The sequence below is a fragment of the Thamnophis sirtalis genome, unplaced genomic scaffold (assembly GCF_051295495.1).
Source record: "Thamnophis sirtalis isolate CommonGarterSnake01/CBP01778 unplaced genomic scaffold, rThaSir2_p1.2 scaffold_1, whole genome shotgun sequence".
NCBI classification, from domain to species: Eukaryota; Metazoa; Chordata; class Lepidosauria; order Squamata; family Natricidae; genus Thamnophis; species Thamnophis sirtalis.
Window position 1 is genome coordinate 13,764,138 of NW_028261381.1, and position 136,686 is coordinate 13,900,823.

At 38.8% G+C, this 136,686-nt stretch overlaps 4 protein-coding genes across 11 annotated transcripts; 2 read left to right on the forward strand and 2 right to left on the reverse strand.

Moving 5' to 3' along the window:
• Positions 1 to 8,198: 8,198 nt before the first annotated feature.
• PMS1 (PMS1 homolog 1, mismatch repair system component) lies at positions 8,199 to 54,114 on the reverse strand. The gene is made up of 14 exons (XM_087707872.1): positions 53,994 to 54,114; positions 52,851 to 52,937; positions 48,226 to 48,382; positions 41,561 to 41,743; positions 39,481 to 39,583; positions 37,589 to 37,752; positions 18,576 to 18,692; positions 16,777 to 16,899; positions 15,870 to 16,010; positions 14,811 to 15,667; positions 13,358 to 13,816; positions 10,058 to 10,188; positions 9,270 to 9,430; positions 8,199 to 8,791 (listed from the first exon to the last, which is right to left on the reverse strand). Exons 3-14 carry the CDS (start codon positions 48,355 to 48,357, stop codon positions 8,627 to 8,629), a joined length of 2,736 nt encoding a protein of 911 aa, XP_087563998.1. The 5' UTR covers positions 48,358 to 48,382; positions 52,851 to 52,937; positions 53,994 to 54,114; the 3' UTR covers positions 8,199 to 8,626.
• ORMDL1 (ORMDL sphingolipid biosynthesis regulator 1) lies at positions 54,088 to 62,650 on the forward strand. Its single transcript, XM_087707881.1, has 4 exons — positions 54,088 to 54,227; positions 56,732 to 56,921; positions 59,182 to 59,333; positions 61,888 to 62,650. Exons 2-4 carry the CDS (start codon positions 56,748 to 56,750, stop codon positions 62,021 to 62,023), a joined length of 462 nt encoding a protein of 153 aa, XP_087564007.1. The 5' UTR covers positions 54,088 to 54,227; positions 56,732 to 56,747; the 3' UTR covers positions 62,024 to 62,650.
• A 5,309-nt stretch (positions 62,651 to 67,959) lies between these two features.
• On the forward strand, positions 67,960 to 83,876 carry OSGEPL1 (O-sialoglycoprotein endopeptidase like 1). Of its 8 annotated transcripts, none has more exons than XM_087707901.1 (10): positions 67,978 to 68,061; positions 70,673 to 70,852; positions 72,467 to 72,529; positions 73,672 to 73,919; positions 75,656 to 76,043; positions 76,479 to 76,683; positions 77,435 to 77,583; positions 79,413 to 79,543; positions 82,689 to 82,760; positions 83,685 to 83,876. In XM_087707901.1, the coding sequence occupies exons 3-10, from the start codon at positions 72,515 to 72,517 to the stop codon at positions 83,761 to 83,763; spliced, it is 1,287 nt and encodes a 428-aa protein (XP_087564027.1). In that variant the 5' UTR covers positions 67,978 to 68,061; positions 70,673 to 70,852; positions 72,467 to 72,514; the 3' UTR covers positions 83,764 to 83,876. The 8 variants fall into 8 exon arrangements, with proteins under 8 accessions (XP_087564011.1, XP_087564027.1, XP_087564023.1 ...); XM_087707897.1 differs by having other exon boundaries at positions 67,978 to 68,056; positions 70,636 to 70,852; XM_087707891.1 differs by having other exon boundaries at positions 67,978 to 68,056.
• Positions 83,877 to 85,992: 2,116 nt separating this feature from the next.
• ANKAR (ankyrin and armadillo repeat containing) lies at positions 85,993 to 133,164 on the reverse strand. The gene is made up of 24 exons (XM_087705285.1): positions 132,550 to 133,164; positions 130,275 to 130,712; positions 126,218 to 126,381; positions 125,467 to 125,582; positions 123,497 to 123,674; positions 121,376 to 121,595; positions 120,367 to 120,399; positions 119,432 to 119,479; positions 116,643 to 116,850; positions 109,246 to 109,454; positions 108,596 to 108,700; positions 106,025 to 106,269; positions 104,556 to 104,724; positions 103,378 to 103,619; positions 102,396 to 102,549; positions 102,143 to 102,304; positions 100,542 to 100,648; positions 99,023 to 99,145; positions 95,508 to 95,666; positions 93,792 to 93,909; positions 89,179 to 89,288; positions 88,158 to 88,354; positions 87,053 to 87,099; positions 85,993 to 86,237 (listed from the first exon to the last, which is right to left on the reverse strand). Exons 1-24 carry the CDS (start codon positions 133,145 to 133,147, stop codon positions 85,993 to 85,995), a joined length of 4,395 nt encoding a protein of 1,464 aa, XP_087561411.1. The 5' UTR covers positions 133,148 to 133,164.
• Positions 133,165 to 136,686: the final 3,522 nt, after the last annotated feature.

The following is a 136,686-nucleotide window of genomic DNA, read 5'->3' on the forward strand; positions in this document are numbered from 1 at the left end:
CTTTTGACCGTCTGGTGGGAAAACCGGGATCCAATTTTGATTGGCAGATTGACAGGATTTTTCGTGTTAACTCATGGGCGGCAAAACAAAGGCAACTTCCCCGAGATGTGGTAATATACTTTGTTACAAGAGAATCTAGAAATCTAATACTAAAAGAGTCTTACAATACTAAGCTTCAAATTGGTGGACAGGACCTGATTGTTTTGAAAGAAATACCACCTCAGATGCTAAGAGCCAGAAGAGATTATGCTTTTCTGGTGGAAGAGCTCAGAAAGCGTCAGATACAGTACAGATGGGATGCCCCATTCGGTATTACAGTTACAATGGACAAACAAAGATATCGTCTCAGCTCTGTATGGAAAGCTCGTGATTTCTATCATAGGATTCTGAAGATGGGATACCCTGAACCTTCAGGATATGCTGAAAAACCACGAGACGAACAAGATAAACAGCAAACCACACAACCATCAGATAAAATGTATCATCTCCCTCTTCCGGAAGGGCAAGGAGTCAAGGAAAAAAGATCCAACCGTAAGACCACCAGACAAATGGATAAACAAGCTACTATGCAACAATCTCAACAATCGTTGGCCATTGATCAAGGAGCTACTGCAACAAGCTCAGAAGCTGTGGGAGGAGCCAAACCAAAGGTGAGACAGGCCTTGCGGGAGGCTCTAAAAAAGCTTCAGGCAACCAAAAATGACAACTAAGATTTTGACATGGAATGTTAACGGACTGAACTCTCCACAGAAAAGAAAGAAAATATTTCATTATCTCAAACAGTTTAAGAATGACATAATTTGCTTGCAAGAAACTCATATCAAATCAACCGATCAAAAATATTTGTTTAACCCCAAACTGGGCCAACATTTTGTGACCTCAGCCATGGAAAAGAAAAATGGCATAGTAGTATATTTAAGAAAAGACATTAAAGCTGAGCTAATTGAAGCAGATCCCTTTGGAAGATATATTGCATTAGATTTAATCTTAGAAGGGAAAAAGACGTTACTTTTGGGAATTTATGCTCCTAATCAACAACAAGATGGATTTTATAGAAATCTTCACGCTAAATTAGTACAGTGGGACTTTGAGTCTTGTATATTGTTGGGTGACTGGAATGGCATGATCAACACCAAAAGAGATAAGAAGACAGCTCGCCCGAACACCAAATTTCGAGCTAAGTTACCCAAACCCTTTTTTGACATGCTGGATGATTTTGAATTGCGAGACGCTTGGCGCGAGAGGCATGCAGAAGAATATGACTTTACCTTTTTTTCCAATAGACATCAATCTCTTTCAAGGATTGATTTTATACTAATTACAAATGATTTACTTTGTAGGGTGAAGAAGACAAAGATTATGGCGAGAGTTCTTTCAGACCATAATCCAGTATGGATGGAATTGGGAAGGGTGGCCCAGGCAAGAAGGTCCTGGAGGTTGAATGAAAATTTATTTAGATATGAAAAGTATGTTAATGATTGTAAAAAATTGCTATCGGAATATTTTGTTCTCAATATGAACAAGGGTACATCTTTGGAATATGTATGGGATGCAAGCAAAGCGTATATGAGAGGAGTATTAATGAATATAAACAAAATACATAGACACAAACAAGGGCAAAAACGAAAAGAATTGGAAGAGGAAATTAAAGGGAAAGAGTTAGAATTAACATTGAATCCAGGAGATACAAAGATTAGGGAAACAATTGCTATATTAAAATCTCAGTTTGATATGCTGATCTCTGACCAGGTAGCTACTAGTTTATTATATGCTAAACATAATACTTTTTGCAATGCAAATAAACCCGGTAGGTGGTTGGCTTATCAGATTAGAAAAAAAAGGAAAGCTCGAAATGTATCCAAATTGTGTTACAGAGGGAAGGAAGTGTTTCAACAGGAAGAGATTCAAAAGGTATTTCGGGAATTTTTTACAGAGTTGTATAAAGGGGATAAAATTAAGGACGGAGATATAGACAAATACCTAGATAAAGAGAAAATCCCCCTAGTTAGAGAAGAACATAGGCATAAGCTGAATCAACCTATAACCTCTGGGGAAATTTTGCAAGCAATTAAACAATTAAAGTTAGGGAAAGCACCAGGCACAGATGGTTTAACAGCTGTTTATTATAAAAATCTACAGTTAGAAATGGTAGAACCCCTCAGAGAACTATTCAATAAAATTCAATCGGGAGGGAAAGTGCCTCCTTCGTGGAAGACTGCGTTCATATCGTTGATACCCAAAGAAGACCAAGACCTTACCCAACCAAAAAATTGCAGACCTATTTCATTACTCAATGTAGATTATAAAATTTTTACTAAAATATTAGCAAATAGGCTAATGGGGGTAATTCAACAACTGATACATACCGATCAAACTGGTTTTATACAGGGCAGACAGATGAAGGACAATGTTAGATTAATTATCAACGCTTTAGAATACCTGGGAAAGAACAATCAAATTCCGGCCGCATTCATATTTCTGGATGCGGAGAAAGCCTTTGATCGAGTTAATTGGCAATTCCTGCTGAAGACATTGCAAAAAATGCAGATAGGAGATGGCTTTTTATGGTCAATTGGTGCAATATATCAGCAACAAACAGCCCAGATCATTGTCAATGGAAGTCTGACAGACTCCTTTCAAATTGAAAAAGGTACAAGACAAGGCTGTCCTCTGTCCCCATTATTGTTTATTATAACTTTGGAAATACTGTTGAATAAGATACGGGGCCTAGGCGGTCTAAAAGGGATTAAAATTAGACAGCAAGAATATAGAGTCCGTGCATTTGCGGATGATCTGGTTATAATATTGGAACAACCGCAGGAAACTAGTAGGGTATTATTGAATACGATCAATCAATATGGTCAAGTCTCGGGATTTAAAATAAATCTAGGAAAAACCAAAATAATAGCTATAAATATGACTATCAAACAGAAGGAAGAACTGGGGGCGATGCTAAGATGTGAGGTAGTTAAAAAAGTTAAATATCTTGGAGTTAATATTTTAATCTCAAATGGGAAATTATACAAGTATAATTATGAATCACTTTGGCATAGTACACAGTTAGAGTTGAAAAGGTGGGAAAAACTGCATTTGTCCTTGCTGGGTAGAATAGCGGCAGTAAAAATGAACATTTTACCAAAATTTTTATTTCTTTTTCAAATGTTACCAATACTTAAAAGAGATGCGAATCTTTTAGAATGGCAGAAGGGTATCAATAAATTTGTGTGGGCAGGAAAGAAGCCGAGGGTAAAGATGAAAATAATGCAAGATGCACGTGAAAGAGGAGGATTGAAATTACCTAACTTAAAATTATACTATGACTCAGTGGCATTATCTGCAATTAGTGATTGGATTCATCTAACTAATGACAGAATTTTGAATATCGAGGGATATGACTTGTTATATGGTTGGCATGCTTACTTGTTATTTAACAAAAAAACGGATAAGAAATTTAAAAATCACATCTTAAGAAATGCTTTATTGAGGGTTTGGAAAAAATATCAACATAAATTAAATGATAAAGTGCCCATGTGGGCAATTCCTAGACATGCAATTGAAAATATGAATGTAGAACAAAAACACGATAGAACCACCTATAGACAACTTCTTATCTCAGAAAGAGGGGTGATGGAACTAAAATCTTTAGAGGTACTTAAAGAAGAGAAGGTAGTTCAAACGTGGTTTCAGTATGGTCAATTACAGGCTAGGTGGAAAATAGATCAAAAAATTGGCTTTGTAAAAGTTGAGGATAACTTGTTTAAACAAATAAGAGATCAAAGCTCAATGCATATAAAGAGGATATATAATGTATTAGTACAGATGGATTCTGAAACGGAACTGATTAAGGATTGTATGATAAAATGGGCTCAGAATATCGAGGAACCAATAATGCTTGAAACATGGGAAAGAATCTGGGTAAGAAATGTGAAATTTACACAAGCACAAAACTTGAGAGAAAATTTTTATAAGATGTTTTATAGATGGCACCTAGATCCTAAAAAGCTTGCCTCTATGTATCCAAATGTTCAACCTAAATGTTGGAGATGTGGTTCTTGTGATGCTACATATTTTCATATATGGTGGACATGTCGTAATGTCAAGGCATTTTGGATAAAAATATGGTGGATCCTGCAAAACATCTTTAAAAGAAGGATAAAATTTACCCCCCAGTTGTTTTTACTGGGTATATGTATTGATTTTACAGCAGCAGAGACTAATTTGGTTCTGTATTTAATAACGGCAGCAAGACTCTTGGTGGCGCAGTATTGGAAGAAGAAAGATTTACCTACAATTCAAGAATGGACTTTGAAAGTTATGAACTTAGCCGAAATGGCCAAAATCTCTGCATATCTCAAAGAACATTCAAACGAGAGATATAAACGAGACTGGAAAAAATGGATTGATTACATAAAAAGTAAATATGGGACTAAGAAACTCCAGATAGCTTATGCTTAGTATCAGTAATAATTTAAATTGTTTAAAATTTGGGTAACAGTAAGAAGCTGAGTTCAATGTAGAGATATTTTAGACTGTGATTGTTCAAAAGTTATACCACGTATGGTCTTTGGGAAGTCGGGGGGAGGGAAGGGAGGTGGGGATTTAGGGGGAGGGGGGAGGGGGGAAATACAATATGTGTTAAATTCCATGATTGTATTTGTATACTGTGGCTTTTCAATGTTAGTGCGAAAATAGAACAAACCGAATATACTGGAAGGTAATAGATACCGAAGGAAAGAGTCGAGTGAAAGAAGAAGGAGGGTGGAGAGGGTGAGAGAGAGGAGGAGGAGAAGGGAGGGAGGGAATGGAGAAGGTGTGATAGGGTCAAGGTTAAAAGAAGGGGAGGGGAAGTAGGCGTAGAGGGGTGTGTGAGAAGGAAGAATGAAAGTTGGAGGGGGTTGAAAGAGGGTGTATGGCGGGTCAAGGTGGTATACTGGGTTTGTATTGTAGAGGGCATTTTCTATATTCAATGTTATATGCCCTGATTAAGCACAGTGAATATGTGATTGTATAGAATGAAAACATAATAAAATAAAAAAATAAAAAAAAATAAAAAAAAACAAAAAAAAACATATAGGGGTAGTGGTTCTTAAACGGTTTGAACCAGTTATAGATAAGTCTTCAGCTTACAGCTACAACTGAGCCCAAAATTAATGTGGCTAAGTGAGACAGTTGTTAAACACGCTTTGCCCCACTTTACGACTTTGCTTGCCACCGTTGCCACCGTGAATCACTGCACCTGTTATGTTAGAAACCCTGTTAAGTGAATCTGGCTTCCCTACTGACTTTGCTTGTCAGAAGGTTGCAAAAGGCGATCACATGACCCCAGGACACTATAACTGTCATAATAAATGAGTCAGTTGCCAAGCATTTGAATTTTGATCATGTGATTGTGGGGATGCTTAAGTGTGAAAAATGGTCCTAAGTCATTTTTTTCCCCAGTGCCATTGTAAATTTGTACTCCTTTTCCTATCTCCAACACTGGGATGTTTCTCCTAAGGAAAAAAAAAACTCCTTGGTGTTTATCTTATTTCTTTATTCATTTGTTTACACAAGCGCCTCAGCAGGAGGCAACAGTCCCAAACAGGATCCTCAATTCAGAAACAAGCAAATTCAAACTGCTCCATCGTCCCTTTAGGGTTATTACATCCAGTTTAAACACCACTGTGACTGGACTCAACCTTCAGAAATCATTGCTCTGCAGCATAAAAAGAAACTAACCTGCATTTGCAGACTATGTTAGCCCAAAACTCATGGGGCAAAAACCTAACCACAAATTAACCACCCAAGCCGAGTTTACACATGTAATTGGCTTAGCTATACTGTCTGCTTCGAGAGAGTCTGATACTGACTTCTGGAATATTTGGCAGTTTTAAAATGTGTTTTCTTCAGCGCTCATTCAACCCTAGACCTGGATTATTAATTGAAACAATAGCTACTTTCTCTGGCCTGACCAATCCCCATCCCACTCCTTAAATCTTGGGAGACTTCAAAACTCCCACCACACCTTATTTTAGCGTTTTGCCCCTAGCTTTCTGTCAAGACTTCAATCTGCAAAATAAAAAATAATAAAGGTGGAAATTAATTTGGGAGATCTTCCCTCCCAGATCTGAGGTAAACTTATTTTATTCCATCCTGACAGTTACTACTTCAAGGCTGGTAAACTATCTCTTGGCTACTAATGTGTCTGGTCTAGGTCAAATGCAATTAGTTCAGAGGTGGGTTCCTACCAGTTCGCACCTATTCGGTAGAACCGGTTCGTCAAATCTACCAGACCGCTTAGAAGAGGTTCCACCAGTGGACCCGGAAAGCAGGCCACACCTACAGAAGAGTTTCCAATTTTTTTTTGAAACCCACCACTGGTCCTTGGATATGATTATTCTACACTATCATGCTCATAGTTATAAAACTCAGTGCCTCTGTGAAAGGTAAGGATGACTACTGCGTTTGTGGTGCAATCAGAACATTGCGTGTGTTGAAGTTGTTTTAACGCAAACCAAAGATGCCTTTTAAAAAACAAGTTTAGATCATATTCTTATGCATTCCAGTGCTGTGTGTGAGGTAATTTAAGGTGGTTCTGACAAGTGTTGTCGGCATCTTCATATCTGGTCACATGGGCGGCAAGCCACTCCCATCCAGTCACATGGGCAGCAAGCCACTCCCACAAAGGAGGCCACACCCACAGTTGGTTCGAACAATTTTTGAAACCCACCACTGAATTAGCATTTTTTTCTTTCCCACTATAATTATTTTTATACATAACTCAAGGCAGTACCTTAATACTAATTTAAAACTAATACAATCTCACATTATTATGGTGGGACACATATATTTGCCTTCATATCTAAGACTCCTTCCTCCTCCTATTTTTCCCATAACAAACACCTTATGAGGTGAGTTGGGCTGAGAGGGGAGACTGGCCCAAAGACACCCAGCTGGGGTTTTATGCCTAAGGTAGGACTCGAACTCATGGTCTCCTGCTTTCTAGATCAACACCTTAACCACTAACCCCAAACTGATTCTTACAACCTTCTGGGCAAGAAAAAGGCAAAAAGGTGGATTCATCTTTGGTTCTTTTTCATTGGAGTTTTCTCCAACTCTCCTTCCTGAATGCCTGCAAGGCAAGAAACCTCTGGTTGCAGATGGGAGGGAAAATGGGATGCCTTGTCTAGCTGCGGAAATTTGTCAGGATGGATGCACACAACCAGTGGTGGGATTCAAATAATTTAACAACTGGTTCTCTTTGATTTCTTCCAACTACCAGTTCACCAAACTGCTCAGAAATTTAACAACCAGTTCTCCTCAAGTGATGCGAACTGGCTGAATCCCACTACTGCACACGTCCGCCTTTTTTAAAAGACTTTTTCTTGGGGGAATTGTTCCATGAAACAGCTTTCTCCTCGGTGTGAATTGGCAGGCTAGTTAGTCCACTTTTCTACATGAACCTATGAAGGTTTCCCTTGGATAGATTTCCAACTTCTGGTAACTCAGCAGCAAATAAGTCTATTTTACACTTAGAATAGCAGCTGTGTGTGCTTAATTGGTCCCTAAGTCGACCTAGTTTCACTGAGGCTTATTGTTGCCATGTATCTGACAGATTAACATGCACATTACAGAAATAGATTACGCTTGTTCAGCATTTCTTAAACTTTTTGCTGGCAGAATTCCTTTCACTTTTAAAAATTAGAGAGGACCTGCAAAAGAGCTTATTTGTATGAAATATATTTATCAATATATAAAGTTCATTCACATGTAGAATATTGAATTGTGCAAAATATATTAAACTCATTAGGTATAGATATATATATGTCGATATATATATATATAGCGACATAAATACATACATACATACATACATACATACATACATACATACATACATACATACATATTATGAAAAAAACTATTGCTTAAAAAATAATAAGAAGAGTGGATTGTTTTAAATTTTTGCAAATACCTTTTGTCAGATATTAATTGGGGAATAATTTTGATTTCAGAGACCCTTGAGACGGTCTTGGGGAATCACCAGGAACACACTAAAAATGCTGCTGCACAGTAGCCGAAACCCTGGTTCACACATCCTGCTAATCTGTACTGACCTTGGTTTTCATGAAATGTTCTGCTAGTCCTTTTGAAACAATTGGATTATGAAACTACTATGCCATTATGATGTTACCAAACGAAGATAATTATGTCCAAAATCTGTTTTTACACATATTTTATTCAGGAGTATCTTACAAAAAAATAAAAAAATACATTGATTGCATTTTATATCAAAAAGTATGGCAAACAAGAAAAATATAAAAATATATCTTTATCCATTTTGTGAACAATGCTTATGATGTAGAAATGCATATTATAGTTAACAGTTTCTCCTGTTATTTTTTACAAGGTTATCTATAAATAAAAGTACACAGCGTTAAATATGTACGTCCAGCTGATATGAACTTGGAATATTCATATACAGAAAGAAGTACAAGTTATTTTCAATATAATCTTCACATGAATTTCAAACCAAATTCTAATACAGTAAATATAGCCAAATACTAATTTTAAAAATATAAATGTCCATAGTATAATATATGTAAAAGGGTGAAATATGGTTTTGAACAGTATTTTCCATTCCTTTCTAGTTACTCGGTGGTATTTTTGTTAAGAAATGAGTAAATGGACGACCATGGACACAGCTGTTATGTTGGGTTCCAAGTTGCTTCCTCATTCTGTTTATGGTATTCTGTACATCTTCTTCTGATAAATATAAAGGCAGTTTTCGAGATAATCTGACTGCTTCTCCCTGTGGAATGAAGAATATGTATACTAAGTGATGGTCACAATGTATTTCCAATACATTCTTATAGTACAGAGAAATTTGGCAAGTGGTGATCTTCTATTACACTATTATCTTTCTTTGCCTAATTACACACAGGGACAAGACAAATTTTCACAAATAAATACAATCAAATTGACTCTGTCCTAACTCCAAACACAAATCCAAGAAATGAGACTCTGCTTTGTGTTTCTTACATTGCCTCCATTGTAGAAGCTATAAGTTTTAAAATACAGTTATATTATTTATATAGTTATATTTAGTTATATTATTAAAAATATGCATCTCATATAACAGCAAATTAATGCTAGATAATAAAAGAAATATTCCAATTATTTCAATTTAATTACTGCTTTTACTATAATTGTGTTACCCCACAGGGAGCAATATCTTATAGTTAAGCATTAAGATGTGGAACAATCTTTTGAGAATACAACATTCTTACCTCCAAATAGTTTACCACTTTAAGAGGTCTGCATTCATAGACTTCTTGTGCATTATTATTTATCACAGCACTTAGAATTTCCTTCAAATCTGATATACCATAATATGGCAGACAGCTGGTCATTCCTTCTATTTCCAGCTCACTTTCCACAGCTGAAGTACCTTACAGTAAAACAAATATATGATACATGGAATAACTGGATATAGTTTACATATTATTCTGATATTGAAATAGGTATACTGCCAAGCAATGCCCTTAACAGCAGTCCCAAACATGTGATTATACTACAAACACACTTAAATTTGCACAATACCTTAGAACAGGACAAAGCACTTTTTCTTTAACTAGTTTTAAAGTAAAGTTTTGCAAAACTTAAGCATCTTGTCTGTCTCCACATGCATGTATTGCTATGATGATTTTAAATTTCTTGTTATTGTAAATTTTAGCAGAAATTGAAAAGGCTTAAATTTGTTAATAAAACACAATTTAAAATTCAAAGATTAAATCACTTGTTAAATGATTCTCAGGCGGTGCTATTGTGATCTTAAAGAAAGAAGGTAATATGCAGCACACTTTCATCACAAATATAACAAATTCTTAGTAATTTATCACTTCTTAAAATACAAGAAATTATCTTCATTTCGGTTTCCTTTGTATGTCCAGTGTAACATCCTTTTCCATGTAATTCTTATAGACTATCATTTTAAAATCTACTTTCAAATAAAATCTCCTGCTGTATTATGTAAAAAAATATACTAAGAACTAAAGTAAGAAACCAAGATAGATACCTGGTATTATCCTTATCTTAAATCCATTTGCTACAAGCCTGGGATCCAACAAATAAGATGATCCATCAAATCTTGCACTTTCTCTAGACATACTGCAAAGCACTTCCATATAATGAGTGTCACTAAAAAGGCTACAAAAAAAATTACATAAGATAGCATTCTTAAAAAAGAATTTTAAAAAGTATTCGAAAAGGGGTAGTATGTGTTAAGGATTGTATCACATTGTTTTTTATTTTTACAAATATTTGCAGTTAGCTTATATTCTTTGAATGAAATGTTACAAAAAGTCTATTACAGGCAGTCCTCGACTTACAGCCAATTGTTTAACAAAATTATGACAGTACTAAAACAACGGATTTATGACTAATTGTTGCACTTAACAATCCTCAGTGTTCCCCATAATCATGTATTAAAATTCAGGTACTTGGCAACTGGCATGTATTTATGACAGTTGAAGTATCTCTGGGTAATATGATCACCATTTGCAATCTACTCAAGGATTCAAACAACCAAAGTCAATGAGAGAAGCTTGATTTTTTTTTTAACCAATGTGTGATTCATTTAATGACTGTGACAAAAGGGCTGTAAAATCAGGGGCAATTCAACAACCACACAGCTAAGCAACCGAAGTTTCTATCCCAATTGTGGTCGTATGTTGAGGACTACCTTATAATGAAACCCCTATTTAGCAGATATCATTTAGCAGAGTACAGAAGCATTGAACACAATTTTACAATAATTACAACAATATCTAAAACCAGAGAAAGCAAAACAAGGAAAGAAACTAACCAATAGTTTGTTTAGAATTCAAAAAGAGAAGGCAGCAAGCTGTAGGCATTAAAGAAAAAACAAAGTTTTCAGCACTAGAGGGCACTGGGGCTGACCAGTTCTTCATGGTTTTATCAAACTCACAAAAAACTTAGCAGCTAAAACCTGGTAGGTTATATTAACCCAGATATGTAAAGGCTGTGGCCTTTTCAATGGCTTCAAGATGCTTGGTTGGAGAATCAGCTTAAGCCTTTCTTTCGTCTGACTGACAATGTAGGGACCCAAGATTTAGAGACTGAAAATGACTTGGCTATAATTTATCCTTAAGCCTGCAGCTAAAGTCCGTTCCTAGGAAGACATCTGTGAGCTTGAGAATCTGTACTTCCTAACTTGTTTGATAAAGGCCTGACAGTGGGAGGCTATATTAATAAGAAGGCTTTCACCCAAACATAGCAAATACAGAATGATATTAGAAGATGAAAGTTTGCTACCTCAATTTAGGCTTATATGGACAGTGAGATTCAAGAAAATTCAGGCAATTTCTGTTGACTCCAACAAAATCATACTAAACGAAGAGAACAAAAAAAAAATTGCATATAAAAGGTAAAACTACAAATGAAAGAACAAATCTAAACAAACTCTGGGAATGTCACATTTTTGCTAGAGCAGACGATGAAAGGATTGAAGTCGTGTCCTTTCAGCTTGGCACCAAGGAAAGAAGGGCTTCAGTCAAAAGATTTTTCTATCACTTGCTGAATGTGATTTATAGAGACCCCCAATAAAAGAACACGTACTCCCATCTCATACTACAACTATCTCACAGAACATGATCTGTTAGCGAACAAAGATAGGTCTTCTCCCTGACTTGGCACTACTAGTCAGCATTAGACCTTGGGTTAAGTCAGGGGAATGCATCCAGGGCCTTTTTAATCCTGTTGTTGCTGCCAAAGGTTGGCATAATAGTACATGCTAGTGGTGTCAGCCTCTCTGAAGACTTGAAGTATTTTCCTTAGGGTGAATGAAGCCTTCTAAGAATCAATGGAACAATCTACAGTGTAAAATGTGACTTTTGCAAAGGTATACTTAGCCACTGAGGTGGGAATCACAGCTGCTACAACAGTAGATTGAAATAAATATAAAGAAATGGTGGGTTTATTACATCTTGCAGTTAACCTCACAACCCTTGATGTTTAGTGAGTTGCCTTCCCGTCCTCTGGCACTTTTGAATCTGCCTCAAATAGAGCTACTCCCCAAAAAATCCAAGGATGAGAAAGTATTCGCTTGTGAAAATGTGCTGGATCCAAAGGTCAGGGGGATGTTGTGCTGCAACAGCTAAATGAAACTGCCAGAAAATCCTGACAGAGATTCTTTTTAGGAGAGCAACTCCATGTTCCATGGTGCCGAATGAACCATTTGTGACCTTCTGACATTTAAATCTGACAAACAAAGTCAATGGGGAAGCCAGATTTACTTAACAACCATGATACTATCTTAACAACTGCAATGATTCACTTTGCCACAACCGTGGTAAAAAAGGTGTCAAGTTTCCTAACGATGCCGTAAAGGTTGTAAAATGGGGCAAAACTCACTTAACAAACGTCTCACCTAGCAACATAAACTTTGGGCTCAATTCTGATCATAAGTCGAGAACTACCTGGAATGGGGCTCTCTGTTCGTCCTAACTACAGATAGTAACACCATACACAATGCTGCTTAAAAAATTGTGAATTCTTTTGAATTTTCTAAAAGATTTTAAGACTAGAGACCCCAATTAATCCAAAACTACATAATTGTGTGTGTGGCAAAAGCATTTCAATCTTTAGGATTATCAGTGCAATTGAAGGGGAGATTAGAATCAGACTTTCCAATCAATGAAATGATAATTAAGTTTATGTTTAGAAGGTCCTTAAATTCCCTATCAAGGTCTGATCTTTACAATGCAAGGAGGTAGATATGTCATGGCTTGAACAAACATTCCAGAGGATGACCAAAAAATATTGTGGTTTCTAAACTTTTCATGCCATTCATCTTTTTGGGGGGGAGAATTGCTTTAAGCATTTTAGAGAAGCAACAGAATCATTTGAAATCTAACAACAAATAAATGTAATGGCATGAAAATAGCTCATGTATGTAGCCCTGTTTCATTTCTACTGTTAAGGGTAATTAATCTAAAATCTTATGAAAATCAAACCATCCAGTTTATCTAGAATCCTAATCAGTATTTAAATAAGATATGCATTTCCCAAACTGCCATATAAATATAATAAAAAAAAATTAAATACAAACTTCTAATATTAAATGCCTTATAAGGACTGTTATTGTACTAACTATTCATGACTGTTCTATACACCTAACTTTTTTGAATTTTATAATCCAAAATACATTACATTACTAAATGGTTCTATTTTGGCTTGTTTACTTATTTCATTTTATCATGAATACAAATTTAGAAAATAAAAATACAAATGAAAAACCTATGCTTTCCTGTTTGCTTAAGATAGACATACTTCTAGAATGTCATTTTCACCTTACCTCTCAGTTAATGTAATAGGAGTGTCCAATTTCTCTATAGGAAGCTTATGATTTTCAATTAGCTTTTTGAAGAGAAGAGCTTCTTCTATTCTGTAAGGATTTAGCATCTCTATTTTTTCCTCAGAGGCAAGTATCCATGCATCAGGAAAATTCGGAAGGCGAATTAAGCAAGATTCCTCTTGATCTGCCTTTTTATGTTCAAGCCTTTGAAGCTTTTGTTTGAATGCATCCATGGAGAAAGGCAGTTGTACAGTTTTTATTGCTCGGTAATCATCATGCTTCTTTCTTACTTGCGAGTTAAAAAGTGTGTCCAATTTTTGCTGATTATTTAAGCAGTCTTTTAGTTTGATCTTGTGTCTTTTTTCTCTCTCCTTCACTGATGTTTGTACATTCTGACACGTAGCTTTTCTGCTTTGCCTGTTGTATCGTTCCAGATCTTTTTCAGCTTTTTCCTCATATCTTTCACAAGAAAGAACAGAATATATGATTGTGTTAGAACAAAATATAACAAATACATAATGTGTTCGTTTTAATAGCTTTAGGTCTCATTGAGTCATTGTATTTTCAATAACAATATCTTTTTAATACAAATATGGAGACTATATTATAGCTGCAGTTCAATTATTTGGATTCATTTATTTCTGTCAAAAATAAAAAATATATGTTCAGGAATAATGGATTTAGCCAACATTTCCCACAAGGAGTGAAGAGAACCAAAACCAAAATGGATCCCTCCTCCATATACAGAAAACTGTTGTAGTCCTCAACTTTCAACAGTTTATTTAAAGTTACAATGACACTGAAAAATGAGACTTGTGACCATTTTTTAAAGTTATGGCCTTCGTAACAGCCCCATGATTATATGATCAAAATTCAAATGCTTGGCAACTGGTTCATATTTATGACGGTTGCGGTTGTCATGTAATCATCTTTTGCAACCTTCTGACAAGCAAACTCAGTGGGGAAGCCACATCCACTTAACAACCAGGTTATTGACATAAACTGCAGTGATTCATTTAACAACTGTGGCAAGAAGGGTCATAAAATGGGACAAAATTGGGACAAAATGCCTCTAAATTTGATCTTAAGTTACGACTATCTGCATTTTACATAAACGCAGAAATGAAGTAGGGCAAAAAGGGAAAAATTCTTTTGCATGCATTAGTTCATTTGCAAATTTCTGGATGCATATTTTATCACATGCACAAAATAACTTTTCCTCAAACATTATCTCTTACTAGCACTTTGGGAGAGTTAGATCCAGAAAACCATGAAGTTTACTTCCTTCTTAAATGTTGACTAGTCATAAAACAAAGATATTGAATTGAATTGTAATTGCAGCCACACTTATCAAAAACACATCTTACCAAACTCATAGAAAGTATTTTTTTAGTTGTTGGATTTATATCTAAGTGAACAAGATTTATTACAGAATTAAGTTCAACAGTCTTACTTCTTTTTTTCTTCCTCATTCAATGAGTTCCACACTGCTTCCATTTTCAGCAGTAGTTTTTCTGAGTTTAATTTGGTAATTTCACTCAGTGACTCAGAAGAATAGTCTTGAACGAAAAGTTCGAATGCTGACATGGATTTCCTGATAACCTTATTGCTAATTAAGTCATAGGCGGTAATCTGACCCATTTTAGCCTTTATCACATTTGTTTTTTTAACAACTTGATTGTTACTTTCTTCTTGGAGTTTTGCTAAGCCACTCTTTTTCTTTTGAGTTCTTCCTTCATCCATGTTTGGAATTAAAATCTGAACAGGTTCCAGATTTTCTGCCCTGGAATTTTTAAATGCATTCCCCAGACTCCATTTATCAGCAGTGATTTCAGATGAATCTGCAGTTTTTTTGGCTCCTTCTTTTTCTTCTTGAAAAGTGTAATTTCTTGAATCACTCTCCATGCTATTTTCACACTGAATATCTAGATTAACTATTTTCTTATTCTGTCCATCTTGACAAAGTACATTATTTGGTTGGCCATTCTGAAATTGATCGTGTTCAACTATTTCATTATCAGGTATTTCAATTTCAGTAGACATATCATGAGAATAATGATTATACATTCTTTGATTTCCAACTAATCTGTTTTCCTGTATATTTGCATTTTGTATGTCATTACTAAGTGAATATTGTGAAGTACTAGCAAGTGGATTTAGTCTTGTACAAGATTTGCTTATAACTTCTTGTTCGGTTTCATTAATATCTTTTGAGGTATTGTTGGTCGTATTCATTTCATTAGACACAGAGCTATTTAATGGTCCATATAATGATATCAAACTCTCTTCAATAGCAAGACAGATAGATTCCTAAAAAATAAAAGAAATAATTCAATAAAAAATATTTTTATTGTTGCAGAACATTATATCAGGCCACAAGAATTTTGCTCTTAAAATTCCAAGCAATATTAAAAGAACACAGTCAGAAAAAATTATTTTACTGCCTCATCATAGTAAAATCTCTAGTATCAAATTGCATATTATGAAAAAGAAAAAGACTTAAAGATTCTACCTTATTATGTACTAATACTTGAGATTTATCTGGTAGTAAATTGACATCCACAGCAGATGGAGGAATAGTAATGTTGAGAAAGAATATCGGGAACAAACGATTAAAATCCTTGTGTAATATGCTATAGTACTGTTGAACAAGCTAAAATATTCATAAAAAAGAATACAATTACTCAATATTTTAAACTTTAAATTAAACACAATACCAAATTATTGCTAGAATCTAATGGATTACTTTTCATCAAAGAAACTGTGTAGAGAATATTTCTTTTCTCTATGGTAACCTTTCCTGTCTAAAACTGCTCCAGAGGATCTTACAAAGTGCTATAGCAAATCTTTGCTTCTATGACACCGGATTCCATATTATACTGTTTATTTATATCTTTAAGTATATATAGAAAGAATTATAATCACATAACTATGTTGAGGAAAGAAATAGCAGTTTTATTAGGTTACAACTACATAAAATTGACGCAACTTTGGAACTTTGTTGCTGATAAAGTGACATGCTACAAGAATGTAATACTATTTCACCTGGTATGTTCTAAATGCATGCTGATGCAGTATTTCCCCATGTTAAAAAGGCAAATTACTGCCCATTAATAATTACTGAGGAACAGGATTTTTTTTTTTAAAAAAAATCAGAGTTAATATGGGAACTTTTAATATTATCTTAGGTTAAAGAGGAGGAGACCTAGGTAATTAATTTCAACAATTAAGAACTGTCATCTCTATCCCATGCTACAGTGGAATAAAATTCTAAAACTGAAGGGAATTTAGAAACAACTTGTGATATAGGTTTGCATTCTAAAGTACGAAGTTAAAACTTGAGTTCAAGTCTGCTAAAGCTACTATTTAATTTAAACAATGTTTTTCAAACTGTAGAAATATAATTGAAAAGGCAGTACCTTGAGAATTTCTTTTTGATACACTGGTCGGCTGTTTATAAAAATGTAACTTCTTTCTGAGTTCGAATGACCTGTCAAACCTCTATCTGAATCAGGCTTTGGAACAAAGCCATTGAAAGATATCTATAATGATAATGAATATATCACAAAATGATCATTAACTGAATCACATAGAACCTTTAACAAAAATCAAGTCATTTTGGTACATGTGATAAATTGGTAAATATTGGTATATAAATAAATAGGTAAATACAGTTTTTTCAATAATTTCCCATGTAATATTTTACTTTTCCATTATTACTTATAGAACACAGAATCAAATGGTTGGAAGGGACTTTGAAGAGACCTAATCCATCTATGCTAACTTTAGTTTATTTGATCTGTTATTTATCTAACATTAAATTTGTTTTGGCTCACTTCCTTTGTAGTTTCCTTTTTAAACAGCAGCGACAACAATGTAAGTATTTTATTCACTATTAAGAATAAATACATACATATACTCATTATCCAATTCTGTTAAGGAACTTACAGGAAAGAAAGTTCTGGAATGGTTATCATAGCTGACAATATTTGAATGAACTAAAGATTAAGACTCTGAGAAGTTAAGAAAAAGTAATATAAATATGATTTATATATTGTTACTTCTGGCAAACCTTTAGGGACGTTCTCCTGACACCAGTACTGAAGAGGACGCTTTGTGGATTTGTTTATAGATAAGAGATGGGATATAGGAGGAAAAGTTTATTTGTAATATTAGAGGGGATGAAGAGTCACTAAATTTGTTATACTTGTAATGAAGTTTAGAAATCACTTTTGTATATATTTCTTTTCTAAATTGTATCTTACTTTTTTCCCTCCTCACTCTGTCTCTTTCATTCTTTTTTTTTGCACCTTTTATTCTATTTTCTTCTCTTTTTAAAAGTTTAGCTTGTACTAGATTTTACTATTGTAAGCAAATTCTTAATAAAATTACATTTTTTTTAAAAAAAAAGTACAAGGTTGAGTTGCTGATAAATAAGTCCATTGCAACTATAATCAATAACCCTGACATCAATATCTGGGAAGATCCTGGAAGAGATAATCAACAGATTATCAACAGAAGTGAGAACACATATATCCATCCCATCAAATCCAAAGAAAGTCCGGAATGGTATAGGATGGGCATGGGTCGTAGGCAAGAGGTTGGACTAGAAGACCTCCAAAATCCCTTTCAACTCTGTTATTCTACATTCTATGCAAATATAGAAGTAAAATAATTTAAAAAGTAAAAGGCTGATTTACTGAGAAATAAACCCACTGCAACTTCAATTATCTCTAGGGGATGGGGGACGATAATTAGAAAGCATTCCTTCAGATGACTCAGATTCAAGCAATTTAAGAACTTAAAAATAATATAGCACAGCAGTGACACAGAGAAAAAATAAAGACAGTTTGATCTTTGGGATTATTCTGCTACCCTGTTTTCCCCAAAATAAGACCTCCCCAGATAATAAACCCTGACCGAAAATATTGCAACACAGCAGCAGCCATGAGGTGACCACAGTCCTGCACCTCAAAAATAATAAGACCACCCCGCTTAATTCAGCAGTTAAAGAAAATAAGACCCGGTCTTATTTTCAGGGAAACATGGCACATTCTCTGGGGGATTTTTGTATTAGTATTATTGAAATATGGATGTTTTAATGTTTATGTTATTGTCAAACCATTACTCAAAGACAACTCAAATGACAACAAATGTTTAATATTAAATTGAAATAATACTGGGAATAAGTAATTTATGTAAAGGCTTAGAAACTTAACTCCAGATCTTCACGGTGCTGCTGAAAAGGTACCATGTTCTTCATAATAGCAGGTCCGACTACTTCCATGAAAGCCATTTTATGATCTAGTACCCTGTTCTTCTGCCATATGGTTGTCTGAAAGCCAAATTTATAACATTAAATTGAATGAATATACGTGTGTGTGTGTGTGTGTGTGTGTGTATTTGTTTTCATAGATTTTCACAGGTGTAGGTATGCTGGTCTTCTTGTATTTGGATCTTTTCCCATGTAAGATTGAGATTGTCTTGGCAACGTTTCGGCCTCACTCGCCATCTTCAGGCTGGTGTTTTCGACTCACACAAATATGAAGCCGAAAACACCAGCCTGAAGATGGGGAGTGAGACCTCGTTGAAACATTGCCAAGACAATCTCAATCTTACATGGGAAAAGACCCGAATACAACAAGACCAGCGTGTGTGTGTGTGTACAAGATCTACTCACAAATATGGAATGGCACACTTGTCCTGGGTTTTTAACATTCTGTTCCTAAACACATGTACTTTCTTTTGAGTACAACATATGCTGTTGGTCCTTTGGTTTATATTGTGTAGCAACTGGGTTGTCTGTCTAGGGTTCCTTACCTATTTTGTTATCTAGTGACAGATTTTTAACAACTGGGACATCTACAAATACGCAATTGTATAACCCTTAAAAACATCTACAATGATATTGGCTTTTTGATTCACAAATACCATAAGTATGACTTGAGGAAGAAGTTAGTCAATACATTTATTACTTCAATACATTCATTACATAACAGTAATTTTACAATTGGAAACCCAACAGTTGAATGTTAGTACTGCACACATGGCAAAATATATGCAGAGAGAAATCTCACCTAATTCTAGTACTTGAATTACTATAGAATCCTATTTTCAAACTGAGATAAATTTTAGTATAACAGTCCAGCAAAAAATTTTTATACCAAATTATACCTTATTAATAAATTCATATGTTCAGTTCATATTAAACCAGGTTTACAATGCATAAAATAGACACGGTTTACTCTATTTGTTTAAAGCATGGCATTCAAGTTACAATAGGCAAAAAAATCATTGTTCAGATTTATTGTAAATATATTTTATTATTTTTATAAAAGTATTTTCAAAAAAGTAAAATAATAGAACATTCCAAATTAGCAGAAGCATATACACTGCTTTCAATTTTACTTCACTTCATGCATTTATTGTAATCATTATATGGAAATAAAGAAAAAGAAAGTGGTATTTGGCAATTTTTGTACAAATCTGAATGAAATTTACATAAGATAGTTAACCAAGTTAAATAATTGCTGCATAGGTTATTGGCAACTCATGAATTCACTGGTAATAATTCATTAACAGTAAATAATTATATACAGAAGAAACATTTATTTTTTTCATGCTCAGAAATTCCCAATTCTAACATCTTTGAAATAGTACAGCAGTAATAGTAAATACATACAAATCCAATATAAATCCGATATATCTACTTTCCAATATATAGGGACTATTGAATCTGTCTATGACTGAAGTTAAACTAGCACGCAGATCTTTATCAAGAAAGAAAGCTACAGAAAATCATGGAAAATTGATAGAAATATGGCAAGCAATAGAAAACATTTCAGTAAAAGATCTAACTAAGCTATGCTAACAAATCTGGAGAATGACAGAGTCTCCAAGGGAGTGGAAGAAGTAAATCAATATTCCAATACAGAAAAGAGAGACTTAGAAGACAGAGTGAGCAAACTAATATACAATAGTCATAATTTCACACACAAAGGCTTCAAATCATCGAATTAGAGCCTTACATGGAAAAGGGGATGGCATATGTTCAAACTGACTTTAAAAAGAGCAAGGAAGAAAAGACATAATTGTCAATGCATGCTGCACAACTGAGAAAGTCAAAGAATACAAAAATATGTCAATGTGTGCTTCATATCGAAAAGCCTTTGATTATGTTGATATTGAAAAGTCTTTGATTATGTTGATCATGTCATACTATGGAACGTCCTTAGAAAAAATGAGAAAGCCGGAGCATCTCAGTGTTGTCCTTTGAAACCTATACATAAATCAAAAAAGCCACAATAGAGCAGAACCCAGAAAAACAGACTGGATTCAGGTCAGAAAGGATTAAGAATCTCTTATTCAATCTATATGCAGAATACATACTGGGGGAATTTGGATTAAAAGAAGATGAATATGGTTTTTGGAGGAAAAAATAACCATATCAAATATCAATAACCAATGCTATGCTGATGACACTATTGTAATAGTTGAAAATGCAAATGATTTGCAAGCTTTAGTAATGAAAGTTAAGGAATACAGTGAAAAAATGGATTAACATCAAATATAAAGAACACAACAGGCCCATAAACCAGTCTTAGAATTGACAGAAGTTGTAGTATCTGGATTCTTCCTTTTAGGATTAAATATTAACAGAAAGGAACCAGCACTTAAGAAATACTCTGCAGATTAACACTTGATGGAATAGCCATTAAGGCCTTGGAAAAGACATTCAAATGCCGAGATCAGGATCATGAAAGCAATGGTTTTCCCACGACATTATGGATGTGCAAGTTTGACTCCGAAGAAGAAGATAGAAATCATTTAGATGCTGGGAATGTTTCTTGAGAATACTATGGATAATCAAAACTCTCAAGTGGATCGTCAAATAAATCAATTCCAAATTCTCATTCAAGCCTCAAATTAGCAGACTTTGGACACATTATGTAAAGAGAATTTTTTTGAAGAAACCTACAGTGATGGAAGTGATAGGAAACTGAATCAGAAGAGGATAATCACCAGCAAGGTAGATGGACTTCATTACAGCATCAATGGGTGCAACTATGGAAAATCTGAAGAATCAGATTGGAGAAAATCTATGTAGTTAAGAGCTGACATCAACTTTAGAACAATGAATGAATAAATGGATGGGTTTCAGAATCTCTGGATTTTCCTTCTATACCAGAGAACACCTACTAAATCAAACTGAATAGCAGTAAGATTCCTGCATATGCAAAATCTCTTACATATAATGTGATTTAGTATTTAGTATTTTTAGTATTTTATTAATACTTATAGGCTGCCCTTTTCCCTGAGGGGACTCAGGGCGGCTTACATAAAATAAGGGAGGGGGAAATATGAAACAATAAATATAAAACAATACATAAGAATAAAATAGTACACAACATTCATTCAATATTCGGGAGGGGGCAGGTTGTGATCTTATCCCCAGGCCTGACGAGCTAGCCAGGTCTTAAGGGCTGTGCGGAAGGCCTGGACGGTGGTGAGGGTACGAATCTCCACGGGGAGATCGTTCCAAAGGGTCGGAGCTGCAACTGAAAAGGCTCTCCTCCGTGTAGTTGCCAGTCGACACTGACTGGCAGATGGAATTCGGAGGAGGCCCAATCTATGCGATCTAATCGGTCGCAAGGAGGTAATTGGCAGGAGGCGGTCTCTCAAGTACGCAGATCCACTACCATGAAGGGCTTTGTGAGTGGTAAGTAGCACCTTGAAGCGCACCCGGAGATCAACAGGTAGCCAGCGCAGCTCGCGGAGGATAGGTGTTATGTGGGCGAACCGAGGCGCACCCACAATCACTCGCGCGGCCGCATTCTGGACTAGCTGAAGCCGCCGGATGCTCTTCAAGGGCAGCCCCATGTAGAGCACATTGCAGTATTCCAGCCTAGAGGTCACAAGGGCCCGAGTGACTGTTGTGAGAGCCTCCCGGTTCAGGTAGGGTCGCAACTGGCGTACCAGGCGAACCTGGGCAAATGCCCCCCTGGTCACAGCCGTCAAATGATTAATGCATCTTTAATTAATTAAGGATAGACGATCGAGACACTTTAAAATTAAGATGTAATATAATTATGGCAGAAAGAAAATAATAAAGTCCTGCAATCTTGTAACAATAGAAACAATTGTTTGGGATAAAAATAATCCTGGATTAAAAATCTTAATAGTTAAACATTTCATTAAATTTAGTTTAATCATCTAGACTGCATGTAAATTAGGATGCATGTGATGCAATTCACAATGAGGAAAGGCAAGCAGGCCAACTGTGGAGCATGGCAACCTCCTAAATACAAAACAAATGCAGTTAGTGTCCTAGGCATTTATATTTACTTTTTAATCCTAGATTGGTACCATTTCCAATTAAGATTCATAGTCTTATTGAATTTTTAATAAAGTACTTCAGTTTTTGATAAAGTACTACAGTACATTTATGATCTTTCATTCTATCTCACAACAGGTTTCCTGAACTGTTTGATTTATAGCCTTGATTATACTCTGAAGATTATGCTATAAATACATTGTCACACACCCCCGTATTTTCTAGGTCATATAAATCTGGGGATCATGATGAGCCAAGAATGAATCCGACTCTAGGCAGTATGATGACACTGCAAAAGTACGCTATCAAAATATACTATTACATACAGTCCATCTTAGGTTTAGTGAAAGCTAGCCAAATATATCTTCCCTTCTCTCAGTTTCATTGAAGATTATAAGAACTGACAGTTTACAAAGTGGACCAGAACAGTCACTGGTATTAAGAATCGGGGGCATCTTCCCCAGGTAGAACCCATCCTCTGGCTCTTATTTAAATGTCCCCCGTCCATCACCACTTAGATGTAATAACCCACCCCAATCCTCTAGATATTTCATTACTCCTTAACAATGGCCTCCTGCTTCCTTTATTTGAGCCGAGGTGGCGCAGTGGTTAGAGTGCAGCACTGCAGGCTATTTCAGCTGACTGCAGTTCTGCAGTTCGGCTGTTCAAATCTCACCAGCTCAGGGTTGACTCAGCCTTCCATCCTTCCGAGGTGGGTAAAATGAGGACCCGGATTGTTGTTGGGGGCAATATGCTGACTCTGAAAACGGCTTAGAGAGGGTTGAAAGCCCTATGAAGCGGTATATAAGTCTAACTGCTATTGCTATTGTGTGTGTCCTGCATCCCAAACACAAAACCCAGAGTCAACATGTGGGTAGGGGGTAGTAGCAGGACATGCAGTGCTTCAGTGCTCGCTTTCAACACAAATGGGCCCCCAACCATATTAAAATGAAATTTAATTAAGATTATGACAGGCCACCCACTTTTATTATTGGAATATAGAGCCTAGTTCATCAAATGTTCAGTATATTCCTTGACCCTCTAAAACTTAAGTATTTAGGAAAAGAAGCTATTTTCTGCATTCATTTTGTTTCAAAGGCGGCCCAGTGAATACTTCAATAGATAATCCAATAGGTATTAACAACATATGTGTATCATGCTAAAATATAAATCCTAATTTAGTTCATCAGAATTGACAGCTGGTTTACGAAACTGGTTTGTTGGGGGAGACTACTAATCATAGTTCCTAGCTTGGATGAAACAGAAAGGATGCCTAAGCATCCTGCTTTTCCTCACCGTTGACACAAAAATGGATCATATTTAATGGGTATATTCATATTGTACAATTCTGATTCCCTGAACAGGTTCTTAATTTTTTTTCCTTGGCACTAAGTAGAACATAGCCATTAAGGTTTTAATTCTAACCCAACTCAACTTGCAATGTACTTCGGAGTCAAAATATCTCACATTTTTTTAAATGTAAGAAAGTCACTTCTAGTCCAGATAGATTGCTTAAGAGGCCAGATCTAATCCACAGACTGCCAGGTGGACATACCTGTTTAAAAGTACTAATTTTAGAAACTTCTGTTAAAAATTTGAAAACAGATGGGACCATGTGCACCACTGAAAGCTAATGCCTAATGAAAAATAATACTATCATCAGGAGTTGTTTGGATCCATAGAAGCACTGCAAAGTACTTGTAAATTCCTAAGATGAATTCAGTGTCCTCAATTAACAAGCCACATTTTTTTTAAAAAAGTTGCTTTTTAACATACCTTGTGTTACAAATCTCAAATCACAGCACAGAATGCTATCAATTGGGACAATAGTAAATCCTTCTTGTCTGCAGGATTTGAAAATTAATTTTCCTACTGGATTTTCCCACTGTCAGTGCTAAGAACAGATTCTGCCAGGACTGGCAGACTCAGATTTCTCCTTGCTCATCTGAACCCTTCTTTTGAAAGGGGAGGTATTCTGGAGAAGCAGATGACAGAAAAGATTTGGACAGATGAGATGGCTAATGAAAGAGACCACTAGAGATCCAAAGTCTGAAGGAGTGCAGACTGCTGAGCCACTGTATGAATAATTCTAGCAAAGTTAAGCAAAAGCCAATCACATCCTACTAAAAATTAAGACTTCTCTTTTCCATAGCAGGGGAAGCAGAGTAAACAACATTGACATGAAAAAAGAATGAGACCCAGAAAATACAAATTGCAGGTCTCTTCTGTAAAAAGTTGTTTCTCATCTCACCCAGTCTCATATAGCTTCCATATATTGAGTAAAGACCTCCACTATATTATTGCTGGCATGAAGTGACAGGGTATAACTAGATATTATCAACATAAAAGATGATGCTTCATCCAAAATCAATGGAAGATTTCTAGCAGTTTCATATAGATGTTAAAATAATATGGATAGTCAACCTTGAGATACCTTATATGGGAACAACCACGACTATTCCTCTCCTGTAACTATGGACTGAAACTCTCTATTCAGAAACACCATAAAGAGCACACTCACTTCTTGTAACAGTCCAGAAGCAGTGGTGGGATGCTTCCGGTTTAACAACTGGTTTGGTGATCGTGTGGTTCGCGTGTGTACACAGTTTTTAACAAAACTTACCTTCCATGTTACTTTTGGGGAGTAACACAACTGAGGTGTGGCAATCTGCTCTGCCATGCGAATCACTGAGAGGATATAGGTAAATAAAGCGCAGAACGGGGGCGGGGGGGCACCTGATCGTCGGAGCAAATCGGTTCGCTCCACAGCTGATCATCCGAGGTACCGGTTTGTTTGAAGCAGTCTGAAGTGGCTCAATCCCACCCCTGTCCAGAAGGATATCATGGCTGATGATATTTAACACTATTTGGAAATCTATCAGGACTGAACTGAATTGGGAGGAATTAAGATACTCTGCTTCATCTAGGACTCTCTATGCCCCACTGCATTCCAAAAAAGGGCAGCCTGGGGACAGGAAAAAGTTATCTAATATGGTTGAATTCAGAAATAACTTTAGGAGAGAGTGTGAGCTGATGTCGCGATGATACGACGTGCTATCTTGGAGCTCCAAGATCGCAGTCGATATTTTTGCCACTGGATGGTCCTTTTGGACCTAAACTGTCCTGAAGAGATGGTGATAGAGAAGAGTACGTCCTGCTGATCTCAGGGGCACAGCAAAGTCCCTGATTGACCCAGGAGAAGCTCTTTTTCCGATTACAGAAACCCAGCCCTGAAGCTGCTGAAGTTGGGACAGCTCCGGAACAGAAAGAAAATGGAAGAGAAAGTGTGTCGGTTTGGTGAAGAAATTTTATTATTAGAAAAGAGACTACCCAAAGAAAATTAAAACTAAATTAAAAGAAAACAAGTGGCAAAATTAAGCTACATTAGACTTAGTGTGTTATGCTTTTTTTTAATTTCTCTTTTTATGAATGGAAGTTCTGCAAATGTTTTCTATTTTTTTAAATTGGAAGGCTCAGTTTTTCTTCTTCTACTTTTTCTTCTTTATTTTTTCTATATTTACTGGTGGATTGAAAATTTCTTTTTTTGTTGTTTCTTTACAAAGTTTGATTGGATTGGTTTTTTTTATTAAGAATTTTTCTCCATAAGTCTGCTATTTAAAGAGGGCTCTAAAAAAGTAACACTGCCACTTTAAGGCTGGAGGCTTGGAAACATTGTTTTTTTTCCCTTCTCTTTGATCATCGGAGTTACAATTCAAAGCCTTTCAGTTTGTTTTTTGAGAGTGATAGTAGAAAGAGCACGTGGGAAGAGCATGGATTGTTTACACAGGTGCTCTTTTGGAGTTTCTATTAGTAGTTGGATTGCAGTGAAGATAAAGCTTTGACCTGAAAGACAATAATGAATTTGTTTGGAATACAATAAAAGCCTTGAATGCTATATTGGCAGTGTTTATAAGCTGGAAGGATGGCACAACATGAAAAAGAAACATTAATATTGCAAATGATTATGTTTAAAATTCATAAAATATTAGTAGTCTACTAATTATAGTAGAGAAAATTGAGATGAGAATGGATGATGCAGAACAAAGAACAGCAAAAAGAGATGGAAAAATTGAAGACATTTATCAAAGGAAGAAAATTGAGGACAGAGTTCCAAAAATTGAAGGAAAAAAGTAACAAAGACATAAGAAAATTGTTGATACTGACAGCATACTGAGCGTGGTTGGAAATAGTAAGAGTGGACTATGTAAAGGGGAGATAGGTGGAATGGAACTCTACCTCAGACCTCAAAGTACAGAAGAAGAAAAAATAGAAAATTTGATGGAAGTAAGGAGAAAAATCTTGACTGAAACATCGGTGATAACCAAAGATAAGTTGATGAACAGATGGTGGGTTTCGAGTGATCATAAGATATACAATGAGCAACAAGCTGCGAAAAGAAGTCCATAAAAGACCTATTAAGAAACAACCAGAATATTAATTCCACAAATGACACGAGATATAAAACTGCACTACTACTGGAAAGACACAGGTTGATGTAGTGAAAGTTTACAATAAAAATTAAGTCAAACTTAGTTAAATTTAGAGTAGTATATATAGCCATATAAATGAGTAATAATGATAATAATACATATATAGGAACTAGTTTGAGGATATGAAATTTTATACAAATTGCAAATGAGGACTATGAGAGATTTAAAAGTATTTGTTATTAAATATAACCAATTTTTATTTAGAATATGTTAGAAAGATGAAATGTTCTTGGATGATTTTAGGAGGATTTAATGGAACACTATTATATAGTTTTACTTCAAATTTAGGATATTTCATACAAAAGGATGTAAAAGCAATTTATAGTCAAATGAATGTTTAATAATTATAATATTTTTTATATAATATATTGGATTGATGATATGAGAATTTGTTTGAAATGAGTTGATAATTTGTGATTTTACATACATTTGGAAGTGAAGACTATGGAAGTGATGCACAAAAACTTTACAACCAAACGACATGCTGTATGTGATTGAAGAAGGTTCTATGTGTTATGTATTGTCTATCTTTGTCTGAAAAAAAAAAGGAAAAATATTCTTTTTCTTTTCTTTAAAAAAAAAACAAAAAATGATATACAAAGATTTTTGGGTTTGTGGCAATATCACCCCAAGAAAATATAAATTAAGAGCTGGAAGAGACACCTGCAACAATAGAGAGGAGGAGGGGAAATGAGAGGAAAAGAAGAGAAAGAAGAGAGAGGTGAGGAGAGGAAGATGGAAATGAGAAGGAGAGAGGGTAGGAAGGGGAAGGGCTAGAGAGAAGTAGGGGAGAGGTAAGGGAAGAAGGAAGGGGAAGGAGGAAAGAAGAAAGTAGAGAAGAAGAGAGGGAGAGAAAGGAAGAGAGATGAGAGGAAGGAAGGAAGATAGAGAGGAGGAAAGAAACATGGAAGGGAGAAGGAGAGAGAGTAGGAAGGGGAAGAGGAAGAGAGAGGAGGAAGAGGTAAGGGAAGAAGAAAGGGAAAGGAGGAAGGAAGGAAGTAGAGAAGGGAGGGAGAGAGAAAAGGAAAGCAGAAAAAGGTGGTGTCAAAATAGGCAAGGGATGGTAAACAAAACCACCCAAATGGAATATTACAATTCTATAAATGGAATGACAAATGTATTAGAATTATGAATGTAAAAAAAAGAATAATAATTATGTGAATGCATATATAGAGAACAAAAAATAAAAAACTTTATTTTTTAAAAAAAGAAATAACTTTAGGAGTAGATACATTATTGCTTCCATCAAGGTCAATGGTACCATTTCTTCTTGTAAAGAGGCACTTTTCATGTACTATATCCAACTGCTTAGTTACCAGAAGGAGCCAAGCAGAACATGGATCCACTTCACCCCCACCCCAAAAAGTAGAGCTAATATTACAAAAAATCCTACTCATTTCCTTGGATTCCACAAATTGAAAACATTTTCAGATAACCTTGCAACATTTCCCCCCAAACCACTCACTATATTCTATCCAAGTGACATCCACTTTTGAGCTAAAAACAAGTGATTTATTCACATGGAATCTCACAAATACGTTACAGCAGTGTGCAGAAGAACCATTCCACTTATTCTTCCTGAAAACATTCTGGGTAACCTTGAACAGAATGGTGCTGAATGAGAATTTCTACACAGTAGAATAACCACTTTGTAGCTCTCATTACCATAGTATGTATGTATGCATGTATGTATGTATGTATGCATGCATGCATGTATGTATGTAAACTGTATGCACATCTCCCATATAAGGTGATTTTGGGCAGTGATATATAATATAACATGTCCCTCTGACCATACACAATCTTCATCTTCTAATAGTCTACGCTCTAAGCCAGTGATGGGCAACCTTTTTGGCGTGGTGTGTCAAAAATAGGCAAAAAATCGAGCATAACTCGCGTTGTGTGTCACTTCGACAAAAACATAATTTTGCGCAATTTATAGTTTAAACTACTTCCCTGCTGTGGTGCGGTCGTAACCGACAGTCCCAGGAGTAGACTATCTGTGCCGGCCTGACTGGAGAGAGGCGCGCACTGTTCCCGCGCTCCTCTCCTGCGGGTCCTCCCTCGCCGCGCTGATGACGTGTGTGCGCACGGCACGCACGCCTTACCAGCAGCCCCTGCGCTCGGAAAGGGGCGGCGGCGATACAGTAAGTGAGTGTGGGCGGGGGAGATCACAAGTCCCGCCCCCCCATTCCTCCAGCACAGATTCTTTCATCCTCGGCGGCCGTGCAGGAGCCGAGGATGAATCGCATGAAATCCTGTGCGTGTCACCCCAAATGGCTACGCGTGTCAGCACTGACACGCGTGTCATAGGTTCGCCATCACTGCTCTAAGCAATTCTGTCACTTCACTTCTTGGAGTTTCCTGGCAAACTATTAGGAAATATGTTGGCCTGCATGCTGTCCCTTTCCAGATAGCCAATGTAGCATTTTGTCTGAGGGAAGGAAGGTGACAGAACATACCACTCATCACTCTCAAAGCTTCTGCCTCTAGGCATCATCTCTCTCTCTTTGCACCCATCTACCAGTTAAAAAAAGGCAGGTATTGTGTCTTGTGTCCTACAGAAGGTGTCTCCAAGATGATTTGTATATGATACAAATGGAATTCAAATTCAAATGGCCATTCTTGATCAGAGCCAGCAAGGAAATAACAAAGAGACAGGAATATTTTCTCTTGTCTTTTTCTATGTGAAAAAGAAAAATTGACTGCTATCCCAGTATAATGCTCAGCACCTAATATTTATGTAACTAAACACATGAGTAGGCAAATACAAAAATAAAAAAAGCCTACAAATTTCTTTCTCATGGTATTTGACAAAGACCTTTGCTCTTTCCCTCAGGATTTTAAAATAATTGATATGCCCCGCAAGACCTGAAGAAACACATTTTCACATTTTACATTGAACCTACTACATGTGCAAGCAGCTAATATAATTTTCTGCTGTAAATGCTATACTGCCGTTTGAAAAAATGTGATGGATGAGAAACAAGATGAGTGAAGGAACTGGTAATAGGATACAAAAATGTCACCTTTAGGTCAACACTTCACATTCAACCTGTTGGGGAGTGGTGTTGTTACATTAAATATTTAACAGCTGGGAGACAGTAAGATGAGTTGGTCTCAGTCATTTCCTAGTAGACAGGTGTCCATCTTATCCACATATACTTACTAATCAATAAGATTTTTCTATGCTAGTAAACAAGCTTCTTCTTTCCTTTTTCACATAGATATGTCCTCTCATTTTTTTTAATGCAAAACATTCCCATTAACAATTTTAGTAGGGCTTTGTGGAAAGCAAGTAAAATCCTGGTATTTCCGTCCTGTGTTAACATATCTATATGACATGAGAAATCCAGTTGTTATAGTTAGCCACAAGCTGCCATCTCAAATTGTTACCGTATTTTTCGGAGTATAAGATGCATTTAGGTTTTGAAGAGGCAAATTAAAAGAAGTAGGTAGGTAGATAGAGGGAGAGAGAGGGAGAGGGAGAGAGAGAGAGAGAGAAATACAGTAGGTAGATAGGTAGGTAGAGAAAGTGTAGATAGGTAGGTAGGTAGAGGGATAGAGAGAGGGAAATAGAGAGAGATAGAGAGAAATACAATAGATAGGTAGGGAGAGAGAGAGAGTAGGTAGGTTGGTAGGTAGAGGGATAGAGAGAAAAATAGGGAGAGAGAAATACAGTAGATAGGTAGGGGGAGAGAGAGAGAGTAGGTAGGTAGGTATATAAGTAGATAGAGGGAGTGAGGGAGAGAGAGAGAGAGAGAGAAATATACTAGGTAGTTAGAGAGAGTACTTAGGTAGGTAGGTAGGTAGGTAGGTAAAGGAATAAAGAGAGATAGAAATAGAGAGAGATAAATACAGTAGAGAGAGTAGGTAGATAGGTAGATGTTTCCATGTGTATTTATCCATGTGCTGGAGAAGGAAATCGCTGACAACCTGTAGCACCTAAAACTCATCAACCACTCTAACTCAACAGCTTTCCAAAAGGTTTTGCACTCTGCAAACCTCCCCATAACGGCCCATTTTTCGCGAAAATGGGCCCAGTTTTTTCAAATAAAAGGTATGAATAGCCTTGGGGGGGGGGCTTGCAGAGTGCTCCATTTTGGTGAAGGGGGCAGGGGCTTCGGGAGGCAAAAAAATATTGTATTTGATATATAAGACGCACCCATATTTTCAGCCTCTTTTTAGAGGAAAAAAGGTACATCTTATATTCCAGAAAATACGGTATATCATTTTAAAAGGAAAAAAAGTATGACAACTCAGTTGTACAAATAACCTTCCATTTTGGAATGGACTGAATTAAGCCAACATTAATCCTAATTTGCTTCACACTTACAAAATATAAGCAACTTGTAGATATAAGCAACAATTCTTGTATCACCCAATCAACCTTGCTATCGGTTTCTAGTAATTTTAACTAATTTGAAATATTTAAAGTGGCAAAGGATTTGAAGCTGTTTTCCCCAAACTCAAATGGGAATTCAGATTCCTAGACGTCCCCTCCTTCATAGAGCAAAAAGCAGCTAAAATTTCCAGGTAGTGAAAATATAGGATTTTTTTTTACATTCATTAACAGGCAAGAAATAAACATCTAATACTCCCAAATCCTTTCTGCTTACAATTACAGAAACCTAAAAAAATCCATAATAAAAATGTAAGAAATGACTTTCCTGTGATCATTATATTTTTCAGTTTGCTTTCAAGGAACATGATGATGAAAGAGGAAAAATACCTCTTTCTAACACAACCACACTGGCAGGAGTATCAACATTATCAGTATTCAAAGAATGTCTTGGCAGGATAAACCTTCACAAAAAGATGACACACAACCTAATCTAGGAAGTCAAAATAGCAATAGTTCAAGGGTTGTCTGTTCAACAAATCATTATTTAACACAAAACAAAACGTTCTGTAGAAAAAATAATAATTATCCCAGGTTTCCAGGTTATAATATGATATGATAAAATAATATGAAAATATCAAGAATATTACTAAGAAAGCAAGCCAAGAGGCATTTTATTAGTTTGTCAATCTATGGCAGGGGTGTCAAACTCGCGGTGTCACAGCAGCGTCACATGACATATAGGGCCTTTCCCCCCGTCACTAAACTGGGTGTGGCAAGCACGTGAAGCATCTGCCCCTTGGGCCATGAGTTTGACAGTCTTGATTGAGACTTTAAGAGCCGAGGTGGTGCAGTGGTTAGGGTGCAGTACTGCAGGTCACTTCAGTTGACTGTTATCTGCAGTTCAGCAGTTCTAATCTCACCGGCTCAAGGTTGACTCAGTCTTCCATCCTTCCGAGGTGGGTGAAATGAGGACCCAGACTGTGGGGGCAATATGCTGACTCTGTAAACCGATTAGAGAGGGCTGAAAGCCCTATGAAGCGGTATATAAATCTAACTGCTATTGCTATCTATGGGGAAAAGGGGGGAGGGTAGAAAAGCACACGCAGTGCTTTAAAAAGTTTTCAGAAATGAACAGGAATAGGGGTGAAGTTATGGAATAATATCAATCTAGTGACTTTTTGAGTATCCTTGAGTTCTTAACCATTCTTAAAGCACTAGAGCAGTGATGGCGAACCTTTTTTGGCTCGCGTGCCAAAAGCGGGGGAAGCGCAGGAGGGTAGTCTGCGGGCGTGCCACACCCATGCTTTGCTCACGACTATGTGCATGTGCACACGACCAGCATTCCCCCACATTTTTGGCGTGCTTTTTTTGCCCTCTCCAGGCTCCAGAGGCTTTATAGGAGCCTGGAGACGGCAAAAACAGCCCTCCCGTCCCCCTGGAGGCTTCAGGAATGGACTTCTGGTTTGCTCATAGGGCCGGTTTTAGCCCTTCAGAGCCTTCAGGGGCCTCTAGCCGGCTTCCCTGAAGGCTCTGGAGGGCAAAAAACAATCCTACGAGCAAACTGGAAGTCATTTCTGGGTTGCTCATAGGGCCAGTTTTAGCCCTCCGGAGCGTTCAGGAGCCGTCAGGAGGGTTCTCTGAAGGCTCCGGATGGCAAAAAACAACACTATGAGCAAACCGGAAGTGACTTCTGGGTTGCTTATAGGGCTGGTTTTAGGTCTCCGGAGCCTTCAGGGACCTCCAGGCGGCTTCCCTGACGGCTCCTGAAGGCTAAAACCGTCCCTACGAGCAACCCAGATTCCAGTTTGCTCGTACGGTTGTTTTTTTGCCCTCCGGAGCCTTCCTGAGGGCTCCTGAACACTCTGGAGGGCTAAAACCAGCCCTACGAGCAAACAGGAAGTCAGCTGACAGGGCAAGCCTCGCATGCCCTGACAAATGGCTCCGCATGTCACCTGTGGCACGCATTCCAATTGGTTCGCCATCACAGCACTAGAATGAAGGAAAAATTCCTACCAATTGTGATTACACCATGGTTATGCATTATTTCAATAAATCTTAGAGAAAGAGATTAGCCACAAGAGATCATACGTGATTTCTGGAATCAACTAACGACAACAACTATATTTCTCCAGTTTCCAATTACAGGGAATAGTAACTTTTATGTATATTCTGGTTTTATTAGCAATACAATGTTCCTAACATGTATACAGAAAATACATATTTATTGTTAAGTCCACATATATCTCTAGAAACAATGACAGTGCCATAAACGCATGAGCCAAATTTCTATAGGACGCTACATATCTGATGAGATTCCAAGAGGATAAATATATATTAATATGTCATAAATTAATTTACCACTTGATGTACCATGTAATGAAAGCATTATATGCAAAAGTAAAGTTGCTCTATTCACTATTTGTTTATTTACTTAGGAGATTTAGATGACTACCCAAGTCCCTAAGGGTGACTAATTATATTAAATAGTCAGCTATATTTTTTTATTGGTAATTTCATTAAAAATTACAATGATAAAAATACAAACTAAAAATAAAAGTTTTTTCTTATTTTCTTTTGTTTCTTTTAAAAAAACCTTTATACCTACATTTAAAATTTCTTTCACTAAAGGATGAAGGGAACTCATGCGTCTGTCAATACAAATGTTCCTAATAGCTGAAAAACAGCTTGTCCAGAGAGGAATTACAGAGAGTCAGTCTACTTGCTGGTTCTTTATTTCACTACACTTGTCTCCACTGTTTACCTAATCAGCTATGTCCAATTCAACATTATATCCCATCTATTCCATTTCCAAGCTCAACTATTTTTCCATTTTGTTGTTGTAAATTGGCAATCCATGTGTACTACATATGTTTACCGTATTTTTCACACTATAAGATGCACCCAACCATAAGACACACATAGAAGAACAAGAACAAAATCTACCTCTGCCTCCCAGCATCCATCCAGTATTCATTTGGCTAGCATCCTTGCAGCAAACAGTCTGGTCAGTTTCAGCACATTGTTGCAGCCCCAGCAAGTGACTCGTCAGGGCTCCCTTCCATTGCACCCACCACTGGTCAACTGAGCACAGCTGCCGCCAGCGGGAAATGCTGCAACCTTTGCTGCCGAGCAATTGATTGGTGGTTGGATCAGCCTCCCGGAATACCCTGATCAGCTGTTCTAGGCGGTGGGGATTGCTGCCGCTAATCGCCACCTCCTAAAACAGCTGATTGGCAGTATTCCAGGAGGCCGATTCAACCACCGATCAACTGTTTGGCAGCGAAGACTCCAGCATTCCCTGGTGGTGACAAATGGTGGCAACGGCGAATGTTGTACCACCCCCCTCCCCTCTTCTGCTATATTCCCTCTATAATACGGACATACATTTCCACCCACTTTTTTGGGCAAAAAAGGTGTGTCTTATAGTGCAAAAAATACGGTAATTATATAATGTATAATGTCCAATGAGTTGCCCCAGCATAATTTCATAATTTTCCCTAAATACTTTTGTACTTCTGCAATAGTAACTTATTACCCATCCCTATATTACACCAGTTCCTCAGTTTTGTCCATGATAATTCTGTGGCTACATACATGCCTGTATATCAGAAATTGAGAGGTATGTTCATAGCATGTAAAACTTTGGATGGCTTTTGTGACGCACAATGAAAGAGTTTACAATAACATTCGAAGAGTAAACTTAATTCAAAGTTTCAAACATCCAAAGGCTTGATGTAGGAGATAACCGCCAATTGCGTCATCAGTCATGAGTCCCTTCATGTCCACAAGAAATCTAAGTCCAGCCCACCTTGAATTCCTTATCTACTGCCAAATTGCTTTCTTTGATCATTAGTTTAGATTCGTGTAGACAGCTTAATCTTGCAATAAATCTTTATATCCATCTGAACTGCCTGGATCTCCTGATTTCCCTTGGTGCTTGACACTTATAATACAATTTCAGATTCAGAAACATAACTGTAATATTTTGTCTAACATTATTCCTTTTCATTTCCAATTCCAATATTTCACTTTCTACATGAAGAAGATGGATTCAGGATTAGAATGTACACATACTAACAGATTTCCAAGAGTCCTATATTGCAACTACAGACTTCTATCTTTATACCAATATAAACGTCTAATATACCAATTTCAAAAAACATTTAAAGGTTGTCCATGATCTCTAACATTCATACTACTCTAATTATTCATTTAGATGCCTAATTTTAACCTTTTATAATATCCTATATTTTATCTAATAAGATCTATATCTTGCAATCTTCTATGCTATAAATGTATAGGTAAAGGTTAAGGTTCCCCTTGCACATATGTGCTAGTCATTCCTGACTATAGGGGACAGTGCTCATCTCCATTTCAAAGTCGAAGAGCCAGCGCTGTCCGAAGACGTCTCTGTGGTCATGTGGCCAGCATGACTAAACACCAAAGGTGGTCCCTATTTTTCTACTTGCATTTTTATTGCTAGGTTGGCAGAAGCTGGGATAAGTAACGGGAGCTCACTCCATTACGTGGTGCTAGGGATTCGAACTGCCGAACTGTCAACCTTTCAGATCGACAAGCTCAGCATCTTAGCCACTGTGACCCATAAATGTATAGATGCACTCATGTATAAGTGTCACTTAATAAAGAAAAAAATGAAAAGCTACGACAATTTCCTCCAAACTTTGGAAGAAAAAAGCATATACAAAGAATATATAAACCTGAGTAGTAGAATAAAAGAAAAATAAAATGTAAAGAGCAGTCTAAATGGGCTCTTACATATTCAAAACCTGTATATTTTATTCAGATCAGTTTATTGTATCTGTACAAAATGATGGTAGTAAAAATCATGGAATGCAAAAGCTAACCATAATACTTAAATGAATTTGTTAATTAAAAGTCTATCCTGGGTATTTATTTTGTTTTGTTCCAATTAGTGCCATAGCTAATGAGCGACCTCTTGTGTTAAAGTTTTAAAACTATGCTTTCAATAACCATATTAACAATGAAAAAAAAGGCAACAGGCTGAAATCAACAACTTTGCAACTTGTTAGTACTGAATCTAAATTAAAATAGTTCGATCTTTTGCTCAGATCTGATTATTCATCACCTGTGAAAATATATCCAATTTCATTACACTACAATTCTCAATGGTTTGTTCAAATGCTGGTATTCCAAAATTACCTTCTCGCTATTCTTAGGTTGCTCCTACAACATTGGCAAGACACATTTTATTTCCTCCTTAACTGAAGCCATTTTTTTTAAAAAAAAGAATGCATTGGTGAAAATAGAAGAAATGGCTACAAATATAAGATTATGTTGTCTGGACCCATTTCAAGAAATTCAGGGGGAGGTGGGGGAAAAGAAAAACAAGATGACCAAGAATTGCCTGATGGCGTATGCTACACACTTCCTAAAATTGCGGCCAAAATGTACAATCTATGTTTTAGCTTTGATATTCAAGAACTTTTAAGTTTCTACCCAGTTGACCCTGAAGGCTATGAATACCTCTTATATTTTGACCCTAACTTGAGTCAACGGTAAAAGTTATACCAACAATGTAAAGAAATCTTTGTCCTTTTTTCCTTTAACTGTGTTCAGAGGCGTAATTTTTTTCTGCAGTATCATCTCAATGCCCTGGAACTACACGAAACCAACTTGGGCCATGAACAAATCAGCTGAAGATTAATAAACAATTTGATGGGGGACAGGGAGGTAACTTTCCATTGCAGCAAATATTTCTAAACAATTGTGAATTGGATTTATTTAGCCCTAAGATTGCTTTAGCTCTTAGTAACCGTACATGAACAATGTTCTTTCCAGGATCATATTTCTTTTTCATTAAAGAATATTATCTAAAATGTTCAAAAACTAAACATACATAAACATATAAAAAATAAGTATTTTTTTGCAAGAGTAGGAACATGATTTTTTAAAATTTCATCTGCCCAATAAATGTCACTCTTGTCTATGAGATAACCATGCAGAGATTGCGGCAGGGTTCTTTATTGAAAAGCAAAAGCAGATTTTGATTATGAGAAGTAGCAATTTAATAAATTTATTACCTTATTATGCGTAAACATTATCCTCAGTTCTGGTTTTATAATGCCATAGGCCATCAACAGCTTCTGAGCTTTTTTTATTTCTTCCTTACATTTCTTATCTGTAGAATAAAACTGTTTTCTTACAGGCAGATTCTTGAACAGCTTTTGAACTGTTACAGTTGTCCCTACCAAGAAGAGCAAGGGAGAAGAAAAGCAATGAAAATTAACTTACAGAGACACTCTTTCAATTCTATTAATCTATCCTTTTATTCCTTTAAACTGTGTGATAAGTACCTTATCACACAGCATCTACAGACTTTGACCTTGGCTGCATCAATCAGTTCTGACAATAATTTGTCCTTTTAGCTCTTGAAATTGAGAAATATCTAAATAGTTGTAGTCAAGGTATATCAAAAACAGCCATGGTACTGCAGTGATTAGAATAACAGTATTGCACAGGTTAACTCTGCTCACTGTCAGGAGTTTGATCCTGACCGGCTCAAACCTTCCAAGGTCAGTAAAATGAGGACCCAGGTTGGTGAGGGCAATGTGCTGACTCTGTAACACACTATGAAGCAACATACAAATCTAAGTGCTATTGCTAAAAGCTATATTACATCAGCAAAGTTAAACAAACACAAGCAATAACAATGCAAATAAGCAGAGATTCTCAAATTTTGCAATCTACAAGTTATTAAAATTTCAAAGAAGACTGACCCTTTTCATCACTTTGATGCCATAAATTCTGAGATTTTTCCCTAACTAAAGTGAAACCCCTCAAGAAATGCAGTGGTTCTAGAATGTAAACAATGCTTTAGAGCACTGAACACCAAGACAACTAGACACAAAAACAGTTTTCCCCCGAACATCATCACTGTGCTAAACAAATAATTCTCTCACCACTGTCAAACTATTCACTAAGGCTGAATTACTATTAGTCTTCTTATCGTTCCTATCCCTTCATCTCCTCCCACTTATGACTGCAGGACAGTAACTTTGTTGCTTGTATCCTTACAATTTATATTGATATTGATTGTTTTCTGATTGCTTATTTGTACCCTATGACTATCATTAAGTGTTGTACCTTATGATTCTTGATGAATGTATCTTGTCTTTTTATGTATACTGAGAGCATATGCACCAAAGACAAATCCCTTTTGTGTCCAATCACACTTGGCCAATAAAGAATTCTATTCTATTCTATTCTATTTTATTCTATTTTGAACTTTGTGGTATTTCTTGGTAATAAAAAGTTAGAAAAAGTTGATTCTACTTGTTTTATTCAGAGAACTGAAAACATAAGAAGAAATAGTCAGATAACATTTTAATGGATCATGAAAGCATGAATACTGAACAATCAGCCTTGAGATCTCTTTCAACTCTACAATTTTGATTCCTACTTAAAATAATTATTTTTTGTCTGAAACGGTATAGGGTTTCCTTTTGTCTGAAACGGTATAGGGTTTCCTGCCCAGGCAGGGGGTTGGATTAGAAGACCTCCAAGGTCCCTTCCAACTCTGCTATTGTATTGTATTGTATTTTTGTTATCTGAGACTAAGTCACTGAAACAATCAGAACTTGCTTTCCTCTTTTACACAACTTCAAGGGCACACCTGGTTCTTTGCTGTAGTTTTCCTTCTGAAATTTTCATTGCAGAATCCCTCATGTCTAGAATTTTATATTTTATGAAGAGTTATACATATTGAATGTATATGAATACACTTCATAAGTAAAATCTCAATTGGGTGTGTGTTTTAATTTTTCATGTCTGACTCAACTAGTTATTTTGAAAAATCACAATTTTAATTATAAGTTCAAATTTTAAAATGTTATCCAACTGTTCTATTACCTGAAGCAGAAAATTCATGTCCCTGAACTCATACTCTAAAGATAAGAGGGACTAAAAGCCATACCTGTTCCAAGATGAGATGGCTTCTGAGAAATTATATGACCACTTCCATCAAAATTGTACTGGGTGCTAAAATCATCAGCAGCTGTCCTTGTTGTAACAGAAACCTAACAATAAAGAATCTAATGTCAAGTAAACAATTAGGAAAAGATATATGTACATTCTATTACCTATGTAATTCACACAAACCATGATGAAGATAATTATTATTTATTAAACTTGTACACTCCCCAAATCTCATCAACTCTTTGCAGCTTACAATATCATGATAATCAACGATTGTTCCTAGAAATGTAAAAATCATTCAGAGAATTCTTGACAGATGCATCTTCTGCACATGTAAATAACCTGGAATGGACTTTGACACAGCGTCTCTTGATCTTTAGGAGAAAATAATACTTTGATGTTTCAAGTCAAGTAATCCTCAAATCCCACACAAGATCTAATTGTTTTATGAGTCTTCTAGGAGCAGAAGCAATATGCTTCTAAATACCAACTTATAGAGAGCCAGCAATTATTATTTATCTTATAAGAAATATAGTTTTCTACCTCTGAATAAAGATCTTTTAACATTCCTCTTCTATTTAGAACTGTACTGTACTTCAGTTTATATATAAATGTATTGCGAGATGGTTATACAGATTGTAAATATAAAAAGCATTTTTATGTTTGCCTTGTCATACTTAGATATACAATTCCATTTTTGTGCACTGTATTGTGTTTTGTTCATCTCAAATTTGAGAATGCCTTTGAAAAGGAAGGGAATTGCAACAATGAAAACTACTCTGAAAATCTGACATACAAAAGAGCATTCACAGCCTGTCCAAATAGACCTAAAATACACCTTTAAAAAGTGTGTATTTAAAAAAAAAAGTATGGTTGGATACTTGAGTACATGGCTTAGCTACAGCCTCTGTATTTATTTCAAAAGCCAACTTTCTATGTTGTGTTTAGCTTGCTAAGCATTTGCTGTTTACTAGACTCTGCTGATGCCAATCCATCCTATTGTGTGTGGAATTTTAAGAGTGGAGGGAGTAATAAAAAAAATTATGTTGATCTCATTTGGTTTGTTAAAACATTGGCACAAATGCACTTTGCCTATGATCATATTCCCTGTTGATGCACTTCATGATGCAGTTGCTATTTACCGATATTATTATTCTGGCCTCTTTGTGTGTTGATTTGTTTGGCTTGTTTGCTGTTGACTTTTATCTCTTTTTGTCCCACTGCCCCCTCAAATACTGTACTTTTTTTTTTTTACTTAACAAAGATTGTTCCTTTCTGTTCTTTGCTGATTTTTTAAAAAATGAAAATGCAGGTAGGGCATAATTGGTCTGAACAGAGCTGCTATTTTCTTATTTCACTAAGGTTCAGCAAGACTCATGCAGTAGCTATGTGCAAACTGCTTTTGTTTTGGCAAGCATTTATCAAAGTAACACCCCCCCCCGAAAAACATGCTGTAGAAAAATGGATAAGAAAAAAGGAAGGAAGGAAGGAAGGAAGGAAGGAAGGAAGGAAGGTCCAGTATATTGTGTGTATTGGGATTTTGTTCCTCCTTGAATTTCAGATAGCCTACTTAGAAAATAACTGAAAAAATATGGGAGATAAGCTGTGTTTTTATTCATATTTTCTCAATTAGCATCTGATCACTGCAATCAAAATTCAGCAATGCCTTCTTCTCAGGTTTTCTGCTTAACCACTGGGCAAACCCTGTATCTTCTTCATAAATTCACATCCCACCCCTCCACCCACCCCCAAAAAGGTTAGGAGAATGGCATCAATAACTGGAGTTAAAACAGCAGAGATGGAAATGTGTATGCTCAAGGTTCCTCCTTTTCATACATGTGTCGACTTTGAGGGCAGGGCTGTGACTATTATCTTGTCATTTTTGAACAGCCTCTACAGACACCGTACTTAGAAAGAAGTGGGACTGTACATGCAAACCCCAGCAGATACATTCTCCCAATAGACTATCTGTATTTTGGATCCCTTAAAATCAAATGGGTTAATGTTTCATTTTTCAGAACTATAGCATCTGGGTTACAAAACAGACACAAAAGCCGATAACTATATTAGCCTTTTACCTGTGATATGCTACAAATGGAGCCCAGAGCTTCACCACGAAAACCATACGTGCTCAAACTTTCAAGGTCCTCAGAAGAACTTATTTTTGATGTGTAGTGCTTCATTGCCATCACAGGAACATCAATTGCCTTAATCCCATCACCATTATCTCGTACCTCAATCTTTTCAAAACCATAGTTCTCCTACATAAAGAAAACATTAGTTTCAAGCGACAGAGAACATTTTATGGAGTTGTTTGATTCCAAGAACACCTTTACAGAAAGTGCAATTACCAATTAATAAGGGTCAATTCGGTTTTCTGAATCTGAAACTCTTATCATCAATATTTATTAATCAAGTAATTTATGTCAATTTTCCAACATAGGCAACTTTGGAATATCAGAGAGTCAATGGCTTGAACCCGCACCATCTTAAGATAGAAAAACCCTGCAGGTAAAATATGTGGGATCATGCTCTAATCTTTATAAAATAGTGGACAGAATTCTTGAGGAATGACGTATTCAATAACTTGTTTGAAGTTATTTAAGAAAACGATACAGAATTACTGAATTGGCATAGTACAACTGCTTAATTCTAGAATAATGCTGCATTTGGATCCAAAGTGGGCGAAGGTAAGCATGGACACCAGGGGTGGGTTTCTCGCCCCGTTCCAACCGGTTCGGTTGGAACGAGGCCGGCGGCGTCCTCGCGCACGCGTGCGGCTGCTCCTGGAGGATCGCGCAGGCGCTGTATGCGTCCTGCGCATGCGTGGAAGCGCAGAATTCGTCAAAACCGGGTAAGGAGCGGGCGCGGGCGCGCCCTTCGCCATTCCCAGAAGTTACTTACTTCCGGGTTCGGCGACCAACCGGTTCGCAGGGACCGCCACGAACCGGCTGAAACCCACCCCTGATGGACACCCACACTGTGTTTGTCAAGAGTCATTATGAAGGTGGTAATGGCAGATCCTATCTTGCTGCACTATTGCCACTTCCTTCACTCAAAAAACTACTTTGAGGGCTGATGTGGTTATTATGTGAATGTAGGAAAAGGTGTGCCTCCTTTAAGGAATTGTTAAAAGTACAATGAAGATGCCCATGGGTGAACAAAAGCACCTGTCTACTTCAGACACAAAAATTGCACACATGTAGTTTATTCAAATACCTGACCATGGAACTCTTTAATTTGTATACATTATACTTTAGAGCCGAGGTGGCACAGTGGTTAGAGTGCAGTACTGCAAGCCACTTCAGCTGACTGCTAACAGCAGTTCGGCGGTTCAAATCTCACTGGTTCAAGGTTGACTCAGCCTTCCATCCTTCCGAGGTGGGTAAAATGAGGACCCGGATTGTTGTTGCGGGCAATATGCTGACTCTGTAAACCGCTTAGAGAGGGCTGAAAGCCCTATGAAGTGGTATATAAATCTAACTGCTATTGCTATTATACTCATACCTAAACCATGCTATGTTTATTGAAATTAATTTGAATCCCAAATGCAATTTCTGCTTGACAGACTACAATCCCTAAATCAATTAAATGTTTGTCCTACACCACTCATCCATGAAATAGAAATTATCAACTCACAGTATATACTTAAAGATTGTTAAGGTTATAAAACTTTCAAAAAGTTGAGAGACCACCTCCTGCCAATTACCTCCCTACGACCTATTAGATCACACAGATTAGGCCTCCTCCGAGTTCCATCCACCAGTCAGTGTCGACTGGCAACTACGCAGAGGAGAGCCTTTTCAGTAGTAGCTCCGACCCTTTGGAACGATCTCCCCATGGAGATTCGCACCCTCACCACCGTCCAGACCTTTCGCACAGCCCTCAAGACCGGGCTATCCCGTCAGGCCTGGGGATAAAGATTCTAATCCGTCCCCACCCGAATGATGAATGAATGTTGTGTTCTATTTTTACTTATGTACTGTCTCATGTCTTGTTTTGTATTCCCCTCCCCATAAATTGTAAGCCGCCCTGAGTCCCCTCAGGGAAAAGGGCGGCCTATAAATAATAAACAAATACAAAAAAATCCTCTTTACTCTGAATTACCGGCTACTAAATATTCTATACAAATTTAACCTTATTGTACATATTGTTCAAAATGAAAAACAAACAAATAACATAATAAACCTGTTTGTCACTAGAAGTCCAAAATCTATATTTTCTTACTTTCATTTGTATTCTAAATCAGTGTTTATACCGCAAATCAATCTCATGTGTAAATACCTAATTTTATTTACCACATACACACAAGTAAGATGAGAAGATGGGTATTTTTAAATTAATTAATAAATACGTAAGCATTTCCTTTGTTGCTCTTTTTGGAAGGATCTACTCCCTTTACCTATATTTAGACTCTAAATCCTCATGAAGTTCATGGAAATAGCTTCCTTATAAATAACTAGATAAAAAGACAACTGACAACACTCATAATATATCTTTCAGAAAGATGGCGTCTCAGATTTCATTCCAGTATAGCTCGAATAGCTGAATTAGAATTGAGCAAATTTAGGTTCAACTCCAGAATGTCTTCTGAAAAATCATTGGACCTTTTATGACTTCTCTCACGACAACCTACTTCACAAGTTGTTCCAGAAACTTGGAAGCGCTAATTCTACTCAATGCTGTACTATCCTTCTAGAGGTAAAGTGAACTGTAAATGACTTCGTTTCAAATTACAATTATCATCATTCTATCATTGTATGCAACATTTTTAAAGAAAAGGACTACTACCATTTAGTACTGTTAAGTCAGGTTTGGGGGAAATGAATATTGTAAAATATTTCTAAAATTTGATATCTCCCTCTGAAATCAATCTCTTTTTTATCTTTTGCAATTACAAAAGTCTTCAATTAAGAGTACAATAGAACCTCTGGTCACAAACCCTTCTGACCACGACCAAATTGGGTTCCGACCAAAAAATTCACAATTTTTTTTCCTGTGGTTGATTTCCCCTTCTGCACCATTTTTCTTTTGTAAGCACCAAATTTCCAAAATTAGGTTTGGGACACAACCAAATCGGGTTGCGGCCAAAGTTATGGAATGAATTAAGGCCGTGACCAGAGGTTCTACTATATTTAAGTGAAGCAAGTCCTAAAAAAATTAATGTTTCTCTATGTCATGTAGAAACATATTGAACAAATGTTTTCAGTTAAAGCTACTCTCTGTCATTTTTGATTAAATAGCTATTCCCAGATATTAAAAACAACCTTCTAAGTCAAAAGTATAAACAATGAATGCAGTTATTTTTTCTAGATTAAAAGTAATATTTAACTATATGATTATTACCAATAGAAGACAATATTTGCAGCTAAGGGTTGAACTGTGTGGTCCTTGGTACTCTCTGAGCTTGGTTGTTTTCTTGCAGACATTTCAAACTAGGTCATGTTTTCTTGTAGATGTTTCATTAAAAAAATTAGGTAATATCAGATGTTACCATCAGATGTATATGTTGCTTATCTCTGAGGTGGATGTTTACTTAGGATGTTGTGGAGTGCTTTAGTTGGTTTGTATACTATGGTTACGCCATGTGATTGTAATAGTCTGTTGAGATGTTTTTGATACATGGTAGTGTTATCTTTATAACAGTTTATGTTGGTTGGGCTGTAGTAGTTGAGACGTGTCCAGCTTCCCTCTATCTGCCATAGAACAGAATGTTCTACAGAAAAGCCTCAATTACAACACAGATGATGCTAATAATACATTATAATTCTATAGAGATTTAGAAGGAATTTAAAACCACAGGAAGTTCCATAGAGATCTAAGACAGCATAAGACTGTTGTAGATCAGAAGATGAGAATAGAATCAACTCAAATCCAACATAGAAACTGGACAACCAGATCAAGAGAACTCTCAGTGACTTACCCAAAAAGAGGAAATCACAAAATGAGAACAGTGGTTGATGAAAAGCAGTGGACCTGTCCTTCTGTGCTTCTATGGATGCCTCAAAACACAAAACACAGAAGCCACATGTACTTCTCTGCCCTATTGTATTGTTACCAGAACCCCCAACCTATACTACTACTAAATTCACAAAATAGTTTGGACTTCTCACAGAGGGAGGCAAATACTCCATCAACTCCCACTAGAGTGTCTCCAAAGAATCAATAACCTGATAGATGAAGATGAAACCATGATTTCACAGTACTCTTTCTATTCAGAGATTTGGAATTAACAAAAGAATCCATGGAGCACTACTTACACAGTGCACCCGACCTAAATACATTCACCAAGATTGAAATCCCCAAACCATGAACTTAATTAACTCTGCTTGGCTACATAGTTTCAGTGAGATGGACAAATATGCCAACAAATCACCCATGGGGTCACTGCTTTCATGATTCACAACAGGGATTGACTTCTACAATCCATATATCGCCATCACCATCGATTCTTTTTGTGTGAAGCCCACAGGGCAGCAAGCTTCTTCCAATGAAGAAGAAAAATCTAGTGCAGCGATGGCAAACCTTTTTTGGCTTGTGTGCCATAAGGGGGGGGGGGAGAGCACAGGGTGGTTGTGCCGCACCAATAATGCAATGCGCGACCCCCCAGGGCGCATGCGAGGTGCTCCCCCATTTTTTTCATGCTTTTTTCGCCCTCCCCCAGGCTCCAGAGGCTTTATAGGAACCTGGGGAGGGCGAAAACAGCCCCCCGCCCCCCCGGAGGCTTCAGTGACCTAGGAACCTGGGGAGGGCTTAAACCGACCCTACGAGCAAACCGGAAGTCCGTTCCCGAATTTCTGGTTTGCTCATAGGGCTGTTTTTTTGCGCTCCGGAGGCTTCAGGGAAGCTCCTGAAGCCTCTGGAGGGCCTCCAGGTGGGCCGGGGGGGGGCTCTTTTTGCTTTCCCCAGGCTCCTATAAAGCCTCTGGAGCCTGGGGAGGGCGAAAAATGGTTTTAAAAAAGGCTGAACTCAGCTGGCTAGCGCGCACATACACACTGTCCAAGTGACAGGGCAATGCCTTGTGTGCCCTAACAAATGGCTCCGCTTGCCACCTGTGGCACTCGTACCATAGGTTCACCATCCCGGACCTAGTGCCTGCGGTATGCACTAGGTGGATTGAGTAGCTCAGCAGCTGCCATTGCCAGTCCCAAGCCCAGCTAAAGGAGGTGGTGTAGGGCTAGCAATCCCACCCTATAAAAATCTGACCGCTACTGAAATAGCAAGTAGAAACCAAATCTGTATAGCACTTTTCCACATATAACCCAAAGTATGGATCTGATATGTAAATGGAACCTTTGTCATAATAAAAAAAAAGAATAAACTAGAATGGAAACATAAAACTATCAATATCTCAGAAATTACCAACAGACTATTACAACCGTATAACATCATTGTAGCATACAAACCAACTAAAGCCCTCCACAACATCCCTGATAAACCAAATGACAGAACAAAAACCAGGAATCATCTACAATAAACAGTGCAAGAACTATAATAGCCATTACGTAGGACAAACAAGCAGAAGACCACCAGAGCACATCCATGAACACCAACTATAAGTCAGAAGACATGATGAAAACTCCTTAAATTTCACAATATGTAGATAAGACTTTACCATTGTTTCAACTGGGAAACTGTGAGCATTCTAGACCAAGCCAAGTCCAAAACCGCTTGAGAATTCCTGAAAATGTGGCACTTGGTCAAATCAGCCATCAAAAGGCACATAAAGGTAAACATCTACTTACCATTCAAAAGAGATAATCAAAAAGCCAAAAAGGATGGGGAAAAAAAATAGGTTGCTGTTACCTAGTTTGGGGATGAAATGTCTGCAAGAAAACAACCAAGATTGAAGAGTACCAATAATCCCACACTATGATTATGTACTCTTTAAAATGAAACATCAGTAGGAAGCCCTATATAATTATATGCTTTAAAATCAAGATTATATTTGTTAAAACTAGTATTTGCAAAACTGCTAGGTCAGAAGTGTCAAACTCAAGGCCCAAAACTGCTAGGTCAGAAGTGTCAAACTCAAGGCGTATCCAGTGGGATACGACCAGTACGCCCCGGTACGGGTGACCGGTGCCTGCTGGGAGCACCAGGTACTGTTCTGGTACGGTGCTCTGGAGGGCCCACCCGCCCGTGCTCTTTACCTGTATTTGTGATGTTTGGGACTTCCGTGCATGCTCACGGAGCGTACAGCGCCTGTGCGACGCTCTGCTGAGCAGCTGGAGTGTTGCCGGTGGTAAGTAAGCATGTGTGTGCTGTGTGTGTGTGCTGCACGCATTCATGTGGTGGATGCCCGGCCCCGTTGCACCATACCAGTTGCACTGGGATCCGGAACCCACCACTGGCCCACAGCCACATCTGGCCTGTGGGTTGCTTAGATTTGGCCTGCAGGGATGCGTTGCACCATACCAGTTGCACTGGGATCCGGAACCCACCACTGGCCCGCAGCCACATCTGGCCTGCGGGTTGCTTAGATCTGACCTGCAGGGATGCGTTGCACCATACCAGTTGCACTGGGATCCGGAACCCACCACAGCCACATCTGGCCTGCGGGTTGCTTAGATCTGGCCTGCGGGGCTGCTCTGGAAACAGTAAAGAATCAGCCCGCGGTGCCCCTGCCAGTGAAAACGGAACTGGTGAGAGCTACTCACATTTTTAGTCAGTTTTACTTTCTAAGGAAATATGGTCTTCTCACCCATACTTTCATCCCAATTTTAGTCTTAAAAAAACTTACCAACTTAACATCGATACTGGTTGCATTCGCGTCCAAAGAATTCTCTACCAGTTCTTTAACCACACTGACAACTGATACAATGACCTGTGAACTAGAAAGAAGTCGAATAGTTTCCGCTGGTAGTTGTTTCATGTTTTGGCTTTCAGGAACTGGTTTTCTAAAAAAGATAAAATCACAATTTAAGAGAGTATGATACTGTCTTTTTTTAATTGTTCTCTTCTGTACAGAGTTGAAGATAAAAGCATAGTGCTATGTCAAATTACTGATCAATAATTTGGTGCATTTTGCTGATGAAACCTTTCACATCTGGAATTTATATGAGCAGTTTGATGTACCTGGTACAGCATCTTGCCATATTATCTCAGGCTCATTTCAGATTCTTCATTCTGAGAAAGTGGATAGGATGACTGATGGAATGACTTCTGCTACATGTAGTTTACACCTGTATCCTCCCTGGCTGTTTCTGCAAGCACGTGTCTGTATGAGAGGGGCTGAATGTAGGAGGTAGCAATAGTTAAGACTTATATACCGCTTCATAGGGCTTTCAGCCCTCTCTAAGCGGTTTACAGAGTCAGCATATTGCCCCCAACAACAATCCGGGTCCTCATTTTACCCACCTTGGAAGGATGGAAGGCTGAGTCAACCTTGAGCCTAGTGGGATTTGAACAGCCGAACTGCTGAACTGCAGTCAGCTGAAGTAGCCTGCAGTGCTGCATTTAACCACTGCGCCACCTCGGCTCCTAGGTGGTCAGCATCCCTTTGAGAAAAAGGAGGCCACTGCTCCTGCTCACCAGAGGCAGTGGTGAGCATCCTCCTGAAGAGCCCTCCTTGGATTTTAGCCAATTTAGAAACTTTCACCTGGTTTCCAACATTCTCATTGTAGTAAGGCTGCTAAGTGGCAAGACTGCAACTGCAGCATTCCTTAACATGGTTTATGTAGGTTCTTTTAGTCAGGGTTCAGGCCTGAGTTATAGATGGAAATACACTGGTGACTGTGGTGTATGACCTTCATCAAGACTTGGATGGGGAAGTCTATTCCTCCTGGACCTTTTACATAACATGCTGGTTTTCAGTATCTTTGACCACGTTGTCCTGCTGCTGACCTTCTTTATGAATTGGGAGAAAAAGACAGTGTTTTGTCCACAGAGTGCTGCAAATTTTTCAGTCCTCCTCCCTGTTATTCAGCATCTACAGGAAGCACTTGGAGAATGACCTAATGATTTAGGGTGAGGAATGGTGTAATATCCAATTACACAACTCTGTCCCAGGCAAAGGTGGGGATGCAGAAGCCCTGGCCAGGTTTCTGTAAGATTAAAGACGTGAATGAGAAGAAACAAGTTGAGACTGAAATCTCTGCAACGTATCCATATTGCTTATATAGAAACCAGCCTCTCCTATGGAGGGAATTACTTGCCCTGAAGGAGATGGGAATCCTTGTAACCCGCAACTATAGGTAGAGTGGAGACTATGGTTACTTGGGGTATCTGTCAAGTTTTGGCTGGTTTTCTTATTGCATTTCTCCCTGGAACATGGGACCCTGCCAGGAGTTACCCATGTTCTCACAAACTCTAAAATTAACTTCAATATGTTCTACTTCAAACTGCCTTTGAAGAATGACTGAAAGCTTCAGTTGGTGTAGAATGCAGACACCTGATAGGTGAGTCACTGGTGCCATCTAACATTGTTTGTACGAGTTCCCCGGCCTTCCACATAGAAATAAAAATGCTGGTTTTAACTTGGGAGAACCTTTTATGGCTTGGCACCTAGATCATGCAAAACTGCTTCGCTTTAGGTAGCATCTCCATCTCTTCAGTTTGCAGGAACATGACGATTTTCTGTGTATGCTCCATAATTGTGGACCACTTTATCCATGGAGATGCAGATATACTCTATTTAGCAGTATTATAATCAAACTACAACTTTAATTATTATTTAAAGGGTTGATTGCTTATAGGGCTGGTAATTATATTTGTTTTACATTTCAGGTATAAAGGTAAATGCATGTTTAGACCATATCAACAAAAGCATAATTTTGGAATTATAGCAAGTTCATTTACTTTCATTACACTCAACTTTAGCTATGTTTAGTTTATTTTAAGAAGGATTTCCAGAAACTGGAATGGATGGAGCCAACAAGAATGCTCAGGGATTAGAAATTAAGTTGTATGAAGACAGACTAAAGAAGTTAGTAAGTTTAGCCTTGATTGGAGGATACTGCAGCAAAATATCTGAAATATATCGTCTTAGAAGATGATCAAGACTTATTCACTCAAACTTTAGACTTTTTCATTGGCTTTCTGTAATTGAAATCCAGTATTAGAAATTTACTTTTCTCGATAGCAGCCTAGAAAAGTCTAGATAGCATCTATTGAAAACTTATATGTAAATTATAGCAGCACAATGGTGCAACAACAGTCAAAATTTTCTTTCAGAAGTCTGAAAACTGCAGACTCTCCTCATTACAGAAAGCTATGTTCTTACATCATATGGCTTATCTTCAAAGGCATTACTTCAGCTTTTAAAGAGAAAGCATGGTAGAGGCTTAGAAGAATGTTTTGAAGGCTGGTCATCAGATTCAAGGCTAAATTGCAAATGGTCAGTATTCTTAAAGAGTATAGTAAATGCATTGTTTTAGTATCTGTTGTTCAAAAGCTTAGGTTTAATGCTAAACCACAGTCCAGCATTTTAAGAACAACCTACTTAGGCTCATGGTTCACATGGAGCAGCTGGCCTTCTTTGGACTAATCTGCCTAGCTGATGATGGTACAAGCTGTCCCGTTTGCAAACCATTGACAGGAACTGAATTTCCCTCCTGGTGATCTCCAGACACTGCTCATGTACAGAGCTTGCAACAAACATCATGCAGGCACTACAAACGAGAACCCCTCCAAGCTCTGGAAAGAATGGAGAAAGGTAAAGAAAACTGCTTGTGCCATATGGCATGAGAAGAGTGACTTCCTCCCTTGGCAGTCAAGCAAACTATGTGAAGAAGCTGAGGGGAATATCAAGACTGGGCTGACCAGCAAAACTTGCCACAATCAAAGAGGAGGAACAGATATAGATGTTGTATAAGGGCAAATGTACAGAAAGAAAGAGCAGGAGGAAGAGCTTCGTGAGGAAAAGGATGATTATAGGAACCTAATCTCTCCACACCCTGCAATTTCCTTAAACTCAGTATCTCATTATTTCCAGTTTTGTTTTTATGCCGGATTATGATGTTCTTTGAATCCAAGTACTGATTTGGAGGCTTTAATCCAGACCTAGTATTTTCTGAGTGCAACACACAGCTGCTTTACTGACTAGCGTAGCATAATGTCTTCAAGGAATGTTTTCAAGTGACTCTTCTGAGAAGCAGATCCGAGGAAGATTCTCATCTATGAGTAAGGTATTTCCCTAAGTAGTTGGCATATATGATTTAGCTTGTTGTGCAAACACATCCTAAGGTAATCTACAGTATTGGCATTCAGCCTGGGCCATATGCTATCTAGATAGAGCTACCTTTAAAAAATAGCTTGGAAACTGGTAAGATGTGAAACCAAAAGCAGATACAGGTCAGTCCTTGATTTACAACAGTTCACTTAGTGACGGTTCAAAATTTAACAGCATTGAAAAAATAACTTATGATCATTTTTCACATTTACAACCGTTGCAACGTCCCCATGTTTACATGATCAAAATTTGGATGCTTGGCAACTGGTTCGTATTTATGACAGTTGCTATGTTCTGTGGCCATGCGATCACCGGTTCCACCACAAAACCGCGTTCGATTAAAGCGCGCTCGACGAAACCGCGTAGCTGACGTCATCACAGGGCGACAACAGCACGGAGACAGAAGCACGCTGTAAACGCTAAACCTAAAATTAACCCCTAAACCTAAACCTAACCCCCCTAAACCTAATCCTAAACCTAACCCTTAACCTAACCCTAAACCTAACCCTAAACCTAACCCTTAACCTAACCCTAAATCTAATCCTAACCCTTAACCTAACCCTAACCCTTAACCTAACCCTAAACCTAGCCCTAAAGCTAAAGTGCCCTTCTTTCTCCGCGCTCGCTGTTGTCGCCCTGTTGATGACGTCAGCGACGCGGTTTAATCAGGCGCACTTTAGTCGAGCGCAGTTTTGTCATGCCACAGCGATCACCTTTTGTAACGTTATGACAAGCAAAGTCAATGGGGAAGCCAGGGTTCACTTAACAATCAGATTAACTAACAACTGCAATGATTCACTTAACAACTGTGGCAAGAAAGTTTGTAAAATGGGGCAAAACTCACTTAACAAATGTCTCACTTAGCAACATGAATTTTGGACTCAATTGCAGTCGCAAATCAAGGACTACTTGTATATTGTACCTGCTACATTGCTATTATTTCTGTGGTTCAATTTAAAGTGCTGTCATAAACCTTCAAGCTACTCAAGGGACCATGTAGAACCTGCAAGTTTCCTGCTCTCTTAGACCAGCATTATAAACCTTATTTGGGTAGTTATCTGTGCAAGAAACTAAACTGAGTATCATATGAAACATGTTTTTTTTATTCTGGTGGGGTTGAAACGTTGCTTCAGCTGATATTTTAAGAATCCAATTATCCCAGACTTTCAAGCAAGCTCCAAAATTTAAACAATTACCTTAATTTATGGTTGATTTAGGACTCTACCGAGGCCTACGCTGTTGTTGATAGTGGCTGGTTTCAGTTTTCTGTTTGCACCATAGTTCTGTTGTGATAAACACAAGATTATCATATTCTTTGAAGTATTCTTTGCTTTTTTTAATCACCTTAATTGGCTGAACTGGAAAAGCAATTAAAAAAATAAGTAGCTGGAAACACTAAAATCTGGTTCAGGTAGAACTCAGTTCGTAATGAACGAACAGGCATGGGCATGCAGAAGAATGTTGTTTTCTTGGCTAATAATAAAGGAATGGTTTGCTATTATATGTTTCAGGGATACCTTTTCAACTTCTCGGTCCAATTGAAACATCTGGCGTTTCCTATCTAAATCGTAACATCCACCTCTACTTATGCCTTTCAGGCTTAAAGTCACTATACTAAAAAGGGCAAAATATCTTTAAACAAGCACAATGAAGTCAATGTTATTGCCAAATAAGAGTAATATAGGTAGGAAATACATGGAAATAAATCCCAGAACTCAGCAAAGCCCTCTATTTTTACTAAGCTTTTGTTCAGCAACTGTGTTAACGCTCCTTTTTAAAACCACAACCTCTTCCAAACTGAGATTTTACAGTGAATTTTGGATTAGCCCCAAAACCAAAACGCAACCTGGAAGCAGCTCTGCCCACCATCTATTCCACCACATCGCAGCAATGCATTCCCGGTCTGTAACTCGCCCAAGGCCAAAGAAGCCAGGCGAGCCATTCAAGAAAAAAAAAGCAAATTCAAGCAACGGGTATAAATACATACGGCTTGCACCCAGCAAACTGGAGAGAGAGGGAGGGAGAGAGAGAGAGAGAGGGAGGGAGAGGGAGAGAGAGAGAGAGAGAGAGAGAGAGAGAGGGAGGCAGACAGAGAGAGAGAAAGAAAGAAAGAAAGAAAGAAAGAAAGAAAGAAAGAAAGAAAGAAAGAAAGAAAGAAAGAATTCAGTCTCCGGGGTGGGCGGTGTTTTTGTTCCTTACTCTGGCTTGGGGGGGGGTGAAGGCTCGCCTAAGCCACGTGACCTCCCCAGGCCTATCGCACCGGGGCACCCACGAAGAGGGAGCGAGGCCTGAAAATAAAGCTTTGCCAAAAATACAAAAGGACCGCCCGAAAGCCCTACTGTGCTTCCTCCTCCGGAGCGGTGAAACGACTCCCTTCGCCTCTCTTTTCCCCGCCTCCTTCGGTACCTCCGGGCCCCGGCTTTCCCCGCTGCGTGCGCGCCTGATAGAGAAGGGGCGGGGCCAACCAGTGGCCCAAACGCCTCCCTCCCTTTTGCTTTTACTTCGGAAGAAGCCAGAGAAGGTTTGGGAAGCGGGCGGCTCGGCGCCGGATTGTTTCTCCGGTTAGCGAAAAGGTGCAGTAGGAAAAAAAAACAACGGGAGGCGGGAGACGTGGGGGTTCTTTCTGGGCAAAGGTGGGCTACGGCCAGGGTTCCTGGGCTAGTGCAACTGGTGTGCGTGGCGGGCGGCGTGTTTGCAGCGCAGGGACCAGCTGAAGACAAAGCGGTTGCGCTTGGATGGGGAAACAATGCCGTAGCTCGGCACCCTTGACGCGCAGACAGTCGGGCCTCTCTGCTTTCTGCTCGCCCCGAAGCAGCAGCAATAATAATAATGATAATGATAATAATAATGGTGGGGCCCGACTGGTAATCAATGCCAAATCCGGCGAAACAACTGGCCGCTGTGATACAATTTTGTTGTTGCGATGATGATGATAATAATAATAATAATAATATAAAATAATAATAATAATATATAATAATAATAATATAAAATAATAATAATATATAATAATATAAAATAATAATAATATATAATAATATAAAATAATATATATATATATATATATATATATATATATATATATATATATATATATATATATATATATATATATATATAATATAATAATAATAATATAAAATAATAATAATGCCACCACCAATAAATAAGGAAGCACCATTGCTATCAGGTTTTTAAAAGCATGATTTACGCTTGGTTTTGCCCGATTGCCCCTGCTTGGCGTCTTCTGAAAAAGGTGTGTGTGTGTGTGTGTGTGTGTGTGTGTGTGTGTGTGTGTAATTATATATATGCCTTGTGGTGCTGGATTGTGCAGGAAGTGCAAAGAAGTGAACGTGGACCATCTGAGGACATCTGCTAATTTTAATTTCTGACTCGGTCGGATGTGGAAAGCCACAGAGGTCTTTTGTTTAGTTGTTAAACCTTTCCCGGTTTCTAACCAGCGGCACAATGAAAGAGTTGCTTTCTGATGTAGCTATTCGATGAACTAAAGGTCAAATTCCATCTTAATTTTAACGCGGATTAAAAAAAAAACCTGTTGGGAGAGCTGTGTAGATTGCATCCAAATAATAAATATATATACTGCTTAGAAAATTAAGGTCAAGTGATACACCTAAATTAATTAAAGATGAAGGATATTTCCTGTTCACTTATTTTAGCTTATCCTTGATTGTATAACGTACATCTCTATTTAAATCCTGAACATACGTACATATTTTAGGTCTCTAATTGTGCACAGATTGTGCTGATCTTACGGTGACTGAATTACCGAACATGACTAATTTTCAAATAGTTGTAGGGTGAATTTTAGTGTAAATCTTGTATATGTATGTGATTTGTGTGTTATTCTTGTTTGCCTTGTGCATTATATCCTTTTAAAATATGATTTTCCTTTGTATTGGATGCTCATGTTAAAACATTCTAAATTGGTTCAGTAGGATGGATATGTGGGTGTGTGACTACACAGAGATAGGACTAATTGAATAGCTTATGTTGCCTTCAGAAGGCAAAGAGTATTCCTTAACAAGTTATCTGCTTGTAACCAGAATGATAAAAAAATACTATTTTCAAATAAAACAGGCAATGGCATCTTAAGTGCCAATGTATTCAATCTAAGTGTATGTAAGAGAGATGGTGGGCAGGAGACAGGTAAGAAAATGCAATACATGTCAAGGTATGAAAATATCTGGGTTGATTTGCAATCAGTTGGTCAAAGCTGATGTAACTTTTCATATACAATTTTGGGGAACAGCTCTTTCCCTCCCCTTCTGCAATAGATAACAGATCTAGCAATTGTTATTGACATGTAAGATGATACTTTCTACCCATAAAATTTTCTGTAAATAACTTTCCATTGAGCTGATTTAAAATAAGCAGTCTCTCTATTTTCAGATTGATGTTTAGGATTTGTTAATTGCTTTTTAGTGGTCTGTGAACCCAGTTATAAGTATTCCTGAATAAGAATTGGTTGTTTCTTTAAAAAAAAAAAACTTGAACAAATTCCTCTAGTATAGAAAAAAAAAATGGAAAATTCTTTATTCTGTGGAAGGATATAAAAAACGAGATTGTATTGATTGCAATTATATAAACGTAACTTGTATTAATTTTTTGACTGATATTTTTTTATTGCTGTTTAGATTATGGGTGTCCAAACTTTTGGCTTGCCTAGGCCTCATTGAGTGAAGGGTAATTGTCATGGGCTGCATATAAAATACATAATATAAATGACATAATAATGTTAAAAGTATATGATCGCATGGAGCTTCGTTACTAGCTGTATATGATCGCATGGGGCTTTGTTATTAGCCTTCAGGGTGATAAGCAGTTGGACGCTGCTTTAGATCTTTTTTTTAAAAAAAAGCTAATTGTTTCAAATTGTCTTACAGTGACTAATGTTGCTGGAACACAACATTTCAAATACTTTGTACTGTTAATAGGTAGGATGCTGAGTTATTCTTATGCGGTAGTTGATGACCTCTCCCAGTCTGACAGTGGTGTGACTAACCGGGGAAAGCATACCTTACGATGCACATTTTTCTTTCCCAATATTACTTTTCAGAATTAAAGCAAAAAAGATGAATGTCGGGGTTGCTCACAGCGAAGTCAATCCCAACACGAGGGTCATGAGCAGTCGAGGAATGTGGCTCACGTATGCTCTTGGAGTTGGTTTGCTTCATATTGTCTTGCTCAGCATTCCTTTCTTCAGTGTTCCAGTGGCTTGGACCTTAACCAATATTATTCATAATTTGGTGAGCATCCTAAACTGCCGAATGCATATATCTGTCCATCTTAAGCAACTCTGGGTGGTTCCCAATTATAATAATCATTGTGCTATGATAATTCTACAATTGAATGGTTGGTTGTATTGGATTTGGCATTTCCCCAAGGACTGGGAAGGACCTGGGGTAGGCAGATGTGGTTTGATGGTACTAAAGATAATTGTTGTAGGAAGTAAGCTGTTCCAGTTAAAGCTGCCATTTGCAATTGACTGATGTTGATTTTGTCAATGCTGATGGTAGTCTAATGGAATGTTTTGGAATTGCAGCCCAGACGCCTATTAATATTGGTCTTATCTTTGCTTTCTTTTGTTATAATTATCATTTTAAAGGTATACAATCATAATTATTAGAATGGATTGCATTCAAAAGAAACAATAGAACAAAACAAAACAAACTAGAGCACATTCCATCCAGCAGCCAGTACACAGCTAGAGATCAACACCAGAAAAGTCAGTAGGGGAAATAATAATTAAGGAACTGCTATGGAGGAAACCACACCACTAAAAACTGGCAGGACAAGCTATTCTATATAAACAGGCAGCACTTGATGATATTTATTTATTTATTTTATTCATTCAATTTCTATAGGAGCCCAACTCAACCAAGTGATTCTTATATAGTTTGGGTAGTGAAACATCTGCAAGCAAACAAGTCAGCTCACAGAGCACCAAGAACTCCACAGTTCAATCCTGAGCTGTACAGATAGTCCTCAAATTATGTCCACAATTGAGCCCAGAATTTCCATTCTTAAACGAGACAGTTCAGTGAGGTTTGCCCCATTTTACGACCTTTTTGACACAGTTGTTAAGTGAATCACTGCAGTCATTAAGTTAGTAAGACAGTTGTAAAGTGAATCTGCCTTCCCCATTGATTGTGCTTGTCAGAAGGTCACAAAAGATGATCGCACGATCCCAGGACACTGCAACCATCATAAATACGAACCAGTTGCCAAGCATCTGAATTTTGATCAGGTAACTGAGAGGGTCTGCAATGGTTGTAAGTGTGAAAAACAGTCATAAATCACTTTTTTCAGTGCTGTTGTAGCTTCAAATGGTCATTAAATGAAAGGTTGTAAGTAGAGGACAACCCGTACCTAATATTACACTGTTATCTTCTAATTACAAGAGACCCACTTTGGTGTAGTGGCTAAGGTACTGGGCTAGAAACCAGGTATGAATTTCAGTCCACCTGAAATAAGGTGACTTGGGCCAGGGACACTTTCTCAGCTCAAAGCTACCTTACACAGCTGTTATAAGGAAAACAGGAGAAGGGAGTGTACTTTGTGTTAGGCAAAATTAAAGGTGGGATATAAATTTAAGAAATAAAATTATAGGAATAGAAAGTTAATCAGATTTCCACTCTCAGTTATCAGTAGAAAATTTCCTGGTGATTAAAGCATGAGTTTTGACCAAATCACCTGTTTTGGATTAAAATAGGATTAGGATGTTGTTTATCTACAGTTCCCAGTAGTCATAATACTACTATTATGTAGTCATAATACTAATATCAGAATTAAAGTCCATGTGAAAGGATATTCATCTGTTGCAATCCTGTTGCATCTAGAAAGCCTTAAGCTTTCCATCCTGAATTAGTGTATGAAACTTGGCACAAGCATGCACCATATACTTAAGCATATATTTAATCATGTTTCTCTGGCATTGGACCAATGGTACACAAATGATGCTTCGTTGAATGATTGGCAATTGTTTTAAAGTGAGGGGAGAAGCATATCTCTTAAAGTTTAAACTACCTGTAATGCCCCATTCTCTCTACATTTGATTGTGAAATCAGCCACTATACTTCAACTTTTTTTTGTCACAGATTGAGTTTGCAAACTGTTCTCTCTATATATTTTAAGAAAACAGGTATACAAGTTCACATAAGCTTTGTTAGTCTTATGAAATCAAAAGCAAGAATCATTGGCTTCATAGGATTTGTGTAGAGTTATTGTCTTATCTTCTGATTTACTGAAACAAGTTACTAGGGTAGAGTAGAAATAACTGAAATCTGGGTCAGAATAAAATGCCTAATTGGATTAATCTTTCTGTGGGCAACTTCATCTTAGTATTCTTGTTCAAATATTTATTAATCTAATGACAAATCACAGAACATATTTTAAAAGTCTGGTGCTTAATGTTTCAGATCCTTCACTCTGATTTCATGTGTAGTTAATAATGAAGCATAGCTAACTTTGGCTTTTGTTTTGGATGGGTTTGTTTTGCCTTTGCAGGGAATGTATGTATTTTTGCATGCAGTAAAAGGAACACCTTTTGAAACGCCTGACCAAGGTAAAGCAAGATTGCTGACACACTGGGAGCAGCTGGATTATGGCGTACAGTTTACATCTTCACGAAAATTCTTCACAATCTCTCCGATAATTTTGTAAGTTTTGAAAATTCTACACTGACTGTTCTAGCACTCTGCAGATTTAAAACAAATCTTTTATTTGGTGTGGCATTAATATTGCAGTGAGCGAATCAGTATCTAAACCCTGCAAATTATTTAGAATCAATACGTTCTATTATTCATGTATCTCTGAATTGGTATGCTTTTAAAAGGAAGAAAAATATGTTTCTGTAAACAGTACTTTGGAATTTTTATAATGGAAGTGTCAGCTTCATGCACTGTAATTTGCAGAGATGTACAGAGAAGTACTTTATATTGCAGAATTGAAATAAGTAGGTTTTTTTTAAAAAACTGGCATTCATTCAAAACAAATGTGACATTTCAAAAATAGTTTGCAGTTGTCTGTTGAATCCAATTGCCACCGCCTAACCTTTCATTATTATACAAATAAGATTTCTCCAATTAACTAAAACTTAATATAAATAGATAATCAATGTTACATGTCTCAAATCAGTGCTTTAAAAAATAATAATTTTGCAACATTCCAGATATTGTATAGGTATCTTTCAGCTAAGGTTCCTTAGTTATTATGCTATTTTCAAATAAATTGTCCCAGTATGACTTTCTGGAAAATCATATTAAAGAACAGCTTAATAGTGTTTGGTTGTTGGATACTGTTTTCAGTCATCCCATCTCTTAGGCTGCACATAGATTCTTGCCTGTAAATATGTTATATTTGTTATATTATTTTTAAATACCAAAGTAAGACAGTACACTCCCGCACTATCAAAGATTTAATGCTAAGATATTAACCTGCCATCTTTGCTGGCTGCAATCGAGTCAGTGTCCTAGAAACAAATCATGTCCAGATCTTTTTGTTTTACATTTTTCTCTATATCCTAAAGCAGTGTTTCTCAACCTTGGCAACTTGAAGATGTCTGGACTTCAACTCCCAGAATTCCCCAGCCAGCGAATTCGCTGGCTGGGGAATTCTGGGAGTTGAAGTCCAGACATCTTCAAGTTGCCAAGGTTGAGAAACACTGTCCTAAAGTCTGTTACTATCAAACCTATACGGCTGTAAATATGAGAATGCTTGCATGGTGAAATAGCCTGGTTGTTGGCTATAGTTATTCTCATGAAATAAATTTTCTGTTGGGATAAGCATAAGATTATTAGTAAAATATTCTTAAAGTTGAAATCTGTACTCCAAAACTGCACCAGGTTATTTATTTTGTTTTATTTTCATACTACCGGTACTCGGTCCACAGTGGCTCTCTTGCAGTTCACTGCATAAAATATCTAGGAGTCCATTACCAACCTGTTTTCTCCAAGTACATTTCAATGCTGCAATTAAAACAGAAAGTCTGGACTCTTTCGCTTCTTTCATAGAACATATATAGACTATACAGCCCTAGTATCTCATGAACATAGCTTTCTGCTGGGTGGGGGAAGCGAGCCAAAGATATCCAAAGCTTAGATAAGGGACAGAAGTGAAAAATCAAGGGATAATTGGCAGCTACTAGAGAGAGAATAAAGGAAAGGTACTAAGAAAATGGAACAGGTGGGGTGAAAGGATTTGTCATATTAAGAGCTGCAGAAGAAAGAGTTGTGACACACCTCAGTGCCTCAGCACTTCAACATTTGTTCTGCCTGGTGCAATCCAAAACATTGCATATTTTGATTGATTTTACCAAACTTTGGCAGAGCCACTGGAGTTTAGCGGTTTGATTGGGTTTGAAAACAACACTCTTCTCATTTTTTGTACACGCCTCAAAATACCTTACCACCAAAATGGGCAAATTGACTCATCCTTGTTCTAATACAAGCAACTAAGTGCAGGTAGTCCTCAACTTAAAACCACAGTTGAGCCCAAAATTTGTGTTGCTAAGTGAGACAGTTGTTAAATAGGTTTTGCTGAATTCTATGACCTTTCCTGCCACAGTTGTTAAATGAATCACTGTCCAGTACTGCAGGCCACTTCAGCTGACTGTTATCTGCAGTTCAGCGGTTCTAATCTCACCGGCTCAAGGTTGACTCAGCCTTCCATCCTTCCGAGGTGGGTGAAATGAGGGCCCAGACTGTGGGGGCGATATGCTGACTCTGTAAACCGCTTAGAGAGGGCTGAAAGCCCTATGAAGCGGTATATAAGTCTAACTGCTATTGCTATTGTTAAGATAGTAAGATGGTTATTAAGTGAATCTTGCTTCCCCATTGACTTTGCTTGTCAGAAGGTCACAAAAGGAGATCGCATCACTCCCGAGACATTGCAACAACCGTCATAAATATGAACCAGTTGCCCACCATCCGAATTTTAATCATGTGACGTTGAGGATGCGGTAATGGTTATAAGTGTGAAAAACAGGCATAAATCACTTTTTTCAGTGCTGTTGTAACATTGAACAGTCACTGAATAGTTGTAAATCGAAGACTACTGGTATCATAAGCAAGGTTATTCCTAATCAGAGATGAAATTATTACTTATTAAGTATTACTTAAATAAAAATGTTTTTCTTCATTTCAAAATAACATATTTTGCTCTTCTTTACATTTTAACTTTTTATTCATTCTGTTTCTTTTCTTTTCAATGCAGGTATTTCTTGGCAAGCTTCTACACCAAATATGACCCAACACATTTCATTCTGAACACCTCTTCTCTCTTGAGTGTGCTTATTCCTAAACTGCCACAGCTGCATGGAGTTAGGATCTTTGGAATCAACAAATATTAAGCAGGAGATGGAGAGTGTGAGCGTTCTGATCAAAATAAGGCCTGGTTTGATCCTAGTCCTTGACCGAAGGAACAGCCTGTACTATGTATTATTAGATAAGTTTCACATATCTTTGAAGACTCTAGTGCAAAGATGCTGTTCTTTACAGGAGAATCAGAGACCATCAGAAGATCTTCTGATCTTAAAGACGCATCTTTGGAGCACAGGTTTTTGTAAATAGCTGGGCAGGCCTAGCTCTCCTAAGGTAAACAGTGTGGACTGGAAATAGGCTGAAGTAACAAGAGAAGTGAAAAGGGATACGAAACATTGTATTGACTCATAGTTGTAATCTTTTACAAGTCAGCAACAATAAGGGAGGAATAGAGGGGAGGAAATAGCGCAATTCTTTGTTTTACAGACTTCAATCAGTTATCATTTGGGGTCATTTAGCTACTTTTAGGGCACGATTTTCTACCCAGCTTGAGGTGATATAAAGTTAATGAGTTATTGTGATTTCCATGCCTTATCTATCCATGAGACTTTTAATCAAGAGTGACTTTTCCAGTATGAGATCTTTGAACTCTGGGGAATGGCATGTCAACTTTTCAGGGGTTTTTATAAACAATTAAATTGATCGGTATCATACAACCTGTTTTCCAGTAGGTGATTATTCTCATTCCACACTATCTGAAAAAAAACTTGCCTCATAAATACAAAAGAAAATTCCTAATGTCAGAAACTAGCAGAAGCTACTAAATAAACTGGAATCTCTGACGTATTAGTTCACAATGAGAACTGTTAATGTGTTAGGAAAATTCTAGGAAAGGTAATTCTGAACACAAGTTTCACGTGACAAGAATTTCAAACATCAAGCAGAGCATAACTTGTTCATTGTGGAGCAGATTTGAAGATGATTTGGAAGAAGTGCTTTGGGCCTCATAGAAATGCAGCACTTCACTCTCAGCAACCTGAATATTCGAAAGCAAGACTAAAGAAATTGCCTCTGTTTTAGGAAATCCGCTTATTAAATTTAATGTGACGTATAAAGTGATCCATGGGGGAAAAATATAGAAGGCTGGACAGCTTTCACAGATTATGGAGAAATACTGTGCTTGACTGAGGTCTGCTAAGGCTTTTTCTGGATTGTTTTCAAAGCATGCACAATCCAATCACTGCATCTAAAGGAACTTAGTAGGAATTCAATACAGAGTTGTGTTTTATATCTAGCATTGTAAATTTTGGAGCCTTTTTAAGATCCTAGTTTCGGAAATGTTCAATCTTGCCTAATGTTGACAGCAGAAAAATAATGGGTTATTGAACATGATTAAACTAACCAGTAGTAGTTCTGCTTAGCTGCTTCTCTACCCACAAAGACCCTTGAAGTTAGTGCAGTGGTGATTATGCCCTCCAAGTAAGAACTGGCTTCTTTCAGGTAATTACAGTTTCTCCCTGATCTTGCTTCTTGAAAAAATATCTTTTTAAAATATTCATGTTTTATAATAATAAACTGAATGACTTTGAACTGATCATATGTATGAGTCACTGTAAGTATAGTTCCCGGTGATAACAGCACTGTACAAATTGCTGTTAAACTCTGTAAATAGAATTAGTGATAATGTAGGAATTGTATTTTATTAATTGTATGCAGAACTGAGTAAGAAGCCTTTTCAATAGTTACATAAGACATTGATGTGGTAGGTCCGATCCCCCTGTCTATGGTAGTGCTTGATTTCTATGCTTTACTCCAATTAAAATAACTTGTCCTGAAAAAAAAATTGAATTTATTTTAAAATTGAACGATGAATTGATCATTGTATTCAATGAGATATTAAAGCAGGTTATTCAGCATGTAAGAAATACATCTAATCATGCTTGCCTCTTACAGCAGCTATGTATCTGAAATACAGTTCCTTGCCTCCCATTTATTTTTGTTCCAAACTCTGAATAATGAAATACTTGCTCAGTAAAAACTGAATTCTGCTAACTCAAATTTAGCACTTATTGGGATGATTGGATTATTACATAGCTGTACATAATATAACTCCACGGAAGGTCTACTTATTTTTGGATGACTTGCAATACCAAAGCACTAAAATTATCATGGAATCCATAGCAGAGTGGAAAATACAGTTCTCCAGATATTGTTGAAGATGTTCATTAGGACTACAGTACCTAGTGCAGGGGTGTCAAATTGGCGGCCCGCGGGCTGGATGCGTCACATGGAGCCCAAGCCCAGCTCCACAAAGGGAAAAACATCGCAAAATGTTATGTGATGGCAACATGATGCTACGGCTTTGACACCCGTGACTTAGTGCATCCCCTAGTACCGGGATGGCGAACCTATGGCACGTGTGCCACAGGTGGCACGCAGAGCCATTTGTCAGGGCACGCGAGTGACTTCCGGTTTGCTCGTCGGGTCCTTTTTAGTCATACGGAGGCTTCAGAGAAAGTCCTTGAAGCCTCCGGAAGGCCTTAAACCACCCCTATGAGCAAACCAGAAGTGACTTCTGGTTCGCTTCTCGGGGCCTTTTTAGTTCTCCGGAGGCTTCAGGGAAGCTTCCTGAAGGTCCCTGAAGCTTCCGGGGGGCGGGGTGGGGTTGTTTTCGCCCTCCCCAGGCTCCTATAGGAACCTAGGGAGGGCGAAAAAAGCATTCAAAAAATTGGGGGGAGCACCTCTTATGCGCGCATGTGCACTGGGGGTCATGGGTTGCATTATGGGTGCGGCATGCCCGCGCACAACCCCCCTGCCTTCCCCCCATTATGGCACGTGAGCCAAAAAAGGTTCTAGTATGTTACATAGGGCCTTGTGTTCTCTTTTACCCCATTGATACATCCTACTAATAGAACATTTTTATCAAGCGTGCTACGAGAATTCTGTTCTTTAAGCCAGGGGTCACCAACTCCTGTATGGGCCGTGGCTTGTTCAGAACCAGGCCACACAAGTGGCAGACACGCGCACAAAGCTCCCCTTGCATGAGTGGTAGCCACTTGCCCTTGCACACAAACCTTGTGTGAGTGGCAGCACTCTTGCGTTTGAGTGCAAAGGTCCCATCATTCATTTGTCCACCAGTCACACAAATGGAGCTGCGCATTCTTGTGTGCCATTCACTAGGAACTCCCCTGCCCCCCCCCCCCCCCGCCGAGCAGCCAAGCCAGAAAGGTTAGGGACCATTGCTTTAGACCAGGGGTAGTCAACCTTTTTATACCTACCGCCCACTTTTACATCTCTGTTAGCAGTAAAATTTTCTAACTGCCCACCGGTTCCACAGTAATGGTGATTTGTAAAGTAGGGAAGTAACTTTACTTTATAAAATTTATAAAGCAGAGTTACAGCAAACCCCTACCGCCCACCATGAAAGCTGGAACGCCCACTAGTGGGCGGTAGGGACCAGGTTGACTACCACTGCTTTAGACCATTATTTTACCTATAACTGAAACATGTCCAGGCTCATAGCTCTTAACCAGTAATAACATGGTAAATCATCATACAGTATAAGATTTAGATGTTTTAATATATAGTCCTTTCTTGAATTAAAGGAATCATTGTTTTGAATAATTTCCCATATTTTCTGGTTAACTTCTTAATAATTCCATAGATAAATTTGCTTCGAAGTCCAGTCGGTGTCCCCAGAGTCATGTAATCAAAATTCAAGTTCTTGGCTGCTAGCATATCTTGGTGTAATGTGATCATGTGATTAAGAAGAGCCGAGGTGGCGCAGTGGTTAGAGTGCTGTGCTGCAGCCACTTCAGCTGACTGTTATCTGCAGTTCAGCTGTTCAAATCTCACCGGCTCAGGGTTGACTCAGCCTTCCATCCTTCCGAGGTGGGGGAAATGAGGACCCAGACCGTGGGGGCGATATGCTGACTCTGTAAACGGCTTAGAGCGGGCTGAAAGCCCTATGAAGCGGTATATAAGTCTAATTGCTATTGCTATCATAATTTCTGATGAATGCTTCTGGCGAGCCAAGTCTATAAGGGATACTAGATTTGCTTGACTGCAGCGAAAAAGTTGAAAAATTGAATGTGAAATTACTTAATATCTGCATCACTTAGTGACAGAAGTTTTAGTTATGGCCGTAGGTTGAGGGCTATCTCTATAATATCTATCAATTATATCTGCAGCAGAAAAAACAATTTGTACATCAGATTTTAGCACAAGTGTGCTTTTTTAGCACAAAAAAGAACAATTCTAAAATAGTTTCATGTATAGCTGGTAGACATCAACAGAATTAAATTGTAATATTTGAATAAAACATGAATGGCTTTCTAATGATTGCATTTGGTTAATAAAAAGCAATTAGATACATATTAAGGGTACAGATCATCAACTTAAAACTGGTCATTAAGCTTCATTTAGTGACTGAAGTTTTGAATTTAACTTGGAATACTGCAGGCTGGCCAGCACCATCAAAAGACCAACCTTGTCTTGATTATCTATGACAATTTGATATTCTTTGATATTTGATATGCTTTTCCACATTTAGAAAACTATGCTCAGATCAACACAACTTGGGGTGCATTGTAGTTTTTATCTTTACTTGTCTAGATAAACACCTTGTAGCGCCAATAACAATAGGTGTGAATTAATTGCTAGGATGGGATCAAGACTTATTTTGCCAATTCAAGACTTTCTACAAGGAGAACGTCATAGAGGAACTTTTGTATATAAGAGAATGTAAGGATTTCAAAGGGGATGCAGTAGCTCAGTGGCTAAGACACTGAGCTTGTTGATCAGTTCGGCAGTTCGAATCCCTAGCGCCATGTAACAGAGTGAGCTCCCGTTACTTGTCCCAGCTTCTGCCAACCTAGCAGTTCAAAAGCATTTAAAAATGCAAGTAGAAAAATATGAACCACCTTTGGTGGGAAGGTAACAGCATTCCCTGCGCCTTTGGCGTTTAGTCATGCCGGCCACATGACCACAGAGACGTCTTTGGACAGTGCTGGCTCTTAGGTTTTGAACGGAAATGAACGCCGCCCAGTAGAGTTGGAAACGACTAGCATATATATGCAAGGGGAACCTTTACTTTTTTAACCTAAGGATTCAAAATCTAACTGGACAGGTTTATATGCTCGATGTTTTCATAGCAGTGCTCATTTGGAGCACTTAATGGTTCTGTGGAAAGGAACCATGGGGCAGCTTTATGATTTATAAATCCTGTTATAAAACTTACCTCTATCAACCCAACTGGTTGTCACTTATTAAACAGACCAGTTTAATATAATATGAAGGTGCTGGAGATTCTAATCAGTTTGGATAACACAATGCATCAAGCTCATTTTGCCCTAGCATGTTACAGAAACTCAGCACACGTAATGGCTTAGTGAAAATTAAATTAAAATTAAATCACATAAATTAAAAAAATCATGTCAATTGGAGAAAACATGGATCTGTAAGGCATTGGTCCACATGTGAAGATAGCTATAAGACAGCAACAGTCTGATGCTGCAACAGCTGGCCCTTATTGTTGAAAACATTACGATAGCAGATCACAGACCACTACAGAGTGGAAGTGGAAATCGAAGTTATGGCATCCACAATCGATCTACTTTTTGTATCTTGGCTCCCCGGCCATTCAAAACAAAACAAAACACGCAAGCGTCGCCTACAATTACGCGTCGAAAGCGACTATGCGTGGAACCTCTCCATCACTGCCCATATTTTTGTTTTGTTTTGTTATGGCTTCGTTCGGAAAGGCGTATCTAATCCCAATCAAAGGTAATCGTCAATTTTACTATGCCCTCTTCCCCTTCTCAAAGCAAGCGTCCTATGAAATGCAAGCGGTCTACGTCCACCAAACCGGAAATGTAGGGCGTTTGCCACTCTGAACCACCCTCTTTACCCTTGCCACCTCTTCTGAAACTGAGAGGTTGGGGGGTGTGGGGGGAAGGGTTCCATGGCTTGTTTTGTAATTCGATTGGCCGTCGTCCCTCACGTGACCATGGCTCTTCCGAAGCTCGGGCCATCTCCCCCCCCCTCTCCCCGCACATGGCCGGAACCGAAGGGGGAAAAAAATTTCTTCCGTGGAGGCCGTACAATGAGCGGGTGCCCCAAGGGTGAGGTGAATATGCGGCGGGCAGGGGTTGGAGGTGGAGGAGGGCGTTCGGCCGAGAAAGACTTCGGAAACGGAGCAAGTGCTTTTGATGGCTAGGGATGCCCCTCTTGCTAAATGCAAGCTTATTCCGTAGGACGCCTCCGGGAAGCAAGGAGCTAACCTGAATGTAGGTTGAAATCCATGAACCACGTGCTGGAGAATCCGCACTGCACTCTAGCACAGTGTTTCTCAACCTTGGCCACTTGAAGATGTCTGGACTTCAACTCCCAGAATTCCCCAGCCAGCGAATGCTGGCTGGGGAATTCTGGGAGTTGAAGTCCAGGCATCTTCAAGTTGCCAAGGTTGAGAAACACTGCTCTAGCATGTGCTTCCTATCTAGGTGCGATACAACCCTGCCTTTTTAAAAATTGTTTTAATATGATGCCAAATAAAATAATCCCATCTCGGATGTTCCTTGGGGGAGGGATGGAGGCGTTCCCGAGGCAGCGTTCTTTCCGCGCTTCTTAAATAACAGCTGCTTGAGCGCATTCTCTACCCAGTATCATGCTAATTTCATGTACTGCTTCCCACGTACAGGTATCTTGAGATAGAATTGGATTGAATTCGTTGTTGGCCAAGTGTGATTGGGCCCACAAGGAATTTGTCTTTGGTGCATATGTTCTCAAGTGTACACAAAGAAAAATAAAATAGAATACATTCATCAAGAACCATAAGATACAACAAGGAGAGAAGGGAAAGGAGAGGAGGAAGGAAGAAAGGAGAGAAGAAAGAGAAGAAAGGGGGGTAGGAAGGAGGGAGGGAAGGAGGGAGGGAAGCAAGGAGGGAAGGAAGGAGAGAAGAAAGGAGCGAAGGAAGGAGAGAAGAAAGGGAAGGAAGGAGGGAAGGAAGGAGGGAATGTAGGAGAGAAGGAAGGAGGAAAGGAAGGGGGAAACGAAGGAGAGAAGGAGAAAAGAAAGGAGGGAAGGAAAGAAGGAAGGAAGGAGGGAATGTAGGAGAGAAGGAAGGGGGGAAGGAAGGAGGAAAGGAAGAGGGAAATGAAGGAGAGAAGGAGAAAAGAAAGGAGGGAAGGAAAGAAGGAAGGAGGGAAGGAAGGAGGGATAACAATTAAACAATTGTAGTTAAATGGAGGTATAATGATGGTAATATGTATAAATATCTGAGTTAAAATACTTCAGTTAATATGAATTATGCTTGATGACTGTGGAAGAGATGCACGAAGGTCTTTTGAAACCAACTGATACACTTTCTACAGTATGTAAAAATGGAAGATTTTATGTGTTGTGTTTGTTTTGAAAAAAAATAAAATAAAATAATAATAATAAAAAAGACACAACACTTAGTGATAGTCATAGGTTACTGATAAGTAACCAAATTACACCAGGAAACAAATGAAACAATATAAATTTTAAAGATAACAAGCAACATGGTTATAGTCATAAGTGGAAAGAGATAGGTAATAGGAAAGAGAAAGGTAATAGGAAGGATGAGAAGAAGAATAGTAATACAGTCTTAGTAAATAGTTTGACAGTGTCGTGGGAATTAAGTGTTTAAAGTGATGGCATTCGGGGGGGGGGGAATTGTCCTTGTGTCTAGTTGTTATAGTGTGCAGTGCCCTATAGCGTCCTTTTGAGGGTAGAAGTTGAAACAATTTATGTCCAGGATGTGAGGGGTCTGTAGATATTTTCACAGCCCTCTTTTTGACTCTTGCAGTATACAAATCCTCGATGGAAGGCAGGTTGTTAGCAATTGTTTTTTCTGCAGTTCTAATTATCCTCTGAAGTCTGTGCCTGTCTTGTTTGGTTGCAGAGCCAAACTAGACAGTTATAGAGGTCCCTTAATTCTGACATTACTTTATAAGTAACTAAGGCAGCAAGTATACATAATACTCCTTCTGCCTCCTATTTCTCCCAGAAGAACCCTGTGAGATGAGTTGGGCTGAGAGAGAGCATGAGTGGCCCAAAACTACCCATCCAAATTTCATGTGTAAGGCAGACTTAGAACTCATAAGACTCCTGTTTTCTAGCCTGGTGCCTTAACCACTAGCTCTCCAGTTAAATTTACATTAATTTGAATCATTGAAATCAGAAAAAAGGAGTTCTTTATAATGTTTTTGGGGGCATTAGAAACTGTGAAGCATTGCTTAGTATATTTATTATATATTATCAGTCTATTCTTTTTTTCTGCACTTATGATTATTTTTCAGGCTTGCAAGGGCAAATAGATAAATGTTTTAAGAACCTGCTTGCTCACCATTACAGGGGGAAAGTAGCATTATGTTTTGTTTTGTTTTGTTTGGGATATAAATAAAATTTTAAAACACATGAAGCTGGTTTGTTTTTCTCCCTTCTTCCACATCTTACTTTTTGTTCCATGTACCATATTTAGAGTAAACAGGATGACTCTTTGAAGTTCATTTGTCACTTGAAAAAAATACAAACAAAAGGGACAATTAACAATATATATATTAAAAATTGCATTAGTTGAATACATTATCCTAATCCCTTTTTTCCTCTTGGTGTGGTAGCCTTTTATTTTCACGTATCTCAGTTTTAAGCTATAAATTAAACCTTGATTTTCTAGCACACGTACTTCTGGTTCCCATTCTGTTCCTGTGCAGAATACATCATCTTGAAAAATATCAAAACTGATTTTCATACAAATTGTCATTGGTTGTCCAATTCGTGACCCGACAAATACGCGCCCGACAAAACCGTGGCGAGAAAACCGCGATGTTGAAATTGCGCCCACAACAGCGGTCTGACAAAACCGCAGCCACAAAAGCACGATTACGGTTAAGGTAAGGGTTAGGGTTAGGGTTAGGGTTATGGATAGGGTTATTACGTTGTTTTTGTGTTGTTTGCTGATGGCACACTTTTGTCGGCGCGCTGTTGTCGGTGCGCTGTTGTGGGCGCGATTTTGACATCGTGGTTTTCTCGCCGCGGTTTTGTCGGCGCACATTTGTCCAATTCATTTGGAGACTATCAGGTTAAGAAGGCTCTGTTGGAAAATGCTGTTGTCATATAGATAATAGTGTACACCAGGAGTGGCAAACTCACAGCCCATGGGCTGGATACATCACGCACTGGCCATGTCCACCCACGTTTTAGCGAAGGGGGAAAAAGTTGCAATACATCATGTGACGACAAGTAACGATGTGAGTTTGACACCCCTGGTGTACACTCATAGAAATAGAAATTCAGTGGTTTTTAAAAGAAAAAAGCAACATATAGACATTAAAACAATTTAATAATGAGATTATGATCTAATTACCTTGTTTAAAACTAGTGGTTACAGGAAGCCTATGCTAAGATTGCTCAGAGTTTGCGCATACTCATTAAAACCATTGTATTCCTGCCATGAAGAAAAAGATATAATATTTCTAGCATGGATAATTCCTGTATTCACATTCAATTCTAATACTGTGTTTATAAATACTAATCTTGTAGTTTTTATGTTCATTATAATTGAAACCTGGCTTTAGTGGGAAACAGTTGTAAAAAAAAAACAATATTGATTTTAAAAAATCATGCATTTGTTATTTCTAATAATTAAAATTAACGTGCCCTGGGATTTCTGTGTAGTAGTGTGGTCATATGGAACAAAAACAAAATAAGATGGATTTGAACAACGTGTTAAGCCAAAATGTGCTTTGGGATTAGGATATATTTTAAAAGGAATATTAAAGGGTTTTATTTATTTGTTTTGGAAATCTATAAATTGGGTGTCCCAAAGGTGCTTTTTCAAAAGGCAAGTGGACTTTCTTTGTTTTACTTGAAGACATTTTGCTTCTCATCCAAGAAGTTTCTTCAGTTCTATAATGTCTTCAAGCAAAACAAAGAAAATCCAGTTGCCTTTTGAAAAAAAAAACACCTTCTAGGATAACCATGACCTGGCTGGATGACTGAGAACCTCCATAGACATATGAATTGGGTGGTGCTTGAAATCTAAATTATGTATGCATATGCACCTATTGTGGATATCAAGGTGGGGGAGGCTGTATGGCCTTTTTAAAAATTATCTTTCAGGACCATTGAATGTCAAAAACATATATTGAGACAGTTAAATAGGTGCTGATTTCAAATACAGAATCAGCACAATTCAGTTGCTGGTCTACTGCTGAAATCCCCCTTGTTGAATTTGCAATGTGTCAAAATCCAGTTCTGTAGGCATACTTTTTATATGACTATCTTAAAAGCATAAAAATAATATATGCAATAATTCAATAATAGTGTAATGGAAGTCACTATTGATTGTAACTGAACCCAAATTACCTGCAGCTGTCTTTGGATTTTCAGGCACTGTTGCAAAAATGAGAAATATGGAATTAAGCTATTTAATTCACTTTTATGGGAAAGTGCGTGAGAAATACTATTTTATGTAGATTTCTTATTTCAAATTTTGCCTATCTTAGGAGACTCTGAAATGCAACATGTGAATTCATAAAGCCTATTCGAAAACCATGGCTTGGACACAGGTAAATAACACTGTATATGGAATATTCTCAGTTATTTTTAAATGTTTACCTTATTCAGCTGATTTCAATGCTTAGTTTTTACATCTTATTGTAGATAGCAATATTTTCCATAGGGATGTAGATAGCAATATTTTCCATAGGGATGTCAGGTTTTATGTATAGGCTGCACTTCATGAAGGGCAGCCAACCCATTTCTAAAATTTTTTTACAGAATTCATTCCAAATGTAAGGTTTACAAAACGGGCCAAGTTTGTATGGATTTTGTGTTATATTATTTGTTGCTGTAACAATAAGGGCCCTAGATATTCAATTCAATTTTTTGCAACACTAGCAATAGCAACCTATATTTACTGTATTTACTAGTAGGAAGAATTATATTCCAATAACAGATTAGTACACTTCTGAGTGCAAGGAAATAAGGAGCCGAGGTGGCGCAGTGGTTAGAGTGCAGTACTGCAGGCCACTTCAACTGACTGCTAGGTGCAGTTCGGCAGTTCAAATCTCACCGGCTCAAGGTTGACTCAGCCTTCCATCCTTCCGAGGTTGGTGAAATGAGGACCCAGACTGTGGGGGCGATATGCTGACTCTGTAAACCGCTTAGAGAGGGCTAAAAGCCCTATGAAGCGGTATATAAGTCTAACTGCTATTGCTATTGCTAAATGACAGGAAAATGTTCCACAATTTTGAGGGAAGATATCTTGACTTCTGTTTAATGATTGGATTACAGGTAGTTTTTTTTACTTACAATCATAAGTGAGCACTAAGTTTATGTTGTTAAGCAAGCTAATTAAGTGAGTTTTGACCTATTTTACAAGATTTTTGTCACAGCTGTTAAGCAAATCACTGCGGTTGTTAAATAAATCACATGGTTGTTAAATGACTCCAGTTTCCCCTATTGACTTCGTTTATCAGAGGCTATCTGGCAAGGTTCCATATGTATCTTAGTTCTAAGTTCATTCAAAACATTTAGCATGCTATGTCTATGCTATTTATACCTGTTGTTGTATATCAGTCATAGCTTCCCTTTTAACCAAAAACAAAACAACTGCTTCGTGATTTCATCAGCATGAAACACACCTGAGTTTAAAATGTGTAGGAAACAGATTTTAGTAGATATTCTTCTAAAATTCATTTCTATACAGTTTCTTTCCAGGGGTCCTTATTTTCTGAAATCTTTAACAGCGCCCAGTTTGGGAAGAATATGGAAGATTCCTATATGTTCTTGGAATAATTATTTAAGAAAGGTCTCCTTTCACGTTGGCAAATCTGTTTCTACTAAAATAGTTCTGGGAATAGAAACCAGCTGTGATGATACAGGAGCTGCTGTGGTAGATGAAACTGGTAGCATTTTAGGAGAAGCATTACATTCTCAAACTGATGTTCATTTAAAGTAAGTAATTCTTATTGTGGGTAAAAATATGTTTCAGTTGCTATAATTTGCCTAACTGTGTTGCTATTTGTGTGGTGACTGCAGAGGTGGGTTCCTACCAGTTCGCACCTATTCGGTAGAACTGGTTCGTCAAATCTACTGAACCGGTTAGAAGAGGTTCCACCAAAAGACCCGGAAAGCAGGCCACACCTACAGAAGAGGTTCCAAAATTTTTTGAAACCCATCACTGGCAAGGATCTTGTAACTTGACAGCTTTAAGACTTGCATGTTTCAATGCCAGAGTTTCTGAATAGCTACTTGGACCGACCTAAGTACTAATTCATAATTTCATATCTGGTCACATGGGCGGCAAGCCACTCCCATCTGGTCACATGTGTGGCAAGCCACTCCCACAAAGGAGGCCACACCCACAGAGTAGGTTCCAACAATTTTTGAAACCCACCACTGGGTGACTGTGTGTACTGTATAAATATTGCCATTTTTATGTATTCTTTGCATTTTTTCTGTTTTGGAAATCTGATCCTACTTTGCTTTAGAATTAGGGCTTTGAGCTAGGAGTTTGAATCACTGAACCACTAAAGGCATCCAGAGAAAACATTTTATTAAAACTTAATAAAAAAAACTGTAAAATTTTATTTTATGCTGGTAAAAATTGATTTTTTAGAAAAGGAACATTACATGCTTATAGAATCCTCCTTTGGGAGCAAGGAGGAAGTACAGTTAAGGAAATTAAAACTTACCAATAAATGGAATATGAATTATTTTATATCATGTTTTATATCTCCATTCATAGATATCTGGAAAATGGCCTGTGGTTCATATTAGCAAATTATGTTAGGTTGCTGTCACCCTTTTTCTAGTTTTCTAGGTCATTCTCTTAATGACCGATAATTAATCTCAAGCTTCATTGCTGTTAGGGAAACTATACAGGTAGTCCTCAACTTAAGACCACAATTGAGCCCAAAATTTATATTGCTAAGTGAAAAATTAGTTAAGTGGGTTTTGCACCCTTTAATGACCTTTCTTGCCACATTTGTTAAGTGAATCACTGCAGTTGTTAAATTAATAATACAGTTGTTAAATGAATCTGGTTTCCCCATTGACTTTGCTTGTCAGAAGGACACAATAAGGGATCACATGACCCCGAGACAATGAAACTATCATAAATATGAGTCAGTTGTCAAGCATCCAAATGTAAATCATGTGACCATGGAGATGTTGCAACAGTCGTAAGTGTGAAAAATGGTCACAAGTCTCTTTCTTCAGGGCTGTTGCAACTTTGAACAGTCACTAAATGAATTGCTGTAAGTTGAGGAGTACCTGTACTGGCAGTATCTGTCAGAAGTGTAAAGATAATATTGCAGAACAATCAGGCAAGACGGGAGGGGGGGGAAGGTGACTGGCAGGACATCAACCCTTCTGCGCTATTATTAAATGAATCTGGGTCCTCATTTTTACCGACCTCGGAAGGATGGAAGGCGGAGTCAACCTTGAGCCTGGGGAGATTTGAACTGCAAAATTGCAGTCAGTTGGCAGTCAGCAGAAGTAGCCTACAATACTGCACTCTATGCCAACATATGCCAACATATAAAACATGTTGATTTAATTACAATAGTATTACATGTAAATTCTTATCAGTAATATATTAAGATGATATAGTATATAATATGATTATGTTATAAAATTATTAAAACCAGGCCTGTAGATTTCACATGCAGATGTGTGCTTCTAATTAGAACAGGTGGCATTATTCCTCCAGTAGCACAGCAGCTTCACCAAGAAAATATCGCAAGGGTAGTACAACATGCAGTCTCAGCCAGTGGCGTCAGCATGGAGGATATCTCGGCTGTTGCAACAACTGTGATGCCAGGACTTGCGTTGTGCCTTGGAATTGGATTGAAATACAGTTTAGAACTGGTGAAGAAGCATCAGAAACCTTTTATCCCTATCCATCATATGGAAGCACATGCGCTCACCGTCCGACTGACGGATCACGTCACATTTCCTTTTCTTGTCCTTTTACTCTCGGGGGGTCATTGTATACTGGCAGTAGCACAAGGAGTTTCAGATTTTCTTCTCCTTGGACAAACAAAGGACATCGCACCAGGGGACATGCTTGACAAGGTGATTCATTTTAATATAGATTATTGACATATCAACATTTTTAAGATGAGATTTTTTTTGAGTGATATACTGAGGCACCATCTAAAAGTTGAGTAGGGCTGGTACACTGTCAGGGTGTCTGCTGCATGACTACTATTAGGACATAACCCAGGAGTAAACACAGACTTGCCATAGGTTCGCCATCACAGATCTATCAATTTCTTTTTTTAAAAAATGATTAATTTTATTGACATAAGTCAGCACAGTTCATTTATATATGAAGCATATTCACTTGTGCTGCAACATGAAAATCCACATCACTTACTTTGTCAAAACTACATGTTGGATAAGCTAATAAGAAAGATTGCTTAAAAAAATTAATGTTGTAAACTTGAAATGAAATATTTCTTGAATCTGTTGTGAACAGATATATTTTTCTCTTCCTTTTTTTTTAAGGTAGCTAGAAGTCTTTCTTTACATAATCATCCAGAGTGCTCTGGCATGACTGGTGGGAGAGCAATAGAAACCTTGGCTCAGCAGGGTGACATTCTGCGATACAAATTCACAATCCCCATGCAGCGATACCGTGATTGCACCTTCTCTTTTGGTGGTCTGCGAAGCCAAATCACTAGAAAGATTTCAAAAGAAGAAAAGGCAGAAGGTATTTGCCCAAAGAGTCACAAACTGTATGGGTTTCAGTGGTGGGTTCTGGATCCCGTTGCAGTAACCAGTACAGTGCAATGGAGCTGGGCGTCTACCACATGAACGCATGCAGTGTGTCATGCATATTTACCACCTGTGACACTGTGACGCCTCCGTGATGCTCCAGCTGCTCGGCGGAGCATTGCGCAGGCGCAGTACACTCCGTGTGCGGAAGCCCCAAAAACCTCAAATACCGGTAAAGAACGCGGGGGGACAGGGGGCCCTCTAAAGCACCGTACCAGAATGGTACCTGGTGCTCCTGGCAGGCAATGGTACGCCGGTACTGGGGAGTACTGTTCGTAACCCACCACTGCATGTCCTGTGCTTTGAAAAAAATCTTAAAGGTAAAGGTTCCCCTCGCACATATTTGCTGGTTGTTCCCGACTCTAGGGTGGGGGGGGCAGTGCTTATCCTTGTTTCAAAGCTGAAGAGGCAGCACTGTCTGAAGATGTCTCTATGGTCATGTGGCCAGCATAACTAAACACCAAAGGTGCACGGAACACTGTTACCTTCCCACCAAAGGTGGTCCTTATTTTTTCTACTTGCATTTTTACATGCTTTCAAACTGCTAGGTTGGCAGAAACTGGGACAAGTAATGGGAGCTCACTCCATTATGTAGCGCTAGGGATTCGAACCGCTGAATTGCCGACCTTCTGATTGATAAACTCAGCATCTTAGCCACTGATCTTATCTGATGGTAATTCCTGCAGGCCTTCAGGAAGGGCAACATCTCTCCTGTCTTCCGGACATTGCCGCGGCAGCCCTGTATACCATGACTGTTCACATTGTTGAGCGAACCCATCGGGCTATTCTCTTCTGCAAAGAGAAAGGAATCATACCCCCAGGGAAAGAAACTTTGGTAAGTTCTGTGTGAAGGTTACACCTTTCATTATCTCAGATTCTAAGACTGACTGCTTCTTGATCGTGGAAAATAGTAAACTGGCCAAGGAACAGACTTCAAGTAAGATCAGGATTTGCTACCATGAAGGAGGTAAAATATTCCAGGACTGAACTCTGCTTACAGTTGGGAGAAATTAGTTTGAAGAGAGACTGTTTGGCTGCAGATATTCCTTAATTGCATCCTGGGCATTATAGCCTTGCTCTCACTGCTCTGCATCTCTTGTTCACCAGCATTCATTGCCTGCACAGGAATATTGATTGGGAATTTTCATTCCTATTTTAGGTTCATTTTGGTATCAAGTATCTTTTAAAAAAAAACAAAAAACTCCTAATATATAAAGTACCAGATTGGTTATGATATTAAAAACAAAACCTTCCAGGGATTCTGTTTAAGAAATAACTTCTTTTTCACATGTTAAAACAAAATGAGCTTAATTGCGATTATCTGTTAGAAAGTTCTTATTTCAGAGGCTTCATTTCTCTTTGGGGGAAAAATTGTTTAATTTAAGCAATAAATCCTAATAAGACATCAGAATTTCATTTTTAATGTGTGCCAGTGTGATCACAGAACAAAGCAACAATAAAGATTGTCCTGTCCTATCCTATCCTACCCTTCCCAAAGCAATAGAAACATCAATAGCACTTAGACTTATATACCCCTTTATAGTGTTTTATAGCCTTCTCTAAGCAGTTTACAGAGTCAGCATATTGCAGCCAACAATCTGGGTCCTCATTGTACCCACCTTGGAAGGGTGGAAAGCTGAGTCAACCTTGAGCCTGGTGAGATGAACTGCTAACTTGTAGGCAGCCGGCAGGCAGCAGAAGTAGCTTGTAGTACTGCACTCTAACCACTGCATCACTGTGGCTCATCCTATCCTATATTGTCCTGTGTTGTCCTATCCTAATATCCAAAGAATTTTAAACAGTCCAGCCCTGGCTAGAGTATCAAGGAAAGCATGGAGAATCATCCATGTTGTATTGAGACTTTCAGGGGAGATGATAGTTTAAAGCAAAAGCTCATCAATTTTTTATCTGCTCCAAGAGACTAATGTAATTGTGATTTATAGCTATTTGAAGAGATTGTCAATGAACCAAGCATTATTGATTTGTGAAGCTTTGGCTATTTCCATCCTGGAGTTTGATGAATTAGTACATTTGTCATTATTTAGCTCCATACTACAATTATTAAAATACATAAAGTGAAGAGCATTTGGATTCCTCCTCAATAAAACACAACAACTACCTTCTGTGGAATCATGTATGTTGACAATAGAATTGTTCTTCATTTAAGAAAAAATTTCAGACACGTCTGCATATTTGAAACGAAATAAAAGAATTTTTAATTAGAAAAAGAATATTAATGTCTTGATCTCCAAGGACATTTTATAGGACTTTAACAGGACTGGATTAGAAATAGTAGTGTAATCCAAATGCGAGTAAAGGAGAATAGATCTCCAGAAAATCCATGCTTCTAAGTAAATAAATAAATGGCTGGATTTTTTTCATAATTGCCAAATCTCATAGCAGTTCAGCAGACTTGTCTCTCCAAGAACTTGAGTAATCTCATGTGACAGCACTGAATTCTTCAAAATATGATTTCAGCAATTTAAATGTATATCTGTTGAGTTTCATAAGTATTGTGGCAACTGAGTTACCAACCGTGTGGTAATGAGGATTTACATTACAGCATAAAAGTTTATCTTTTTTCTCTATCATAAATAATTCTGAAAGACATGCACTAATAGACTATTTACTATTATGGGGTTTCTCTTTCAACTTTGTTTTCAGGTAGTTTCAGGAGGTGTCGCAAGTAACCAATATGTCCGTAGATCTCTGCAACTTCTAGCAGATGCTACTAATTTCACATTGGTTTGTCCACCTCCAAAGCTTTGCACTGACAATGGTGTTATGATTGCATGGTAAGGAAAAAAAAATTTCACTTTTGAAGGAGATGCATTATTGCAAAATGTTATGATTTATTTCCAAAGCATATCTGTAAGTCATAACAATTTTTATACGGGCAACATCATATACTTTGTGTGTGTGTGTGTGTGTGTGTGTGTGTATGTACATATAAATATAAATATGCATATACATATACATCATATACATATACATATATATTTGTTTTCTGAGGTTTTCGCGGGTGTTAGTATGTAGGTCTCTAGTTATTCGGGTTTTCTCCCGCGTAAAATTGGAGATGTCTTGGCGACGTTTCGACGAAGTCTCATTCGTCATCTTCAGGCTTGGTGCTTCCAGGAGTAATGTGAGATCTCGGCTGTTTCTTCCTTTTAACTGCCAGTGGGGGTTTGAACTGATTGGGTGGGAGCTTGGCTGTGTCCTGATTGGGTGGAGGTGTGTCTTGATTGGGTGGAGGTGTGTTCTCGCCAAGACATCTCCAATTTTACGCGGGAGAAAACCCGAATAACTAGAGACCTACCTACCTACCTACCTACCTACATACCTACATAACTACATACCTACATATACATATACATATACATATACATATACATATACATATACATATACATATACATATACATATACATATACATATACATATACATATACATATACATATACATATACATATACATATACATATACATATACATATACATATATATATATATATATATATATATATATATATATATGTTTTTGGGGAACAGATAGTCCTTGAGATACAACTGTAATGGAACCTGCCCATTATGATCACATGTCATAACAGTCTTGTAATGAAATGTTTCACCAAACAACCCCCCCATCCCTGCTCTCTTCAATGAATCATTAAACTAACATGTGGGTTGTTAAGTGGAGTGTGCGGTACCCTCTGGTTGAGGAGACAGTTGTAAGCCTAGCACAGGCCCAGGCCCTCCTGCCCTGGCCCTCCGAAGGCTTCCTACACCCTTGAGTTGTCCATGCTTCACTTCTCCCTCTTTGGGTCCTGACAGGAGTTTTCCCACTCCCACCCTCCATCATCTTAGGCCTAATTCCAACCATACCAGATTAAACATTCTTCTCACTCACCTTTCAATTACCTTTTGAAGAGTTTCAAGGCCTTCCAGAGGGCTGGAATAACTTGCTTCTTTGTGCAGCTGCATGGTAAGATTCTGAAAGTGGCCGCCATTTTTCCCCGCCCACAAAATTGCAGCTGCATTTGGGTGGTTGCCACATGGCTCAGGACAAACTGCTTCATTTTGCAAGCTCTGGACAGTGCTGCAGAAAGCTTTCTGCAGCAGTCAAAATCTTCTGCAGCACTTCAGACCTGTAAAGCATTTTGGCTGGCAGCTGCCATTTTGCCACAAGAGGGCAAGGCAAAATGGCAGCCACATTTGGATTGCCACTGTGCAGGCTGAGGACACATGGCCTGCCCTCCTTCCATAAAATGAGATCCAAAGAGCCTCAGAAGTGGTGCATGATGGGATTGTGGAATTCTGGGATGAGGGAGAGACAGGTCCTGAAGCATCCCTGGGGTGGGTTTTAAGGGCAAATGACTGCTGGGCTGTTGAAACTAAATATTTGAGATGCATTCCCTATATAGAATTGGTAAATATCTATAATTCATTATGCACCAAGGCCTCTCCAGCATCATAGTTTTCCAGAAAATGAGTGCTGTCTTTGCCTTTTTTGATAAAAAATGTGAAGAAATCAGAGGTTTATATTGCACGAAAGATGCCTCAGGTTCCTTCTTATAGACAAAATAATTAGATTACAGTATTTTTCGGAGTATAAGACGCACCGGAGTATAAGACGCAGCAAGGTTTTGAAGAGGCAAATTAAAAAAATGTAGGTAGATAGATAGAGGGATAGAGAGGGAGAGAAAAAGAGAGAAATACAGTAGATAGGTAGGGAGAGAGAGAGAGAGAGTAGTTAGGTAGGTAGATTAAGGGGGGGGAGAGAAATACAATAGGTAGGTAGGGAGAGAGAGAGGGGATAGGTAGGTAGGTAGGTAGATAAAGGGATAGAGAGAGAGAAATAGAGATAGATAGAGAAATACAGTAGGTAGGTAGGGAGAGAGAGTGTAGGTAGGTAGGGAGAGAGAGAAATAGAGAAATACAGTAGATAGGGAGAGAGCGAGTAGGTAGGTAGATAGAGGGATATATATATAGAGAAATACAGTAGGAAGGTAGGGAGAAAGTGTAGGTAGGTAGAGGGATAGATAGATGAAATAGAGAGAGAGAGAAGTACAGTAGATAGGGGGAGAGAGTAGGTAGGTAGATAAAGGGAGAGAGAGAGAAATAGAGAGAGAGGGAGAAATACAGTAGGTAGGGAGTGAGAGAGAGTAGGTAGTTAGGTAGATGTTTCCAGGTGTATTTATCCATGTGCTGGAGAAGGAAATCGCTGACAATCTGCAGCCCCTAAGACTTTGTTTCTCCTGGCACAGAACTTGATCAATGTAATTCTCATCAATCAGTTAAAGAGCTTTCCAAAAGGGAAAAAAAAAGTTTTTGCACTCTGCAAACCTCCCCAAAATGGCCCGTTTTTCACGAAAACGGGCCCGTTTTTTTCCCAATAAAAAGCATGAATAGCCTTGGGGGGGGGGTTGCAGAGTGCTCATGGGGTGGTGGAGGGGCAAAAACAAGCAAAAAATGGGCCATTTTTCATGAAAATGAGCCTGTTTTTTGTCAAAAAAAATTGCATACATAGCCTTATGGAGGCTTATAGAGTGCTGCTGGGGGCTGGGGGGGTGGGTCAAAAAATGGTCAGTTTTTTGCTTATTTCTGCCCTCCCCAGCCCCCAGGAACTCTCTGAAAGCCTCCATAAGACTATGCACGGCCATTTTGGTGAAGGGGCAGGGCTTCAGGAGGCAAAAAATGCTGTATTCGATGTATAAGACTCACCCAGATTTCCAGCCTCTTTTTTGAGGAAAAAAGGTGCGTCTTATACTCTGAAAAATACGGTAACAAGAATAATATCTAATGGACAATAAGACAGTATGGTTAAAGACTGCCAATACTTTTTTTGTGGCCAGTGTGATAAATCTTTGTATTCATTGTAAGATAACAGAGAAATGAAATAGTTTTACTTATGGTACTTGCATAAATATTTCGTTTATAGGAATGGAATTGAAAAGCTTTCTGCAGGATTAGATATCTTTCATAATGTAGAACATTTCAGATATGAACCAAAGTAAGTAGTAAATTATTTCATTGAACTTTTCTTGGTCTGCTTTATTGTCTATATGCTGCTCAAAATTAGAAAAAAATTGGGATTTAAAAAGGTGGTATATATTGCATTCTTTAAAAATGTACCTCCAAATCATTTCCCTTTGGAATCTCCAAGCTATGTTGGAACTCAACTTCTTTAGCCATTGTACATCTACAAAGCATGAGACTGGGGAAGGCTAAGATAATATATTTTCCTAAAAGAAAGGCCTGTTCAGGGTTACACATAAATTGCTATCCCTTTCCTTAGTCTAGGTTCTAGGTTGACAGTTTGTTTTTCCTTTAGATAGAATGTTCCATATTTGATCCGGAGCATTTGAATGTTATCTAAAAAGCTTGTAATATTAGGAAAACATGCCAAGTTTATTTTTGCACAATTATTACATATGATTAATAATTATTTGGCACAGAATATGTTCTTCCCTTATCAGATAGATTTTTAAAGACTTACCCTCTGATAAGATGGGTGGCCGATAGATTTAATAAACTAATAAATAAATCAGATTATTTTCCCTACATAATGTTCAAAATTGTAAAGTATTTCTTTTGCGAAACTAGTAAAAATAATATAATTATTATTTGAGAAAGAAATGCCTTTATCAAAAGTTGTAATGGTGTTCAGTGGTAAAATAGTGCTAGCACCAGTTGGTATGTTGAATGACAAAAAGGTATTTGCATAAATTGTAAACTGAGTTTGTAAATTGTAAAATAAAGAGAGGTGTATGTATTGTTTCAATGTGGTTTATTCAATTGTATAAATTTTTGTTTTCATTATATGTGAGAGGGTCTTAGAGAAGCCATAAATGCAAATATTTGTAATATATGATTAACTCTACGTTCTTGAATTTGTGTTATGTGTTTAATTATAGTGTTTTATGTTATCATTTAGAGCTCCACTTGGAACTGATATCTCAGAACAAGTAAAAGACGCTTTCATCAAAGTGCCAGCAATAAATCTAGCAGTATGATGTTTGGCATTTTTAAATTATTTGGAACAAAGTGAATGTCATTTTCAAAAAGTTTTTAATGGGGACTCCAGTGGTTTAATGGTAACTATTTGCAGAAATAAAAGGAATGGATGTTATGCATATTTGGTCCGAATTGAAAATAATACCCTCAAAAAAGAAGGGGGCGGAGGAGTAAGTAAGTAATTTACTTAAGTAATCTTGGTTTGCAAATTTCAGCTGAAATAAATCTTCAATATCTCACTCTTTCACCCAATATAAATGAGCACGTCAGTCTTTACATCTGTTTATATATGTATTAAAGTGGATATAACTGCTATAAGCTACTTTCCAGAAAGTATAGAGCAGGGGTATCAAACTGGTCAGATACGTCACGCATAGGCCATGCCTACCCCACTCCGCAAAGGGAAAAATGTCACATCACGGCAACACCGTGACACATCATGGTGTCAACGCAAGTTTGACACCTGTGGTGTATAGGCATGACAAAAAAAGTCACTTTGGTTCAATTAGTAACTAATAATTAGTTGCTTGTAAAATAAGGTTCTCTCTTTATCAAATGGATTGATCTCTATCAATATAAATATTGTTTCTCTTGGATGAAAATGATTCCAACACACAGAAATTGACAAATGTATGCACAAATAAGACAGAGTCTTATTTTCTTTTGACCCCTGAAATAAGAGCTTGTCCTTATTTTTGGGGAGGTCTTATTATTTTTGAGGTGCAGGAGGCAGCAAGCGTGGTCACCTCATGGCTGCTCCTCTGTTGCAATATTTTCAGGAAGGGCTTATTTTGTGGGGAGGGCTTATTTTAGCACATGCGCTCAAAAGCTCGATTGGGCTTATTATCCAGGGAGGTCTTATTTTCAGGGAAACAATGTTTTTCTTTCCCTTCTTCCAAACAAAAACAGCTAAAAGGTTAAGGGGCGGGGGGGGGGAGGAAGGAAATAGAATGAAAAGAAGGAATAGCTACAATGGTGAGAAGAGTGAAAATACTGTAGATGGAGATGTGAGTACAGGTAATCCTTGACTTACAGCCATTTTTGTTTAGTGACCAAAGTTACAACAGCAGTGACAAAAGTGACTTATGGCCATTTTTCACACTTATGATGGGGCAGCATCCCTGTGGTCATATGTTCAAAACTCAGATGCTTGGCAACTGGCATGTATTTATGGCACTTGCAGTGCCTTGGACTCATATCAGTGGTGGGATTCAGCCAGTTCACACCTATTCGGGAGAACCGGTTGGTAACTTTCTAAGCAGTTCGGAGAACCAGTTGTTGGAAGAAATCTTCTGTTTTTTTCCCACTTTGCAGGGCTAATCCTGTAAGGAAGGCAGGAAGGAAACATTCTGGTGTTGTTTCTAGCCTAATCTTTATTGCCCTGCTTACAGAAACTGCCTCTCTAGTTAACCCTTATTACATTGTAACAGCTAAGGCGCCCATCAACGTGAGTGATGTTGAGTTGGCCATGCCCACCTTGTAACATGACCACCAAGCCCCACCTACCTTGCTGGTCATTAGGGCAGAGAACCGGTTGTTAAATTATTTGAAACCCACCACTGACTCATAGGATCATCTTTTGCGACCTTTTGACAAACAAAGTTAATGCGGAAGCCAGATTCACTTAACGACTGTTACTAACTGAACAATGCAGTGATTCACTTAATAAACTGTGGCAAGGAGTGTTGTAAAATGGGGCATAACTCAATAATTGCCTTGCTTAGCAACATACATTTTGGGCTCAACTGTGATCATAAGTTGAGGAGTACCTGTAGCAGAAATAACAGGAGAGCAAAGGTAACAATTATGTAAGTTTTTTAAAAAAACATTCATAGGTAAACAGCACCCAATCTTTGAAGTTATCCAAGATTTGCAGCTGTACTTTTACAGCCATTTGCCTCATGCAGAGTGCTTGTTTTCAAGAGCGTATCAGTGAATGTACAGTATTAAAAATTCATGTCCCCCTTTGTTTGCTGCGGTGCTATATTTGAAACAAAGATAACTTTTAATTTACCCTGGTTCTTCATATTAGTTGCTGTTCACACATGAAGTCATATCTTATTGCCAGTGTTTTTATTTCTTACTTCTATATCAATTTTTTTTGCAGTTGTTTTCTTCCCAATTTGGAATAAATCCATTAAATCCATTATAGATGCAATCATATTTTTATTTGCATGAAACTGCACGGTAACAACATCTTTTCTGCTACTACAATATAGACAATACGTTCAAATTTTCTCTTCAGACAAAGCATATTTGAGTGTCTCAGCATTAACAATTCTTGGTCTTGAAACTTGTATGAGGTCAGAGGTGGTTGTTTGTGGAAATTGATAGTGTCCAGATGCTGGTGTGCGCGGTTTCTCTAGAGTTTTTAATCTTCCCATTACATGTGTATTTTGGGGAATTAAAAAGAGAGAATCCCTCGGACGAAACTTCGCTTTGTATACTTTAACACCAGTACCTCGAAATTTTTCTAGAAAACAAAAACACCACTTTTACTACTATCAGTATTATCTGCAGAATATTTCAGACTGTTCAGCCAAATGATGTTGCAAGTAGGAGTAGGAGTACTTGTGGGCTGGAGCCTTACTCCACCTGGTTCATTTGAACAGCTAGAAGTGGAATAAGTAGCTGCATTGGAGAATGGTTTCTGCCACCTTGAAAATGATGGTGATGTGTGCCCTGGTCAGGCCACCTCTTATCCAGTCACGCTACACAATTACTGCCTGGCTTCTAACCTTCCCTTTTTGGGGAGGGGAAGTCTGGAGAAGGTGGTTGGGGAAGCAGATTGTCAGACCCAGATATGGAATAGAAACAGTATTGGTCACTTTTATAGAAGGAACCTGGATATAGGAGTGGACGGCTCCTGATCCTTTTAGATCAGACTTGGCAACTTAAAAGATGTTTGGGCTGCAACACACAGCCCAATTCCCCAGCCAGCATGCCATGGCTTCCAAGTATGCATTTTAAAGCTGCTTTAAATCAGCCACCAAGCTCATGAGTCTTCAAGAACAACAGTTTGAATTATAAGAAATTTTTGATGGAAAGCAACTTTAGAAGGGTCTACGGACATCACAAGTTTTATTAGATAATGTATTTTGTTTTACATATGCCTAGCCCATTCCGCACAAATCTATCTGGATTAGGCTGCATATTTAATCTTTCATATATGTGTGGTTATCAAATGCTTTCATTGTAAACATGTTGTGCATTGACAATAAAGGTTTGATTTAATTTGATTTCTTGATTTGTGTACTGCATTATATCTATTAGATAGGCATAAATTACCTCTTATGTGTACAGGGACAGCAGGTGGTCCTCCATTTAACTCCAGGCTGAAAATAAAAACTTTTAAGTTAGGATGCAGATAATTTACTCTCGGTAAAGTACTTACACTAAAGATCTGCAACCATTCTTAAATAATGCAGTTTGAGAGTTCTATTAACCATTTTTTCCTCCTGTTTAACAATTAAACCTAATATAACCATTCTATGTTTCTAAACTGGTATATGTTTACTTTCATCGAACCTCTCCATTATCTATAAATTAATTCAGCTGCTAGTGATGCTTCAATAAAAATGCGGGCTTTAGGACCCTTGTCTGCTTTATTAGTTTACTATTCTTCTTCTTAAATTTGACAATGATTTACATGATAGCAAGTTTATGAATCCATGGTTGATGAATGTTAAACATTCATAGTATTTATAGAAATATTTAACATCAGTCCTGATGTAAGATCTCAAGCTTTCTAGTGTTCTGTGCTTAGTAAGGTATGTATATTAAACTGTGAATTAAACTGAACTTCAATAACATTTAATTAAAATTAATTAAAAATACCACAATTTCCTAATAAACTTAAGACAATTATGAAAATAGCATTTTTAAAATGCTATCAAATGCTATAAAATCCATTGCTGTAAATGCTATAAAACCCCAAAGGACTACACAACAAATAGAAAAGGAAAATATGTTGTGGAATCCAGAAAATTCAGCATGGTCTTCTCTCAGGTAAGCATGCTTGCAAGAAATCCAAGTGGTTTTGTTTTGGAATAAAGTCCTACTTCCAGCCAGAAATCGTCTTTCACCAAGTTCATATGGCGACGTTTCAACGAAGTCACATTCGTCATCTTCAGGCTGCTGCTGACTACTTCAGGTTTGGTGTTTCCAGGAGTATTGTGGGATCTTGGCTGTTTGTTCCTTATAACTGCTGGTAGGGGATTAAATTATATATATATATATATAATCTATCTATCTATCTATCTATCTATCTATCTATCTATCTATCTATCTATCTATCTATCTATCTATCTATCGGTATATCTAATATATTTATATATAAAATGATGTGCACAGTATTCTGAAATTTCACTAAAATTTTAAATACGGTTCATACCTGAGAGATGGGAGCCCAACTTTTTTCTGTCTCCTAAATTCCTTTACAAAATCCAAATTTATTTTTGCATCTTTGCTTAGATTTACTATTAGCCTCTTGAATAACTTGGGCTTATTCCTACATTGTACCAATAGATGGCGATATGCAGTTCGGTTAAATGTTAGATAGCCAAGAGCACATGCCACAGATGAACGAACCTAGAAAAGATATCCACATTGTAGAAATGCAATTGATTAATTTTGTTAAGGATCAGTGAATCAGATTATTTTACAGAAGGCACAAAGCAAGGGAACTAGGAAAACTAAAATAAAAGTCCTGGATTGCAGAAAACAACAGACTCTGTATATGTCACTTCTGTCCATTATTTGGATATATCTTTCTCTGTTGCCCAATTTTGTATGTGAGTTTGTGACAGTGGTAGGATTCAACCAGTTCGCACCTATTCGGGAGAACCGGTTCTTAACTTTCTAAGAGGTTCAGAGAACCGGTTGTTGGAAGAAATCTTCTTTTGGTGTTTTTCCGCTTTACAGGGCTAATCCTGTAATGAAGGCAGGGAGGAAAAATTCTGGTGTTGTTTCTAGCCTAATCTTTATTGCCCTGCTTACAGAAACTACCTCTCCGGTTAACCCTTATTACATTGTAACAACTAAGGCAAAGTGCTCATCGACCTGAGTGATGTTGAGTTGGCCACGCCTACACGGTCACATGACCACTAAGCCCTTTCTTCCCACCTGGTCATTAGGACAGAGAACCAGTTGTTAAATTATTTGAATCCCACCACTGGTTTGTGAGCACTATATTACAGTTTTGATGGACCGGGATGAGTTTGATATCTGAAAATCACAGTCTAAAGATACTAGAGCCATTAACGGGTCCAAGAAAGCAAAGAGCTCAGAGTGAAATGAACACAACAGTACAAGACAACAGTACTACATGATGTGGTGTTCCACATCAAGTGTGAGGGAGAGATTCTGGTCTCTACTGAACAGTGAGAAAACTTATCAGAATTTTAAATTCCTACCTCCTCTTCCTTTGCATATAAATGATAGCAAAGACGTTGGACAGTTCCCAAGCTTGTGATTGCTTCTGGAATGCCTGCCCTTGTGTGGGCCAAGCTAGCTAATAATTTTCCTAGAGGAGGGGAAATGGAATGAAAGCATAAATATTTGTAAATTGTGCAAGTAAATTATATCCAACACAATTCAGTACAACTAGAACGGGAGTCAGCAACCCACGGCTATGGAGCTGCATGTGGCTCTTTCATCCCTCTGCTGCGGCTCCCTGTTGCCAATCAACTCCACAATTGATAGGGCTTTCGGTTAAGACGGGTAGAGGAAAAAGGATGCTGCGCTAGAAGGAGACACTAGTGAGGGAACCAGACTTCCGGTCGGCTCCAGAATTGAACGGGAGGCTTCAGTTTAGGACCTTTGCGGCTCTTTGAGTGTTTAAAGTTGCCAACCCCTGAACTAGAACTTCCAAAGCATCAGGCCAGAGTTTCTCAAACTGTGATCCAGGATGATTTATGGGGTAACAGCCCACTTGAAATGGATTTGATTTTCATTTTTTGAAAACCTTGCCTAGTGCAGATAGAACGGAAGACTGAAAATACGATCTGGGTTTTGCTTCTGTCTTTGCCTGCATTACCCTAGTGGGCAGTTGTGGAACTTGTGAGATATAGATTAACATTAAATGATTAAAAGTAGCATTTTTAATTCCTGTTCCACTTTAATCTCAGTACTGATGGAAATTATACACATTCATTTATCATTTTATGGAGTTCCAGAATTGCAAAATCTGAAAAATTCTGTATCAATCAATTGTGATTTCTTAAATATTTTAATGAAACAAGACTTTTAATATACTATAGCTCAATTTTCATTAATTTTGTTTCTCTTCTTTTGGCATGCTTAGTCAGATGAAAAGTTAGGTATGTTTTAATTCAGTTAACCACTTCTAAAGGGGGAGATGTGTACAGTGTCTATGAAGGAATCAAACTTCGTAACTGAAATTAAGGAAGGAATCAATATTACGCAAACACAACTAGTAGAACAAAGTCAAACTAGAGTCTTGGATTTTAAGAGAGCTAATTTCAATAAACTTAGAGAGAGCTTGGGAAGAATTCCATGGATAAGAATCCTCAAGGGGAAAACAACTCAAGAAGCTTGGGAAATTTTGAAAAATGAGATTATAAAAGCTCAATCTAGCACAATACCAATGAAGAAGAAAAATAACAGCTCCCAAAAGAAACCAGCATGGCTGCATAAAGAACTCTCTGACAAATTGAAAGACAAAAAAGTTAAGTATAAAAAATGGAAAGGGGGGGACATAACTAAGGTAGAATATCAGCAAATAGCCCGAGCCTGTAAAGATGAAGTAAGGAAAGCTAAGGCTCACAATGAAGAAAGGCTTGCCACAAAAGTAAAAAATAACAAAAAAGCTTCTTCCAACATGTTAAGAACAAGAAAAGGATTAAGGAAACAATTGCTCCATTGCTGGGAGAAAGTGGGAAGAAGGTGACAAGCAACAGGGGAAAAGCAGAACTATTTAACTCGTTTTTTGGATCTGTCTTTACACAAAGGGATAAAACAGTCCAACCAATCAAAAACAGCATCACAAAAAATCAGATTAGGAACACAAATTGAAATAGGGAAGAAAATAGTAAGTGAGCACCTGTCTACCTTAGGCGAGTTCAAGTCACCAGGACCGGACAGATTATACCCCAGGGTTCTGAAGGAACTGGCAGATGAGATCTCAGAACCACTGAACTATATCTTTCAGAGATCCTGGAGCACTGGGGAACTGCCAGAGGATTGGAAAAGAGCTGATGTGGTTCCCATCTTCAAAAAAAGAAAAAAAATAGATCCAAGAAACTTTAGACCTATCAGCCTGACCTCAATACCAGGAAAAATTCTTTGAAAGATAAGCAATGAATCAACGAACACCTAGAAGTAAATAAAGTAATAGCCAAAAGCCAACATGGGTTTGTCCAGACTAATCTTATTGCACTCTTTGACAAAGTGACAAAATTAGTGGACCAGAGGAATGCTGTCTATATAGTTTATTTGGACTTCAGTAAGGCATTTGATAAGGTAGACCATAACTTACTACTAGATAAAGTAGAAGAATGTGGGTTGGACAGCATCACCAGCAGATGGATTCGTAACTGGCTGACCAACTGCACTTAATGTGTAGTCCTCAATGGAACTGCATCTACATGGAGGGAAGTATGTAGTGGAGTACCCCAAGGCTCTGTTTTAGGCCCAGTACTCTTCAACATCTTCATCAATGATTTGAATGAGGGAATAATCAAATTTGCAGAGGACACCAGACTGGCAGGAATACCCAATACTCCAGAAGATAGGTTTAAGATACAGAAGGACCTTGACAAACTTGAACATTGGGCACTATCTAATAAAATGAAATTCAATGGTGAAAACAGTAAGGTTCTACATTTAGGCAAGAAAAATGAAAAGCACAGGTACAGTATAGGTGGTACCTTCCTCAATAGTAGTAACTGTGAAAGGGATCTTGGAGTCCTAGTGGACAACCATTTAAATATGAGCCAGCAGTGTGCAGCAGCTGCCCTAAAAGCCAACACAGTTCTAGGCTACATAAACCAAGGGATAGAATCAAGATCACGTGAAGTGTTAATACCGCTTTATAAAGTCTTGATAAGGCTGCACTTGTAATACTGCATTCAGTTTTGGTCACCATGATGTAGAAAAGATGTGGAGACTCTAGAAAGAGTGCAGAGAAGAGCAACAAAGATGATTAGGGGACTGGAGACTAAAACATATGAAGAACAGTTGCAGGAACTGGGTATGTCTAGTTTAATGAAAAGAAGGACTAGGGGAGACATGATAGCAGTGTTCCAATATCTCAGGGGCTGCCACAAAGAAAAGGGAGTCAAACTATTCTCCAAGGCACCTGAGGGTAAAACAAGAAACAATGGGTGGAAACTAATCAAGGAGAGAAGCAACTTAGAGCTGAGGAGAAATTTCCTGACAGTTAGAACAATTAATCCGTGGAACAGCTTGCATCCAGAAGTTGTGAATGCCCCAACACTGGAAGTCTTTAAGATATTGAATAGCCATTTGTCTGGAATGGTATAGGGTTTCCTGCCTAGGCAGGTGGTTGGACTAGAAGACCTTCAAGGTCCCTTCCAACTCTGCTATTGTATTGAAATTGACTAAAATCTTGACTGAGATATTTGCTTATTTCAGGGATATTTGCCAGAAAATTGTGAGGTATGTTTCAGTGGATTATCAGCCATATAATTACTTCAGTGATATACATAACGTAGGCACCAGCAAAGCAAATGGGCATATATTTATGTGTAGGCTTTGTTTCAAAATAATAGAAGCAAATATTAATCAGACCATTGTTGTTACATCAAAATTTGTGTTTATTATATTTTTTTATCTTCCCTTTATTATTTTTATAAATAACTCAAGACAATGAACTTACATAATCTTATTTTCCCATAACAACCACCTCATGAGGTGGGCTGGACTGAGAAAGAGTGACTGGCCCAAAATCATTCATCTAGTTGGCATTCATGCCTAAGGCAGGACTAAAACTTAACTGTCCTGTTTTCTAGGCGGGCACTTTAACACTGGCTGTCTATTTTTAATATATTTTTCTTGTTTTTATAATTCTGTTAATATATTCCAATTAACTATTTTTTATTAACTGCCTGAAATATCATAAATCTATCTCTTCCACCACCATCCCTTTACTCCTAGGAATTCTCCCCTTCCCTGAAATTGCTGTTTGACCCCAAAGATGGCAAATCGTATCCTTTGGTTGAAAAGGGAAAGGGGGGGAAAAATAGAAGGGAGAGAGTTAGATACTATTTTGGTTATTATTTAAAAAGAAAAATAACTTGACCATTAAAATACCATGATTTACAACCTATCTAGTATGAACTAGATGAGTGTTTCTTAATTTTTTCATCTCATACTGTATTAAAAATTAAAATCGATGTCTTCATTGCTGCTACTGCTTCTCGTGATTTTTGATGGATTTTAATATGTTATTTTTTTTTTAATATAGGCTAGCAAATAATTTTGATCTGAGGATCCTGACAGGATGTTGGAAACCTCCAAGGCTCCCAGAACCTTACTTTAAGAAACACTGGTCTAGATGGTGATCTAATTTCTTCTTCCTTTCATACTTCTTTCAGAGTCAGTGTGGAGTGATGCCTTTTTCTGTATATATGAACCCAATCACATAAAGCCTTCTGAGACAGTTCAAGAAGGATACCACTTTAGCAATAGCAGCAGCACTTAGATGTACTGTATATATCACTTCATAGCGCTTTATAGCCCTCTCTGAGAGGTTTAGAGAATCAGCATATTACCCCCAGCAATCTGGCTCCTCATTTTATCGACCTTGGAATGATGGAAGGCTTAGTCAACCTTGAACTGGTCAGGATTGAACTGCTGGCAGTTGGCCGAGTTAGCCTGCAATATTGCATTCTAACTATTTCACCACCAGAGATTAGCCCTGTTTCCTTCATTAAATCTTCACTCTTAGGCCCCGCATTATAGTTAATAATATTTTGTCACTACAATGATACTGCACAGCATTTTAGTATTTTATATACATTTCCCCTTTTACAACATTAGTTACCTGTTAACACTAAAGTGGATGATTTTTCTGAACATAGTAGGTCAACCAAGGTAGAAATTCCTCTTGCAGACAAAGTAACTTGATCCACATCAATTATAATTTTTGCTAGAACTACAATCTGAAACACAAGATACTTTTTGACACAAAAGATAAAACAGGTTTCCTGTAATTTTGCATTTTTTTTTCCATTTCTTATTTTTCACGGTATAATAGTCTAATCATTTTAGTGACAATATTAAATAAACACATTAGTGGGAATTTTATAATTGCAAAATCTTAGTAGTAGGAGAAAAAAAATCTGGATTAATTAAGATTGGGGGTAAAGCATTTTATATTATCATCATCACTACCTCATTTTACTTTATTAGAAAATCGCCATATTCATTATGCTTCAAATTTAAACATATTTACCTTTCACTAAATTTCACATAATTTAGTCAATTTTAATTCTATATAGATTTGCAGAAGATTGCCACATAACAAGATAAAAGCCTACAATTTGAGTAAAAGGGCTCAGTGTCCAATAATGCCTAAGAACTAGGAATGAGGAACAAAGCAGGTAAAATGTTCTCAAAATATTAATTAATCTCCTAGAAATATCTGAAGTGGTTTGAATCAGCCATCAAACTCCTCAAAGGTTTCCTGAAAAATTAAGATTTTAACAGACCAACAAAAAGTAGAAACGAGACTCATAAGAAAAGGTTCCCTATAGACTGTTTTTCAAAACATTTGTACAATGATATAAAAGCCCTTGCTTTTCATCATATCTACTCGTTTTCTACAGCAGACGAGAGGTAGTATGCTGCTAATTCCCACCGGTTTGGGCAAACTGGTAGTAGCAGCAGTTTGAGGCTCTGCCCACCCACCCACCCAGACGTCATCATGGATGGTTCACCAACAAATGCGCGCTCGCCAAAAGCGCGCCGACGAAACCGCGGCGAGAAAACCGCAAGGTCAAAATCGCGCCGACAAATGCACGCAGAAGCGTGCCAACAACAGCACGCTGACAAAAGCGCACCTTCAATAAACAACTAACAACCTAATAGCCCTAACCCTAACCCTAAACCTAACCCTGAACCTAACCCTAACCCTTACCTTAACTTAAATCGTGCTTTTGTGGGCGCAGTTTTGTCGGTGCGTTGTTGTGGGCGTGTTTATGACATCGCGGTTTTCTTGCCGCGGTTTTGCCGGAGCGCTTTTGTCGTGTGCGCTTTTGTTGGATCACGATCATGGACCTTCTGCACATGCGCAGAAGGTTCTGTGTATGCCCAGATGTGTGCGTGCATGCTCCTACTACCGAACTGGTAGTGAAGATAATAGAATACCAATACTGCAGCAGACCATTGAAAAAGAAGGAGCCATCCTAGATCAATGCATCACACATCCTATCAATTTAGCCTGCCTCAATCTGTGGAAAGCCTTCTATTAGAAGAAGTTATTCTGGAAAGGCTTTCTGTTGCAATCCTGTAATTAATCAGATTTACGGGAACTGAGGGGAATTAAACACTTGAAATTTTCAGAGAACAGCATTTAGGAAATCTGGTCATAATCTTTCCATATTCAGGTATTGTGGAAGTCTACCTTTTTTTGGATTACAACAGAATCTTCCCAACAGTGAAGTTCAAGTTCTATGTGGCATCTCCATTCTTCCAACATGCTTATTGATAATTGTGCAAAGATAATTCTGAACTATAAATGCAATACCTAGTTTTGTACCTGAAATGCAGCCATTGCTCTATCTGTCTCTACACCTGAGTCCAGAAGAGGTTGAAATACATGCATTGATATTGGTCCAGCCTCTAAAATCAGTACCTGCTGAGTAGGATTATTGTAAGCAAAAATTGCAATAGCATATCCTGCTCGTAAACGGATATCCTTAAAACAACAAGAAAATAGTAACATGTAAACATTGCTCACATTTAGATATTGGGATTTTTTCAAACAAACCAAGCCACCGTATCTACTTTGAATTCCAGGAGAGTTAAAAGGATTTAATTTCTTTTTTACACTATTAATTTAAAGTTTTGATATTCTGTTCTTTATCTGGAAAGACACTCAGGATAGCGTAAGTAATTTAGGATTCCTGTCTTCAAAATTGCAAGATATAACAGAAAACGATGGAAGAGAAAAAGAAAAGATAATTAAAAAAACCTTTAATAAAAAGAAAAAGTGATGCTGTCAGAATGAACGCTATCTATTATTAAAATGGCAAGAGGAGATCCATGTATATAAAATGTGCATAGTTACTTCTACTACACGTGTATATTTAATTGTCACTACTTAATAGGCTGCATACAAATGTCATTATTAAGTGACAAAGATTCTTTGTTCACATGAAAGTGGGACATATGGACATTATAACATTGACCCAGTAAGTTAATTCTGGGTCTAGTATACAATATTTACAGGTTTTTGTAGGATTCAATTTATTCTCCCACATCAATTATGTCATCTAAATATCACATCTTAATTAATTGTTCTATTTTGCCTAATAAATTGTTACTTCAAAACAGCAGGGCTGGAGATCAGTTCTGTTAGGTCCAGAAGAGAGAAAATTTTACACTTTATTCCCATCTAATGGTTGCTTGGAGATTTGCATCCCAGATTTTATATTCAAGGAGCCTTTATTCATCAAATGCATTTTTCAATTGCTAATTGACTGCAAGGCCCAAGCAAACTATTACTTCCTATAAATATTTACAACTAGTAACTAATCCACTGAGATAAAGCCCTCACTGGAGCCTCTCTCATTCAAGTTCTGAATAGTTTTACCCACCCCACTCCTCCGCATTTCAAAGGTACACAAACAACAATATTTCAGTTAGAGATTTAGATATAAATCAATATATAAGACATAAAACAAAGCAGGTATCCCTTCAGGAAAGATGCCAGAGGGTGCAACATTTCCCTAGAACAGGTTCAGGGACGTGCAGTCACTAGAGGCAGGGGAAGCGTGGCCTCACCAGTCATGAGGAAAAGGAAAGAATTTTTAACAAATAATTAAAGCCAAGGTAGTTGCTACCAGATTCTAAGTCATAGTGACTTGGAACAGTGCTTAGTGTTAACTATAGGAGGAGGCCAGAGAAGTAGAGGCCTCTTTTGCATAAGGAATTTTTCGCCTTTTAAGAGTTAACCAAGGGTTAAAAAACAAAGAATTCCTTATGCAAATGAGGCACATGTTCTCTCGCCTCCTGTAGAGGGCATTTTTAGAGGCTTTTTAGAGTTCTCTGGGAGCAACTAGCTCAGTCTGACTCAGAGCTCTGGCCTTTCATGAGGGCAGAGTTGAAATCCTCTCTGAAACAGCTGTAAAAGGTGCATGTGTGGGGATGGGGGAGGAATTCAAAAAGTTTGATTGCATGCAGAACCCATGTTGCCTTTTCAAACACACACACACACACACACACACACACACACACACACAGCTGGATAAAAGTATATAAGCCCAGCTTCACTGAAAAGGCAACGTGATTCACCTGCAATCAAAGGCTCCGATCGGAAGGCAGCAGGGGAAGGGGGGTATGGCAGAGGAGCTGCTTTCAAGCCTTTGGAAAATATATACAATCCAACTTCTGTGTTTGTGTTTGTGTTTGTTTGAGAGTGAGTGAGTGAGAGAGGGATCCAAGTTCTCTCTGTGTGTGTGTGTCTGTTTGAGAGAGGGGGGAGGGAGGGAGAGAGGGAGGAAGGAGGGGGAGGGAGAAGAAAAAGAATGGGAAAACTTATTTTGCAAGGGGGAAAAATGCTGTCGCTTTAAATCGGAACTGAGCATGCCTGGCTGAGGAATTCTGGGAGTTGAAGTCCACAAGTCTAAAAAGCTGCCTCACCAGCCATAAAACTCACCGCACTTCACTGAACAGGTTATATACTGCTGTCAGCCCAAGCCATTACCTATTTTAATATCTAGTAGAGGGTACCTGTACTGAGAAGGAGGCTATCCAGCCATGTTATCATCTATTGCTAGAGGGGGCAAAAACTAAATCCTCCTCATTCACACAGGAAGCACACAGCAGGACTTGTGCCACTCCTTTCCCACCAGATGTAAATCTCACAGGCATACCACAGCATCATCAGTACTAGAGTGTAAAGACAACCGAAATCTCCAGAAATACTCATTGTTGATACCAGTATGTCCCAGTCCACATTCAAATGTTTGTGGAGTGAGAGCTTGTGAAAATTCAGCCTCATTGATTTGGACCACATTGTTTTTGAACTCATCATTCCTTTCAGACATTTGTTAGATGTTTTGAATGAGTAGAGCTTGGTGCTATCAGCATACTAATAGTATTGCATGTCCAAGCTCCTGATGCCAACTACAGCAGCATTGTATAGATATTAAAGTGGGATAAGTAAGTACCTTTTGGCATCCTGCAGTAAAACTGCCAGGGTGCCAAAGACTGTCATTCAAAATTACTCTCTGAAAAATGAAGGAATAAGATTTCTGTTTGAAGGTATGAGGTACAAGGATAACAATGAACATAAGCATACCTGATAGTTGATTGGTGGAATTATGTATAATGGAAAATAGTGATATATAAATATAAATGGTTGGTAAAAAAAAAAAATTTCTTTCACATGGGGATTATATAAAGGTATACTGTTATCAAATAGATAATCAAGAATGTAAGGGAACTATGATTTATTGGGAAAAAAAATACTAATCGTAATTGAACATATACTGTACAATGAAAATGAGGTATTTAGTTATACTAGATGAAAAATCTGTGATGGTAAATGTTATTCGAGAATATGGATGTTAAAACACCTATAACCAAATGACATGCTGTATGTGATGAGGCTTTTGTTGTTGTTGTTGTTGTTTTGTTTTGTTCTTTTTATGTATGTGTTGTCTGTGTAATAAAAATAAAAATTTATAAAAAAAATATATTACTCTCTGAAAATTCCCTTGCAACTATGACTAGCATCACAGAAGGACAGTATCTTCAAACTGGATCTCATGGAAATTATTCAAAAGGATAATTGAGACATCCACAAACCTCAGAAGAGTGTTACTTCCTTTGTTTCTTTTCCACAAAATGTCATCTACTAGTGTCAATAAGGGCCAATTCTGCCTCTTGTCAAAAGAAGAAGTGCATGTTTTGTGGTCTGAGCTTTCTCCAACCATTTTTGTACATCCTCAGAATCCCAAATGTACCCACAGCCTTAGGAGTTGAAGATACTTAATTTATTGTTTGATTTTAAAATTTGTATACCAAATATTTTAATGAAGTCATTACCTTATCTGGGGCATGAAAAAGCTTAAGGACATCCCGATAACTAAAGCCTTCTTTGTCTTGTAATACAGTCTGCAGACTGCTATTCTTTAGAACAATGCAAGCCAAGGAAAATGCAACTTCAACCTAAAGATTAATTAGAATTGGAAAAATTAAAACTTGAATTATAATAACTTATGAAGTGTGGAAAAGAATTGTTACGGCTTCAGAAAATCTACCTTTGGTGCCTAAGAATATTTTTTTCAGGAAAGAAAAGAGCCTCTTTCTCAGCAAAAAAAAAAAAAAAGTAAAATAGTTTATATATCTTTGCTGCTATGTAATGGTTATCTAGAAGTTGTCTGGTGCTGTAACCTTATCAGAATGTGACGTCTACATTTTTTCTCAACCTTTTATATCATTACATTTTAGAAGAAAAAAACAAAAGGAATTACACTATATAAGCATGAAGCATATCATAAAACGTAAAATTAAAAGCAAAAATCTTTATGAGTTTAAAGTGTTTTCTTCTTTTCAAATCCCCAAATCTATGCGGTTTTTCTCCTGTTCTGTTTATCCTAAATGTCATGCAAACAGTTCTAAGTACTGTAACAAAGTGTACATGCATAGAATAAAAATACCCAGGCATAAATATTGTAGAAACCTTCCTTATCTGTGCAAATAACAAATACATGTCACTGAATATTCTAATGTTCATAGGGAAAACTGCAGGATCTAATAATCTTTAATATTCCTTCTCTTTATGCATGTATATATATGTGCCAGTATGATTTATGATTCTAGTGCTGAAGTGAAATAGAGGGCCCACTAGGCCAGGATTGATCATAGTCATGATCTATCCTAGGCTTTCAAAGCTAGCTAATTATATGAAACACTCTCTCAAGATAATTGTGTCATTAGGATATGACTATCCACTTCTATTCCCAGGAAATCAGCTACTGGTTGTTAAGACACTGCCCACTTGATTTTAGGGTGGGTTTTTTTTGGTAGCTATATATATTTCATCCTCTAACTTCATTCCTGCACGCTGAAATAATATTAATATATTATCCATATTTTAATTACCGGTAATACTGATATTATGGCAAAATCAAATACAAGGTCTTAAGACTGAAGTTCTATTATCTAATGTGATAGGCTTTTTATCAGCAGCTAGAGCAGCTAAGGCTGTCAAACTCGCGGGCTCGGGTCACGCCCATGCCCGGTTTAGCAAAGGGGGGGGAGTCACAATATGTCACATGACGATGCTGTGACAACGCAGGTTTGACCCCGCTGAGCTAGAGTTTTCAACATTCTGCAAATGTATTTTCTTTTATATTATTCAATGAAGCAAAACTATTAAAGCTATTCAAGAACTATAGCTAGTCCTAGTTTAGTGACCACAATTGGAACCGGCAATTTGGTTCTTATGAGAAGTAGTTATTTTTTTTTTCATCACCATTGTAACTGAACAGTCATCATCTGAGGCAGTTGCTAAGTGAAGACTCTCTAGTTTAGAGCTGTATGATAAACATTTAAAACCCACCTTTATCTGAAGGGATGGATGAGTTTTAAGTAAATGAACAAGTATAGGCAATGCTCCTTCATCCACTACATTCTCTTGACTAACTGGATTGCTTATATGAGCTTCACCTAGATGTTTGATGTCAGGCAAAAAGATCCATACAAATGAAAGAAGGGGGGGGGGGGGGAGAAAGGAAAGTTAGCAAAAGCAAAATATGACCCCTTAACTGTTCTTTACTTTTAAGCAAGCATATGCTAAATGCTGTAGCTCAAATCAATGGAAAGTCCTCATGAAGCAACTTAGTGAAGCCCTTTGAGTCCAGAAATGAGGCATGTTTTTCTGTCCAAGTATAAACAATATATGAGAGCCAATTTGGTGTAGTGGCTAAAGCACTAGAAAGCGGAAAACTGGGAGTTCTAGCCCCACTTTAGGTACCAAGCCAGCAGGGTTATTTTGGGGCAGTCACTCCCTCTCAGCCCTAGGAAGTGTTCAAAGGCAAACCACTTCTTAAAAAAATGCCAAAAATATTGGCAGGATTTGCCCAGGTAGTTGTTATGAATCAAAACTGGCCCGAAGATAAATAAATAAAATCTAACAACTCCCCAAATTAGGAAACATAATCTTGTGAGAAATAGAACTAGGATTACTTTTAAAGTTTTAAAATACTAGATGAAGAGATTTTTAAATTCCCAGACATGAAAAAATATTTTAGGATGTTTAGAACTTACCATTATTTTACTACTGGTTTTAATATGTCATTACCATCAGTTGCATTGATTTTACCTCAGAAAGCTAGTTTCACTTTAGCTTTCTTATTAGACCCTAGTAATATCCTGGTTTAAAAATAGGGTCAGGTAGCAGATTAAAGACATGTCTGCAGCTGATATCTCTACAGTACAGTAGTGTCAGAATACTGTATTCTGTACTGAGTTAGAAGGATATATGGACTGACTAATCTGATTTAAAGCAATCCTGTATATTCCAAAGATATCACTGGAAATGATTGTATTAAGGTCTATTCTTGTATAAAGTCTTCTAGAAAAACTGGGACTAAATACTTTGTTTCCCTGAAAATAAGACCTCCCGGATAATAAGCCCTTTTGTGCGCATGCGCTAAAATATGCCCTCCCCCGAAAATATTGCAACAAGGCAGCAGCCATGAGGTGACCACGCTTGCCGTCTCCTGCACCTCAAAAATAATAAGACCTCCCTGAAAATAAGGCCAAGCGCTTATTTCAGGGGAACATGGTATAGGTTGCTAGCAATAATTTCATACCATCTGTTCTGATGATTTCTTTAGACTTACTTTTTTTTTAAAAAGAAAACCTTACCAAGCCAACTATAGCCTCAAAAGCTTATACCAGGAAATTCAGAAAAAGAATGAACTAAATCCCAACTGGGCTATAGTTGGCTTTGTGAGTTACAAAATATGTAGATGTAGGATTGCAGCCATTTTGATAACGCATCTGTTTTGTGAAGTGGGTTGCCATATAGGGGGAAATAGCTCTCAAACCTGTCCAATATTGTATAATATTAAGACTACTGTTTCCTAGGCCCTTTCATGGTTCTTACTCAAAAGCTTTAATACTGTTTTTGGGAGTAAGAGAAAAGGAACTACAGACCGATACACATTGTGCCTAAGGCTTTGATCACACTAAGGAGGGTGCCTTCTGCTATCCTTCCACTTCTTAACAGCCGGACCAAAGGGGCGATTCCATTCCCTTCGCATATTTGGTTCTGGTGAATTTCACTGTCCTTGCTAAGGGCTATGACAGCTTCTCCTCCTTCCAAAACAACAAAAGTAACAAATACATTTAAGAACTTTTGAACTCCTATATGAGTTTGTGCCTGTATTGCAGAACAACAGCGACTTACCAACACACTGCATTTTATCAGATGGTGATAGAAGCATGTCTATAATTAAATTATATCCAATCTGTTCTGCCATGAATTTCTGCTGCTTCAGGGTTTGTCCGGCTAGGGCCCAGAGGGTTACAGCCCCTTGTTCTTTCACCTTCAAGTGAAAGGCCTGGAAGTTGACCCAAAATGAGAAAGTTATATGTGAAAGCTTATGAGCATAACCATATCTACTCTATAGGAAGATGCTTTTGAACTCTGCTGTTGAAGAAGACTCCTGATAGTACCATGGATAGCCAGGAAAACTAGCCAATGAACGATCAAATAAACCAATCCAGATCTCACTTGGGGCACAAATCACTAGGCTGAAATGATCCTACTTTAAAACATTTATGTGAAGGCCCAGCTTTCTGGAGAAGTATCTAATATGGGGAAAATGAAAGGAAAGGACCACAGCAGCCAGGTGGGTGAACTCAGTTATTGTTGGGAGACCTGAAGGACTAGGTTAGGGGATAGATAATCAAGGGAAGAGTGATGTGATGACTGAGTGGCTAAGACACTGAGCTTGTCAATCAGAAGGTCGACAGTTCAGTGGTTCAAATCCCTAGCACCGCGTAACAGAGCGAGCTCCTGTTACTTGTCCCAGTTTCTGCCAACCTAGCAGTTTGAAAGCACATTAAAAAAGCAAGTAGAAAAATAGGAACCACCTTTGGTGGGAAGGTAACAACGTTCTATGTGGCTTTGCATTTAGTCATGCCGGTTACATGACCACAGAGACACCTTCAGACATTGTTGGCTCTTCAGCTTAGAAACGGAGATGAGCATCGCCCCTAGAGTCAGGAACGACTAGCACGCATGTGTTGGGGAATCTTTAATTTTACCTTAGCCATGGGAAAGTCTAGCTATGTAGTCTTTAAGAATTGACAGTACTTGATGGTATGCTGTCATCATCATCCCTTATACAATGACTTGGGTCCACTAAAAAAATCAAAACACTTGCCTTGAGGAGCTTCAGGAGGAACGTGGTCACAGATTTGGCTAGAAATCTCATCTGGATAATAACGTTCCCTTCACAGAGTGCCTCAATTGCCATTGCTCCTTTAACCTGGACACTGATTTTCCTTCCTCTGAGAAGTTGAATTAGAGGATCAATAACATTTGCCGCCACAATAGCATTCTGCATTTTCATATTCCCACGACAAATTTCTGCAATTACTGCTGAGGCCACTGCCACCAGGACATCTTTAAGCAGAAAAAAAAAATACAGGAATAAAAGCCAGATATGTCTGACTTAATCTGCTTTAACCTTTTAAGGACTCTCATTACTTATAGTAGTAACGACAATTTACAGATTGAATACTTCCTTTTGAATGATTTTTTTTTACTTTTCTGACCAATGATAAATCACCTCAAATTCATCAATGAATCCCCAAATGGTAATCACTATTATACCTATGATTTTGAAATAACCATTTTCTGTATACCCTTCACGTTATCTTCCCATTTTAAAACAAGAAGCTATAGCAGGTTATCCTCTTTATATTGGTATTGATGTGCCAGGAGTATATGTTTTCAATGTTCATAGAAAAATTATGGAATACCATAATATACATAAATAAGAAGCATAAACTATAGATGTTAGATTTTTTAAAAATATTAGGGTGTATCCTCTTATTTTATTCTTTATTATATCTATTTCCTGACTAAAATTTACACTAAAATGCTTGACAAAGATTTGTTGCTGCACTTAGATAATGATGTTACAGTTCCCCCCTTCAAAATATTAAAGTCAGTTTTCTAGACCTTGTAAAGCAAGATATTCCTTTTTTTTAATTAAATTTTTTTTTAATTTTAATTTGAAACAAGTACAACATCTTTCTTTACATCTGCAACATATTCCTTAATGGGTAATACAAATGAAGGACAGAACCAGGAATAAGAAGGTAAAAATTTCCTAATAAATGTATCTATTCCCCTTTGCACTGAGACTTCAAAGACTGCATTTTATTGTTGAGTCTAACTACTGTTTTTTAGAAAATAGATACTGCTGGTGAAACAGATGTCTTCTCCTGGAAGTCCCATCACCCCAGAAGTAAAAAGAACTAGAAAGTTAAGTGATCAGTAAGCTATGTCATTCCCTTAAAACCGATTAGTCAATTTTACTATTTTTGTTTTTACCTGAATCTGAACCTAAGAACTGGACAAGTGGTTCAATACCATTCATTTCTTTCACTTTCAGCTGATTCTGTTTATTATTCTTGCATAATACTCGGATACAGCTCATGACATTCACAAGCAGATCTTGTAAGTCATTGTCCAACAGACTGATGAGAGCAGGAATTCCATGCTACATTAAAAAAAATTATAAGGGACATAGGCAAAAGTAGAATGAATAAGAACTAAACAATACAATGGGCTGAATCTAACAAAAATCTCAATCTTTCACAGGGTGGAAAGGCAATTGTTCCTATCATTCTCTCCATAGTTCTTGAGATCTCCTGGAATATGGGATGGGAGGAGTGGGGTTTGTGGTATCTTCCTTAGTCTTGATGGGTCGGTGGGATGAAAGGAAGGGAAAAATTCAGTGAGTACCACTCTCCTTTCTCTACCAATCAAAATATTCTATCAGAACTGTAGCATAATAAAAATAAACACCTGTGGATTCAAGTCAATCTGTCATGTTAAATACACTGTATTTCACAAAACAGAATCCACCTTCAAGATTGCAAACTTTCAACTCTGAGGATCCTTCTCCTTTCCTCCTTCAGCTCATCATATGGCCACTTTTCAGCACATGCCCATTTTTAAAAACGAAGTGTGTTTTTGTTGTCCAAAATTGATTTTAAAATTTCATATCCTAAGTCAAGCAGAATCTCAATCATCAAGAGTAACCTTAACTACAATTAAAATTAGTTCAAGTTGTATCTCAGCAATAATTAACATTGGGGCAGAAATTCAGTTCAGAGCAGGGGTGAAATTCAGCAGGTTCAGGAGAACCCGTAGCGGAAATTTTGAGCAATTTGGAGAACCAGCAAATACCACCTCTGGCTGGTCCCAGAGTGGGGAGGGAATGGAGATTTTACAATATCTTTCCCCCAGGAGTGGGGAAAGAATGGGGATTTTGCAGTATCCTTCCCCCAGGAGTGGGAAGGGAATGGGGATTTTGCAGTATCCTTTCCCCAGGAGTGGGGAGGGAATGAGGATTTTGTAGTATCCTTCCCCTGGAATGGAGTGGGGAGGGAATGGGGATTTTGCAGTATCCTTCCCCTGCCATGCCCACCAAGCCACACCCACAGAACCATTAATAAAAAAAATTGAATTTCAACATTGGTTCAGAGGCTAGTATAGAAAGAAAAGGTTACAGTCAACAGGCATATTCCTGATTTGTCAAATGAAGTCAACAACAACAGAAGTCATAGTTGTGGCTGCAATGTCAAAGCAGAACTTAGAAACGGCCAAATGCACTCAGACAGGCCTCTACTTTATAATACTTCTAAACATCAAACAAATAGGAATAATGTCATAAATAATAAAAGGCGTGTTCCTTATCATGGAAAAACACACCCATCTTATTATTATTCTAATTAATTTTTTAAAGAAGGGTAACTGCAAAAGTGAACATTCCCCCCCCCCCCCATTAGATTTACCAGTTCAGCGATGATGACTTGATTATTATCCAGCTGGGCAATATCATATAAAAACACTGCACAACGAGACAGCAATTCGGGTTGTTCCACAGACAAGAGCTTAATTAACACAGGGATGCCTCCAGCTTCTACAAAGGCTCTGACAATTGACTCATGGGTGGAGATGTTACTCAACACTCCCAGAGTGAGGCACTCCAATTTGATGTCTTCGCTCTTCAACAATCTGATTAATGAGGGTATGGTACCTGCCACCAAGAACAAAAACAACACACCAGTTACAGCAATGAAACATGCCTTGAATCTCTCCAAGGTTCTGACTTCTTTAGGGGACTGTAGCAGAGAAGGAAGGTGAATTCCTTTGGTTAAGAACCGAACAACTGAGAAAAGCAGTGGGGGAAACTTCAGTTGTGAATGTTGCTGTATTTTAAATTGTTGTATCGTCTTATTTATCCCCTTCCCTGTTTTATTGTAAGCTGCCCGGAGTCCTTCGGGAGTGGGCGGCATACAAAACTAATAAAACAAACAGTGAAATCTGAAGGAGGAATGATTGCCACTACAGAATGAATATATATATATGGACAATGGGCTGCAAAACTGGGGGCCTGAATGTTACAGCACATTTTTTTTTAGGAATCCTGACTTTAGTGGGATGCTATTTGGTTCTGCGTGAGACCGCGAAATGGCTTGGACAGCCATTATATAAACTTATGCAGATAGGTAAGCCTCATAGAATAGGCAAATCCTTAAACTTTGCTTTCTATTTTCTTCCTTGCCGCTGAACCAAGAAGATAAAAAGCCTTTTATGCTTTTGCCATGGGAAAGCACACAATAAAGCAATAAGCAATATTTTCTCTGTTCTCCCCTTTTCTTTTTATTTATCCAAGCCCTCCATTTCAATGAATTAATATTTGTATATACTGATATCAATTTCTTGAAATGCCTATTTTTGTTCTGAAAATTTGCAAATATACAATTTTTCAGATAGTTGTTTCAGTTAGGCCCTTTGGTAAGTTATTTCCAGAAATATTGTTAATATTTGTATAAACTTTTCCCTAATATAAATTCATCTAAGTGCCTCTGTCTCAGATAAGATAAGATAAGATAAGATAAGATACTTTATTTGTATGCCGCCCTTTTCCCTGGGGGGACTCAGGGCGGCTCACAGTTCAGGGGGAGGGGAGGACAAACCAAGTTACATATAAGACAATACATCGTTAAAAGCACAACATTCATACTATTCGGGGAGGGTTAGGGTCTTTAGCCCCAGGCCTGTCGGGACAGCCAGGTTTTAAGGGCTATGCGGAAGGTCTGGAGGGTGGTGTGGGTACGAATCTCCACGGGGCGTTCGTTCCATAGGGTCGGAGCTGCCACAGAGAAGGCTCTCCTCCGCGTGGTTGCCAGTTGACATTGACTGGCTGATGGAACTCGGAGGAGGCCTAATCTGTAAAAAGCCCAATTGAAATGGATCCAGATAATCAATATTACACAGATGTGTTTGCTGCTATGAAATTATTACCTTTCCCTTTTTTTCTTCAGAAATGAAACGCTTGAGGCTAGACTATCAACTGAAGTGACTTCCCAGGTAAAGGAAGAATATCTTTTCAGAAAGCTTTGAGAAACACGTCTTTTAGGCAATTTAGCTGGGTCACTTTAAATGACATTTGCCCCCCTCCCCCCCGGTCCATCCCTGCCAATGCTAGAATCAGTGGTTGGTTGCAGGCAGTACACCCCGTTACGGGTGTACCGGAGCCTGCCTGGAGCACCGGGTACCGTTCCGGTACAGTGCTCTTGAGGACCCACCTGCCCACACTCCTTACCCATCTTTAAACTCTTTTGTGCTTCTGCGCACGGCACGTACAGCGCCTGCGCGATGCTCTGCCAAGCAGCTAGAGCATCACGGAGCATTGCAGAGGTGTTGCTGGATGGTAAGACACATGCGCATGCTTCGTGCTGCACGCGCGCTGCATGCATTTATGTGGAGGACGCCAGGCTCCATTGTAACCATACCGGTTGCAACGGGATCCGGAATCCACCACTGCTAGGAATTAATTTTTTCTAGGAAGATGATAAAAGGGTCACTCTTCTACATCACTGCTAGTATTCAAAGAAAACACCCAATCTAATAGGCCCTGTTTTGGATCCTTGGTCATAATGGAGAAAATTAAATCCTGAACCATTTCCTAGTAGGGAATTTGCGCATGGACATTAACATGCCTTAGGACATGAATTTTAGGTAACCCAATGTCATGCCAGCCATCTCAGGAAGCCAAACTGTTAGGCTACAGATAAATAGTGTACCAGAACAACGCCCAACCTTTGGGGCGCCAGGAACTGGTTCAATGCAGAGGGCCGTTTTTCTGCAGGCCAGAGGGGCATGGTTTCACGTGCTGCACAGATCGGGCTTTGCTTGCTTGCACAGCTTGGTGCCTGGTGGGCTGAGGAACCAGTGATTGACCATGGCCCAGGGGTTGGGAACTGTTGAGAAGCAGGCTTGATCTTTTTCACTATGTTCATTATTATTAAAATAACTTTGAACAGAAAAAGTAACAAATGATGCACATGATATCTTACCTGCCTGCAATATACAGTCCCAGTAATGATCTTTGGCAAGACAAAGTACTTCTAAACACTGTATTGCCATTAGTTTCCTAATATAGGCTTCACAATTCAGCATGCCTGTTAAGATTTTTAACAATAATTTGTTAACATTTAACAGTTGCACTAAAACATGGTCAACCCCCATGCATTTGCCTTAATTCTGGATTACAACAGTGTTTTTCTTTATAGTCTAATAGGAAAGTTAATGGTGAATACAAGGCCTGCGGTTCTCTTATTGCAGAGATTTTCTAACTCTGGGCTGGATTATAAACAAATCTGAATTCTGATGTCATTTCCAGTATTGGGATTAATACAGATGTGCTAAGATGTCTGCTTTATTAAATTGGAACTTTAAGGATCGTTTTGCCTTTGATTCTGATTTAATTCTACATGATACTTGGAACGCTGACAGTAACAGTGTTTCGTGCATCTCGTCTTATAGTCATGCTGGGCATATAATCATGGAAGTGTCTTCAGACAATGCTGGCTGCCTTGGCTAAGAAACACAGATGAGCACCATCTTCTAGAGTGCAACACAACGGGGCATGGAAAATCTTTATCTTTTTAATCTCACCCTGAAACTTTTCAGTGATTTAATCAGAATTACTATATAGGGTACTTACCAACAAGAGTTTTCCAAACTGGGAGAGCAGGGTTATTTAACTCAATTAGATGCTTCAAAACTTCTGTGTGGAAGTTTAGTGCAGCCAAATGTATTATGTTATTTCCTTCACCGTCTTTTTTTAGCCAGTCGGCTTTAAGAGAAAACAAATACTTGATACTATCTAGTGCTCCAGATACAGCTGCAAGCAAAAGTGGCGTGGAATGATATCTATATATAGAAAAAAGAACAAAATACTGTGATATGAAAAAAAAAAACCTGACCCAAATCAAAAGGAATACACTGGATTTTAATTCATGTACAGGTATTTCTTGACATAGGACGAGTCGCTTAGCAATCATTCAAATTTACGACGGGCTCCCCCCCAAAGGTATTTATGGTCCAGTTCCAAAGCTCCAATGGCTGCCACCCCTGGTCACGAGACCACGTGTTGGGCAGAAGGAAACTGGCCTGCATTTACGACCATTTGCAGTGTCATCCAGTCATGTGACTGCATTCTACCACATTTTTGTTTGAAAATGATTGTTTACAAATATGTTCCCTAGTGAACAAGGGCTCCACTTCACAACCATAGTCACTTTACAACCGCAGCAAAAAAAAAGGTTGTAAAAACAGGTCTGGTCATGTGGTCACTCGCTTTTATGTTTGTTGAATGTTTGAATGTTTATTTTATTTATATGCTGCCCTTTTCCCCCGAAGGGGACTCAGGGCGGCTCACAACTCAACCAAGGGAGGGGGATACAGACAAAAATTAAAACGACACGCAACAATACATAATTTAAAACACACAACAGTCATACCATTCGAGACGGGGGTAGAAGCTTTTTTTAGCCCCAGGCCTGTCGGAATAGCCAGGTTTTAAGGGCTTTGCGGAAGGTCTGGAGGGTGGTGAGGGTTCAAATCTCCATGGGGAGTTTGTTCCAGAGGGTCGGAGCGGCCACAGAGAAGGCTCTCCTCCGGGTAGTCGCCAGTCGACACTGGCCGGCGGATGGAATTCGGAGGAGGCCTAATCTGTGGGATCTAATCGGTCTAGAGGAGGTAATTGGCAGCAGGCGGTCTCTCAAGTACCTAGGTCCAATACCATGAAGGGCTTTATAAGTGACGACTAGCGCCTTGAAGCGTATCCGGAGACCAATAGGCAGCCAGTGCAGCTCGCGGAGGATAGGTGTTACGTGGGTGAACCGAGGTGCACCCACGATCGCTCGCGCGGCCATCATGACCATCATGACTTAGGACTGTCACAGGCAAGCTCCATTACAGTCATTAAGCGGGGAACTACTTGTACTTCACCTATCTAAAAAACCCTCAAAGGAAGTCCAAGTAAACAAATTAAATTTACATGGCACATTAGTATATTGATAAGTATGAGCTAAATGAGGACTCCCAGACTATCAGATGAGACTCACTTTTCAGGTGAACTATACCAAGACTCAAAGGCAAGTATCATCCTAGTCAGAGGTGTCAAACTCAAGGCCCGCTGGCTGGATCTGTCCAATGGAGTACTTAGATCTGGCCTGCCAGCCCACCCTGGAAAAAGCAAAGGACCAGCCCGCAGTGCTTCTGCCAGCAGAAACGGAGCTCCCGAGCTCCGTTTTACTTGCAGAGAATTGCAGGAGGCCATCGCAGCAGAGCGCTCAGGCCACCACAGTTACCCCAACCTGAGTAATGTCAAGCTGTCCACATCAGCCCTGGCCACACCTAACCCAGCCCTCCCTTGGTCAAATACAACCCTGATGTGGCCCCCAATGATATTGAGTTTGACACCCCTGATCTTTGTCAAGAGTTACGGTTTTTATCCTCCTTAGAAAAATTTCTGTAAGGAGGCTAGCAGAATTTCATGTCCTTTTTCTAAAAAAAGAAGTTCTATTTCTATTTCTGTTCTAATAATATTACATTCCCCTCAGCTGATCTTCCTACAATTTATTATTACAGCAAGGTGTCGAGCTAGATAAAATTTGCACACAAGAAGGGATGGGAATTTTGACTCAGGAGCGACCTTATTTGAAGATCTGTGCATATACAGATAATCCTTGATTTATGACCGCAATTGAGCCCAAAATTTCTGTTGTTAAGTGAGACAGTAGTTAAGTGGATTTTGCCCCACTTTACAACCTTTCTCGCCACTGTTATTAAGTGAATCACTACAATTGTTAAGTTAGTAACACAGTTGTTAAGTGAATTTTGCTTCCCCGTTGACTTTGTTTGTCAGAAGGTCGCAAAAGGTGATCACATTCGGTGGGACACTGCAACTCTCATAATTATGAACCAGTTGCCCAGCGCCTGAATTTTGATCAAGTGGCCATGGGGATGCTGTAACTGTCATAAGTGTGAAAACGGTCATAAGTCAGTGCCTTTGTAACTTCGAATGATGACTAAATGAACTGCTGTAAATCAAGCACTACTTGTATAAGCGTATGTATTCATTGACTGGCCTCACTCTATCTGCCCAGATTCCTTAGTATCATGCCTTCAATTGTTGTTCCATGTTTGAGGACCAGTTGCCAAAATTCTTGCTTCCACCCTCTCCCCAAGCCTCTGTTCAGGCTGCCTTTCCACTGAAGCTCTACTCCAGAGCCAATGCAATGCAGGCAGAGGTGAGTTCCTACTGGTTCAGATTGATTCGGCCGAGTAGGCAGTAACTCAGCCTGCCACGCCCCCGAACTGGTTCTACTGGCAGCTCATAGGCGCCGCCATCTTGTTTTTTGCTTCTGAGCATGCGCAGAAGCATTTTTTAAACTCCTGTGCGTGCCCGAAGTGCGTCCCTGGGCGAACCGGCAGTAGCAAAAGCCGGACCCACCCCTGAATGCAGCTAACAGCTGACAACCACATCCAATTACTGTATATAGTAGCTGCCCAGAGTCACTTCATTGAGTTGGATATCTATAGAAATTGAATAAACAAACAACCAAATAAGTAAATACCCCAGGTCTTCTCACTCTGGTCACAGCAGTTCAAAACCAACCCAATCATTCCAACTGTGACCAGGTTTTTTTTTGCCCAGGTTCACCTGGTGTACCAGTTGCGGCCCTATCTGGACCGGGAGGCACTCCAAATGCTCACTCATGCCCTTGTCACCTCAAGACTCGACTACTGTAACACGCTGTACATGGGGCTGCCCTTGAAAAGTGTTTGGAGACTACAATTGGTCCAGAATGCAGCCGCGCGAGCGATACTGGGTGTACCTAGATACACCCATGTTACACCTATCCTCCGTGAGCTGCGCTGGCTCCCTATTGGTCTCCGAACACGCTTCAAGGTGCTGGCTTTAAAGCCCTACAGGGCCTAGGACCTGGATATCTCCGTGACCGCCTCCTGCAACATACCTCCCAGTGCCCAATAAGATCGCACAGGGTGGGCCTTCTCCGGGTGCCGTCGACTACACAATGTTGTTTGGTGGCTCCTCGGGGGAGAGCCTTCTGTGTAGCTGCCCCGGCCCTTTGGAACGATCTACCCCCTGAGATCCAGACCCTCCCTACTGTCTCGGCCTTCCAAAAGTCTGTTAAGACCTGGCTGTTCCTGCAGGCCAGGGGCTGCTGATCTCTGACTGAGCTTCAGCCCCATTAACATAGAGTGTATGTTGTGTCCTTTTTTTAATCCGTTGTTTTGTATTTTAACTTTCTTAGTATTTTGTTTTTGAACTGTTTTTATGTAAGCCGCCCGGAGTCCTGCGGGATTGGGTTTAGGTTTAGGTTTAGGTTTATTGGGATTTATATGCCGCCCTTTTCCCTGAGGGGACTCAGGGCGGCTTACAACCACAGGGGAGGGGAAGTGCAAGGTCAAAACAAACACTTTGTGAACAAAAGAAAAATAATAAAACACAGCTTTCATTCAGCAATCAAACACTCGGGCGGGTAATTGGAAGCCTATCCCCAGGCCTGCTGGGAGAGCCAGATCTTGAGGGCTGCGCGGAAGGTCTGGGTCGTGGTGAGGGTGCGGATCTCCATGGGGAGCTCGTTCCATAGGGTCGGGGCAGCAACAGAAAAGGCTCTCCTCCGTGTGGTCGCCAGTCGACATTGACTGGCAGATGGAATTCGGAGGAGGCCCAGTCTGTGCGATCTGATTGGTCGATTTAGGGAGGTAATCGGCAGAAGGCGGTCTCTCAAGTACCTAGATCCACTACCATGGAGTGCTTTAAAGATGGTCATCATTATCCTGAAGCGCACCCGGAGACCAACAGGCAGCCAGTGCAGCTCGCGGAGGACAGGTGTAACGTGGGCGAACCGAGGTGCGCCCACTATCACTCGCGCGGCTGCATTTTGGACTAGCTGTAGTCGCCGGATGCACTTCAGGGGCAACCCCATGTAGAGCCCATTGCAGTATTCCAGTCTAGAGATCACAAGGGCTCGAGTGACTGTTGTGAGGGCCCCCCGATCTAGGTAGGGCCGCAACTGGCGGACCAGGCGAACCTGGGCAAATGCCCCCCTGGTCACAGCTGACAGCTGGTGGTCAAAAGTCAGCTGTGGATCCAGGAGGACTCCTAAGTTGCGGACCCTATCTGAGGGGTATAAAATTTGACCCCCCAGCCTAAGCGTTGGTGTATTAGCCAAATTATTGGGGGGGAAACACAACAGCCACTCGGTCTTATCCGGGTTGAGCACCAGTTTGTTAGCACTCATCCAGTCCTTAACGGCCTCCAGACCCCGGTTCATCACGTCCACCGCTTCATTGAGTTGGCACGGGGCGGACAGATACAATTGTGTATCGTCCGCATATTGATGGTATTTTATCCCGTGCCTCCGAATGATCTCGCCCAGCGGTTTCATGTATATGTTAAATAGTAGGGGGGATAGGACCGAACCCTGAGGTACTCCACATGTTAGGGGCCTCAGGGACGATCTCTGCCCCCCCACTAACACCGACTGCGACCTGTCCGAGAGGTAAGAGGAGAACCACCGCAAAACAGTGCCTCCCACTCCCACCTCCCGCAGTCGTCGCAGAAGGATACCATGGTCGATGGTATCGAAAGCCGCTGAGAGGTCAAGGAGAACCAGGATGGACGCATAGCCTCCATCTCTGGCCCTCCAGAGATCATCGGTCAATGCGACCAAAGCGGTTTCTGTGCTGTAACCAGGTCTGAAGCCGGACTGGAAGGGGTCAAGATAGCTAGCTTCCTCCAAGGCCCGTCGAAGCTGAAAGGCCACCACTTTCTCAACAACCTTCCCGATAAAGGGAAGGTTGGAGACAGGACGAAAGTTGTTTAAGATGGCTGGATCTAACGATGGTTTCTTTAGGAGGGGTCTCACCACCGCCGTTTTGAGTACGGCGGGGAAGTGCCCCTCCCGAAGAGAGGCGGTGACAACCGCCTGGATCCAGCCATGTGTCACCTCCCTGCTGTTAGCCACCAGCCAGGAGGGACACGGGTCCAGAATACAAGTGGAGGCACTTACAGCTCGGATGGCCTTGTCCACATCCCCAGAGGCAACTTCCTGGAACTCAACCCAGAACTGATGTGGCAAATGATCCTCCTGTGTCTCAGCTGGATCTACTGCGGTGGAGTCCAAGTCCGATCGCAACCGAGCTACTTTGTCCGCCAAGAATTGAGCATAATCCTCAGCCCTACCCTGCAAGGGGTCTCCCGCATCCCTCCTATTAAGGAGGGAGCGGGTTATCCTGAACAGGGCGGCTGGGCGTGACTCGGCGGACGCAACCAAGGAAGAAATATATGATCTTTTTGCAGTTCTTAATGCTCGGACATAGTCCTTGGTGCAGGTAGTTAAGAGTGCTCGGTTTACCTCGGACCTATCGGACCTCCACTGGTGCTCTAGGCATCTCCTCCGGCGTTTCTTCTCCCGGAGTTCCTCGGTAAACCAGGGAGCTCTCCGGGATCCACTGACCCGGAGGGGCCGTAGTGGCGCAATCCGGTCGAGAGACTCCGACGCCGCCGAGTACCAGGCGGCAGCCAGAGTCTCCGCCGAACTGTGGGCGAGGGTATCAGGAATAACCCCAAGCTCCGTCTGGAACCTCAAAGGGTCCATAAGTCGCCTGGGGCGGAACCACCTGGTCGGTTCCTCCTCCCTACGGTGGGGGTTTGGCCTCCGGAAGTCAAGCCTCAGTAGGCAATGGTCTGACCACGACAGGGGTATGATCTCATTACCCCTCAGACCAAGATCACACATCCACTGCTCCGAGAGGAATACGAGGTCGAGCATGTGACCCGCTGCATGGGTTGGGCCCCGAATTACTTGGGTCAAGCCCATGGCCGTCATGGAGGCCATGAACTCCTGCGCCCCATCAGAGCGTTCACCGAGCGATGGCAAGTTGAAATCCCCCAGAACTATAAGCCTGGGGAACTCAACTGCCAGCTCGGCTACTGACTCGAGGAGCGAGGGGAGGGATGCTGCAACGCAGTTGGGAGGCAGGTACGTTAGCAGCAAACCCACTTGACCCTTGAGGTCCAACTTTATCAGCAGAGACTCACACCCGACAAGCTCCGGAGCAGGGACCCTACGAGGTAACAGAGACTCCCGGATTACAATAGCCACACCGCCACCCCTTCCCTGGGCTCTCGGCTGATGAAGCACCTGAAATCCCTCTGGGCACATCTCTACAAGGGGGACTCCTCCTTCTGTGCCCAGCCAGGTTTCAGTAATACATGCCAGGTCTGCCCTCTCGTCAACAATTAAGTCCCGGACGAGGGGAGCTTTGTGAACAACAGACCTGGCATTTAGCGACAACAGCCTGAGACCAGGGTCCTGACTACTCGCGCCATCTGGTCTTGGAGTGGGACTCCTAGGGCCGGAAGGAGGGATCTCTGCAATGTAGCGAACCCTCCTTCCCCGGTAATGGCCAGCCCTAAGGTCCCCGCCGTATCTGCCTCTCCCTGTCACGACCGCTATGCTCCGACCCACTCCCATGTCCATGGTCCCCCCAACCACCCCGGTTCCTCCCGCCTTCCCCAGCAGGTCCTCCGAGTCAAACATACTCATTTATCCACTCTAACAATTCCCACGTAAAAATTTAAAACATATAAAATACAAGGGTAACAATTACTAAAAGTGGGCCATTCATTCAATTCCAGCCAGCTCCCATACACTCAGCATTCTATTTAAAATTGCGCAGTTATAGTATGTAATAATAATAATAATAATAATAATAATAATAATATGGGAACAATGGAGGAAGCGATGGTTTGCTCCTCTCCCTTCTTATGACCTGAGGAAATGTCCTAAGCCACCAAATCAAAAGTACGTAGTATATCAGGTGGCTGTAGGCAAGCGAGATTAAATATTCGAGATTGGGCGGCATACAAATCTATTAAAACTCAAACTCAAACTTAAACCCAACCACCTCCCTCATTCTCAACTCTACCAGCTTCCTAAACCCACCAAGCAACCTGTCTCTGGTCTAGACCTCCCACTTCCAACGTTCTTCCTGGACCCCCCCCCCCTGCTTACTCACAGAGATTGAGTTTCCGCCTCTATCAGCTGTGCGTCTTTTCGGTAGAGGACTGTGATACAGGACACGTTGTCATAATAGGCAGCAAAATGGATTGGCAACCATCCTCGGTCATCGGGTATTTGGTAATCTGCTCTTAAAGCCAGAAGGAAATGAAGCGCTTCAAGGGAACCGCACTGGGCTGCTAGATGTAAAGCTGTGGGTCCCCAACCTGATAGACAACAAGAGGCAAGAGTGACCACTGGCCTTGAGGAAGGAAAGCAAAAGCTCTATCGAGTAGAATGGTTACATGCTAGCTATGTATCTGTGCGCTGTTCGTTGCTGCAGCTCTGGATGTCAGAAAAGCAACACAGACAGATAAGCCTAAAACGAACCGCATTCCAGCATTTAATAACTCAAAACAGAACCAAAAATAACGTTTCTGCAAATGGCGGGCCAAATATAAATGATATATATTTGAAAATCTAGAACGGATGTGTTTTTACAGTCTGATTAAAAGTGTAAGAATACTTTATGGCAGACTTTTCTAGCTGAGGGTTCCACTGGCAAATTAGGGATGACACACCAAAAAATAGGCAGAGGGTGGGACCAGAACAAAAATGGAGTCAACTTGGAATGGAGACAGACAGAGGTGGTATTCTGTCGGTTCTGACCGGTTCGCCCGAACTGGTAGCGGAAATCTCCCCGGCTCTATGGCATCCCGTTTAGGACACTTTCTTAGGCAAAGCGCATGTGAGGAAGGCGGAGCTCATGTGCAGACGTGGCACATACAAGTGAAGCGAGAGAGAGAGAGCGTGCGCTTGCCTCACATTTGCAAACCGGCAGGTAAATGAATACCACCTCTGGAGGTTGAAAACAAATTTTGATTTCAGAGTGAGAAGACATGTGGTATTTATTTGTTTTCAACCTTTCCCCATTCCATGTTGACTCCTTTCTGGTCCCTCCATCTACCTATTTTATTTAAAAAGAGTAAATTTGAATTCATGAAACGTATTTAATGATTTTCATTTGGGTATTGTATAAACAGAAGATCTCAAGCGACACTAGAGGCTGTTGCAGCTCTGGTACTACGGCTTCCCTTTCCCATTTTATCTTATTCCTACATACAACATACGTATCCCAGGGCTTGATATCTTATAGTTAAAATGCATGGATGATTAGCACCTTAATATGCACAAGCAAAATATCAATGTCAAGGATGTTTAATTATATATAATTTCAAAGGGACAGCTGAGAATACATAACGTTATTAAATTCTTTTCTTTGAAATAAATAGATTAGGATCAACATGCTTCATTTGAATGGATTTGTTGTGACTCAGCAGATGTCTGCTGTGAGTTTTTCGGGATCAAGATTCAGTATGCAGCTGGGGTTTGTGGGAGGCAAGTTTGGAGATAAAAGGACGGATGCTGCCATGCCCTAGTCGCTGGAGTCAACGTTCCTTCGTGTGTTCCTTGTTTGGTATAACATTGCTTGATTATTAATCGTGATTTATGCTTGTTACACTTGGATAAGTGCTTTGGTGTTTCATGTAAACCTGATTCGTGGAGACGGTGGAAGACGTGCAGTGCTTGTAAGAGTTTTTGTTTTGAATTCTTGTCGGAGACTTGTATTTATGTTATTTCTGGGCTCGAAGCCAGTTTGAACTGAGAACTGACCAAGAAAGACTTCCTTTTAAGTTGCCTGCGTTTGTTAAAGAGCCGTGAAGGAGGGGACAGAACAGGATTGTACTCAGGATTTCTTGAAATAGAATAAAAAGGGCAGTCAAATGTGAAAGCAAGAGAAATAGCTGTTTGCATTTGATACCAAGCCAGATGTAGTGCAACTAACTTAGCTTTCACAGAGTGCCAGTTAAGATAATTTTTAATGCAATTAAAAAACTCTTAAGTTACTTCATTATCATATTCTAATTGTATGATTATTATTTTTTAAATTTAGAACTCATATCTCATTTTAAGTTGGATCTCAAAAAAGGAGATTATGGACCTGGAGAAGACAACACTCAGTGTGTGTTAGGAATATAATTCTAACGGTTGGTTTGGCAATATATAAATCATGTAACAATGCTATACCTGTTTCTTTAAATCATACTGTAAAATGTGATTGGTTGCTGTTTTCCTCAATCGGAGGAAAGAGGGAGCCAGAATGACTGTTAGCTCTCTGTTTTGTTAGATGCTGGGCTGATCTGATCTGAGCGCCATGAGCTATTGTAAGTTTTGCAATTGTTAGCAAAATTTGTGTACCGAACTGATTACATGATACTGGACTATGTTATTTGGATTATTCCTTAACTGAAAGACATTGATGACTGACTGACTTATCCGTGTATGACTTGGACTGTTTGATGGACTCTGATACCTCTATTTCCACGAAAGTAAAAGCCTATTTAAACTGCAGTGACTCTGTATGCTGGTTTGTGTGTTCTCCAACACAACTCTCACAACACTTCGCTGAACGTACTCGCTCTCCCAACGGGGAGCTTACCTAACAGTGTTTATACAGGACAGAAGCGTGGGAATCATTACCAATATGTCATATCCAACGGTACATTCTGTACTGCTATTTAAGAAAAAGCATTATCCTGCTATTCCACAATTCTCCTCTTAACATACACTTCCACACAATGGAAGAAACTGCAAGAGTACAAAGGAAAATTGCAAATGGGAAATGATTACCAGTATCTTCTGTTAAAAAAAAAAAGTCAGTGTTTGAATAAGGAAATTGTAAGAAAAATGTGTCTGCAAATATCCTTAATAGGTACAATGTTAATCTTGCATTTATTCACAACTCACAACTTTTTTCTCCAATCATGATATCCTTTTCTATGAAGGCAGGTGGAGCTGAAAATAAAAAAGATTCATTTTCAGGTCACTGTTATAATTTGTACAGGTAGTCCTTGACTTACAATCGTTCTTTTAGTGACCATTCAAATTTATAATGGCCCTGAACAAAGTGACATGACCAATTTTCACATATTGCACCATCCCCATGTTCATGTAATCAAAATTCATGTAATCAAAATTGGTAGCTGGCTCATAAGACAGCTGCAGTGTCCCAGAGTTGTGTGAGCGACCTTCTGACAAGCAAAATCAACGTGGAAGCCTGATTCATTCAACAACCACGTTACTAACTTAACAACAGCAGTGATTCACTTAACAACTGTGACAAGGAAGGTTGTAAAATGGAGCAATTTAGCAACTGTCTTGCTTAGCAACAGACATTTGGGGCTCAATTGCGGTCATAAGTCAAGGTCGGTCTGTCTGTCTGTCTGTCTATCTATCTATCTATCTATCTATCTATCTATCTATCTATCTATCTATCTATCTATCCATCCATCCATCCATCCATCCATCCATCCATCCATCCATCCATCCATCCATCCATCCATCCACTACTGTAGCTGTAATATGATAAAAGCTACATTGACATATCACACTTAGCTACAATGTCATTTTGATTTAATATTACATACAAAGAAAATAATCTCAATTATTCAGAGTTTTCAGAGCTTTCACAAAATGCTGTAAGTTTCACTTTAAATTAGTTTGCCCCTCCAGCTGGTTATTGAGCAAAATTGATTTTTGAAATGATTTTTCACATAACATCAAATTTGCATTTATGAATGTTTTCCCACAATGCTTCCACCTATTGGAAGATCTTTGTCTGACTACTGCTAAATAGTATTGATTATAGAATATAAAAAGAGGATAATAGATTTATAACATACCACTTTTTATATCGGGTTTTTGGAAACGTTTTCCTGGGGGGAAAAAAAGCAATCCAAATTATGTTGATATGCTTATTGCTACTTCATTTTTATATGATCATTTGTCTTAAAACTCTTACAATATGACAATTAATAAATAATGAATTAATAACAGATTTGGCACAGATACAAAGATAAACTCTAAGCATTGCCTACTCATTACTAGCTAAAGATGGTGGAGTGACAATCTTAGGGTGATTTAATAGGTGAGGATTAAATGACTATTGTGTATGCCTTGCAGTTTTAATTTAATTTGTTTTTTTAAAGAAAAGTTTACAAAGGCTCAGTTCATATATTCAGCTAGGCCATAATGTGCTTTGACTTTGGTTTAGTCCTTAACTTAAATGAGTTTACTCAACAAACTATGTTCATCAAATCCTGACAAACCTTGGGGTGCTTAATTAGGATAAAAATTGAAAAACAACATTAGATGACAGAATGTTAAGAACAAATGTTGAGAGCAGATATTGAGCTTGAATCCCACATTGATAAGTTATGAAACCTATGGAAGGAGCAAAACAGGATCTCATACATTTTGGAAAATAAAACGAATGACATCCTGAGGAATGAATACTTTGCAGAATGGAAATTAATAAAGGAGAAAGGCAACTCTAGAACTAAGAAGAAATTTCCTGACAGCCAGAACAATTAATTAGTGGAACAACTTGCCTTCAGAAGTTGTAAATGCTCCAACACTGGAAGGTTTTAAGAAGAGACTGGACAACGATTTGTCTGAAATGGTATAGGGATTCCTTCCTGAGCAGGAGATTGCACTAGAAGGACTCCAAGGTCCCTTCCAACTATTCTATTCTATTCTATTCTATTCTATTCTATTCTATTCCATTCCATTCTATTCATTTCTAGTTTGTTTTATATGGTTTCCAAATTCAGACTTTTAGTGTTTCATATAAATGGGAAAGAGTAGAAATCTGATACTCACAACTTGTTTGCACTATCTTATCTTTCTTACCTTGGCTCACTGGAATAGAACGCCTTTGATTAATAGTTAGATGTAATTTAACCACCTGAGCTATAATTGCCACACGGTTGTAAATAGCGGCATGATGGATGTATGCATAACCATAATCATCTGTAATAGCAAGACTGTTGATGGAGGTCCTACGGCAGAAGGTAAGGAAGATGGCAGCCAGTCCTCTATCAGCAGCAGATTTCATGCCAAAAGACAGGCTCTAAAACCACAGAAAGGGAAACAGTGAAGGTCACTCATATTATTACCTTTCCAGTTATGATTCCTTCTTGGTTTCAGGTAGTTGCATATGATGCTATAGCCTTGGCTTGGGGGGGGGGAATAGTAATTTTAAGATAATTGTGATAATAAGTATGTTAAGACAGCAGAAGAGGGGGGAAAAAACTGGAGAAAATAACCAAATATAAAGATCTGCAAATAGAAGTCGAATGACTGTGGCAAAAGGAAAGAAAGGTAGCATCAACATTAATAGGTGCCTTGGATGCAATCCTAAAACAACTGGAACACCACTTGAACAGTACTGGAATGGACAAAATCACCATCTGTCAATTGCAAAAGGCAACTTTACTTGGAGTAGCTTACCTATTCATGCCATGATACCTTTAACACCAGTTGCCTATTTCAGGTCCTTGAGAAGAACTAGATGGATTTTAAAAAACGTACCCACTCTAAACATCTGGCTGACTATTCAACCAACTCATTCAACCAACTCAATCAAGCAGCTCCGGCCCTTTGGAACGAGCTCCCCGTGGAGATTCGAACCCTCACCACCCTCCAGGCCTTCCGCAAAGCCCTTAAAACCTGGCTCTTCCGACAGGCCTGGGGCTAATGAGTCTTGTCCCTTCCTCGAATGGTATGGTTGTTGTGTGCTTTTAAACTATGGTATTGTTTTTGTTTGTCTTTTTATTCCTTATTTGTACCCCCTCTCCTTGACTTGGGTTGTGAGCCGCCCTGAATCCCCTTTGGGGAAAAGGGCAGCATACAAATGTAATAAATTCAATTCAATTCAATTCAACCATTATAAAATAATATGCTTTGTTCCTTTTTTTTCCTGTTGTGGTTTTTTTTCACTTTTAAAGCGCATTTTATATGTTACTATTGAGAATGTGTTTGTAGTATAATCGTGCCTGTATTTTGTTTCTTCCCTTTTCTTTTCTGTTATTATTTTTAAAAGCAATATAAAGTAAAAAGATCTAATTGTGATGCTGAATTGTACTAAAAATATGAATTTTGACCTTTATTTAAAAAATGTTGAGCCAGGGTCTCAGCAAAAAAAAAAAAAAGTTCAGTGTAGCTAGCTGGAAACAAATTTACAAGATCTGAAATTGGATTCATGGAATGTGTTATCAACTGATGAAATTATTTACATTCTAAAAGTGATACGGCAGCTGGAGGGAGTGATAAGGAAGGGAATTGTGATAAATGTAGAAAGAAATTCTCCTACAGATCTCGCACACTGCTCCCTCCAGTCCTCAAGAAAAAAATATTTTCTTTTCAACTATCTTTACTGGAAGATGCCATTACACCACAGAAAGGCAGATTTGAATACTTCTCCAGCATATGTGCACATCTATTAATTATCTGCCTTAATTCCCAAATGAAGCTAATTAGGTTTTTTTTTTAAATGGGAGTTTAATTTCCAAGACCACATTAATTTAATTTAATTTAGTTTGCCCTCCAGTGCATACATTGCTGGAAAATGAAACAATAAGAAACCAGGATGCCCACTCATTTGAAAATTGCAACATATAAATGAAGTAGCACGAATAACCCAACAATCAGAAGGTCATTTACAAAATTGCATTGGGCTTTTGAAAATTATGCACCAAAATTATGAACCCTTTGATTATTATTATTGCTATTACACAGCTGATGAAGTGTAGAAGCCCTGTTCTATTATGGGGGTTAAATACAAAGTCAAGGAACAGAAAAGAAAAACTTTAGCAGAAAGGGGACAGAAACTGGGTTTGAAGAACAGTAATAAAGATTAGTTTGTTTTGGTGATTAATACATTTGTTTTAAGGTAATTGTCACAGTAATAAGAATATAAATGCAAGTTTTCACAGACTTGTTCTCTAGGATATTCAGATCCTTAAAACATACCTTACATTTAATAGCTTTCCTATAGCCAAATCTTTTCTTGAATTGTTCCATTGCTTGCGTGTCACTTAATGGAAGCCTTTTTGGTTTAAGGGTGCTTATCACTTCATTGATCGCTCCCCACCACTGACTTTTAAAAAGCATATAAAAAGCTTCAAGCTCAATGCCAATTACGTAATATCTGTTTTGAAAAAGAAGCCACATTACTTTAATAAGCAAATCTTTTTACACATCATATTGTGTCTATGTATTTAACAATGCTTCTGGAAGGATGCATGACTAGTGATCTTTCAATCATGCATAATCTATATTCATCAGTCCTAAATAAAGCTATTTCTACTTCATCTCTGACAGGCAAATTGGCCTGGGGCGGGGGGGGGGGGAGGAATCTAACAGTCTCCAATACTTGGATGGCAGTTTAATTAATTCAACCCAATCAACCTGGCCAAACCCAGTGGCCTGCAGATTTCTTAGATCACAGCTTTGTAGATGTGAGTTTTAATTAAGCCAAGCTATTTGGAAGGCAGCTAATTAGGGAAAACCGATTCATAAACAGTACCTCCAGTGAGGGAGAGGTGACATGAATATACTAGAATACAATTACCCAGTTTCCTTGAAAATAAAACCTCCCCGGATAATAAGCCCAATCGGGCTTTTGAGCACATACGCTAAAATAAGCCCTCCCCTGAAAATAAGGCCTCCCGGAAAATATTGCAACACAGCCACAGCCATGAGGTGACCACGTTTGCCGCCTCCTGCACCTCAAAAATAATAAGATCTCCCTGAAAATAAGACCATTTCGGGGGGGTCAAAAGAAAATAAGCCCCTGTCTTATTTTTGGGGAAACACAGTATATTTTAATTTATCTCACCTTCCCTTCCTTGACAGAATATATGGTTCCCATATATTTTAACTTGATAAATTATAACTCTTGTTACTAATTTCAGAGAGAAGAATTCAAAGTCCATCAGTAAATCTTATGGCTTGGGAGAAATTTTAACCTGGACCTCCTAGTCAAACTCCATACCAGCATGGCTTTGCAGAGAGATTCTATGGCAGTGGTCCCCAACCTCCAGGCCACAGGACATTACCAGGCCATGAGCCAAAACCAGGCCTCCCAAAGTGTTGGGTGAGCACATGGGAGCACATCTTGTGTGAACAGTGGGTGAGCAAAATGGAGTTGCGTGGGCACACATGTTTGCCCGCCACTTGCATGAAACCATTACTTCTCCCCCCCCCCGCCCTGCACTGGTCCGCAATGCCGGAAAGATTGAGGAACTCTGTTCTATGGGGCTTGGTGTGTGTATATATGTTTGAATGAATGAATGAATGAATGAATGAATGAATGAATGAATGAATGAATGAAGTGGGAAAATCTATTTCCCATTTAACATTTCTGATTGATTGTCACCATTTGTAATAAATTTCTGCATTTTTATTTGCAGGCATCTTCAAATTACAACCATAATGGAGCCTGGCCATCGTGGTTATAAGCCGTAAATTGAATCACTCACATGACCAACATGATTTTATAACCTTGTTTGTGGTGGTTGTTAAGCAAACACCATGGTTATTACATGAACCCTGCAGAAGTTAAGCAAATCAATGGTTTGCTATGGGCTGCCTTTACTGAAAACAAGAAATACTGGGTTTTGCTAGATCCATTGTAAAATGTAGTCTCATGATGGCAGAATGCTGCAAATTGCTGTAAATGTGGACTGCGAGCTCCCAAAATGTGATCACATGACCTCCAAGGGAAGGGCAGCCATTAGAACTTCAAAACCAGGACCCAGATTGTTGGGGGCAATCTGCTGACTCTGTAAACTGCGTAGAGAGGGCTGCAAAGCACTGTGAAGCGGTATATAAGTCTAAGTGCTATTGCTAGTACTAAAGGACTCAAAATGTTTCAGCTACTTTGAACTTAATCCAGTGAACTTTCTAAATGAATGGAAATATTTCTGCATGCTCTTTACCTTTTGCCATCAAAATCCATTACTGGGATAGGATAATGTTCTCTGTAGGGTGCATCTGGATCCAGCAGTTGAGTAAGATGATGCACTGCACATGTGTGCATTTCATCATAGGCAGCCTATAACAAGAACATGATAAATATATCTGGTGACATTTACAAATTTACAATGTAAATTTGCAGATTTACAATGTAAATTTGAAAATTTACCATAGATTTTCTGTTATTGTAAATATTTTACCTCTATTTCTTTGCAACCCATTCCCATATTTTCCTCTGTTCTAGAAAGGAACATCCCACATAGTATTATAATTGGCAGGCTGATATATAGAGAAATTATAATGAACAACAGGAGACAGTTAACAAAAAAATTATTGTATGTATGATAATTTTGGTTGATTAAGTTTTCATTACAGAGCTGAAAGCCATTACAGAAATCTGGATCTGAGTGTGTCAATTATCAGAACGTATTCTGTGCTGCTGATTTTATATTAATACCCAATGAAACAGATTTCCAGAACTCTCAATTTATGAAGCAGAGCCTTCAGATTAAATACTACTTAACCTTACAATTGAACTCAAATTAGCCTCTGCCCAAAATTGAGATAGAAATTCTCTCTTCTTCTCCCTTTCCCCCTCCCTCCCTCTCTCTCCTCTCCCTCTCCTTCTCCCTCTTCTCATCCATCTACTCATCCATCCCTGGGATAGAATAACTAGCATTAGTTTTTATTCTTAAAAAAAAACCAGCTTGGTACCTTAACCTCTTTGGAAACATCTTCAAGTGAAGGCGTCCCAACATCAAATTCAATGCCACCGTGGAGATGAAAATACTGATCCTGGGCATACAAAAAATGTTGGCATTTGAAATCTGTTCCAAGCAAAAATGGGGGTAATTCACGTTCGGTTTTAACTTTGTCATCTATTAAAAAAAAAAGGAAAAGCAAGAGTTTGATTTAGAATGATGATTGTCATTATTGATCAATCTGTGTTACTGATTTTTTTTTTTTTAAAAAAAGGAATTACACTTTTCAGATAACTTCTAGAAACCTCAGTTTTCAGTATTTTCATCAAATGAAGAGAACTGCTTCTTTGGCAAATTAGTTATTGCTATAACAACAAAGAAAGAAAATAATACTGAATATATCTAAATATGTACTTGCATTTTTAAAGTACATTGGATTCAAATAAATCCAATAATTTAATTTTCAAGTGAAAGGAGTTCTGGAACATTACCTCAAAAAGTCAATTTGCTTGGAAAATGAATAAAAATCACAGTTATGATCCCAAGTGTATTTTATTAAGTTAGGTAAAAGGCAAAGATTCCCCTCGCACATATGTGCTAGCCATTCCTGACTCTAGGGGGAAGTGCTTATCTCCAAAGAACCAGCGCTGTCCAAAGATGTCTCCGTGGTCATGTGGCCAGCATGACTCAACACTGAAGGCGCACAGAACGCTGTTATTTTCCCACCAAAGGTGATTCCTATTTTTTCTACTTACATTTTACCTGCTTTCAAACTGTTAGCAGAAGCTGGGATGAGTAATGGGAGCTCATTCCGTTATGCAGTGCTAGGGATTCGAACTGCTGGCCTTTCTGATCAACAAGCTCAACGTCTTAGCCACTGAGCCACAGCGTCCCTATTTATTAAATTTTTCTTTAAAAAAGCCTTTTATATGACTACTTGGAGAATTAATGAGTTTATAATTCATAAGGTGAATTATGCCGAGGCGCCACTGCCGAGGTGGCGCAGTGGTTAAATGCAGCACTGCAGGCTACTTCAGCTGACTGCAGTTCTGCAGTTCGGCTGTTCAAATCTCACCGGTTCAGGGTTGACTCAGCCTTCCATCCTTCCGAGGTGGGTAAAATGAGGACCCGGATTGTTGGGGGCAATATGCTGACTCTGTAAACTGCTTAGAGAGGGCTGAAAGCCCTATGAAGCGGTATATAAGTCTAACTGCTATTGCTATTGCTATAATGAAGGACATATATATTAGGGACAGTAAATGCATGCATTTAAAAAAAACTTGCAGTTTTTTGTAATTCACTACAATTTGTAGGTCAAGTGCACAACTGAAAAAAGTGCAACAGTTAAGAAGAATCAACTGATCAGTATAAAGCAATCTATTAAGAACAGACAATGACAAAATATTTCTCCAACATTGTAAAAATATGTGTTAGCTTCCAATATAGGTTTTCATTACACTTTCATCACTCAGTTTTTTTACCACCACCCCTGCCTCCCCGCTGGTCAGCTTTTGAAGAGGTTCCTAATATCTTGGGGTTGTTTTTTTTTAAAAACCTGCCAAATCTGCATCCTTTTAAGTATTGCCTCTATTTTTGTTCTACACCCATGCTATCAGAAAGAGAGACCAAATGTCACCACAAAATGTCACTTTTCTCCTCTCTTGGCAGGTTTTTATTTGAAGCAGATGAAAAAAAAAGAGCTTATTGGTCCCTGCTCACTGACAGAATTCCTTCATATTCAAAACTAATTTTTTTTTAACCAAATATTAAACATTTTATAGTACCAATTTGCAGCAGTGGTGGGTTTCAAATTTTTTTCGAACCTACTCTGTGGGTGTGGCCTCCTTTATGGGAATGGCTTGCCAGCCATGTGACCTGGTGGGAGTGGCTTGCCGGCCATGTGTTTCCCCCCCCCTCTCTCTCTCCTTCCTTTTGTTTCTCTCTCCCTTTTTTCTTTTTTTCTTTCATCTCTCTCACTTTTTCTTTCTTTTTTCTTTCTTTCTTCCTTTCTTTCTCTTTCTCTCTCTGTGTGAGTCTGTCTGTCTGTCTGTCTGTCTGTCTGTCTGTCTGTCTGTCTGTGTCAGTGGTGGGTTTCAAAAATTTTTGGAACCTCTTCTATAGGTGTGGCCTTCTTTCCGGGTCCACTGGTGGAACCTCTTCTAACCGGTTTGGTAGGATTTCACGAACCGGTTCTACCAAACTGGTGCGAACTGGTAGGAACTCACCTCTGATTTGCAGGCAACGCAGAGGGACGCGAGACTTTGCATGTAAAGTAGCTAACAACGATGATGCCTTATAGCAATCCTGCAAACTTATGCCCTTCAAATCACGCTCTTGGGTTTCCAGAACAAATAAAGAGCATATCACTTTTGACCAGCAATACAAATGGTGACATTTCCAGGACTGCTATAAGCCATTATGTCTCAACCCAGCCCTTCAGTCTGTAAAAAGGTGTATAAGAATTAATTAAAGTCAGGAGTTCTTATACACTATTTGTTCGGCCTACCAGTGATTAAAAATAAGGCAAGGCCTCCGGATCACAATTTAGAGCCCCCCCCCAAACCAAGGAGGAACCCAGATGACTTTTCAGAGGCTTCCTTGCAATAGCAACACCATTCAATAGATACAGGATCAATGACTATACTGTATGCTGAATTCCGACAGGGCTTGTGATACACACACACACACACACACACACACACACACACACACACACACACACACAGAGCCTTATTTTTTGCCTTGGGGCAGGTGAAGAATCTAACCAGTTTCTGGGACGCGTGACAAAGGCAATGGTGAAATTCATTTATTTTTTTTACTACAGGTTCTGTGGGCGTGGCTTGATGGGCGTGGCAGGGGAAGGATACTGCAAAATCCCCATTCCCTTCCCACTCCTGGGGGAAGGATATTGTAAAAATCTCCATTCCCACCCCACTCTGTGGCCAGCCAGAGGTGGCATTTGTCTGTTCTCCGAACTACTCAAAATTTCCACTACCGGTTCTCCAGAACCTGCTGAATTTCACCACTGGATGAAGGTCTATTTAAAAAGTAATATTATCATGCTCCAGACTACAAATGAGAAAGGAAATTCTAGTTTTATACTTGTTATATCTTTCTCAATTTCTGCCCTTTATTGCTACATATTGTTTCTGAGGCCTTCTCAATAGCTTTTTTTTTTAAACTAACCCTGTTCCAGCATATGGCAACTGATCTGACTAGGCGGAGAATAGATTAGACTCTAGTCCCAAAGGTGTTTCTTTCCAAAAGGCAACTGGTGGATCTCCTTAGGTTTTTTTCCCTTCAAAAATTTTTCACTTCTCATCCAAGAAGCTTCTGTTAGAACTGAAGAAGATTCTTGGAATGAGAAGCAAAATGTTTTCAAAGAAAAAAAAAACTCACCAAGAAAGTCTAGTTGCTTTTTGGGGGAAAAAAACCAAATATCTTTGGGACAGCCATGATCAGGATGATTGAGAATCTCCATAGATTAGACTCTAGTCTGCTCAAGCCCATTACCTCCAATAGACCGATTAGATCCCACAGATTAGGCCTCCTCCAAATTCCATCCGCCGGCCAATGCCGACTGGCGACCACCCGAACGAGCTCCCTGTGGCGATTCGAACCCTCACCACCCTCCAGGCCTTCTGCATAGCCCTTAAAACCTGGCTGTTCCGACAGGCCTGGGGCTAATGAGCTTTTGCCCCCCTCCTCGAATGGTATGGTTGTTGTGTGCTTTTAAATTGTGTATTGTTTTGTTCATCTTTTTTATCCCTTATCTGTACCCCCTTCCCTCACTTGGATTGTGAGCCGCCCTGAGTCCCCTTCGGGGAAAAGGGCGGCATATAAATGCAATAAATTCAATTCAATTCAATTCAATTCATTTTGATGGGGTAGTTAGTAATATGAACAACTGTGTGACTGTTATCTAATGTAACGGTACATTGTAACGACACTGCCCAGTTTTTTTTTTCTAGCTCAGTGATACTATTTTCAATGGCTTACTCTGACTAAGAAATGTTTCGTTTTATGGTCTGACGAAGAAACCTGTTTCAACAAACACGGCATACTCTTACCTGAATACGGCTGAAGAAGCCGGCTTAAGTTTGGGACTTTGTTTTTTCTCTTTAAATTAATGATAAACGGGATGAGAAAGCTTATCAGCTTCATGTATGCTATGTTCTTTTGAATGTCTTCTTTCTTTTCTAGATGCTTTTTCAGAAGTTTGAGCTGAAGGGTGAGCCTCTGCTGTAGTCTCTGGTATGAGAAAGCATCAAGATGATCCTCGGTCATTCTAATTGCATTAGAGAGATTGTATGCCGCATCGAACAGGAAGACATTTTCATACTGTTGAATCTTTGTCGTGGCAAATGTCAGTTTAAGTATTATATGGTCCGCAAACTGCATAAAGAAAGTTTTTTCTTCTGCGCTGTTAGGATTGTAAGTTGGATCTTCATTCATGTTTTCATCATAGATTCCTTCAAACTCTGGCTCTTTGGTAATGTCTATTAGACCTATGCAAAATACATGCACACATAAGTTCTCTAAATACTATATTAAAGATAAACATATTAAAATACAGATATATCCTATCGCAGGGGTCTCCAACCTTGGCAACTTTAAGACTTGTGGATTTCAACTCCCAGAGCAAAGCTGGCTGTGGTATTCTGGGAGTTGAAGTCCCTAAGTCTTAAAGTTGCCAAGGTTGGAGACCCTGGCCCTCTCCTATAGGTTGAGAACATGTGAAAGTGGCTTTCATCCTGCAGTTGATAGAGAGTGGCTAAAGTGATGATGGTGCTGTTATATCCTAGGCCTCTTTAAAGGAAAAATGAAGTCAGTTATATTCATGAATGTCCAGCCTTAATCAGAAATGAGATTTATTGAAACCAGTGGCAGTTGTATTAGATACAGCTCACTAGTCTCAAAGATTTCAGAATGCCTTCTCTGTGGATGATGTGGATGATGAATCCAACCTATAAACCTCAGAGAGTTTTTTTGAACTCAAAGGGAGCCTATTTCATGTTAAAGATAATCCTTTTTCACCAAGCATGTTAATGCTTGATTTAAAAAAATAATAATCAGAAAATTAAATTTACAGAACTGTTCAATTGCTATATACAAAATATTTTGGCCATCAATCTCTAACTATTGAAAGCCTTGCCAGCAATACTTAACTATTTTCTTCGCATTTGAGAGTACCAGAAAAACCAAAATAACACCATGTTGAAGGAAGGACCCAGAGTGAATAGCATGCATGCACAGGAACAACCAGTTAAGACCAATCATGTCTAGATGACATAAAAATCAAATAAATAATAACAAAATAAGGGAGCTAAAACAACCACTGTTACCATACTTAACAGTGGCCAAGGTTGGCCCAAGATGAAGGGCTGTTCAAGGACAGCCATCAGTGCGTACAACCCTCTATCAAACATCTTGTGTTCTCCAACCTTCATTACCTGCATTGTATTATAGTGAGGCTTGATAAGTGTGAATGTGTGTTTCAGCAATTGTATTCAATATAGCTAAGAGGTTAACAGGAGCTCTTTCTGCTTAATGTTTTCCTGACTCCTCCATTACAGAGTCTGGGAGATGGTGCTCATCAGATGAGGCAACAGGAACAAACAGTGGACTAATAAGTAAGGAGTACCAGGGAGGGAAGAGTTTTGGGAAGTATCACTACTGGAGCCACATTAACAGTGTGCTACTTTTACAGAAGCAGAGCCCAGCTATTAGGCTGAGGACCCAGTAATGGATGAATGTAGTTATTGGAAGTCTGGTCTGACTGCTACCACAAGTCCTGCTGGAAGGGCCTTGGTGACTACAAAGGATGTTGAACAATTGCTTGCGATTAGATAGTCAACCATTTGGTTGGTTTTGGATACTCAGGGATTTGGTTAAACTTGCTAGCTGGGGAAAAGATGAGGAGTGACTTTGGATGGAAACTCTGGAGTGGGAGAGCCTGGGTAACAATCTCTTCAATAACTACTCTAGCAATAGCAATAGCAATAGCAGTTAGACTTATATACCGCTTCATAGGGCTTTCAGCCCTCTCTAAGCGGTTTACAGAGTCGGCATATTGCCCCGACAATCTGGGTCCTCATTTTACCCACCTCAGAAGGATGGAAGGCTGAGTCAACCCTGACATATAGGTCCTATATGTGTTTCTTAGGTGTACATTTGCAAGCAGCCATGGGTAACTGAAACTTCATAATATGTATTCATAACATGCATGTATCGGATAATGTACAAGTTATTTTATGTGATATAGTTTCATCCCGATTACTACTTCCTATGTACATTGAACCAGGTTTTTATGCAGTGGTCAAAAACATGTCGACGCAAACTTACCAGCTTGACAGAACTCTGCCGCAGGTGTTTTTAATGTTTGGGGAACACCGTCTTGATCAATATCCATGGTGGAGCGCCAAAGTTCAGAGAACCTTACCCTTTTTTCCTTGGGCATGTATACGCCATGCCACAGGGCTTTCAACATGTAGTCAACAGCAATTAATATCTGCCCTATTCTTGTATCAAAATACGCTGGAGGGAGTGAACAAGAAGTACTCTGATCATAATTGGCATCTAGACTGATAGAAGGGATTTGGTTCAGGCAATAAATGCCCACGGCCAACTCTCTGATCATTTGATGAATTTCCCGACAGTCCAGATCTAAGCCTGGCTCCACCGGCATAAGTACAATAGCTATTGAAGTATTGACGCTTTTCATCTGACTCAGAATGCCACTGGGGAGTTCTAATGGGTGGCGCATGTCGTCTTTGGATGCCAGCCAGCTGCAGAATGAAGTGGTCAGCAGTTCCTGAAGCTCACTTCGGTCGTACTTCTCAAAGAAGGCACTAGCATTTCTCTGTGCTGCCAGGTGTGCTAAGTAGGTGGCCTCATCTGCTTGCTCGTTTCTCAAGGCCTGCTTCTTAATTGGTCTCAACATTCTTCAAAACGTTCCGTTCTGCTGTTTCTAAATGCGAATTATTTGGGAGGGGTAAAATTGAAATGAAGCAATATAACATTTGCTGGAAGAAAAATATATGAAGGGTCCTTGGCGCTCCCTGAATTTGGTTGTTTTCTTGCAGACATTTCATTACCAAACGAGATAACATCATCAGTGCTAGTAGGGAGTGGGGTTTGCTCACATTTTATATTCTCGTGGCTTGACCTGTCAGTGGAGTGGGAGTTGTACAGTTAGTCTTCGACTTACAACCATTTGTTCAGTGACTGTTCGAAGTTACAACGGCAGTGAAAACAGTGATTTATAGCCTGTTTTCACACTTACAACCGTTGCAACATCCCCATGGTCATGTGATCACCATTCGTAACCTTTTCCGGCAAGCAAAGTCAATGGGAGAAGCCAAATTTGTTTAATGACGAGATGATTCACTTAATAATTGCAATTATTTGCTTAACAACAGTGGCCAAAAGATTGTAAAATGTGGCAAAACTCAACTTTCTTGCTTAGTAATGGCAATTTTGGCCGCAATTGTGGTCATAAGTCGAGGACTACCTTATATAAAAATATATATTTTATAAAAAGAGAAAGCAGTGGGGTGAAAACCTCACAGTGAAAACCCTACACCATGGTGATGATATACAGCTATAGTACTTTACAAACATTTCAGATCCCTGACAATTTGGTGACTCTAAATGTTTTGGTTTATAATTCTTATCCTGTCTGGGACAGATTGATATTGTAGTCCAAGATATTTAGATTGGAGACGGTTGGATTAGGTCATAATTCTCTGCTTGCTTAAAATTAAGTATGGAAGTCCCACTTTAAATGATTATTAAATAATATAATTATGCTTTAATAATTTTAACTTGGTACTTTTACATTTAAATGACTGCATCAGTGCATTACACACCTATAACTATTGTTCACTTGCTTCACTGCTCACAATAAAATATATTTAAATTATGTATTATTTCAGTGAATGCCGATATGTCAATGCCTGTACATTAAAGGTAAAGGTTCCCCTCGCATATATGTGCTAGTTGTTCCTGACTCTAGGGGGTAGTGCTCATCTCCATTTCAAAGCCAGAGCCAGTGCTGTCCGAAGACCATTTCCATGGTCATGTGGCTGGCATGACTAAATGCCGAAGGCACATGGAACGCTGTTACCTTCCCACCAAAGGTGGTCCCTATTTTTCTACTTCAGGTAGAAAACTGCTAGGTTGGCAGAAGCTGGGACAAGTAACGGGAGCTCACTCCGTTATGCAGCACTAGGGAATCGAACCACCGAACTTGTGATCAATAAGCTCAAATTTTAACCACTGAGTCATCTATACGTTAGATTATTACTAATAATGTTGTATTATTGTGGGCACTGTGTCTGGAGATTATCCCCATCTCAAGAACTAATTATAAGGGTTGTTTTAAATCAAGAAAGAACTTGGAAAAGAGTCAGAAAAGAACCGAGCACCATTATCTCTGTGATGGAGAACTATAGCACGCATGCCCAAAATGGCATGCGGAGTCTTGTCGCCTGGCACTCATGGTATCACCCGTTCCTTTTCCGAGTTTGTAGCGCACATGCGTGTATGATGATCAGCTGGCTTTCATGTGCACGGCAGCGCCGGAAACTGAAAGAGCTGGTCTTCTGTTTTCCGACACGCCAGCTGATCTTTGCGTGTGCATGTGCGCCAGTAATCGGAAGACTAGAAGTTAATTTTCCATCATGCGCATGCCCCCTGGGCAGCTCCTCTTCTGGATTGCAGCCCCAAAGAGCGTGTGAATGCTACCCTTTTGACACTCGATGCTGAAAAGATTCGCCATCACTGATCTATCTCTTTAACATCTTCAGAATTAAGTGGCTAGAACAGTGTTTCTCAACCTTGGCAACTTGAAGATATCTGGACTTCAACTCCCAGAATTCCCCAGCCAGCAAATGCTGGCTGGGGAATTCTGGGAGTTAAAGTCCGGACATCTTCAAGTTGCCAAGGTTGAGAAACACTGGGCTAGAATCCTCAGAGATATGGAAAAACTGTTCAGAAAGACTGGAGACAGAATTTTTTTTTAAGGAAAAGAACTATTTTTGAAATTATAGGGTAAAGTCTGTTTATGTTATCCCTAGTAATTTTACAAGCTCAGTTCTTATCTGTTTAATGCAAATTACAAGCTCTACATTAGAAACTAGCATCATTTTATAATCTGTCCTGAGTCTTTTATTTTCCTTTGTATTTTTTTTTATGGAACCTCCTTTTAAGTCAGGACCTGAGATCTGAATATCTTTTATGAGACTGGCTGATCTTCCAAAAAGAAAAGAGGGGAAGATTTGGTTGATGTTTTTTACCTCATCTCCCTAAGGTCAGGAGGTCATGTTATAGAATGTATTTCCCTTCTTTCTAACTTCTTTTTCCTTTTAATTTTTCAGAAAGCAATAGTTAACAATACTTCCAAGCAGACAGTTTGCAGTGCTATCAGTCAAAAGATGTGTGACCGTTCACTTATATAACTGCCTTCTTCACTTATATAAGAAAAACAAGAAGTAGCACTGAGTTTTACAGTAGAAGACTACAGAGACAATTTGGTGTAGCAGTTGAGGTACCAAGCTATAAAGCAGGATGCTGTGAGTTCAAGTCCCGCTTTAGTCATGAAAGACAGCTAGGTGACTTTGAGCTAATTATTTCTCCTCAGTCCAAGTTACCTCAGAGTTGTTCTCTGGAAAGCGGGAAGAGAAAGGTTGGTATGTTCACCATCTCATTTGTAAAAATAATAAAGGCAAGATACAAATAAAATACATTTTCTTTGAAGAAAACAGATTGACTATCAATCAATCTTTATTCACTCACAGACCAGCAGTTAGATGGACTATGCAAAAAAAAAAAAGATTTGTCTGTATCTGTGCATGAACGCACAAAGACAAATTATTAAAATATGCTATAGGAGCAACAATTTGAACTTAATAAAATCAGTGAGCAAAAAAAAAATTGTCAGAAAAATTATTGGACAAAAAAAAAAGTAAAAGTATGGGAGATAAAAAGTTGAGGGGGCTTCCTAAACATGGAATAAAAAGTTTGAAAGCAAATAGCAAGCATTCTGATTTTCTAGCCACCTGCAGGTTAGATGCAGGAGACCAAGCAGCACCTCTTCAAAATACTTTTATCATCAAACTGGCCCTCATGTGAGCTCTTTAGGTATTCCATAAAGATGTCACTGGGTGTACACATTGCACCAAGCTGTAGACTGCTTGGTTTTGACTGAACATAATGAATGTAGTCAATTGTAGTTTAAAAAAAACAGATGGCTTGAGGTGGGAATCCAGCCAGGAAATGAACCAGGAGGAGTGGGTAGTGCAGTGTTTCTCAACCTTGTCAACTTGAAGATGTCTGGACTTCAACTCCCAGAATTCCCCAGCCAGCGAATGCTGGCTGGAGAATTCTGAGAGTTGAAGTCCAGACATCTTCAAGTTGACAAGGTTGAGAAACACTGGGGTAGTGATATACATGCTGTAGATTAGAGTCATGTGTATCCCT

Excerpts from the sequence above, each read along its gene's own strand:
- ORMDL1 (XM_087707881.1), top strand. The coding sequence starts at position 56,748 with ATGAATGTCGGGGTTGCTCACAGCGAAGTCAATCCCAACACGAGGGTC. Across the intron at positions 56,922-59,181 it reads CCAATATTATTCATAATTTG|GGAATGTATGTATTTTTGCA; the intron begins GTGAGCATCCTA and ends TTGCCTTTGCAG. Across the intron at positions 59,334-61,887 it reads ACAATCTCTCCGATAATTTT|GTATTTCTTGGCAAGCTTCT; the intron begins GTAAGTTTTGAA and ends TTTTCAATGCAG.
- OSGEPL1 (XM_087707885.1), top strand. Across the intron at positions 76,044-76,478 it reads CAGGGGACATGCTTGACAAG|GTAGCTAGAAGTCTTTCTTT; the intron begins GTGATTCATTTT and ends TTTTTTTTTAAG. Across the intron at positions 77,584-79,412 it reads CCCCAGGGAAAGAAACTTTG|GTAGTTTCAGGAGGTGTCGC; the intron begins GTAAGTTCTGTG and ends CTTTGTTTTCAG.
- PMS1 (XM_087707872.1), bottom strand. The coding sequence starts at position 48,357 with ATGAAACAACTACCAGCGGAAACTATTCGACTTCTTTCTAGTTCACAG. Across the intron at positions 16,011-16,776 it reads ATCAAAAAGAAATTCTCAAG|CTTGTTCAACAGTACTATAG; the intron begins GTACTGCCTTTT and ends TGAATATTTTAG. Across the intron at positions 8,792-9,269 it reads AAGTGGTAAACTATTTGGAG|GGAGAAGCAGTCAGATTATC; the intron begins GTAAGAATGTTG and ends TTCATTCCACAG.
- ANKAR (XM_087705285.1), bottom strand. The coding sequence starts at position 133,147 with ATGTTGAGACCAATTAAGAAGCAGGCCTTGAGAAACGAGCAAGCAGAT. Across the intron at positions 123,675-125,466 it reads ATGGATTTTGATGGCAAAAG|ATATTACGTAATTGGCATTG; the intron begins GTAAAGAGCATG and ends TTTTCAAAACAG. Across the intron at positions 89,289-93,791 it reads ATCCACTTTAGTGTTAACAG|GAAAATTATTAGCTAGCTTG; the intron begins GTAACTAATGTT and ends CCCCTCCTCTAG.